Source organism: Agelaius phoeniceus, chromosome 14 (genome assembly GCF_051311805.1).
Source record: "Agelaius phoeniceus isolate bAgePho1 chromosome 14, bAgePho1.hap1, whole genome shotgun sequence".
NCBI lineage: Eukaryota > Metazoa > Chordata > Aves > Passeriformes > Icteridae > Agelaius > Agelaius phoeniceus.
In genome coordinates this window covers 15,547,511-15,684,971 of record NC_135278.1, presented here as the reverse complement: position 1 = coordinate 15,684,971, position 137,461 = coordinate 15,547,511, and the positions used below count along the sequence as shown (strand labels likewise).

Here is a 137,461-nt window from a genome sequence, read left to right as displayed (position 1 = left end):
CTCCACAGCTTCCAGAGAGGTGCCCGAGCTCGTGGCCTCCTCCCCCAGCACTGACCCCTCAGCAGAGCTGTATATTTTGATTTTTCCCTGTTTATTTCTACTGGATGTTCCTCTGAAACAACTGTGCTCCACCAAGGGCTGCTGGTGGAGGAGGCAGCTCTTACCCTTCATACTCAGGGAGGGCACAATTTGTGGCTAAAATGACTTTGAGAAGGAAGGTGGGAAAAGTAGAAATATGGTTTATTGTCTGTAAGACCTAGAAAAACAACACAGCCAGGAAAATACTGCCCCCCTGTGAACCAAGGAGAGCGATAATGAAAAGTTAAAGCTGAAGTTTCAATCCCAAATTTAATTCAGTTACAAGAAAAAAATATGTAAATTCTTCAGCCCCTTCTTTCCTTGGAAGATTGAAATTTCTATAAAATACCAGCTCTTTATCCAAACTACAAGGATTAGGTCACTACAAACTGCAGGAGTTGTAGGGAGAGGGAGGAGATTTTGGGCTGTAGTAAATTAGGGAATATTTTTGTTTATTTCTATTTTATGTTAAAGTTCAGGGGCTTTTCCCTTAATCACCTTTGCCATCCCAGCTCACACAAACACAGTTTAGACTCCTTTTGGATGGAGGGATTTATATTTAAAGCCTTTTATTGATGGTTTTTGATGGATTTTATATAGAAGTACATAAATAGGAAGACCAGGGGCAGTGGTGAAAAGGCAACACTGAGCAAGACCCTGATGCTGGTGAGGCGTTTTCTGTCCCCTCTCTTAAAGCTAAAGGGGTCAGGGCCCCCTGAGGAGGCACTGACAGCATTTTGTCCATCAGAAGGAGGATTTTAAAGCCCAGTAAGCTTTGATAAGGGCAGGGGTTAACAGAGCTCCCTGAGTGCCACTGTGACAAAAGGCCAGCCCTGCTCATGTCCCACACGCGCTGCCCGGGGACGCTGCTGGCACCGCTGGGGGAGAAAGGATGAAGTAACAGCAAAGAGGGGAAGTGAAAAGGAGATTGCTTCATGTCTTTATGAAACAAGGGTCCTGTAGTTCTCTCAAAACGTGGGTTTATTTCTGGAGAAACTGCTGGAACAGACACCGAGCCCCCACGTGTCACTGGGGGAAGGATTTGGTGGCTCTGCAGGGTGACCGGTCACAGGGGGCCACTCACAGGTACAAATATTAAATATTCCGTGTCTGGAGGCTTTCCCTCAGCTCCAGTAGAAATGTTGAGCATGATTAAGACCAAAGAGAGCCATTCCAAGCTTTTTATTGAAGGAGGTGCTTCAAACACTTGGTCTCAGGAGGTGGGAATGGCGCAGTGCCACTGCTGGGGTTCGGCCACCCCATCCCTCTCCAAGGCAGAGGAACTGTGGGATCAGGGGTCCCAAATCCCTTCCTGGCACACAGGAGCTGCTCACCCCCCTCTCACAGCTCTAACATAAATCTATCCTCATCCTGTCATGCTTATCTCACCCCTTATCTCACCCCCAACAAGTGGGGACCCCTGACTGCCCAGGCAAGTGGGAAGAGATTTATTCCTGGTGTGTCAGTGGGGCAGAGGGGCAGGGGTTGATGCTGGAGCACCAGGCCATTCTCCACCTCCTTCTCCAGCAGGGAAGTTCACCCTGAGCTCCCCACCAGCTCAGGATGAGCACTGGGGTGGTGACCAGGAGCACTGCCCTGCAGAGACAGCCTCAAGGCACATCCCAGGAAATGTCACAGCTCCATACTCCACTTTCACCCCTCTTCATTCCTTCTGCTTTTCTCACAGTGATTGGAAAATCCACTGCTGGAGTGTCACAGACAATCCCCACATCCATCCCCACCTCAATCCCATGGATGAGCTCAGCTGGCAGCTGCTCCAGGCCCCATTTGCAGCCTCTGGAGCCTCCAGCCCCTTTTCCAGAGCAGGGAAATGGCAAAGCCAGCACTCCTGGAGTGGAGCCTTTGGAAGGGCTCCCTGAAATCCCCCACTCCCAGCAGCCTCCAGCACCAGGCACAGCAGCAGGGAAAGCAGTGAGGAGGATTTTTCATTGCAAGAGAAGATGGGGAAGGTGGGAAGGGGCCAGTTTGGGGATTTTTTCTACTTTCTCTCCTAAAGTGTCCTCGATAATTCCACTTGAAGGTTCTCTCCCAGAGATCTGCTCTGCCAGCTGAGAAATGCTCCTTGTGCCACCACCTCCCATGGAATATCAGTGCTTGGACCTTCCCTCTGAGGGTGGGAAGCCAGATCCATGCCAATCTCAAACTGGAGATCATTAGCCCCAAACAAATAAGTCGATTTCAGTAATGGATACAACGTGGAGGTTCCCTGGAGGAGCCAATATTCGAATTCTTCACAGCTGCATCTCTGCCTTTTGCTGGGTGGGTTGGTTTTATTTTTTTCTCTTTAGCCTGAAGTGCTCCCAAGTGCCTCATGCCATGTGCCTGCTTCTTATTTGCATCCCAGACCTGATTCATAGCTCTGCACTGATATAAAATCTATCAGCTAGAAAATGCTCATTGGGGTGGGGAGAGTCCCTTCTGCAGTGCTGAGGACACTGATCTGATGGGAAAGGGAGTTGTAAGAGGAGACAGGCTGTAAGAGGAGACCCCAGCACAGAGCAAGGGCCCCCAGGCCTCCATCAAGTGAAAAATAAAAAATAAAACAAAAAAGGGAATGGAAACAATCACGAGGAATGGGCTTATTGTAGGAGAAAGCAAGTAAAAGAGGTTGTTTGGGGACAGGGAGGAAAATGCCAGATAGGAGAGAAATAGAGCTCTGAAGAGAGACAATGGAGAACTGGAGGGAAACAATTGAAGTCCCATGTGGACAGGGAGCAGGGAGATCAGGGAGCACAGGCAGCTTTTCCCAAAGGTGCTGCAGCTTCCAGCACTCTCAGCCCAGGGGTGGACATCAAACCTTCTGTGCACAGGGAAATTTTGGTGCCAATGTGAAGGGAAAAGGGTTTGCATGCCCTAAAAGTGAGGTGGGGGGAGTTAAAACAAGGGCAGCAGCCAGAAAAACAAGTGAACCTGTGCAAAGGCAGGAAACCTGCTCCAAGTGCCCAGCAGGAAGGAAAGAGCCCAAACAAAGGGATGAGCATCACATTACACCTGACACAGGAATATTTCAGGTTTTATCAGTCCTCCACTGCTGAGGGCTCACCTGCATCTCCCCTGGATGTGCCCTTCAGAAGAAGTTAAAAAAGAAATCAGCGTTTCAACAACTGAACTCAGCCTTTTGTCTGATGGAAAAAAAATCAATTCCAAATGTGGAGATTTCAATACAGGCTGTAATTTTGTTACAATTCAGATTTATTCTGCTTGCTTTCTTCCCTCTTTATTTTCTTTTTTTTTTGTCCTTCCCCTCCTCTCTGTTCCCCAGACATTGGCTGTGGTGCCTGTTCTGCTCTCCAAAGACTTTTCTCAGCTGAAATCCATGCAGGGAAATGAGCCCCTGCCCAGCCCAGGAAGTGAATTCCCCTCTTTGGGATAAAACCACAGGATTCAGGTGCTTCTGCAGCATCCTGGGCATGTTCTCTTCATGCAGAGCAGCAGGAAAGCACATTGGAGATGGTTTGTTCAACAGCTTCACTCTGATTTAGAAGAGCCTTAGAAATGAACTTATTTTGGCTTCCTCCTTTCATCACCAGAGCAAGGACAAGCATTTCCAGCTCCAACATGTTTAAATGATGGTTGCTTTGATTTCCTTGGAGATGTGAGCACAGTCCCAGGTGAGCAGACCTGACCCAGCCCTGGGGTGCCTGTGATGGGGTCAGCTGGAGAACTGTCCCTGTACCCACCTGGCAGCAGCTCTGCCCCTGCTCCTGAGCGTTCCCTGGGCTCTGGGGATGCTGCAACACCAGGGAGGGAGGGAGGGAGGCAGGATGGGCTCCATCCCACAAGGAGATCCTGTTTTCTCCAGCTGAACATTCTGCTCTGGAGCAGAAGCCCCAGCAGGTGCCCACGTTGCTTCCCAAGGCCTCTGCTTGGACCTGCTCATTCCCAACAATTTCCTGAGGCACAGAGTTCTTCAGCCTGTTTGGATTTGGGTTTTCTTTTTTCTGTCTTGTTTGCTTCTTGGCTTGGGGCAAGAGTTACAGATTTATGGCTAAACAGAGCCAGTGGTTGGAACTGGACTGAAATGAGATGTTTGATTCCTATCAGGGCCCTTGCTGAATAAACTGAGGAGAAACGGAGCAGAAAGACCTTGCAGAAGGTGGGAGAGACCAGGCAGGTGTTCCACGGCCTTCTCCTCACATGGTGGTGACAGCAGCTCCAGACTGGGGCTCACAGAAGTGAGGAACAACTTCCCCACTCCAGGATTTTACCATTTTCAGGTATCCAGTGGCAAGGTGGGAGCTCCAGCCCTCCCTCCTGCATGGCAGAGGGATGGGGGTGAGCTCAGCTTTTCCTCCCTGCTCACAGAAAGATCTTCAGTGGGCCAGGTTTTAATTAATTCCCTTTTCCAAAGAGCCCCTGTTGTGCTGGCAGCCTGCAGGATGGGGCAGAGGGAGGTGTGGGAGCAGCTCAAGGTCAGGACATGCAGTGTTTGCTCATGGGCTCTGCCCCATAACGAGTGAAGGAATCATAAACCAGGTGTTCCCCAGCACTGAACTTCATCCCTCGCCACCTCCAGCAGCCATAAACACCAGCAGTGTTTGTTGTGGGCTGCAGAGGGCTTTTGGTTGGGTTTTTGTGGTGACTTTGTGCCAGCAGGTTTGTGGATTTGGGGCTGATGTTCAGAGGGGTTTTATGGGAGCAGGTCTGTGCCAGGATTCCTGGTCTGGAGTGAGGGTTCTTGAAGGGTTCTGGGTCCTGCTTGGAGAAAGAAGCACAGACAGCAAAATGTGGTGTCCACCTGCATTGCCATCCCCTGCCAGGCTTCCCTGCCTTCTGTGCTGGCCTGTCCATACTGATACAAACACCTGCATTTTCTTTTTCATACATCTTTTTTTGCTATAAGGCGCCACCAGAACTGAAAACCACTGAGGCCAGAGAGTTCTGAAAATACTACTGAACCCAGAAGAAAATCTCCAAACTTGGTGTAGTTTTTTCATTTAAAATGACTCCATTTTAGTGACTGGTCACCGCCCTGTGCCTCTGCCAGTGTCACCTGTTTGTTTAGTGGGTGTTCAATAACCCTAAAGCATTTCTGCTGGTGTTGATTTGCTTCTGTGCTTCAACATCAAAGAAACAGCACTTGGATGGGGCTTGGATCAGCCTGTGAGAGAGGAAGGTGTCCCTGCCATTGGCAGGGGGTGGAACTGGATGGGTTTTAAGGTCCCTTCCCAAACCATCCCAGGATTCTGCGACTCTGTGGAACAGGGATGAGGGCACCCACAGAGGAGCAGGTGTGGGACCTTTGAGGAAAACCCTCTCCTGATGCCCTCCAGGCTTCTCCCATCGTGCTGCCCCCCGAACCCCCAGGCAAGGTTTGCTCCCTGTGGAGCAGACCCCACAGCTGGGGAGAACGCTCCGGGTGTGGAGGGAGCGGTGCCAGCGCACACGGCTGCAGAATCCGCTCCAGCCCCGCTGTTCCCTCCTGCACATCCCAGCACAGCTCCCTGCAAAGTGCTGCTTGAGGGAGGTTTGCTTGCCAGGCTGTGCTGCCCTGCTCCCTCCTGGAGTGCAGGCAGCAGGAGTTTGTGTGGAGCCAGGGAAGGCCAAGGGAACGCGTTCCAAGTCCCGAGCCCGCGCTCGCAGCTCCCAGCGAAGGCAGGAGAGGGGAGGCTTTGCTGGACACGAGTTCAAATAACCAGAACCGTTATTATTGCAGTCCAAGGATGGAAAAACAAACATTTTTATTATGGGCTGGAGCTGAAACTCCAGGATGGCTGCTAATCCCCCTCATAAGTGGGGTGTTGGTGTGGAGGGGGGTGTGCATCCAGGTTTTTGTTATTCAAGCTCCCCAACCCGCGTTCAGACTGGGATATGTTGTAACTGCAATATTCCTCTTATCTTTCTTTTCTCCCCTCTCTGTCAAAGGGTTTTCTTTTCCATTTTTTAAATATTTTTCTTTCCCCCTGCCCCTTTATTTTTATTAACTCACCTAGAGCAGTTGAATCAGCAAATTAAAAAAATGAAATTGCAATTCCAAATTTTCTAGTGGAAGAATGATCATGCTTTTGGCACTGCCTCTTGCCATTGTTTTGTTAAGACAGAATCTCCTCAATTCCCCTCTTTTCCAATGTTTTTTTTTCCATTTCAGAGCCTTCCCTTCCTTTATAAGCCCAGATTTCTTCCCATTTGTCCTCTCTTTCCTCCCTCCTGACTCATTTCCACTTCCCATTTCTTTTCTCTTTCCCTTTCCTTTTGCCAAGTGTTCTTTGATGTTATATTCTGCTATTTTTAATTCCTCTTTCCCAAGCCTGGATCCACCCCCAACCCAGTGCCCTCTTCCTCTCCAGACTGAAAGGACAATCTGGGCAAAAATTTCCTCAAAATCCAACTTTTCCCCATCCAGCTCCGTGTGCGGAGCCCGCTGTCCTCGCACGGTCCTTGTGGCTCTCCAGGAATTTCAAAATGGAGTAAAAGCTGCCCTCAGCCTTGTTCCATGTAATTCCTGACCCATTTGATCAGACCTTCCTCCCAGGCAGTTTGGTCACCGTGCTCCTCGTGCCAAATATTCCTCCCGTGCGGCTTTTCCGTCTGGAACATCCCGCCTCTCCCTTTCCAGCCCAGCTGTAAAAAACAGCTTTCCCTCACTGTCATGCTGGGTGTAGGCAGCAAACATTGGGTCATTTCTTTTCCGTGGAGTGGGAATAGCTGTGGCACTTGGAGTTTGAAAGGAGCCTGGAGCCTGTGGGGTGTGGGCAGCTTTGAGATATTTCATCAAGTCTCACTGGGAACGAGTTGTGAACCCCTTGAAGTTTCTCCACCACTTTGCTGGAATGACCTTGTTAGGATATAAGATCCATTTAAAATGGAAATTTAAGGAGAAAATATTGATTCAAAGGAAAAGGATTTTTCTGCACTGCATTATTACCTACAAAAGAATTCTTGTCCTTATCAAAGCTGGGGGGGGAGTCCAGGAGCTTTCAGAGCAAAGAATGCTCAGCATTCCCTCCCAAGGACCTCCTTTATTCTGGATATCAGGCACAGGACATCACCACGGGGGATCACAGCCACCTCTAGTCACAACTTGTGAGGTTTAGCTGGCAGTGGATAAATACCGAGCCTGGGAAGTCAAAACAGTCCTTGAATCTCTGCTTTCAGCAGCAAAGTTCATTTAGTGCAGAGTGCTTCAGATTTCCAAATCCCATCTGGTGGGTCACTTTCAGGAGATCTCCCAAAAATTAAGCCCAAATATTTCACTTCAGAATGAAATCCCCAGGGCACTGCAGATTAGGTAGAGCCTGTGGAGTTCTAAGATTCCTGAGATGGAGTGCTGAAGATTCCAGGAATTCTCTCAAAGGTGAAATTATTAACCAAATTTTTGTTCCCAAAGCAGGTCTGCACTCACTGAATCCTGTGCTGGTCTGGTCTTCCACCTTTCCTGAGGTGTTCCCAGACCTGAATGGGAGCTGGAATTAAAGAATTCCATTTGGGGCCATCGGTGAAATTCAGAGTTTAATATCAGGGACAAAAGCATGGTGAGACTCAAAACAAAAGAGCAGAATATTTTTCCCCTAAATCTTTGTCTGAAGGTTTCAATCTAGTTTATAGGAAAATTTATAGTTTCTTATCAACCATAATAAAACATGGGATGTGCTGATCCAGACTATTCCACAGGGAAGAGAATCAGGCCAGGAGTCACACATGTGCAGGAAAACTTGTGGAAGGGGTAGAAAGGAGAGCAATTTCAGTGCAGAGATTTTTACCAATTATCTTGTTAAGAGGAAAAGGTTTCTCCTGCCCTTTCCACCTGGAATTTGCTGTGGGTTCAGCTATAAAATTTTGCTTTTCAGATGCAACAGATTTTATGTTCTTTCACCATTTGCTCCCAATTAGAAGGAAATATATTCATCATTTTATGGGCCTATATGAGTAAAATTAATGGTAAAGTTACACTGAGAGTTGTTTTGGCCTTTATTTAACAGGGTAACCTATTAATTGCTTAAAAATTCAGCAGCCACCACCTCTTCTGGCCTTTCTAACCAGGACCTGATTGTTTAAAAAGATGGATGGGAATTTATTTTAGTCCTGTCCAGCACAGGGTGTTCGTTCTGGCAAATCAACCCCTTCCAGAGAGAAATTCTCTGACATTAAGGAACAATTTCTTCTATTCATCATAACATTTTCTATATTCATTATGAACACATCTAAGATCAATCTGGGGGTAAACATAAGCCCATTCATTTTAAAAGGTTAGTCTTTCTATGTCCATTATATAGATTATATATACACATTTATTATATTGCATATAAATGTCAAGTGTGACCTTTTTCTGCTGTGATCCACAGTTTAGTGGGGCTTGTATAAAAGCACAGCTGTCACATTTATTTTACATCCACATGGAGCTGAATTCCACACAGAATATCTCTGAAATCGCTGCTTTAAGCAAGTTTGAGGCACATTTTTTAAAACACATTAATGAAAATATATTGGTGTAAACTGCCTGGTGGAAATAAGGTGTAGAGTGTAAGATTAATTGGTACATTATTTGCCATGAAGAAAAAATGGATGTGCCAGAGGGGCTCTGCAGCCCAGGAGGGATTTTTTCAACCCCTGCCCTTGATCCTCTTTGCAGCAGGGCTTGGGCTGCTCTGAGGCTGAACATGGGAATGGAGCTGCCTGTCAGGAGACGCAGGATCATGGAATAGCAGGAATATTCATGGGGAAAAGACCCCCATGGAGTCCAACCATTCCTCAGCACTGCCAAGGCCACCACTAACCCACGTCCCCAAGTGCCACATCCACAGGGATCGTAAATCCCTGCAGGGATGAGGTCTGTGTGCAGGATGAGCGTCCCTGACAGGCTGTGCCAGTGCTGGACAATGATTTCCATGAGGAAATTGTCCTTAATATCCAACTAAACCTCCCCTGGCACAACCAGTGATGGAGCCTCTCCTTCCTCGTCCCTTTGCCCACTCAGTCGGGATCGTCCCCTCACTTTCACTCTGTCACCATTAAAGGTTTTGTGGTGTGACACAGTTTTAGGGTTCAGTTCGCAGTTTTTGGGTCAGGGACACGCTGTGACCCTCAAACTGTGGGGTGCAATGTCCAAAGCGGAAAACCTCCCACTCATCCTTGTCGTGGCACGGGGGATGGAGACTGGAGACCCCTGAGGGGGCCGGACAGGTTTGGTGACACAGGTGGAGCACTGGGGTGACAAACAGTGCCTGGGGGTGACATTGGCCAAGGGGGGCAGACAGTGACATGGAGACAGTGTCCCAGGATGACAGTGCAGTGCCCGGGGGGGACAGGGACATGGGGACAGTGCTTGGGGTGACAGTGCAGTGCCCGAGGGGGACAGACAGCGACCGGGGGATCAGACAGTGCCCAAGGGACAGTGCCCAGAGGTGACGGGCAGTGCCCGGGGGTGGCGGCGGTGTCCGGCAGGGACAGACAGTGCCCAGACACGTCACCCGCCCCCAGGTGCCACCAGCCCGGCCCGCCAAGGCCGCCCCCCCGCGCAGCTTTCGGCGGGCGCCGTGTCCGGCAGCCGCGGAGCCGCGCGGGCTGTGGTTGGCGCGCCCGCCCGCCCCCGGCCGGCGGCGGCGCAGGCGCGGTGCGCGCATTCCATGATGGCGGCGCGGGCGGGCGGCGGGCGCTGAAGCGGCGGAGCCCGCGGGGCACACGGTCAGTGCTGGGGGGAGCGCACGGGCACCGCCGCCGCCCGCTCCCCGCGGCTCCTTCCCCGGGCTCCGCTGCTCCCCGGGGCGGTGCAGAGCGGCGGTGCCCAGCCGGAGCGCGGTGGGCAGTGCCGGGAGCGGAGCCCCGCGGAGCGGAGGGCGGGAGGCGGCGCGGAGCCGGGCGGGGGCGGCCGGAGGGACAGGCGGGACCCCGGGGACGGGAAGGGTGTTCTGAGGCGGGGGACAGCCCTGCCTGTGGGACGCGTTCGGGGTGGACGTGGCGCAAGGGGCAGGTGGGGGCAGAATCCAGGGAGATCCGATGTCCCGGGACATGGGGTGGGATGGGGTGAGCGGGATGGGATGGGGTGTCTAGGATGGGATGGAATGGAATGGGGTGGGATGGGATGGGGTGCCCGGTGTGGGTTGGAGTGCCCGGGGTGCGGGGCAGGCAGGATTCAGGGTGTCCGGGACAGACGGCCGGGGTCTGTCCGGGTGCGCTGCCCTGCGGAGCGCGGGCATCCCCCCAGGAGACCCGGCGGGTTCGGGGACAGCGGTTCTGGGGAGCCGCTCCTAAAGGGACTCCCAGTGCTCGGGGGCCGGACCGTGCCGGGCCGAGCGGGGGCTGAGCCCGCCCGGATGGGGTTAATGCCAGCCCGCGCCGCGGGTCGCGCTTCCCCCTGCCCGCTCCCGCTCCGCTCCCCAGCGCTCGGAATCTCCATCTCCTCCTTTCCCTTTTCTCTCCTTGTCCTCCTGCTCCGCGGGGCAGGAGGGGCTGCGATGTGCAGTCGTCCCCCCCAGGTCCCCCCTGGCCGCCCCCCCGTGCTCCCTCCCCGGCAGCCGCTGCCTGCGAATGCCACGTAGCCTTGTAGTTGTTCCCCTTGGCTGCTCCGCAGCTTCGGTCCCAGACACCTCCCCCGCGTCCTCCTGGGCTCGGGGCAGGGGGAGGTCACTCCTGTCAGCCCCTGCCTGCCTGCTCACCATCTTTTGCCCTCCCCCTTCCCGCTGTGTCCCCCTCTCCGCCTTGGGGCAGCGACAGTGGGGACCCCACTGGGGTCACTCTCGTGTTTGTGTGTCTCACAAAGGGCTGGGGACTTCAGCAGCGAGGATTTCCCTTCGGGGACAGTCCCCAGGGATTCTCTGGCCCCAGACTCAGCAGGCCCTCTGCCACCTCAAATCTGAAGTGTTTTGTGTGATAATCTCCAAAAACAGGGCAATAATGCATTGCTGGCAGGTGTATTTGCTCCCTTCAGCAGCTTGCCCAGCTGGTTTCTGAGTTTCATTTCTGTTCAAAACTTGGTTGGAATGATGGAAATTTTCTGTAATTAATAATAGAGGTGTCAGTTTCTGTCCATTCTGCTGCTACTTCGTCTCCTATCTGTCCCGTGCTAGTTAATTTTTTTCACTTTGGCAGCCCTTCCTTGCTGTCCCTGCTGCCTGATTGGGAATATTGACACACAGATAAGTTCCCCAAGAGCTCGCTGCACGTATGTGATTCCTGATGTTTTCCTAATGTATTTATCTTTACAGCACTGCCTTCAATAGGGAAATACTGTCTCAGTCACAGATGGAAAGACTGAGGCACCGAAATATTTATGGCCCAAGGTCGCACAGGAAGTATGTGGTGAGGCAGGGAATTGAATCTAGATTTCCTGAGCCTCAGATTAGCATTTGAACCAGGGAAGCATCCTCTCTGTATTTTAAGCCAATAAATTGACCTTGGAGTTAAGATGCAGTGTAGAAGAAAGTACTTTGTGTTTGGTTCAGTATCTGTGTAAGTAAGCACAGCCTGAGTTGCTTCCCACACTCGCATTCCTTCCCTTGGTTTATGTAATTTGTGAAAGAGGATAAGGTGGTAAAATAGGAAAGATGTTGACTTTCTCAGGGCTCAGTGTGTGATCATGGGTGTTGAAAAGCAGCCAGCTATTACACTCTCCTCTCTCTTTGGGCTTTTTACCTTCCTGTTTCCAAATCTTGGAAAGTCTTGGAGCGCTGTTGTTGTCTGGGAATCTTTTGTTCTCAGCTGGGATCAAATAAATCTTGTTTTCTAGAGAGCTGAACTGATTCACTGGATCCCAGATCTCTGTTTGGGATCCTTCATGGGGCTGTGGATAAACAGGGCTGGGACTGATGGCTCACACAGCTCCTGGAGCAAGCTCTTACAAGTTATTCACTCAGCTGTAGCTCAGGATTGTTGCAGCAAGTTTTTGGAAAACTTGGCTTCAGCTGGAATGAAGCAGCACTTTGACAATGCAGTGGAACAATTTCAGCTCCTTGTGCACAAATGCCACCTTGCCCTGCTCTTCTCTTGGGACAGCTGATTTCTGGTGGTGATTTGGTGGTTCATTTTCTTCAGTGGTTTTGAGGAATTGGATGTTAGAATGGTTTAAAACAATAACTCCTGGTGGATTCACCTTGAGAGAGAATAAAGATAACTTTGTCTACACAAATCCATTTCCTGCCACAAGCCTTGATCACAAGCTGCATCTCTCTTTGATGTTGCACTGACACCAAATCTGGATAGAAATGTTCTGTATAACTCTTTTCCTGACCTTTTGGCTGTCGTTTTTGGAGGTTGGCATTGGCATCCTGTTAACTGTGGGGCTTGTCCCACCCCTGCCAACAATTGTCATCTTTTATGGTTATTTTTAGGAAAGGTTTGGTGAGTCCTCAAAAAAACAAATATTTCATATGGAGTGTGCAGACAGGAAAAATTCCAGTATTCTGCTCCCGTTCTGCCTGGCCTTGGGTGAATTTCATGCAAATTAAAATTTATCTTTTAAGCTTGAAAGAGCAGCATTTTTATTTGGTGACTTGCTATTTCCACAATTGGGAAACTTGTCAGATTTAGAAGGAAATACATGACTGGGAAGACATTCTTATAATATTGTTCATCAAAGTCAAGAGCTGCTATGAAATATTGTAAGAATTCTTTCCCTGGTTCCATATTTTCTTAATTTCCTGTCATGATTTCATTGAATCAGAGAAGAATTTTAAAATTATCTCTGAAAGCAGATGAGAAAACTTCAGTGTTAGTAATCCTGCAACAGGCAAGAGGCTTGAGGGAAAAAAATTACATTTTTCACTTCTAATTTTGGTCTGTCTGAAAGCATCAGGTCTGAACTCTCAGTATTTAAACCTGGGGTTGCTCAAGGCTGGGGGATGTGGAAGCAGGAACCTGTGCATTTTTTCACCTGTTTTTAGCACATTGTCATGAAGCTTCCCAAGGTCAAGATGGTTGGTTTTCAGCTGTTATCTTTGCTGCAAGCCAGACCTTCACTGAAAAGTTTTGGATTCCTGAGTGAGGAGCACACACTGAACTCTTTATTGCATTCTTGAAGAGCTTATTGTAAAAGCAGCGATAATTTATTCTTTCAGTGGTGCTAACACAATCCTGTCTGTGTATTGACCAGCACAGACAGACCACTGGCTCCCAGCCCTTGGGCCCTTTCAATCCTAATGTAAATCTCCCCTTGTTCCCAGGATCTTGATTGATGTGGAAAATGCCTCCCTTTGCCCAAGATTCACTCTGGGGCCTGATGCTTTATATTCAATATTTTTCCAGTGTCTCGTTTAAAGTAGCTTGGGAGGAACATTTGTTAGGTTGTGACTTCAGAAGCATCTTCAGGTGATGTCATCAGTGTGACCTGAAGACAGTGTCACCTTTTTGGTGACAATGGCAAGGGATTGCTGTGTGGGAGCTCCTCCAGGCAGCCTGAGGAGCCACCAGGACTCAGATTTTTTTGGAGCGTTCCTGTAAAACTGCAGAACACTCTGCACCTGCCTGGGCCTTATCTTTAGAGATTCAGCAGGAATTTCTCCATGGAAAGAGTGGTCAGGCATTGGCAGGGGATGTCCAGGGAGGTTTGGAGTTCCCATCCCTGGAGGTGCCCAGGGAAGGACAGGAGGTGGCACTCAGAGCTCTGGGCTGTGACAAGGTGGGGATGGGCACTGGTTGAAATTAATGATCTTGGACACCTTTTCCAATCTTAATAGTTCTGTAAAGAACAATACTGGGGATTGACTGATCCCTGCAAAACATTCCTGTGTTTGGAGAGCCAAAAGAGGGCTCAGTGTGCAAATATTTTAGGAAGTGTTTTAGTGCTGGATGCAGCTTGAGAAAGGTGATTTTTACATTATTAAATACAACATCTGAAGTAGTTTAATGACTCTTGGAGCTGTTCATTTCCTTCTGCTGGAGCATCTTTAGTGGAGCAGTTTCTAGAATAAAGCTGTGCTGCCCCATAACAGCAAACTGGGATTGTATTTCCAGCTTTATGTACAATTTATGTCTTTTTATTCCCCTTATCAGAGGGGAAATGTGTGCATGCCAGTTTCAATTTGGGTATGTTTGGAACCTGATTTTTCTGGTTTTATTGCCATGCAGAGCAGTAGAACAGGTATATAGTAGGTAACTAAATAAATCAGTTACATCCAAAGAACTCCCCAGTGGAGTCACCACTGCCTGCCCCTCCTGGCTCCTGCTCTTTCCATGGATCTCTGGTGTTCCCTGCAGCTTGTTTTTCTTTGGATTTCATGTTTGCCAGGGCACTAACATGAAAATGTGGTTTTTTTGCCTGCAGAAAGAAGCCTGAGGACAGCACACATTGCTCACTCTGCAGCAGGCACTGGAACTCTCACCAGGAGGAATTCCAAGTCAGGAGAGTGATAACGGTAATTACACAGAATTTAGGATTGTCCCAGAGTTTTATGAAGTGTTTATTTTCTGATTTAGTCTTAAGTTACACTTTAAATTGAAATTAATGTATATGACAGACCTCTCAACTTAGGACTCTTTTTTTTTCTGGAAGAAAGTTTTGGACAACTTCTTATCAAATGGAAAAAATGAATTAGGGAAGGAGGAACTGATTGATTCTTGAGGTAAGAAGAGTTTCACCTTCCACAGGAACATTATTGATTTTGTAAGGTGGCAGCCTTATCTCTATTTTCACATTTCTTACTCTTTCTTCTCCCTTCACCCACTTAGCTGGAAGTTTTCTCTTGGAGAGAATTGCATAATTGGCTTTGGATAAAGAAAGTAAATTCTGTTTTTAGCCAAATGCATTTCCTGTGTAGAGAGCAGCTGGAGTGGGTGATAGCATTCTGGTAGTGCCTTGCTCAGATCCTGGGGTTTTAATTGGAGATCATGGAACTGAGTTCCTTCTCCTGGAACTGGTCAGGTCAGGGAACTGATCTGGAAAAGCAGAAGGGAATCTGTCAAAACCTTGAGGAGGAAAACATGATCAGCAGATGGATTTCATACAAGAGATAAAGAAAGAAGTGATAATCAAGCTGCATTCCCTGGATCTGTACAGGTGTTTTGGGAAGGAAAGCATTTAACCAGGTTAATTCCAGGTTTATAAATTCAGATGAAGTTTTTTCATCTGCTCTTTCATGCCCTTTATTAAATAACTTGAGCATTAATATCTCTTCCATGGGAATAATTTGCTTTCAGTTCTGCTGACTGAGGTATGAAAGTGCCCATTGGTGTCACTTGAGTTTGTCATTTCCAGTCAGGAGGGAAGGCAGTTTAGTGTTTGCATGGGAGGAGTTTTATGCTCCTGAAGGACTTGCAAGATGTTCATGTTGGTTTTAAGCAGATCCTGCTTGAAAAAGCTTTAATCTGGTTACCCAGGTGTGTATTTTTGTCCATTTCAGCGTGAGGGGTGAGAATGATTTAGAGGAACTATTCAGATTTGGAAGATATGTGAACAGCCTTTTGGTGTATTGTAAATTGTCATTTTGCTTTTTAATACCTGGATTTCTTAAAATATAAACTTGATAAAAACTTACATAAACTATCATCCTTAGGTTCTTCAAAACTGATAATTTCTACTTAGGCAGTTCCATAAAAATGTGATTCCATCCCCAAACTTCCAGCAGGTTCATTGATTTACAAATCAATATTCAAAGCTCAGGTACAGAAAGGAATGATTTCAGTGTCACTGCCAGCCATCAGCTGAGCTGTGGCAGTGATTCTGTGCTGGTCCTGGCCAGTCACCCAGGCTGAGGGAAGTGGTCCTGCTCCAGCCTCATGGGGATGATCTCACACTTGCATTTTTCCTTTGCATTTTCCATGAACTAAAAAAATGCACATGGTCTGATGCCACGAGACTGCTCAGCTGTGGTAATTGCAGTCATTTATTGGTGTGTTTTAGCCCTGGGTTTAAGCATAACCTGTTCTAACCAGCCTAATTTGACCCAGTGCTCAGCTAAAGTGTTACAGCCCCAACCTCTGGTGTTGTGCAAGGAAAAGTCTGCAGCTGCTGTATCAAAATAATTCCTCCTTGCTCAGTGTTTGCTTAATCTGCTCCAGTTTGAAGAAATCCTTTGCTTTTGCTGGGGTTTTCTGCTTGGTTTTGAAGTCCTGGTTTAAGAGGGTTGTTAAATGAGAGAGGCCTGTTTGTGCTGCATCCAGCAGACCAGAGCTGGTGGAAAATCAGCCTTTGCTTCCTTGGAGCCTGCAGAAACCTGGGAGCAAACTCCTGTTTGTTCCCCCTGTGAAATGCTGATTTTCCTCCTGTTTTGTTGGATTAGGCAGCAGCTGACTGCTCTGAGCTGTCTCATGGTAGGGAGCCTCTCCTGGAAATGGCCTGGCTGCTCTTGGTTTTCATAGTCTGCATGATTGCCCTCCCTGAGCTGAGTTTAAAGTAAATAAATCAGTGGAGATGCAGAATTCAAGCATTTGGGAAGGAGTTTTTGGATCACCTCTGTCTCCTACCAGCAGTGTGTGTCTGCCATCCCATAATGCTCCCAAATTCATGGAGGTATCACCCTGCTCTGTTTTGGTGCTTTCCTGGCTCAACCCCAGGAGGTTTCATCCAGGTTTGGACACACATGGCACAGGACAAAGCAGAGCAGCCAAGCTCAGGGTGCTCTTAAATTCCCCAATTTCCTGGTCCTCACTGGCAGATTCTAAAAAAAGCTTTTAAAATACTTTAATATTTATTCCTTGCCATGAGCTGGGTGTTCCTGGCTGGAGGGAGGGACTGGGATGAACAAGGTGCTGTGGAATGATGTGTTCCTGTTGGAGGGAACGTGTCTGCACACACAGCAGCCATTCCTCTGGGTTGCTTCCAAACTTTTCCAGAGCTTTTCCCCTGGAATCTGGTAAATGGGCAGAACTTTTTTATTTTCAAGGAAAAAAAATTATCATCAAATGCCTTCAGTTTTACCTTCCACTTCAAGACAAACGTGTCCCAATGGAGAGCAGCTGTGCTCAGTTATGCAGCTCCTTCTCCTGGGTTTCAGAGCCATGGGAGAGGGTGCAGCTCCCTGTAGGAACTTGCAGTTCCCAGCTGGCAAACCTTGGCACACTTGGAAACTCTTTGTTTCATCTGCCCAGCTCTGTGGTACTTCCAGGTGGGAATTCCAGCTGCCTTTTTGCTGACCAGTCCAGGTCCAAGAGAGAATTCCAGGCACACACAAGGGCTTGTTCTCTGTCTTGTGCCTCTGGGCAGAAGTTTTTTTGGATTTCTTTTCCATGGACTGTGGTGTCTGTTGCTTCCATAGCTTCCAAGTGATTTAGAGAACCATTTGGATATAGAATTTCCATAGTACATGGTTAATGTGTAAATAAACTGGTTTGCTTCAAGGCTTAAAAAAACCCAGAATATTTTAAATTCACAGTTTTACACTTGGAAAATCATATTTAAAACAAGCCCATTATAAAATTGCATTTAATAAAGGCTTTTTCTAAGCTTGAATTTTTTTGCTTTGTTTAGCATTAAGATGTTACAACGAGCACCTTGGCTTATTCTAGAAAGTGTCACCTTCCTAACAGGTGGAAAGAAAGATATTTTATGTTTAATTCTTTTTATTTTCTCTCTCTCTTTTTTTTTTTTTTTTTTGTAACAACATTTTTGCAGTTAGAAAATTCCTAATCCCTTTATTTTTTAAGCTGAAATAAGAATGAAGCACCTTAATGGCTCAGTCCTTTGAGGTGCTCAGTTTTCTGAACATTTGTAGAAGCAGGATTGGGATTAGGACAGGAATGGGACTTTTCAGGAACTCCTGGATTTTGGTTTATGGGACTGGTCACTTAGGAAGCAGCACACAAGTACTTAGGATTCAACTCTGCTTCTCTGGCAATAACAGAAAAGCCATAAAAGAACTAAAACAGCAAAGGAAAATATTTATCTAAAAGTCATGTCATGTTTGCATTCTAGAAACTGTTATTGCCAATTTTACAGGCCTCCTAAATGAATAATTCTGAAGGCAAGCACGGCCTTAACGTGAGCATAATACTAAAAAACAGCTCAAATCAAATTAATGCACTCTGGGCACTGGCAGAGCTTTTCTGCCCAGCTCTTCCCAGTGGAGTTTCTTTTGGGAGGAGCAGCAGGGAGCCTGGAAAAGCGTGGGTGTAAGCCTGGAGGGTGGGCACAGGAATCCTGAGGGATGGAGTTTCAGGCTGGAAAACAATCCTGGAGGGCAGGGGACAATTGTGTGATGGCTTTCCTGGCACGCTCCCCCAGCAACCCGATCCAGAGCCGGGGTGAGCCGGGGTGAAAATCGATCACATCCCTGGGGCAGGGCTCCCGTGGCCCGGGTGGGTTGGAGCTGCTGGTTCTGGGTGATTTTAGGGGTTTTGGTGTCTGGGAAATGAGGGATTCCATCCCAATCTTAGCCCTCCTCCAGGGAGAATTTTAGGAGAGTTGAGGTCTCTGGCCTGAGAGATGAGCGTTAATAGTAAATTAAAAATCCTCCTGTAATCCAAGCAAACGCTTGGAGCAGAGCGTGGGAGCCTTGTCCTGGTGTCTGGAGCTGAGCTGGAATTTTGGTGAGGTCAAATATGGGGTCTCTGACTCCATATTAAAGTATTTTCCTATTATATTAAAAATCTCTCTCCAGAAAGATCTCACACTGACTTTAAATGGGAGGAACACTGCAGACAGGCATGGATTAGCTTTATTCCACTGTCCAGAGGAGAAACCAAACAGATTTCATAAACAGTGAAAAACAAGTTTATAACCCCAGACAGAAGCTGTCCCAAAGGCTGGATTTTCATTACAGTAAGTGCTGGATTTAAGATGAGAAAGTTTCTATTCCAAGAAGCTTTCCTGGGGTCACAGACCTCACCTGGGTCAAAGCCACCCCTGGATCAGGCTCTGAATAGTCAAAATACTTGAGCTTATTTCTTGGGTAAGTCATGAAGGACATTTTCAGGTGAGTTCTCAGTATTTAGAATATTCGAGCCCATTTCTTGGGTAAATCATGAGGAACATTTTCAGGCTCAAGGCTGTGTTGCCCTCCTGGCTGGAAGCCAAACTTCCCACAAGATGCTGTGGCCTAATTCCCTTGGGGGCCGTTAGAAATGATTTCCAGGATTTTAATCAAAACATGGATTTAGTGGGGAACAGATGACTTATGGAGCAGGGGTGGTCCCTGCAGAGCTCAGGTTGTAACTGAGCTTCTGTTAAATCTCTCCTTGCCTTAATCTTGCTCAAAGTAACCCCGGTTCATCCAGCAGCTCTCACGTGTGGTCCTGGGGCACAAACTATTTTAGGAGTGGGATGGTACCTTCAACACCTTGTTAATTCTGTTTATTGGAAAAATTTGGGTGGGAGAGGGCAGCTTGGGTCTGATTTCCCCAGTTTTTTCTGCTTTAGAAACGCATGGGGCATATCTGGGTTTTTAAGGAATCGTAATTAAGGTTGGATCTTTTTGACAAGGTTATTCCTTAGCCTGAGGTTGGGGATGGCTTTGGGATGGCTCTGTGGTTGTTCTTTTTAACAGCCTTTGGAGATGTGTGATGGAGAATTGAACTGACAGAGTGGAGTGTAAAATACTCAGAGCTTCAGTTTGCAGATGTGGACTTTAAGGCATGGCAGTAACAAATAATACTCTTTATCAGAGAACATGGGGTTTTCCCCCTGCTCAGAGAAAATATAGTTGCTATACTTTTATGTATTATATAATATTTATAATACTAATTAGTGATTCTGTCAGTATAAAAAGGTGTAAGTAATGCTTTAACTCTTTTTACAATACTGCTTTTAGTAAAGAGCAATAGTAGTGTGGTTTACTTCCTGCAATAAGTGAAAATTTAGGATCAGGCTGGCAGGTTGCATAAGGCACTGAACCTGCAAATCAGGAAGTCTCTGCTGAATTTCAGGCTCTCCTTCCTGGACACATTGTTCTTTCTAACTCAGGCATGCTGTATTAAAAAAAAAAAAAAAAATAAAGTCTCTATTTAAGTAATAAGTTCCTTGGAATAGGAACGTTCTCATCTTAAATCCAGCACTTACTGTAATGAAAATCCAGCCTTTGGGACAGCTTCTGTCTGGGGTTATAAACTTGTTTTTCACTGTTTATATGAAATCTGTTTGGTTTCTCCTCTGGACAGTGGAATAAAGCTATCCATGCCTGTGTGCAGTGTTCCTCCCATTTAAAGTCAGTGCGAGATCTTTCTGGAGAGAGATTTTTAATATAATAGGAGAATACTTTAATGTGAGACAACAGGAACTGTTAAACTCACTAAATCTGTAATACTGCTACACATTTGCACAATAGATAATCTCACAATAGATAGCATGACTAAAGGATGCAATTCCAGTGAAATTTTTTTTTTCAGTTTATTAAATTTTTCTTATTTCTTTTATTTTACCATTAAGAAATGCACAACCTTTTTGTTCTTCTATGTCCTGCAGTAAATACTGGCAAATTCATTGTCAGTGCCTAAAGAGAAACATGTCTGTAAATTGTAGATTGTAAATTAGTGGTGACTGCTCCAAAAACTCTTGATAAAACAGGAGTGATGTGTTTGTCCAGGAAGATTCTTCTGGCCAGAACCTTTCTTCCAGATATTGCTGTGACAGTTTTGCAGTTGCTTCTCCTGTGTCATTGAAGTGGAAGTGACAGAGCTGATGGTGCCTCCTCCTGAGCTGCACGTTGGAAATGGCTGAAGGAGGTTCAGGAATGCTGGGAGCTCTTCCCAGGGGTTTACAAATCATTTATGGAGGCATTATGGTTGGAAAAGACATCTAAGGTCCCCAACTCCAACCACTGGTCTGTAACTGCCCCCATGCCTTGGAATTCCTCTTATTCCACTTGGGATCCAAGCCATGGGAGACATTTGGGTTGGAGACAAGGGCATGGGGTGGATCAGTGATATTTAAGGTCTCTCCCAACCTGGTCATTCTGGGAATTCTGTGATTTTTAACATTTCCAACTGTCTGCTGTGAATCCCTGATGTTTTCCAGACTTGGGGTGGGATGATCCCATATCAGCCAGCTCTCAGGAGCAGCAGGGAGCTACAGAGCCTTTTCCATGGAATCTGAGCTGGAATCAATGAGCACTGAGTGCTCCTTGGGAGCTGGCTGGGCTCCAGGGGCTGTGCTGGCTGGAACTGGGGGGAGGCTGATGCTGGAGCCTTGCAGAGCTCAGCTGGAATTTGGGCTGGACTCAAAGGAGGCTGATGCTGGAGCCTTGCAGAGCTCAGCTGGAATTTGGGCTGGACTCAAGGGAGGCTGATGCTGGAGCCTTGCAGGGCTCAGCTGGAATTTGGGCTGGAGCAAAGGGAGGCTGATGCTGGAGCCTTGCAGAGCTCAGCTGGAATTTGGGCTGGACTCAAGGGAGGCTGATGCTGGAGCCTTGCAGAGCTCAGCTGGAATTTGGGCTGGAGCAAAGGGAGGCTGATGCTGGAGCCTTGCAGGGCTCAGCTGGAATTTGGGCTGGAGCAAAGGGAGGCTGATGCTGGAGCCTTGCAGAGCTCAGCTGGAATTTGGGCTGGAGCTGGGGGGAGGCTGATGCTGGAGCCTTGCAGAGCTCAGCTGGGATTTGGGCTGGACCCAAGGAGACTGATGCTGGAGCCTTGCAGAGCTCAGCTGGAATTTGGGCTGGACTCAAGGGAGGCTGATGCTGGAGCCTTGCAGAGCTCAGCTGGAATTTGGGCTGGAACTGGGGGAAGGCTGATGCTGGAGCCTTGCAGAGCTCAGCTGGAATTTGGGCTGGAGCAAAGGGAGGCTGATGCTGGAGCCTTGCAGGGCTCAGCTGGAATTTGGGCTGGAACTGGGGGGAGGCTGATGCTGGAGCCTTGCAGAGCTCAGCTGGAATTTTTGCTGCAGCAGGAAGTGAGGTCAGGCCCAGCTCTGTGGACAGGAATTGTTTGCTGAAAGGGCAGTCCTGGAGATTTTCTGTTTTTCTTAGAAGCTTTTGTAGGAGTGTCCCTGGAAAATGTTGCCTTCTTTTGAATATGGGAACAGGACCATGTTACATGAGATTGTTGAATTAGTCCAGAACACGTCTCAGGGCCCATTTTTACAATATGGATTTGGTTTATTTATTTTAAAATATGTTAAATATGTTCTATTGTGAAAAATTACTGTATTTCAGTTTTTTAGATAATCCTTGAAAACAAAATAATAACTGAATAATCTCTGAAAACAAAAGCTATTTAATTTGACTAACTCATGCTATTTAACTTAGAAATGTGTTACCCACTATCACTTCTTCCAGCTTCAGGTTTGTTGCTGAGATGATTAATGCAAATTTTCTTTTTTTTTTGTGGCTCTCCGGGCTGAATTCATCCCTCAGCTCAACCCAGGTTTGGGAGTGACCTTTAGCTGATGTGTAATAGAAACCACTGCAAAAAAAGTGAATCAGGCCAGAAGTACCCTTGCAAAATGTAACCTTTCTAAAATGCAATCTGTTGAATTCCATACTGAGGCAAAAATCTTCAGGACAGGGTGACAAAGCTTGTAGGCCTGGAACCACTGACAGACTCTACAAGTTCTGCTATTGATTCATATTTAATGAGTCACTAAACTTCAGTTTATTCCTATAAATTACAAAATTTGCCTGGTCTTTAATGCTTCCAGATGGGATTTTTCTTGCTTATTTTTAGTCTAGAATGTAAGATTTAGTGTATTAGCTCATCTTTAATGTCAGTGCAGCCTGTGAATTCCCAGGACTGTACTTTTTTCCTTTTCCTTTTTTTTTTTTCCTGACCACTTGAATAGTTCCTGGGGATGATAAATCCCTCACTGCCAAGAGCTGACCACAGCAAAAGCAGTTTGAGCTGCTCTTCCTGAGATTTGCTGGAATAAAGTGGCTTTAGGGAGCCAGCAGCTCTTTGATGCAGATCTCCTTGTGGGTGGGTCCATGGACAACCCCCCCAGCTGCATTTGCCTCTCCAACCTGACTTGGTTTGGGGTAAATCCAAGGGTTTAGAGGAGGCCTGGAACCACTGACAGACTTTTAGGCATGATGTGAAACTTGGGAACTCGGAAGAGTTGGTGGAGGAGAGGCTGGAGCTGCCCTGGCCCCAGAACCCCCTGATTCCAGGGCTCCTTTCCAGCATGGCAGGAGGAACTGGGGAATTCTGCCCTGCTCAGGTGAGACCCCACCTGCAGAGCTGCCTCCAGCACAGGAAGGAGCTGGAGCTGCTGCAGAACGTCCAGAGGAGCCCACGGAGCTGCTCCAAGGGCTGGAGTCCCTCTGGAGCCACGCTGGGAGAGCTGGGGGTGCTCACCTGGAGAGGAGAAGGCTCCAAGGTGACCCCAGAGCCTCTTCCAGGGCCTAAAAGGGATCCAGGAGAGCTGGAGAGGGACCTGGGACAAGGGATGGAGAGACAGGACACAGGGAATGGCTCCCACTGCCAGAGGGCAGGGCTGGATGGGACACTGGGAATTGGGAATTCCTGGCTGTGAGGGTGGGCAGGCCCTGGCACAGGTGCCCAGAGCAGCTGTGGCTGCCCCTGGATCCCTGGAAGTGCCCAAGGCCAGGCTGGATGGGGCTTGGAGCAGCCTGGGGATAGGGGAAGGTGTCCCTGCCCCTGTCCACTGACACCTTCCCCTGTCCCAGAGTGCTCCAAGCCCCGTCCAGCCTGGCCTTGGACACTTGCAGGGCTCCAGGGGTGGCACTGGATGGGCTTTAAGGTCCCTTTTAACCCAAACCATGCTGGATTCTGTGATGCCTGAGTGTGAGGGTGTGGATGGAGGTAGCTCTGGGATCCTGCAGTCTCCTCTGTGCTGGTTGTCCTCCACCTTTCCCTGGGGAGCAGCCTTGCCCTGCAGGGAGAGCAGGACTGGATTCCCTGCTCCAGGCCAGCCGTGGGAGGGTGTTGGGAAATGGCTTTTCAAGATAGAGCTCTCTGTCTTTGTTTTGTTTTGCAGGAAATTGTGCTGAGTATGTAATAACTTTTCAGGAATTCTCTTTTTATTTACCCAAATACCACCTACTTCCTTGAGTGGGATGGAGGCTTTGGGGAGGTGAATCCATGGATTTATTTCCCTGGAAAAGTTTTACCTGTTGAAGTGGGGAGGGGTTGAGTCCCACATTCATTGACTGTGCTCCCTTGGAGGGCAGGGTGGTTTTGTTGCTCTTATCAGTGTTTTCAGGGAATGAAGCAGTGCTCAAAACCCAAAATAACTTGGTTTTTTCCAGTTTGTCAGGATGTTCCTCTTTGTCCTCAGAATTCTGCTACTTGCAGCCACCCCAGCCCAGCTGCACAGGGAAATGTCAATGTTCTGAGCCAGGTGAAACTGCCCCAAAACCTCTTCAGATGGGCTTGTTCCTGTCAATACTTCTGTTTTCTCTGACCATATGACCATTGCTACTAAGACACAAAATTGGCTGGTTTTGGAGTTTATCATTAACAATTTAAAACCAATTATTTCCTGATACTCCAAATATTAAATTCTTCCTCAGAGAAATGAAGTTACAGCACTAAGCAAGCAGAAAGTGTTTGGAGGTGTCTATGTAAATTAAATCCTCCCTGTGTCATTAGGCAGGAGATGAAGGGTTCTAAAAACCACAGGGATGTTGGGGTTCTGCTCTGTAATTAGTCCTAAAGAGAGAATTAAATTCAGCCAAGGCAGGGGAAGAGCAGAGAAGCTCTGAACCTTTATTTAAAGTTGCAGAGGATGAGCACAGAAACTCTGAACCTTTATTTAAAGTTGCAGGTGCCTTTGGGTCCTGTTTCAGAACATGTTTTTCTGCAGCTGTTAATTTGGGGGAGTTGAATTTGAATGCAGAAGGAGTTGCCCTTTGGTAAAGGGTTTTCCCCTTTATTTTAACTACTAATTTCTGTTTTCTTTGAGATTGAAGAAATTCATATGCATATATAAAATAAAGAATTTCCATTTTGTGTACAGTGAATTCCTGTTATGGCTCTTAAGGCTTAGATCCAACCTCAAAAAATGGGAGAGGTGTAGAGGAAGAAACCTTTGCCTGAATTTTACGGTTCCAGGCAGGGGTTTTTAAGTGGAATAGTTAAAATTTGCATCCTTGGCAGAGGCAATTCCAAACCTGACAAAAAGGAGTTTATTTTATTCAGGAAATAAATACCATGCTCAGGCAATTCAGTGTATTTATTAAGTGTATTTAGACCAGAGCTGATGCAAATTTGATCTTTGAGATCCTGTCCAGCCCTTGCACCTTGCAGTGATGTTTGGCTTCCTAAAGCTGTTACTGGAGCAGCCCTGGAGAAGAATTTCCTTGTGAAAGGAGCTGGGTTCTGGGAAGTCTTGAGGAGTTTGTTGTGCTGCATTTTGTGGCTGTGTGATTGCATCTCTGATTTGGAGATGCTTTTGCAAAGGAGGAATGGGGGTTTTATCAGTGGATTCCACTACCTCCTTTGCCTTATCTTGATAACACAGGAAAAACCTTTGTAATCTCAGCTTGCTTACAGATTTTTCTGTACAAAATCAGTTAAAACCAGAAGAAATTATGTTAATTATATTGTATGTCTCCTACTGTTGCTAATCTGCTAGAAATACAGTCCCACAGGTACAGAATTAACCAGTTTTTGTCTTTTTTCTTCTGCAAAAATTGCACTTTCCTTGCTGCTTGTGGAGAACTGAAGAAAGATTTGACACTTTGAAGCAGCCTGACTTGGTTCATACACAGATTTAGGGAGGTGTTTTGTGGTTTGCTTTTTATTTTTAAGGAATTGGACCCTCATAACCACATTTTGCCTTCTGGTTTATGGGAGGTAATGGGAAAGGAGCAGGAAGTGTCAGCATTTCCTGTATCCTGTTATCTTGTGCTTTTTATGGATGCTGGATTAACTATACACTGAAAATTCCCTACCATTGGGAGCTTGCAGCTTGATTTGCTCTAATTACTATAATTAGTTTGTATCATGTGTATTTTGACTTACTCTAATTACAGATTATTCCCTGGAAGCTCACAACTCTGCAGCACTTGTCCATTCACATTTCCCCGTGGTTGTCAGTCAAAAATTTTGGGACAAAGCAGGATTTTGTGTTGTCTCAAGCTTTGCTTTCACCCTGGCAGATTTTGTATTGGAGAAATTGCATGGTTTAGGGTTTTTTTGATCATCACTAAAATGTAAATGTGGTGTGTGCATTATGTAGCCTAAAGCTTGGGGTCTGGAGTGGAAGCAGTTTAGGAATTTGAAGTGCAAATTTAGGAATAAATTGCTGTATGAGTGTAAATTCCTCTACTGTGTAATTGCTGCACTGAGGTAGCAATTCCAGCACTCATGGTTGAATATTCCTGATAATTAAAGGGGAAAATTTTGGGAAAAGGACATTTATTGCTTACATGAAAGAAGTTAAAAGTGATGGAAACCAAAACATTGGAGTGTTTGGGTGCACTTGGAATTGGTAGAGCTGAGTTTGTCAGACAAACAGAGAATGATTTAAAGAAAGGAGAGCTGGATCTGACCTCATCCCTGTTTTTCCTTGGAGCAGGTGGCTGAGGTGAGCAGGTGTCCATGAGTGATCCCAAGAAATGATGGCTGAGCAGCCGCCCCCCCTGGAAGCCACCCCTCTGCTGAATGAAGTGCCACTTCTACCTCACATGGTCAACGGGGACAGCATCCAGCAGGCAAGTCAGCCCTCAACTGGGAGCACTGGGAGTAGCTGGGATGGTGGCTCCACAAAAACCAGGCAGCTCTGCCACTGCTCTCTGAGAGCTGGGCAAGGATGTGCCTGTGAGCACTGACATCAGGAGTTAAACAGAAGTGCAAATGGAGAGAGGAAAAAAAAATCATTCAGCTCTCAGCCAGTGGACAGGTGTGAAAAAAAAGGCTTTAAAATGGAGCTGCAAACTCCAAAAATCAAAGGAAAGATTGGGGGGTTAATAAAGGTTTTGAAACTCCTGTGAAGTGATGAATAAAGATTAGCAAGGGATTGCAGAGGAAATCTATGACAGGAAAATGAAAGGAAAGACCTTGGCTTCCTGGTTTTAAGTGTCTTCATTAATAATTACAGTGCAGTGGTGAAACCTGAGTGTATTTAGTTGAAACTTTAGAGCTTTATTGGACACAACCCTTCAGAAGTCCCTGGTAGGGTTAGAAACACAGGTAAAAAGTGGCAGCTGAACAATTTTGAAGCCCAAGTCTGTGTAAATTGTCAGTAAATGTGAATTTAGCGTTCAGCAGAAAGAGCTGAGTGCTTTGGTCTACAAATACTGGGAGCTCTTCCCATCCTTTGAGGTCTGCAGGCCATAAATGCTGAAAGTTTACATGAGATCTCCTCTAATTTGTCATTGCTGCAGATAAGATGGAGAAATCTGTCTTGTTTCAGTTGTATACTTGGAAAAATGAGCTTTTTAAAGAAAAAGTCCTTTTCCCTTTCTGCCTCAAACCCTGGGGGTGGAAGTACAACGAGTATGTCTGGAAATGAGCAAAGTCTCCAAGACATTTCTGAAGTTCTGGCAGTAGAAGGTGAAATTTCAGCCCTGCCCAGCTGGGAGGTGGCTCAGGTGGTTCAGGTTTCATGAGGAAAGGAGATCAGGTAGATTTAGTTGGCTCCTGTCCCCAGAGCTCTGTGTGTGGCACATGGAGGTGACAGTCACTGACATTTATAGGACCTAGAGGAGACTTTGCAATCAGGTGAGATTTAAAAAAAAAAAAGGAAAATAATAGAGTTGTATTGTGGAGATGCATTTGAAGTTTAAATAGAATCTTTTAGAGAGAGTCTTGACTTAGAATCTTTATTAATGCAGAGGATTTTTAATCATTTCTCTGCCAGTGCTGTGGAGGACAGTGCTAATACTTAATTATTGCAGAGATTTGTTTCCAGAAACCAAACCTGTGTGTTTGGCCAGTGAATCCATTAGCTCCATTTCACTTAAAGCAAAAGTTGGAAGTTTTCTGGAAGGGTTTCTGGATCCAAAAATGTGTGAATAAGGCTAAAAGCAGAGCTGTGGCTGAGCAGCTTTGCCTGTGCTGGTGCCACCAGCCCTGCAGAGGTGCTCAGGGGTGTTGGCAGCTCCTGGGCTCAGCTCTCCCCTGTCTCACCTGGCTCAGATCCACCCCTCAGCCCTGCTCCAGCTTCCTGGACATGTTCCTTGTTGGAAGGTGCCTGGGACTGCATTTTCTTCATGAATCCCAGTGAGTCACTGCTCTGAGGCAGGGCCTGAGCATTCCTGGCATTCCAGGCTCGGCTGCTGGGATTGCAGCACTGCTGGGATCCTTCCCCCTGCTCTGAGCTGCAGCTCAGGGAACTGGGCTGAGGCTGTGCCACCTCAGAGAGGCTCTGAATCTCTCAAACATTCCCTTTCTTGCCTCTGAGTTTTGCCCTCAGAGATGAGCCTTTTCCTGAGGTCAGTCCCTGCCTGTGCAATCCTGGATCCACAGCAAATCTTTTTCCTGTTTCTTGTGCTCTGGCAAATCCCCAGCCCGTTATTGTCAGTTTTCTTTAAACAATTGACACCACTTCTCTCCCTTTACCCCAAGAAATGTATTAGCATTGAAGTCATGCATTTACTTGCATTCTGAAGTGACAAATCTGCATAAATTTCATTATTAATGCAAATTATGCCACGTTTAAAGGCTTTCTCTGCCATCTCTCACTCTCCTGGAACCATAATAAATATTACTGAGTGCCTAAATGGCCTTTTCAGGGATTTTGGTGGCTTACTTATATCCAGAAACAAATCATCCACCCAAAGTAAAATTCTCCTGTACAAGGAGCATCCATTCTCCCCTACAAGGGAGGTTATAAAAAATAAAATCAAAGATTAATACAGCAATATGCAGAAGCTGCAAAACCAGTGTTAAAATACAATTTATCATTTATCCTTGGAGTCTGTAGTGATGAGAACAGTGAAACTGGTGTCTGAGGAGTTCAGGGAGCTGCAGCACAGAAAAATTCATTCATTAATATGATGTGTAGCTCATTTTACCAGGGATTAAATGACCTGGTGATTTCTTCAGATCCTGCTACAAATGTCACTCCATGAATAGTGCAAAACTACTTCATAAAAATCGAATGAAAGAAAATTACACTGATTTTCACAGCTGCTTTGACAAATACATTTTATTTCAGTTTTTACATCAGTGCCAGCTGTCACCAGAGTGGAATTTGAATTGTGTACCTGCAGTTCTTACCTGGCTAATCCCCCTTTTAATGAAGGATTAACTGTGGAATATCTTAGATGTTACAATAAAGTGCAGCTGCCAAAATTCCCCTGAGGCTGGGGCAGGAGGAGGGGGTGGTTTGGGATCCCAGCAGTGCCTGAGGAGTGATCCTGGCCCAGCTCCAGGTGGGTCTGTGTGCAAGGGGACCAAAGGGACCTGCAGGATGTCACTGGGGCCTGGGTTCCTCCCACAGGGAAAACTCACCTGGGCTCACAGGAGCTGCAGGGCAGAGCTGGTGGGAAAAGCCTGGAATGCAATGTGAATCTCAGGTCATTATTGCCTCAGAAAAAGCAGTGTGAAATGGGAAATTAAAAGCTTATTTCATGTGTATCAAGTGAGGCACTTCTGGGAGTAACCAGAGGAAAAATACAAGGATTTTATGGCGAAGTAGGAAGAAATATTTTCATTCTACCCATCATTTTCTTGTTTTACTCCAAGGTTGCCAAAGCTCTGATGTTGTTTGCCTCTAAAGAGGAGGGGTTTTCCCCCAGAGAATGTATAACATTTAAAAAGCCCCCAACCCCTCTTTTGTGTTTTGTTTCCTGCAGGTGATTCTTGTCCAGGTAAACCCAGGTGAAACATTTACAATTACAACTGAAGATGGACACATTCAGTGCATTCAAGGTAAAGGGAGGCTCAAGTGCTGAATCCAAATATTTTGGTTCTAAGGTTATTCCACTGGGTTTTTTTTCTGTGATGTCAGATGTGTTTTCTGCACTGGAATAAATCAGATTTTTCAGTTTGTGTCCAAGCACAAATGAGGCAGCACTGGGAAGCTGCCAGGATTCCCTGAATCCTGCAGATTTTCAGTCCCAAAAGATGGGTTTGCAGTGATCCTTGACTAAGTGTCTTCCCAGGATCCTAACACATGATTTATGTGGTATTTATTAACAATAAGTTAAAGAACTTTAAGGGGCACTGGGACCTTCCTGTGCTGTGAGGTGGGGGAATCATTGCTCCACTCTGTGCCTGCAAATTCCTTTTTACCTTCTGGGTAAGTGACAGAAAACCCCAGTCAGGGCAAAATACCTCCTGTAAGTCAAGTTGAATTTAGCAGTATTTCCATTTTTGGAGAATTTGTCACCATTTTACATGATATTATATAAAATGTGTCCATTCTGCTTTCATCAAATCCCCTACAGAAATACTTCCCTTGAGCTTCATATAAAAAAATAATGTATTTAAAATTAATTTTTTAATTCCTACATCAGCTTTACCCCAATACCTGCATTTGCCTTCAGTACTACAGACTTTTAACTGTCACAAATTAAGAGCTGAAATTATTTTTACAGATTAAAATTCTTTATACAGAATTTTTGTGCAATTAAAAAGACACTGCTGGCCAAAGCGTGGTGCTTGGGATAAAGCCAATAATCAAACAGAGAATGGGATGCAATCCCTGATGTTTCAGGCTCCAGGGTGGGGCTCCCATCTTTGGCAAAAGGTGTCTCCAGATGGGAAAAGCCTTGGTTGTTAAGAAGTGGCCCCTTGTCCCTGGCAGGTCCAGCACATGTCCCTATGATGTCACCAAACGGTTCCATGCCGCCGATTTTTGTGCCTCCCGGTTACGTGTCTCAGGTAGGTTCATTTCTCCTTCTCTTGCTGGGTGGTTTTGGGGGAAATTTTAATAATATTTTTATTATTTATTGGTGATTTTAGCTGTGAAAAAAAGCTATTTTTTCCGTTGAACTTACCAACTGTTTCACTTTATTGTGGGCTCTGTCCCTTCTGTTACTGAGTAATGTCTGATCCAGTTTCCAGGAATTTTTTAATCCTGCTCCCAGCAGTTAAAAACACTTTTAGCAACAAGGACAGCTCTGAATTGACTGTCTGAGCTCCATGAACAGGATCCACATGTTTATTTTCCATCAGTCCTGTTTGCAGGGTGAAGCTGGGTCATATGAACAGTCCCAACTGGCTGCTGGTTTTCTATTTAGTATAAAAATGTATCCAAATTTTCAGTGCTCCTTTCTTGACCAGCCCTGATCTCCTGAAATTCCAGCAAAGCAGCACTGCTGGAGCAGAGTGTGGTGGTGATGCAAACACTGATTCCAGTGATGTGTTTGGGAAATGAGCAGGGCTCTGGGCTCTCCCAGCTTTGCTTTTCCACTCCCTTGGATTTCCCACTCCTGGGTGTTGTTCAGGTCAGACCTGCATGTTGTTACCAGAGATACTCCCAGTTTGATTTATTTCTAAATTAATGTGTTTTAAAAGGAAATAATCAAAACCAAATGTGGAAACAGAACTAGTGTTGTAGTAATGTTGAAAATCAGGAGTGTGGTGAGTAGGTTTGAAACCTGTGAGTTCTTGGGTTCTCCAGGAAGTTTCTTTTTGCACACAGCTGAATTTTGGGCTTCTGCTGTTCTTCAGCTCTGCAGACCTTGAGCAAAGCATCTCCCAGACAATTTCTGATCCCTGTGAAATGGCTCCCTCAGTGCAAACAGTGGGCAAAGCCCTGGCAGGACTGAGCTGCTCAGCCTGAAAACCACATTTATTTCTTCTGTGTTTGCTGTCACCTGAAACCAGCAGGGTTGGGTTGTTTTCCCTTGGTTGTTGTGACAGGGATTGACAAGTTGGAAAGCAGCTTTAAATCAGAGCTTGAGTTACCTGGACTGCTCTTGTCAGATGAGGTGATAACTTTGTGTTCCCAGTGTCTGGAGGAGCCCAGGGCTGGTTCTCTTGGATTCTGCCAAAGTGGAGGGAAATAATTCAGGAGTGAACAGGTTGTGGACTCCAGCCCTGGAAGTGTTCCAGGACAGGCTGGATGGGGCTTGGAGCAGCCTGTTCTGGGGAAGGGTCCCTGGGGTGGGATGAGATGAAGTTTAAGGTCTTTTCCTACCTGAACCACCCTGGGATTCTGTGATTGTTCAGACTGACTGCCTCAAACTCCACTTCATCCCAGCAGTACCTGCCTGGTTTCCACTGGAATCCAGTCTGGTGTGCAAACCCTGCCTGTCAGGTCCTGGATATGAACCAGAACAGGGAAATCAATCCCTTGCTGCATGTACAATATTTGATGATGGGATTCTCTCTGACCTCACAGTTGATTTCTCCCATTTCCCTGCAGGTGGTGGAAGAAAATGGAGTCCGGCGAGTGGTGGTGGTGCCCCACTCGGGGGAATTCCATCCTTCCATGCATCCCCCCCCTCCTCCCCCTCCCCCCCACGTGCCCCATTACATGCACCACCCCCATGCCCTGCTGCCCCCCCCCCCTCACCCCGTGTTCCCCGCGGTGCCCGGCACTGGAGAGCTCCCACCTCAGTTCATGCACCAGCCCCCGCCACCGCACGTGTTCCAGGAGCAAGGTGAGAGCCCAGAGTGTCCCCAAGCCCTGGGGACAGCTGGCCCTGCCTCCCCACACATCCCCAGGGGTTGTGTTATTAACTTCGAGCACCCCCGTGGGTCAGGGACTCACCTGAGTCCCACAGAGTGAGTCCCTGAGTGTGCAGAGTGTGGTTGTGTATCCTCTGATTTTTCTGTTTGGATCCTCTGTTTTCAAGGGATTGTGCAAATTTGTACCTGAGAAATGTTGTATTTTCCCATGTTGTATTTTCCACACATCCCTGCTTTTGCCACTGCAAATCCCACAGCAGTGACTCCTAAAACTCTTTTCCCACTGAATTTTGTCACAGCCTTGGTGTGAAGTTCATTGAAAATGAAACTTAGTTTGATACATGAATGTATTTTTTTTAGTCCAGATGTGACTGAAAAGTGAACAAAAACAACCCAAAAAATGTTGTTATCCATAGTGGAGGGTGAAGTGCAGACCCACTCTAAAAACTCAACAAAGCACTAAATCAGTGAAGGACTAGGGTTATGTTGAATTAATCCAAGCTCAAATCCTTATTTTATTATCAAGACTTAAAACAGAAATTAGACTTAGTAAGACCATTTGCTGTCTCTCAAACTTAATTTGGTAATTATGTGTTTTGCCTCGCTCTAGGCTAAAACATTCAGGATGTGTTGGAAAAATTCAGTTGGGTCCTAAATTTGCTTAATTCTTTGTAAATGTGTCTGTAGCAGGGAAGAGAGGCAGCTGTAAAGCAGGATCTGGAGCAACTGACAGGAGAAAGGCCCAAAAAATTCAGTTTAAAAAGACCCCAAATTCCAAAATCCCTGTACTTCCAGACTGACAAAGCACAGGGAATTTCCAGGGGCTGGATTTTAGTGATTTTTCCAGCTTGTAGATTCAGATGTCAAATGAATAATTCAGAAGAATGAAGTCATTTCTCCCTTCTTTGCAGAACCTCGTTCCCATGGGAGGACAAACTTCATCCAGAGGGACGAGAGGAGTCTCAAAATGCAGGAGCACCTCAAGAAGAGGCTAAAGGACAGACAAGCCAGTGGTCACACCAACAATAAACTGAACAGCCCTCCCTCCTCACCACATAAAGTCCTTAATTCTTCCAATGCCACAATTCCCAATGGGAATGGAAAGGGCCAGCAAGGGGCAGTTGGAGCACTAAAGCAGAAGCAGATAGGAAAAACAAAGGGCAGTCCAGAGGCAGAGATGGGAGGTAGGTGGCATGGACAGGGGAAATCTCAGTTATTTCTATAAACTCATTGCAAAACAGGTTCTGAAAAAGCTGAATTTATAAATTTGTTTGGCTCTTCAGGATTAGAGGAAGCCTGAAATCTATTACAAAATCCATTATGGAATCCATTAGATTTTTTTTTTTTCTAGGAATCATTGGGATATCAGTTTTTTTCATTTGGTATTTAGCAAATAAGGTCTTCAAAAAGATTTTAAACCTTTTTACTTCCCTGCCATTTCTGGGCCAGGACTGATCAATATTCCCAGTGAGGGTGTCCCATAGGTACTTCTAAAACTTCTGGTGTCACTGCTTGTGGTTCTTTGTGATGAACCAGGACCCATTTAACCTTAACCTGAAAATTTGAGCAGTTGTAGAAGCTGCTGTTTAATTAGTTCTAATTTCAGCTTCTTAATACCTTGTGGCTACAAAAAACCTTTTGCAGTGTCTTTGAGACAGTGTCAGGCTTCTTCCAAACTGGGAACGTTTTGCCATAGAAATTCCAGGAAAACAAATCAGGCAGAGATAAGATCTTATTATCATTTTTTTTAACGCCTCTCATTTTTGGAGGAATGTTTTTGTGTTGTCAAAGAAAACCTATTTCTGCTCCATTAGGAAAAGATCCCCTTTGTGCAGGATGTACTAAAAGGGTTTTTGTACCACTGTTGGTTTTGGATACTTGGTGTTTCTGCCCCTCACGCAGCCAAAACAAACAGGGGAAATGAACTTTGCACAATAAGAACCATTGTTCAAGTCCTAATGAGGCCAACTCCATCTCGTGGTGGCCTTTTGGTAACAGCCTGGGTTGCTCTCAGGCTTTGGGATAATCTGGTTTGTGTTTAAATTGCAGAATCTGACACAGAATCCAGGAAATGTGATACTCACTTGAGCATTGGCAAGCCAGTTGTAAGTATTAGCCTTAAAATCCCATTATTTTCTGGGCCTGTGCTTCCTAGAAAATAACTTGTGTTTTATCAATCCCTTTTCCTTTGTTCTTAATGGTTTAATTTTTTTAATGGAGAAGGTAAATACAGTTTAGCTGTCAGAATTCATAGCTGGGAAAGGGCAGCCATGCTGGAAATTCACTATTTCTCAGTTTGCCAGCCTGTAATCCCAGAATATTCCACTGTTGCAGTTTTCCAGCGTATGTGAGGGCTTTACCTTGCAAACCAGGGGCCTGCTAAACTCTTGGAAGTTTGTCCACTCACAAAGGAACCATCCTTTGCTCAGCAGAGAGGATTTAGGAGTGTTAAGGATAAAGTTTACACAGATAGATCCTCTTTTGATGCTATATTGAGATACTGGAGCAAATATTTGAGCATTTAGAGATTAACTTAGGAAGGTGGAGTCTGGTGAGGGTAATTAAAATGTCTGTGTTTGATATTGAGCAAGTGTAATGAGCTCTTCTCTGCATTATCCACACAGCAAACAGGGGTTGTATTCCTTTGCACCAGCTTTTGAGGGGTTTTTTGGTCCTTTAGTACTTTTTCCCTGTTGCTTCTGACATCTGTACTTAGAGCTACCCCAAGGCTGTGTTGCCTTGGGCAGAGAGAATTTGGAGTGTGGGAATGAAGCAGCTAAAAAAAATCAGACAAGAAATGTTGAGTTTTACAAACAGAGCCTGTGCTGTCCTTAGGATCAGTGGTTAAATGTTTTGTGAGGGATCTGTCAGAAAATGACAATAAGGTGTCTGTACCTAAATCTGATCTGGGATCCTGCCCAAGACTCCCCAGCTGAACATTTGCTCCAAGTGAGTGATGGAAACCTTGATGCAGGAATTTTCTCTTCCTGCCCCACTGTGGTGTTGGTTTGGTATTGGAAGGGAAAGCCTTTAGAAATGAAAAGAGGAAATCATTGCAATCCAAAGAATGCCTCTGTATTCCCACTCCAAAGGGAAAGAATTCCTCCAGTGAGGAGCTTCCTAGGCCAATTAGCGACGCCATGTTATTGACTAATTAACCTTTTCTTGCAGAAAGCAAACTTACTTGCATTATTTATGCTTTTAATAGGTTTCTGATATACAAGCAAGATCAGCCGTTCTGTCCTGGAATCTCCCAGTTAGTTCACAGAATGGAGAGAGCCATAGTCATAGTCCAGCAGCATTTACATTTGAAGTAGCAATATCCAACAGTGGTAAAAATGGAAAATTTAAATCTGTCTATGTGTAAGTTTAGTTTCTTCCTTTAAGCACAATGTTTAAACCATTAACCAATCAGCAATCTCTCTATCAGGAGCTGTTTGTTGACTTGCAGACCTTCCTACTTCACATGAAATAAATTTTAAGTAATGTCACTAAAGAGTTGTACATGGACAGTGGGAAACTTAAATGTGCACTACGTGGTTTTGCTTTTCAATGAGCTTTGAGCCCTGAGGTTTAAGGAAGAGCTGTAACTCTGCTTTCTGTTTGTTTTTGCCTTTTTACAGTGGGGAAGAATTAACAATTACACTTCCTGATCTCAGACCAGCCACTGATTATCATGCCAGGTATGCTGCTGGGAAGGAAATAAAGCTTGGGGGGATATGGGCATTGCAGAGTTATTGTGGCTTCATGGAAAAGGGGTGATACAAACAGTTCAGGAATACTCTGAAAAAACACCATGCTGTGGACACTGGGTTTGCTATCTAAATTCCAATTTCTCTTTTAACTTAATTAAAATACCACCTCATTTCCTTCCCTACCACCTTCTCTGTCTCCTCAGATTTCTTAGTTACAAACTTTAAATTATTCTCTGCTGGTACTTTTTTAAGAACAACAGTCTGTAGATTGTCGTGGGCTGAAGTCAGTGGGAAATGAAATAATTTAGCCTTGAAATTGGATCTGAAAATCTGACTTGTCAGTTTGATTTCAGAGATGCTTGTCTGACCTGCAGCAGTGCAAGCAGGGGAGTGGGAATGGGCTCAGTGGGAAGTGGGATGGGATGATCAGGAGTAAATGATCCTGACTGGTGGTGTTGGGCTGGCCAGGGAGAGAGCAGCTGCTAAACAAACCAGGGGAACCAGAGTCCCCCTCAGTGCTGGGGCACTGGAGCAGATGAGATTAAAGATTCCCTGCAGCAAAGTCCTGCTCTGAGGCTGTGGAACAGTTCTGGGTGTGGGAAGTGGGAGCACAGCTCCACCTGCACAGTGCTGTGTTTTCCACTGAAAGAGGCAGGACTGCTGAAAACATGAAGCAATTCCTATGAAAATCGTGATTTTATTGTTTAATAACAATACAGTTGTTATTTTATGATTTGGCCTGTTTAGTGCCCATACTCCTGCACAAGTGTTGGCTGTATTTGAATTTTAAGGTGTTTTTAGCAGAAGGCTCTTTTCCAGTCAGGTATCCTGTTGCCATTTTGGAACACCTGGCATAGTTTTCATCCCCTATCCCACAGGTTTTTCAGCCCTAAAATATCTCCACTGTGACAGAGAGTAATGGCAGAGTAAATGAAGGGTGAGAAATGGGGTCTGGGGTCTGGGGGTGAACTGGGTGACCCCCACCCTGCAGCCACTGCTTGGGAATAAACCCCTGAAGCTGCCAGCTCTGCCCTTACATTTCCAGGTGCCAGTGCAGCAGCCACATCATTAATTACCCTTTGTTTAGAGTTTCAGCAACCAGCAGTTCCATCAAAGAAACCATTTCAGAGCTGGTGAGCTTCACCACAGAGAGCTGTGAGCCAGACTGTCCAGCTGCCCCAAAGCTGATTAACAGAACCAAAAACAGCCTGAGCTTGCAGTGGAAGGTAAGAGCCACACCTGGGGCTGAGTGAAGGGGAGCAGAGCACTCTGCTGGATTCCTGGGCAGTGGATTGAAATCAGCTTTGTCAGGAATTCAGTGTGTGCTGTAGGTGGTGCCTTTTAAGTTGCTCAGTGAAGATTGATAATGAAATAATAATTACCTTTCTTTTTTTTTTTCAATGTTTGCTGAGTTTCTTGCCTGCAGCTTTAGTGTGACAGAGTTGGTAGCAGGGCTCTTCTCTTCTGAGCTGGCAGAGAGGAAAAAATGGATTTTAATTTATTTATATCTTTGCTTGAGGTCCTGGATGATAAATAGATATGACTTAATGTTCTTTTAGTTGCTCTGACTCATTCAGACTAAATTTCTTTGGATGGTTCTATAGATTCTCATTTTTGATCTGACTTTTGAATATAACCACTATCTGTCGAGGTTTATTGGTGGCTGTGTTTACTTGGTTTTTGATGTTTTTCTTATGATCATGCTGAAAAATGGTTCCAGCTAAATGCCTTTAGTGAAATTATTTGTAGTATCTGTGCTTAGAAAATGAAGAAGTTCCCATTTCATGTGTCAGATGTTGCTCGTGTGAACCCTTAGATTGCACAGGCAGGTGGTGAGCACCCAGTGCAAGGCACCAGGAAAAGAGCTCTAAGAATGTCATTTGCTTCATTTATAAAATCAGTCAGTTTATAAATTTATATTCTAAACTATCAGAACTTAAAGAAGTAGCACAGCAGCCTTGTATTGAAAGGCAGTTGGAGTTTATTCAATGTGTAAAAATATTTATAAAACACATTTACAACCACTTGATTTTAACTCTTTTTTTCATTGTTTCTTTATTTTCAGTCCTCAAATGACAATGGTTCCAAAATAACTAATTTTCTTTTAGAATGGGATGAGGTAAGAGCTTTTCTAGTACCAAAAAAAATCATAATGACATCTGTAGAGCAATTACACTTAAAAATACCCTTTGCTTAGGTACAGCAGCTATTTTGGTGCAACTGTTGTGACAGTTTTAAAGAGACAAATGATCAGTGGGAGGGGACAGTGTAAAAGTGCCTCATTTGTCATCCAGAGCATCAGTCATTCCTTTGTTCTCTTTAAATGTACAAGCATTTGGCATCTTTGGGTTGTGTCACAAATCTCCCTCAGCTCTTGAGCATCTTGCTGAGATGTAATGCAAAGTTCCAGAATGTGTTTTGTTTTCTGCTCAATGGTTTATCACCATTTTGTCAAATCCCCAGTACCAAAAGTAATCAGGTATCTCAGTCCTAATGTGGTTTATTATCAGGACTGCTCAGGGTGACCATCAGCAGACTCAGGATGACCATGATACATTAAATTTTGCATTCTTGAGGCTCAGTAATTTCTTTTTTAATTACCTTTCAAAGACATTTTCATGGAAGGTGTCCCTGCCCATGGAAGGAGATGAGCTTTAAGGTCTCTCCCAACCCAAACCAGTCTGAGATTCTGGGATTTAGGAAGATGTAGAATGAGGAGGGTGGCCTTGGCAGGGATCAGGGAGTGACTCTGGATCTCCCTGTTTTCCAGGGGAAGAATGGCCCCTTCAAGGAATGTTACTACGGGCACCTGAAGCAGTACAAGCTCACCAAACTCACTCCCTCCACAAGATACTCCCTGAGGCTGGCTGCTAAAAACGACATTGGAATGAGGTAACCAGGAGCCCAGGGATCCCAAATGCTGCATTTCCCCCTGGATTCCATCAGCTGCTGCTCACCCTTGTTCAAAATCTCCTCCCCAGTGGGTTCAGTGAGACGGTGACGTTCGGCACGGCCGGGGTGGTGCCACCAGCCCCAGCACCACCCACGCTGCTGGAGGCAGGAGTGACCTGGATGGCCCTGGGATGGAGCCCTCCTGCAGGAGGGGCCTCAGATGACTCCCTCACCTACAGCCTGGACATGGAGGAAGAAGGTTCTGTAAGTGCTGAGCTTTGTGTGGAAATTTCCTTTATAGTGGTGAAATAAAAATGAACTTTTTTTAATCTACCGATAAATGGTCAGCAAGCATTGCATGGAATTGATGGCAGAGAGAGAAAGCATTGCATGGAATTCATGGCAGAGAGAGAAAGCATTGCATGGAATTGATGGCAGAGAGAGAAAGCATTGCATGGAATTCATGGCAGAGAGAGAAAGCATTGCATGGAATTGATGGCAGAGAGAAAGCATTGCATGGAATTGATGGCAGAGAGAGAAAACATTGCATAGAATTGATGGCAGAGAGAAAGCATTGCATGGAATTGATGGCAGAGAGAGAAAACATTGCATGGAATTCATGGCAGAGATAGAGCATTGCATGGAATTCATGGCAGAGAGAGAAAGCATTGCATGGAATTCATGGTAGAGAGAGAAAGCATTGCATGGAATTCATGGCAGAGAGAGAAATGAAGTTCAAGATTAAAAAAATGTGATTTACCCACTCTGGGTTTTGTTTTACCCTAAAAATCAGTGACTGTGTTCATCTTTTTTTTCCCTCCTTGCCAGGGCTATGGATTCCAGCCCCAGTACAATGGAGATGAGCTCTCATGCACTTTAAGAAACCTGAGGAGGAGTACATCCTATAAGTTCAGGGTTTGTACCATAGTTTGTTCCTAATTTCCTGTGCTTTCCTGGGCTTTGGCATTTTCCAGCAAGTTTTTCAGCTTTGTATGGAGACAGCAGGAATTCACCTGTTGTGCCAACAGTTAGCAGTTGTTAGAGTAGGTTTGATGAAGTAATAATACAAACCAGATTTTTTGCACCAGCTAATTTTGGTATAAATTATTGTCTTTATTTTGGTAGGGTTTTTAATAGATTTTTTAAAATAAAGTTTATCCTCATGTATTACCAACATATACTGCTGTCATTAAACCATTTATTCTCTATTCTGTTCCCTCCTCCAACAGCTCTTTGCCTACAACAGTGAAGGAAAAAGCAGCCCCAGTGAGGTGGTGGAGCACAGCACCAAACCTGACAGACCTGGAGCTCCCAGCAAACCTGTTGTAAAGGGCAAGATCCATCCCCACAGTGTGAGAGTCACGTGGGGTAGGTGCCCTGGGGTGTCCCAGTGCTGCTGGGGTGTGGGCAGCCTCTCTCTGATTAAATGAGAGGGAACTCAGGCTGGTTATGTATCTGCTGGTATTGTTATTGCAGGAGAAATACTCAGCCTTACCCAAAAATGGTTTCTTTTGGGGCTGTGGAAGCACACTGGTGGTGTTCATTCATCTCTGAGAAGCTCTCACTGCTGTCCTAAACCCCCCTGTGGGTTTACTGTGATGTTTAAATAATTCCTTTGTTCACTTAAAAAATAAGAGCTGATACCTGAAATTGGGAGTGTTTTCCCAGTTACTCTTCCTGGAATAATCATGATTAATAATAGGAGGGAAATTGCTCAGAAAAATGTATTGTATAATTAAGTACACTGGTTTCTCTTGCTGTGTTTGAATGAATATGAATGTGTTCACTGGAAAAGCTGATAACAAAATACTGCCTTGATATTAAATCTTCTGTAACTTAAGGTGTTGATTTCTTTCAGAACCCCCCAAGGATAATGGAGGATCAGACATCTCTAAATACTTTCTGGAAATCTCTGAGGCATCAGTTGGTAAGGAATCACCTCTGGGTACTAATACAGTACTCAGTCTCCATCCCTGGAGATATTCAATTCACATTTAGATTTGAGACATGGTTTAGACTTGGATTTTGGAGATGTTTTCCAACTTAAATGATGCTTTACTCCAGCAGTCACTTCTGATTTCCTATGTGTGTGTGTGTTGTACATGTTCTCTGTATAATTAATCATTTCAAATTGATTCTCTGGCTCGACCACCTTAATAATTGTGTGAGAGAATTTCCAGGTGTGATTTTAGAAAGGTTTGGAAGGGTTAAGGTGCTTTTCCTTCCCCCAGGAGGGAGGTGGGAGCCCATTTACAGCGGAGCGCAGCGGGAGCACGTCTGTGACCACCTCAGGCCTGGCACCTCCTACAGGCTCCGGGTGTCCTGTGCCAGCAAAGGTGGGGAGAGCCAGGTGAGCAGCAGGAGGGGAAAGGTGCTTCTGTTCCATTCCTGTTCATGTTTTAGCAAAATGCTTTCTGTCTGTGCTCTGCAATGTCTGTGTCCCTGGCAGGCCTCTGATGTCACGACTGTCACCACAGCGGCCGTTCCCCCCGGGCCCTGTCCTGCCCCAGCCCTGGTGGGCAAAGCCAAGCCTAAGGAAATCACTTTGCAGTGGGGTAAGCACCAGAGTTGGAGTAAAACACTGCTCTGATTTCAGTCATCCAAATCAAAAATCTATAGAACTCATCAGGGGAAAAAAAAAAGTAAAAATAAAAATGTAGAAATGCTGATCGTGACCTTTGGGGTTTTTTGGGTTTGCAGTGGGGTTTTTGGTTTGTTTTGTGGGGTTTTTTTAAGAAGACCAAAGCTTCTGTCCACCTCTGGTAGGATGATACAGTGAGACTTAAGCAGACATAAATATTTTCCAGTGAGAAAGCTTCCTGTCTGCCCTGACAGACAATTGACACCTGCTTGGCAATTTAAAAATCAACTCCTGTTTTCTTGCTGTTATCTCAGTAAAGAAGATAGGCAAAAATTAATGAAGATACACTGTTTAGTGAAGAAAAGAGGGAAAATACATTAAAAAGCCCTGATGAAGGCCATCTTAAACTAAGTATCAGTACCTGAGGGGTTGAAGCAAGCTTCATGAAGTATTTCTGCTCAGACACATGACAAGAGCCTGCCATAACTTAGGGAATTTAGAAATTAATAGGAGAATGCAATCTGTTTTTGTTTTCCAGGCCCCCCAGCTGTGGATGGAGGCTCTGAGATCACAGAGTACCTCCTGGAGATGGCCAGCTCGGAGCAGGACGAGCGCAGGGTGCTCTACCAGGGCCCAGCAGCCGAGTTTGGAGTGACCAACCTGCTCCCAGGGAGGAGCTACAGCTTCTGGCTGCGGGCAGGGAACAGAGTCGGGGTGAGCACTGCCCTCAGCACATCTCTGACACCACACAGGGGACAGCAGTGATGCTGCTGAGGGCTTCTGTAGCGTGAGTGGTGTGAACTTCTTGGTGTTTGTGCCTATGGAATTGTTGGATGTGTTACCCCGAGCTCAGGCTCTGCAGATGTGCTGGGAGCAGCATTGTGTGGAGGAGGGTGGGTGCCAGCCAGGCCAGGCTGGGAGAAGTGTGGGATGAACGTTGGTGGCATAGAAGTGTTTGTGAAACAGTGCCCAGCTGCTGCTGGAAGGCAGATCCTGGCTGAGGGAGGGAGGAGTTACAAAACCCTGGCTGTGGGAATGGGGCCAGCTTCAAGTACCTGCAAGGAAACTGAGCCCTGAGCTCTGCTGTTTACTTCCCTGTCAAGTTAAAAATAGTTTGTTTGCTTCACTTGCACATCAGTTCTTGCCCTGGCGCTGTTGCTGTGCTCATGCAGTGTTGTTTTCCTGCAGTTTGGCCCCCACTCTGAGAAGGCAGAGCTTTGCACTGCTCCAGGACCCCCTGAGCAGTGCTGCAAACCCCTGATAACCTGCAAAAGTGCAACTTGTGCTGTGGTTTCATGGGAGGTAGGTGTTGATGGCTTCCAGTACCACCCAAATTAGTGTCTGGCTTTTAGAATTGTAGTGACATGTTTATGATACACAGAAATTAGAGAAATAGCATGTGTAGAGGTGGAATATTTTAAGCCCATTTCTTTATAGATGTCTGTGTTGGGTTTGTAAACTTTGGGAGTTATTAATTGCAGTATTAACTGGACAGATTGGGTGGCATTTAACCCTCCTCATGGTGTGATAATTGATATATAGTGAATTAATTCTTTTAAGTGGTAAGAGATTGTGGGACAGTCAGAATTCTGGTGTGAACTGTGGTGGTGTTACAGCCACATGTCACCTTTTAACTTAAAATCCCTTGGAACAGACCTCAAGTTTTAACCCCAGTGTTTCCAAAGGTTGGATTTGATGATCTTGGAGTGTTTTCCAACCTTTTCTGTGACTCTCATCCAGTGTCTCAGTGTGACAGAGCTCCCCCCTGGGTGCTGGGGGTGTGTAAGTGCCAGAGCTGAGCAGAATTTCTCCCTCACCCTGCAGAGCCCGGCGTGCAACGGAGCAGAAATCACCGAGTACAGGCTGGACTGGGGCCAGGTGGAGGGCTCCATGCATATCATCTACACTGGCCCCTGCCAGAGCTATGAGGTCAAGGGGCTCACACCTGCAACCACCTATTACTGCAGAGTCCAGGTAGGAAAAGCCTTTTGGTGCCACTGGGCACTTGCAGTCTGGGGACAAACTCCAGCTAAGAGAGGAGTAAAGTCATGTGCTGTCACCTGCTCATGCAGTAGAGAAGGTAATTGGGAAAAACACTTCCCTTGTCCCCCAGTCCCTCCTCATTCCCTGAATCTGTAAGAGTTTAGATCCAGTGTGCTGTGAAATACCAGCTTTCCCCTGTTGACAAATTATTCAGGAGATTTTCCACTCTCTTCCACGTTGCTTTTAAGAACACACGGAAGGCTGTGAGAGCTGTGCCTGCCTGCTTGGAAAACAGGGATGTGGTAACTCCTGTGTGGTGTCTTTCAGGCTGTGAACGTGGCTGGGGTGGGGCTGTTTGGGGACACGGGCGTGGTCACCACGCCCCCCTCAGTGCCTGCAGCCGTGGCCGTGCTCCACTTACTTGAAGAGGATCAGGTGGAAATTTCCCCTCCTTTCTCCACGTGCCTTGCAATCCAGTGGGAAGAGCCCTGCTGCCACGGGGCAGAGATCACAGGCTACAACATCGAGTATGGGGAGAAGCAGCTGGTCACTGTGGGGAGAAACACAACCCATGTCCTTGAGAATTTGCTGCCTGACACCCTGTACAGGTAAGAATTATTCTGAAATCACATTTGTAGGATTTAAAAGTCCTTTGAGAGGGTAGTGCTTTAATTTTTTAGAGCAATATTTCCTGCAGCTTGCAGACTATTTGCCTAATTCATCCTGCAGCTCCAAAAAAACTCCTAAAATTGTCATATCCAGAGTCCAGCCATAACATTGTCAGGAGTGAGATCGTGGTTGGTGTTAAGGTTCACATTCTGTCTCAAAGTCAAGACTTTAAGGTTTCTGGGTTTAGAATTTTTCATTGGGATGCTGAGGTGTGTGGTGAGAAGATGGATGGACAGGTAAGAGCAGAGCAGGGGATCCTGTGACCTCAGTCTTGCTGGAGCTGAGTTCAGATTTAATTTCTAACTGCATCTTAATTGCTTTACTGTTTGGAGTTACACTCTGTACACCTTTTAACTCCTGCTTTGTTACCCAGCACTTTGTGTGACCATGTGGCTGCTCTCTCCCATCCCAGGATCAGGGTACAGGCCATCAACAGCTTTGGAGTCGGTCCTTTCAGTCATTCCATGAAAGCCAAAACCAAACCACTACCTCCTGACCCTCCCCACCTGGAATGTGTTGTCTTCAGCTACCAGAGCCTTAAACTGAAATGGGGAGAAGGGCCCAGCAGAGCTTTAATTCCCAACCCTACTCAGTTCAACCTGCAGATGGAGGACAGGTTTGGCAGGTGAGACCATTAAGGATCTTGTGGTTTTACCACTTCGTGTCAAGTTTTTAAGGTGTTTTATGTTATTCTCCATTCTGTTTGCACCGCTGAGTCATTTGGGCATCCCAGAGTTTGCCCTTTTGCAGTTTTGCATCCCATCTTTCAACCAGAAATTATGTCAACAACTTGCACTTCTGCTGCCTGTAAACAGTAAATACTATTTAAGGAATAAATACCTTACCACCGTCCTGTGCTGGCAGGGTAATTTTTGGACATTGAAAAACAAAGTTGGGCCTGCATATAAGAAACAGGGGTTGACCAGCTGTTCTTTAACTAGAAATTTCAATTTATTTTGGATATTCAAGGGTTGTTCTCTTGATTCAGAGGAGTTGGGTTCTGCAGCCTCAGTGGGAAGAAAGCTGGGACACCCAGAATGCAGCATCACTTCTTTGTCCTTAACTCAAATCCGAGTGTTTCAGGTCTGATACTGCCCTACACATTGGTGATTGCTGGGTAACTGTGTGTGTGTTCTATGTCCCCCAGGTTTGTGACAGTCTACAATGGTCCCTGTCACACCTACAAGGTGCAGAGGCTCAGTGAATCCACCACGTACCATTTCCGCATCCAGGCGTACAACGACGCAGGGGAAGGAGCCTTCTCGGAGGTCTGTGCTTTCACCACCACCAAGTCTCCACCTGCACCTCTCAAAGGTGAGCTGGCACTGCCCTGGCAACCGCTGCAAGCCACTGGTGGGCAGGATTGGATCCTACAAGCTGACCCTCAGCCAGCCTTTGAAGGGACAGAGAAACAAACTCTCTCTGAGGGGCTTTGTCTGGGTGGGAGGAGGGCTCTTTTGTTGTCATCACCTCCTGCACTGCAGCTCTTCACCCCTGAACTGAGCATTCCTACCTTTGCTCAGCTGGAAGGGCATTTTGCAGGGTTATCCATCAAAGTTACAGCAGTGTGTAGGCAAATGAGGGCACAGTTAATTCCTCTGATCTTCACTTTCTAACATGGACATTAAAGGTCATCATTAAAGTCACTGTGAAGGTCAGAGTGCTGAGTGCCTGCAGCAATATTGATTGACTGGACCGTGGTTAGAACATAATTTCAGCTCTGCACATAGGCAGAAATGCTGAGTTCTGTAGTGACTTGGAAGTTCCTCTTTTACAAACATGGGCTCACCTTGACAGCTCAAAAAGACCAACAAGTATAACCTACACATAGCAATGATCATTTTTTAAGCTCATGTCATCAAATAAAGAAAGAAACAAATGCTTTATATTATTGGAATAAATTGCCTCTTATCATGACAGCTGTACATATGTAGAGACCATTGTTCTTTTTCTAAAACACCAACAAGTCACTCTTTTTTGCAGCACCCAAAGTGATTCAGCTGGAAGAAAACACTTTTGAAATCACATGGGAGCCTCTACAGCCGATGAAAGGAGATTCCATTGTTTACATCCTTCAGCTTGCTGCTGGCAGAGAGTTTGATCAGGTACCTTTTATACAGCTTCAGGAATGTGAGGGGTTTTTCCTGGGAGAAATAATAACCAAAGAAATGTGTGAATATTTCTTGTGGAAGGTGTCCCTGCCCATGGCAGAGGGTGGAATGAGATGGGCTTTAAGGTCTCTTCCAACCCAAACCATGCTGTGATTCCATGATTGGAAGGTTGAAATTCTGTTTGGGGAGGTTACAGGGAGACTTTTCATTTCAGAAAGCATGAAGTGGGTGAGCACTGCTTTATCCTGTTCTCCCAGTTCTTTTGGCGCTTGATTATTAATCCTGATGGTCTGTGGTACCACTGCCTCTGCTAATCAGAGAGTCCACGTTGCTGGAGGAGCTTTAGGGAAGAAAATGCAGGATGATTTTTCTTCTTTCTGAGCCTCCCAGCCCAAGTGAGGCCTCAGTGTGAGGGTGTAGCAGGAAACTTCAATGAATTGTGAATTGCCAGGAGAGGATTTTACAAAGCTGGGGAGAGGAGGGCAACTCCAGGCTGTGCCCACACCCCTGGAGCAGGACAGGCAGTTCCAGGTGCTGGTGCTGAGTGCTCTGCTCCCGACTGAAGCAGCTCCTGTCTCCTGCCAGGTGTACAAGGGCCCCGAGCCGTGCTTCCGGCTGCCGGCCGCGCAGACGAACTGTGAGTACCGCGCGCGCGTCTGCGCCAGCCGCCAGTGCCACGACCCGCCGGGCTGCCCGGAGCTCTGCGGCCCCTACAGCCCCAGCACCGTGTTCTGCTGCCAGCGCCGGGAGCCGGGCCCCGCGGCCGCCCCGGTGGGCACGGAGCTGGCGCAGAGCGGGAAGCGGCTGCGCGAGGAGCGCGCCATCGCCATCGCGCTGCTCTGCGGCTTCGCCGTGGTCGCCATCCTCTTCGCCGTGGTCATCCAGTACTTTGTCATCAAGTAGGGCAGAGCTGGCCCCGCTCAGCTGTCTGTACAGAGCTCTCTGGGGTATTTATGGGTAGTTCAGTGAAATCCTAACTGGGAACCCCTCGCTCCGTGCGTTCCCGCTCCTGCTGCTGGCTGCCGGCGAGGCTGGCTCAGCAGATCCTTTCCAAATGCTGGACACAGATTTCCTGTAGAAAGGGTGATCATGGGGCCTCTGCAATCAGGGTGAGCTGTTAGAGAACAGCAGTCAGCTGCCTTACGGTGCACACTGGAGGGGTGTGTGCGCGCTCCTCCTCTCTCCCCATCCCAGCCAGCTGGAGAGGGAAGGCATTGCTAGAACAGTCCTCTGCCAGCACCACCAGAGCAGCGGGAGGCGATGGCTGTTCCATCGAGTTTCGCTGTAGTTTGATATCCATGAAATCCAGCAGCACAAGTGCTTTGAGCTTAGAGCAGAACTGCAGAGCCTACTAGAGCATACCACATTTACTAGACTGTAGAAGGAAAGCAGAATATTGACTTAGTGATATTACTACTTTACAGTTATTTTAATACTTGGGATTCAGTAATAATCATTTCAAGTGTTGGAGTAGAGGGTGCCAGGGTTTTTTAGGGTTTTAATCCAAACCAATGCCAGCAGGACGTGGCGCTTGGCCGGGATGCCCAGGAAAGGCTCTGCCCGGAATGTTCCTGCTGTCCTGAGCAGCTTTGGCCCAATCCACATTTCACTCTCAGTGCCTGAGAGAAAAGTAATTCCCTGTGCAGCGTGCTCAGAACAGCACAGGAGTTGTCTTTGAAGAGAAAGAGTGCATTTATGATAAATGTTACACTATTTGGCTCAAACTGAGCAAATGTTTTTGTACTATTATTAACCTAAAAAATAAAAAGTTCAGCCTGCTTTGGGTGCCCTTCTAACTTAACCCCAACGAGCAAATTGTACGTGAGAGAACTCTTTTTAGATAACATTTATACAATGTTTTAAACTTGCTATCCCAGTGGTAGCAGCTTCACATTCCATGGTTTTCCTATTGGGAATGTTCAGCCTGCTATGAACTTGTCTGAAACTCGTCCTGGTCGGCTGGGGGATATTTTTGTGGACACTGTGCACTACATTTGACTGTTGTGTTCCATCTGCTTGTGAATCCCTGAGGAGGAGCCTGGCAGCCCCTGGCTCCGTTAGATCAAAGCTTTTGAAAGCTGGAACTCAGAAATTTCCAATGTTTTCAGGATGGGTCTTGCCAACAGCATTTGGAACATGCCACAGAACGGTAGATTTAGGGTATTTTGCAAAGTCTGTGGTTCCATTTGGGCCATCAGAACGATGCACTTGTGGGTGGGAGGGTGGATGTGACAGAGCTACAGGCGATGTGTTTCCAGTAATTAATTAATCACTTTTAAGGGTCTTTCTCCTACAGCAGTTGAGGAATAACGTTGTGTTAGAGTTTGAGGCATTGTGTTGTATTTCAGATGTGGAAAACCTAAATTATGACCTAGTATCACTTAATCCTCTTCACAGTAGATCGATGGTGCAATCTGAAATTAATCTTTGCAAAATGTACTCTTCATTTTTGTACTCTATTTATTTTGATTAAAAGTCCTGGAAAGAAAAAAAATGTATGTTTGAATGTATTGTTCTACTTGTAGCAGAACTTTAAGTTAATCATTTATTATATCATAGAAATCTCTCCCTCCAGTGTCAGAGTTTTATACAGATATTAGTCTCTAGTTTGCAGAAGAGTTTACAATCTGTCTTTATTTTCCTCATAGTCTCCCTTTAGCAGATAAACTGCCTGCAGCAAATCTCCGTTGCCAAAGGGTTCTTTTTTAACTCCTTAGAACCAACTTGTAGAGGTTTATTTGGCAATAATAGTCCTGAAATTAGGATTGCAGAGTAAATACTAACAAGTCACCACTGCTAAAAAATGAAATCGAATCCTTTTGTGATTGCCACAAAATGCTCATATTTCCAGAAAATATCTGGGATTTCTACTGCAATATGGATTTTCCATCAGCTGTTGTCCATTCCAGAAGGATGTACCCTCGTGGCATTAATGTATTTTAGGTATCCTCAGTTTTCTTGTATTGTCATTTTTGAGGTATCTCAAACATATGTTAAAGCTGCCATGCATTGTATTACTAAATTGTAACTATCAAATAGATAATATATTTAATACAGCCAATAAATAATACAAATGTATTCAAATTTGACTCCAAGCTCCTGTGGTTTTGTGGGATTTAGTGTCACTTGTGTCATGTGTAATGTAAGGGAAGGGAATATGCTCATTAAGAGCTGAATTAACTTGGGAGCCTTGGAATATCACTTCCATTCCTCCTCACACTGCAGGAAGGACCTGCAGTTCCCAGGTGAGGTAGAACAGTTCTTTGATACTGGAAACTGAATAATTAGGGGCTGATTGCCAGTTTTCCATCATTTTGTGTTGACTCAGGGCTTTTCCCCCTTGAGCTTTTCCCCAGCATTTGCTGCTGAGTGCGGAATTTTGTCTGACAGTGCCTTAATGATCTGATGAAGATGGGAAAGGCTTTATTTGACCATCATTCCCCAAGAGACAGCTGGACACTCAGCCTGGGTAAACTTTCCACTTGAGGAACAATCAGGGGTGAGGAGCTGGAAATGCTGGGGTGGAGGAGGCAAGTGGAGTGGGGGCCAGTGTGAGGGAATCCCTCTGGGAAGCTGGGAGCACAGGGCCAGAGGGAGCGGGGACACCCAGCAGCAGGATGTGTCCTCACAGTCCTCAGAATTCCTCCAGAACCCAGGAATGGGGCTCTAGCAGAAATGAGAGGGATCAGCTACAAAAGAAACCTCCTCCTCCTCTTCCTCCTTAGAGCTTGGCTCTTTGCAGCTCTTCTGCTCCCAAGGACTGCTCAAATGCCAGTTTTGTGGAGCCAAATAGTGTGGGATTAGTGCTGGAAAGGTCAGAGCTGAGCACAGGCACTGCATTGTCCAGCAAATCCCAGATCTGACGTTAGGGAGATTCCTGCTGCCCTTTCCAAGAGGCAGAAGCACTGGCTGGGGTTGTTCTTGCTGATTTGGACACATCCCAACAAGAAAAGCTGTCCTTGTGCCAAGGCTCTGCATAGCTGTACCCTGAACACCTCAACAAATCCCGTCTGGGAAGAAATTCCCAGTGAAATTTCATAGAATCATGGAATAGGTCAGGTTGGGAGGGACCTTAAAGCTCATCTTGTTCCCCTCCCAGCCAGACAGGGACACCTTCCTCTATTCCAGGTTGCTCCAAGCCCTATCCATCCCGGCCTTGAACACTTCCAGGGATTTCAAATGTTTGGGATTTAACTCCTGCACCCTGAGCAGAGCCACGTGCCCAGGCTGTGCTCTGGTTTCTCCAGGAGAGGATCCCAGCTGGCTGCAGCTTCCCAGGGTGAACGACCCGCGGCAGACGGAGGCTTCGGCGCCGGGCCAGGACACACCGTGACCCCATTTCCTGTTTTCCAACGCTGAAAACAGCCCCAGTGGCTGAGCAGAGGGGAAGGGTGGCTGCTCTTCCATTGGGCCAGCGTGTGGTGCCCATGGAATGTGTCATTGTGTGTTTATCCTGCAGAAAAGGAGGCTCAGGGGAGATCTTGTGGCTCTGCACAGCTCCCTGATGGGAGGGGACAGCCAGGGGAGGCTCTGCTCCCAGGGAACAGGGACAGGAGAGGAAATGGCCTCAAGCTGTGCCAGGGGAGGGTTAGGTTGGACATCAGCAGGAATTATTACTATTCCAGGGAGCAGCACTGACAAGGTTGGGAGCTGCTGCTTCACCACACGGTGTCAGCAACAGAGAGAAAACATAAAATGTGTATCCAATAACAAGGATAAAATGAATTCTCCTGCTTTTAGTGGGACCAGGGCTAATTCTGCCCTGGAGTGACAAAGAACTTCTCCCTCAGACCCCCAAAGACCCCTCAAAAGGCCAAAGTGCAGCAGGGAAGGATGGAAAGACACCTCTGCCTCACCTGCTGGGAGCAGCACAGGTCCTGCTGCTCCTGGGCACTGGGAATGTGTCTGGAGCCAAAAGCCCTTCCCAGGCTGGAGGGGCTTCCTAAAGCACCACCTCTGGGAGGCAAAGGGCTATGGAAGACATGGAGTGGGAGTTTACAATAATAGTAACAATAACATAATAATAATAATAGTGCTAAGGAAGAGCAGCTAAGGGAGCAGCAATAACTCCAAGGGAGCAGGGAGGATGCTGAGCTTTAAATGAGGTTTGAGTGAGGCAGCATCTCCTGGGCTCTCTGAAGCACAGCTCCAGGTCTGGGATTCCAGGAGCAGTGCAAACTCCCACTGTCCAATCCCTGGATTTGCCTCCTGCCAGCACTGGGCACCTTGGCCATGTTTGGCTCAAGTGCTCCAGTGCTGCTGCCTGGAGGGACTGGGAAAATTAGACTGGACTTAATAAAGGGAACCATAGATCAAACAATGGAAATGCTGTTTGTTGTAATCTAATGGTTTAACATTCTTGCACCTGTTTAAAAATTCAGGTTTGTAATAACATGCTCATGCATGAAAATAACCATCTTTTTTTAATTAAAAAAAGGTTTTGAACTTTTCAAATGGGTAACAAGGGAAAACAGAAGGACCTCACTGCCTTCCAAAGGTTAACCTGGATTTATAACTATTTGCCTGATTCCCCTGTGTTTTTGCTTCCTCCTGAGAACTGAAAAGGCAAAGTAGCTTTTCCTCATCCTTTATCTAGCTGAAGTGGATCTTTTATCCCTAAATATCAGCAAATGTGGTCCTTACAGAAATATAACAGATAATTTATGCTCTCTTTTTTTCACTAATAGGAATCATATTAATGTATTAGAAGAAATTAAGATCTTTCATTTTATGTGTTACAACTGTTTTTATATTTCTTCCTTGTGTAATCCCCTTGGGTAATTTTGTGAAAAATGCATGTATTTTATGATTGGCTTTTCGCAAATATTAAAATGAATATTATATGTGTTGTGTTAGAAAGTAATGCTGTATTAATTCTCTTAAGTAGTGTGTTAAATATATTTTTAGGTTACAAAAACTGTTAAAATAGAAACGATGCTATGTAAGATACTTCTTTTAAAGAAAGGACTTGCAGCGAGATAGCAGCCACAGGACACCTAAATTTTTCAGAGAAAAAGAATTTATTGCTCTCTTATCAGAAGAAACAAACTTCTTCCCACCTCCAAGGCACTGTTAGGATTAGAAGGAAGAAGTTGATGATGACCAGACAGAATCCGGTGTTTGAATGGAATTTATGCATCATGTATGAAGTGTATGAATATGCAACAGGTTATTGCTTTTAAGGGTTAATCCTCTGTTAACGTGGGTCCTTTTTCGGGCTCGTGCTGCCTAGAAAAAGGTACATGGACATCCGTAACTCTGTCTCTATTGTCTCATATTGTCCTAATTCAAATTGTCCAAACTATTATTACTCTAATTGTATTACTATTTTTATAACCATTTTATTACTATTAAACTTTTAAAAATTTTAAAAACAAATGATTGGCGTTTTTCACACCAGTCTATTAGTTAAAAATTATCCAAAGATTTTTGTGAGTTTTCTAATTTTGGCATTAATGCTGGCGAATTTTCAAAGTTATCTCATTTTGGGTCGAGAAATCTGTCTCAAACACTGGGGGAGACTCTGGAGCTATTTGGGAACAGTTCTTTTTCGAAATTCTTTTGTGTTGGGATCAAAGGGTTGGCATTTGCAGGGCCAAAATAATTCTCTCTCTGTCCTGTATTTATAAAAGCAGCTGTCATATTCCAGCCTCCTCCTCCTCCTCGCTGCCCGGTTTGTGTGCATGGATGTGGCTGTACAGACGAAAAGTGACACAAAGTAGTCCCACTGGGTGCTAGGAGTGTGGGAGGCGAAAACGCGGAGGCACACCAGGTTGTGCAGAGTTCCGCCCTGCGGAGGGATCTCTCGGTGCCCGGCAGAGGGAGAGACGCGGAAGGATACATGCACAGCGCTGCAGTTTTCGCCTGCTCTGGTACCGTGTATAGACCCGGTGGCGGCAGAAGTGGCGCGACAGGGCACAGGGATGCCTGCCGTGGCTGGACAGCGGCACGCAGCGGATCGGAACCAGGACCGGGCTGTACCAAAGCTACGGCAAAAGTGGTGCTGTGCCGGGATCGGGGGATGGCGCCGCGGCGGCACGGGGTGCTGGGGCGCCCCGGTCCCGACGCAAGCGGTGCTGTGCCGGGACCAGGGGATGGCGCCGAAAGGCCGGCAGGGACAGGTTTAGCCGTGGGCGTCCGCCCTGCCGCGGGGCCCGTGGGCAGCTCGGGGTGTCCTGCGTGCGCTTGAACGCCAGGGTTTGGGGGGGGGGGAACATGTGCACTAGGGACGCCAGCGCGGCCGCGCCAGGAGCACTCGGAGCCGCCGATCCGGGAGCCGCAGGGGACTGCAAAGACACAGCAGCGACAGAACGTGGGCCACCACCGGCGCTGTGAGGGCAACGGGGGCGAGGGGGACGTGGGGGGCGGAAGAAGCAGCATCAACTGAGACAGGAGGGGGGGGGCCGCGGTGACGCGGGTGGGTGGGCTCGTAGAGGCGGGTTTACGTGCCGAGGGCGTGAGGATAAAAAAACAGGGGGCAGGGACCGCAGTGGCCGGGACAGCAGGGACCAAAGGGATAGCAAAGGCGGGGATGGCAAAGGTGGGGATGGCGGGAGTGCTGGGAGGGGCCGCGACGTCTGAAAGGGTGGCTGGGGCCGGGTGTGGCGACCGCGAGGGCGGGGGGCAGGGCGGCAGGGATCAACGAGACAGCGGGTATGGGCGCCGCGGAGTCCGACGTGGAGGTGACGGGCGGGTCCCGTTCCAGACTCGCAGCAGGAGCAGAGCTCAGCGGGGCAGCTGCTGTGGGCATCCCCCTCGCAGCAAAGAACTAGCGCCCTGCAAGCTGGAATCAGCTCCGCTGCAGCCAAATCCCGGTGGGTGATACTAATAAAGTGCTTTACAACAATGCTGCTTTGTGGCCCTTTTTAACGGCAGTTTTGCTTTACGGCACCTTTTACGACAGTTTTGCTTTACGGCACCTTTTACGACAGTCGCACTTTACGGCACCTTTTACGACAGTCGCACTTTACGGCACCTTTACGACAGTTTTGCTTTACGGCACCTTTTACGACAGTCGCACTTTACGGCACCTTTTGCGACAGTCGCACTTTACGGCACCTTTTACGACAGTTTTCCTTTACGACACCTTTTACGACAGTCGCACTTTACGGCACCTTTTGCGACAGTCGCACTTTACGGCACCTTTTACGACAGTTTTCCTTTACGACACCTTTTACGACAGTCGCACTTTACTGCACCTTTTACGACAGTCGCACTTTACGGCACCTTTTACGACAGTTTTCCTTTACGACACCTTTTACGACAGTTTTGCTTTACGGCACCTTTTACGACAGTCGCACTTTACGGCACCTTTTGCGACAGTCGCACTTTACGGCACCTTTTACGACAGTTTTGCTTTACGGCACCTTTTACGACAGTCGCACTTTACGGCACCTTTTACGACAGTCGCACTTTACGGCACCTTTTCCTTTACGGCACCTTTTACGACAGTCGCACTTTACGGCACCTTTTGCGACAGTCGCACTTTACGGCACCTTTTACGACAGTTTTGCTTTACGGCACCTTTTGCGACAGTCGCGCTTTACGGCACCTTTTGCGACAGTCGCGCTTTACGGCACCTTTTACGACAGTTTTGCTTTACGGCACCTTTTACGACAGTTTTGCTTTACGGCACCTTTTACGACAGTTTTGCTTTACGGCACCTTTTACGACAGTTTTGCTTTACGGCACCTTTTACGACAGTTTTGCTTTACGGCACCTTTTACGACAGTCGCACTTTACGGCACCTTTTACGACAGTCGCACTTTACGGCACCTTTTGCGACAGTCGCACTTTACGGCACCTTTTGCGACAGTCGCACTTTACGGCACCTTTTACGACAGTTTTGCTTTACGGCACCTTTTGCGACAGTCGCGCTTTACGGCACCTTTTGCGACAGTCGCACTTTACGGCACCTTTTACGACAGTTTTGCTTTACGGCACCTTTTACGACAGTTTTGCTTTACGACACCTTTTACGACAGTTTTCCTTTACGGCACCTTTTACGACAGTCGCACTTTACGGCACCTTTTGCGACAGTCGCACTTTACGGCACCTTTTGCGACAGTCGCACTTTACGGCACCTTTTGCGACAGTCGCACTTTACGGCACCTTTTGCGACAGTCGCACTTTACGGCACCTTTTACGACAGTTTTGCTTTACGGCACCTTTTACGACAGTTTTGCTTTACGGCACCTTTTGCGACAGTCGCGCTTTACGGCACCTTTTGCGACAGTCGCGCTTTACGGCACCTTTTACGACAGTTTTGCTTTACGGCACCTTTTACGACAGTTTTGCTTTACGGCACCTTTTACGACAGTTTTGCTTTACGGCACCTTTTACGACAGTTTTGCTTTACGGCACCTTTTACGACAGTTTTGCTTTACGGCACCTTTTACGACAGTTTTGCTTTACGGCACCTTTTACGACAGTTTTGCTTTACGGCACCTTTTACGACAGTTTCGGTTTACGGCAGCTTTTGCGACAGTTTCGCTTTACGGCACCTTTTACGACCGTTTCGCTTTACGGCACCTTTTACGACAGTCGCGCTTTACGGCACCTTTTACGACAGTCGCACTTTACGGCACCTTTTACGATAGTTTTGCTTTACGGCACCTTTTACGACAGTCGCGCTTTACGGAACCTTTTACGACAGTCGCACTTTACGGCACCTTTTACGATAGTTTTGCTTTACGGCACCTTTTACGACAGTTTCGGTTTACGGCAGCTTTTGCGACAGTTTCGCTTTACGGCACCTTTTACGACCGTTTCGCTTTACGGCACCTCTTACGACAGTCGCGCTTTACGGCACCTTTTACGACAGTCACGCTTTACGACTATTTTCCCGATTTTACGGCAATTTTTGCGTTTTTACGGCAATTTTACGGCAAATTTTTTACGGCAAATTTTTTGCGATTTTACGGCGTTTCTTTTACGGCAATTTTCGCGGTTTTACGGCAATTGTTTTACGGCAATTTTTTTCGATTTTACGCCAATTTTTTTTTAGGTCAATTTTCACGATTTTTTCGGCAATTTTTTTACGGCAATTTTTGCGATTCTACGGCATGTTTTTTACGGCAATTTTCGCAATTTTACAGCATTTTTTACGGCAATTTTCGCAATTTTACGGCATTTTTAAACGGCAATTTTTGCGATTTCACGGCATGTTTTTTATAGGGCAATCTATGCGATTTTACGGCACTTTTTTTTACGGCAATTTTCGCGATTTTACGGCTTTTTTTTTTTTTACGACAATTTTCGCGATTTTTTCGGCAATTTTTTTTACGGCAATTTTTGCGATTTTCCGGCATGGTTTTTTTACGGCAATTTTTGCAATTTTACGGCAATTTTTTTACAGCAATTTTATTGCGATTTTACGGCCTTTTTTTAGGGCTATTTTCGCGATTTTACGGCACTTTTTTTTACGGCAATTTTCGCGATTTTACGGCACTTTTTTTTTTTAGGGCAATTTTCGCGATTTTACGGCATTTTTTTTTTAGGGCAATTTTCGCGATTTTACGGCATTTTTTTTAGGGCAATCTATGCGATTTTACGACACTTTTTTTTACGGCAATTTTCGCGATTTTACGGCATTTTTTTTTAGGGCAATTTTCGCGATTTTAAGGCTTTTTTTTTTACGACAATTTTCGCGATTTTTTCGGCAATTTTTTTTACGGCAATTTTTGCGATTTTCCGGCATGGTTTTTTTACGGCAATTTTTGCAATTTTACGGCAATTTTTCTACAGCAAATTTTTGCGATTTTACGGCCTTTTTTTAGGGCAATTTCCGCGATTTTAGGGCATGGTTTTTTAGGGCAATTTTTTCGATTTTACGGCATGATTTTTATAGGGCAATCTATGCGATTTTACGGCATTTTTTTTTTAGGGCAATTTTCGCGATTTTACGGCTTTTTTTTTTACGACAATTTTCGCGATTTTTTTCGGCAATTTTTTTACGGCAATTTTTGCGATTTTCCGGCATGGTTTTTTTACGGCAATTTTTGCAATTTTACGGCAATTTTTCTACAGCAAATTTTTGCGATTTTACGGCCTTTTTTTAGGGCAATTTCCGCGATTTTAGGGCATGGTTTTTTAGGGCAATTTTTTCGATTTTACGGCATGATTTTTATAGGGCAATCTATGCGATTTTACGGCATTTTTTTTAGGGCAATTTTCGCGATTTTACGGCTTTTTTTTAGGGCAATTTTCGCGATTTTACGGCATTTTTTAAGGGCAATTTTCGCGATTTTTTCGGCAATTTTTTTTACGGCAATTTTTTCGATTTTACGGCATGGTTTTTATAGGGCAATCTATGCGATTTTACGGCATTTTTTTTTTAGGGCAATTTTCGCGATTTTACGGCATTTTTTTAGGGCAATTTTCGCGATTTTTTCGGCAATTTTTTTTTACGGCAATTTTTGCGATTTTACGGCATGGTTTTTTTACGGCAATTTTCGCAATTTTACGGCAATTTTTTGCGATTTTACGGCGTTTTTTAGGGCAATTTTCGCAATTTTACGGCATGTTTTTTATAGGGCAATTTATGCGATTTTATGGGGCAATTTTCTTGATTTTACGGCATTTTTTTTTAGGGCAATTTTCGCCATTTTATGGCATTATTTTTTACTGCAATTTTAGCGCTTTTACGGCATTTTTGCCTTACGGCAATTTTTTACGACACTTTAACAACAGTTGCGCTTTTACGGCAGTTTTACAACAGTCGTGCTTTACAACACAGTACACATTACAGATTTACACTCTCACATTACATTACAGTTTTACATACTGCATTACAGTTTCACAGTACAGTTTCACATTACAGCACTTACTTTTACAGCACTTAACGGTTTGGCGTTTTTTTGGGGTTTTTAAAATTTATTTTATTATTTATTATTATTGTATTTTTTAATTATTTATATATTATTTATATTATTAATTACTTTTTATTATTGTATTTATACAGTTTTCAATTTTTTTAAATTAAAGAATAACTTTAAAAAAAATACAATACAGTAAAATAAAATAAATGCTTAAAAAATAGAAAAACTATTAGGTTTTATTTTATTTGGTGCTGCCCAAAACGACTTAAGCCAGTGATTGTGGTGGTGTTTGAGGGGCCCCAGGACGACGGAAGAGACGAGAATCTTGACTCCACCTACCAAAAGGCTAAATTATTATTTTATTATCTTTATTATATTAAAAGAAATTCCTATATTAGAACTATACTAAAAGAGCAAGGAGACATCAGAGAGCTGGAAAGGAATGAATAATAAATACCTGGGACTGCTCACAGCCCCAACCCAGCTGGACCATGATTGGTCATGAAGTAGAAACAGTGCACAGGAAACCAATCCAAGATGGCCCTGTTGCTAAACCATCTCCAGCCCATACTCCACAGCCAGAAGGTTGTTATTGGTTTCATTTCTGTTTTTAGGCTTCTCAGGAGAAAAATCCCAGCGAAATTACTTTCATCAAGCACAGCAGTGCCAGGTGATGGCACAGGCAGCATCGGCGGCCGAGGTCACTGTGTCCTCCCTGCCAGCCCAGGTGTCAAAGCGAGGAGAGAATTCACCCATTGTTCACCCTGCAATACAGAGCAATACAACACAAAACACATATTACCACAAGATGATAACCTTTTTGGGTTTTCATTACATGTTGATTTATTGTTACAGGAAACCTATAACAACAAAAGCACACAAAAAACAACACTCATCTACCATTAGCACCCCCTCAAATTACACACAAACTCACCATCACTCTCATCACAACTGCTAGATTACACCCCAGCAATCATTGATCCTCGGAAACATGGGTCCCGGGAGCCTCCAAAAAATCCTCCTGCCTGACGAAAACCCTGGTCCTTGGACAGTCCACACCAAAATTCCAGCGATGAATGTCACCTTGCAGACCAACTGTGACCGAGGGAAAAAAAACCCAGCCGGGTGGGGGGGGGGGGGGGGGGGGGGGAAGGAACCCAGGCTGGGGATTTTTTATTCTAAATTTAAAAATTAGTTGAAAAACCTGAAAAGCAAAAGTCATACGAGATTACTAACAGGGCTGGGTTGGGGGAGGAAAGGGCTAGTTCCCTTTTGCTTCAGACTCAAAGAACAGAAAAAGAAGCAAATATTTCATACCTGTGAACATTGCAGCTCAGTTTCTTTCATTTATCTGTATAATGGGCTGGTATTTGATGTGCTTGAGGCATTTTCATTGCTTGACATATGTTGAGTTCAGAATTTTTCGCCTGGTTGGATGACAGAAATAGAAATCTTGAAGTGCAATTAAATATTTTACTACCATTGTTTAATTAATTAAATACTGGATTAACTTGTCAAAGCAGACTTCGCTGGCATGCTAGAACAGCATTTTCTTTTTTGTTTATGAATGTAATCTATGCCTAAATGCTGTGATGATTAGTGTAATTACTTTTAATAGTACTGGATGCATTCAGGGCAGAGAGATGGACTAATTACTGAGTATTCCACAGAAAACAGTTCTTTTAATTTCCCTAATAATTTGCTGTGTGACCCTTTTCCTTCGTTTTAAATTGAAGAATGAATCCATTTTAAAGTCCTAAACTGAAGTTCAGGTCAAACTTCAATTCCATACCAGAAGAAAGCCCTGCATTGTGTCATAAGTCCAAGTTTCTAATTCAGTGGACATATTAAGAAGCAAGACCTGCAAGTAAACTTTCAACAAATGAGATGTGTGTATTGGAAAATTTTCTTTCTGCTACTATCCAGCCACCTTGCAAACCTGTGTTGTTATAAATAATTCATGTCCAATGTAAGCCCCTGACACAGTAAAAGCTCAAACGAGCAAGGGGTGAAGCTTCACTTGTATCTGCTGGTTTCCACAGGGTGAGATACACATTCCTGTACAGATAGATGAATATGCACAGACTCAGATCAAGTATGGAGAGAAGACAGACCTGTTGACTCTGCTGAAAACAAAGCAGGGTTATTTTTCTATCCTAGTTTTGGTTAATATTGTGAAGCACTACACTGAGAGCTAAGACAAGACAGTGCACTGCTGACCTCCAGTGAACCAGGTACTCAGCACCATGACCAAACTCCTCAAGGCTGCTTCTTCAGTTTCAATATCTTCCTTTGTCTGGCTGGGAGATTATCCCCTCCAACTTAATGAACTGGCAGAAGACTAACACTCGTGCAGCCCTAAGTACACAAAAATATACTACATCAGCATTATAAAGAACACTAAGTTTTGACAGAAAAAGTTATTAAAAGTAATATGACAAAAAAAAAGCAGGATGCTGTACACAAAAGTCTTTCTGTCATAGCCTAAATACAAGTAGTAGACACTTTATTTAAAGTAATTTATTCGTAAGATTAATCGCAATGCTCACATAATGCGTGCATCATTCAAAATGTGCCTTGGTGCAAAAAATACACAACTAGGACAAAATGCTTCTACAAACTAGTGAGCAGTACCAGTAAGACTAAGATGAACAAATTGAAAATGCTGAAGTTTTGGTATTTTTCAGTGACTTTTTTTTAAACCATAGTTGCTCAGCTGCTGAGTACATGTGAACATGCAGAAAGATCCAGAAAATCAGATTGAGAGTTGAAGAGAATACAAAAACCTGCAGGGAATTAATTAATTCTTACATTTTCCATTCCCTAATCAAAATCTCACAGAAGCATTCATTAAATTAAGGAAGTATCCTGATGTAAAAAAATTGCAGTGATTAATAAATAAATCTCTATTTCTTTTAGTCCAAAAGAAAGAAATAATTTTCAGCACTAAGGCTGCTCTTAAAGATAGGTACATGTGAGGAAAATATGTCTAAAAAGGGGGAGGGGAAAATCTATGCCTTTTTCTAAGCTGTTTTGATTATTAACAACTCAGTTTCAAGATAAATTCCATATGGGTAAGATACACAGCATGTTTACATTTGATGTTTACAGCTTAGGTAATTTTACAGATGTATGTATAGATAAGCACAGGGTCAGCATGGATACAGCAAACTGCTTCATACAGAGATGGAGATTTCTGATTTAGTTGCCTAGCAATAAGATCTGACTCCTGGAAGCTAACAAATACTGATTAGAAAACAGAATAGAATTATTTAATATATCACATGCATTATACAAAAAGGAGCATAAGGCTATTGAAGAAATGAAAACATTAGGCCAGAAAAAAATAAATTCTAGTCAGTGAAATTTATCCAGGAAATATGTGGTACAAAGAAACTGCAATATATAGATTAAAGAAAGCCTCAGCCTGTTCATTCTGTCAATACTTTTCATCATTCTTCCTTTAGCAGAAAGTCCAATTCCATCTTGGCTAATGGATCTGACTTTTGAATTGCTGTGTTTAATTTTGTCCAGTCTTCTCAATAGTGCTTTAAAGCAGGAGACAGAGAGAGAGATATTTTTAAAAATTGAATAGGATGAACATGATGGCATTTCTCTTCTTGGGAAACACAGCATGGTACTAATGGGAAGTTTGATGACATTTACTACACTGGTGGAGAGAAAGAAGCCGACATTTCTGTTTTACTTTTTACAAAGAGCTTTCAAACTGCTCTGATGCCTTTTAGCACATTCATAAGGTCTCTCTCAGTTCCTCCAGGAATACAAATATTTTTCTTTCAGTACTTTAGCAGTAGAACAGGAAGATCACAAGCCAAGGATAGGCAGCCTACCACAAGTCCAGACAGACCAGGAGTACCCACATCTTGGATCAGTACTAGCATTGGTCTTTCCCCCTTATAGTCTAAATTTAAATAGATAAGTCAACAATAAAACTGGAGAAACAGAGGCCACTGGATAGTATTCCAGCATTATAAGCAGTATGGACTTGTAATGCACTACTCAGGCATTATTTAAACCTGAAGAAAGAACATGATTCCTATTTCTGCTATTTCCAACCTTTCTTTAAAACATTCTCCTTTAACAAGCCTTTAAAACAGTACTTCCCAAATCTGTTCCTGCTGGAGCTGTCACTTAACAGTATTCCATCTGCTTGGGACAGAAAGTCAAAACATTTCTCTTGTGTCCTGTTACATCAGCATAAATCTGGAGTAACTCCCCAGACTTCCTGTGTGACGCACTTGCCCGGGGTTTGCCTACACAAAGAAGTAAACATGAAGGAAAACTCAATCTCAGCCCAGCAGCAACCCTGGCTCACTTCTGGTGGAAACATTCTTATCAGACAGAAAAGAAAAGCAGCTTTTCCCACTCTGAATATGGGTTAAACTACTCTGAACAAAGAGAATCCTAGTTAAATCGAAAGGTATAATCACATTCCATAATGAAGTGCTTTACAAAAATAAAGTATTTATTTTTTTTAAAAATAATCTTTCAGAAGCAGCATGTCTTCCATTTAGTCATAAATATGCTTCTTCTCAAACTTTGCCTAATTCAGTTTAGAGGTACTTTTAGATACTGGACACAGCTTTGCATTTTGGCATGTGGTCTCCACAATGTGACCCTTTTTCAGCTGGTCCTCCACGAGCTCCTCAAGCACCTTTATTTTTTGTTTACTGAGCACCCACTGTTTCACCTCAACTGGTTTGTCTGTTTTCCACTTCAGTTGTTGGGTGGGGCGCTGTTGTTCAATGGCCACTGTACAAAAATGCTGTGGAGAGTCTGGAATATCAATTGTGACACCCCACTGGGCCATTGAATCTCTCCCCAACAAAGGTTCCCAATAATGTAACACAAATGGACGGATATTTGCCAATTGTCTGTTTGGTTCTTCAATTTGGATGATGTTCTTGGATCGTCTCACCAATTGCAGGCCTCCTACGCCTTGAACGTGACCAGCAACGTTTTGCAAAGGCCAATGTGCAGGCCAGTCTTGTGCTGGGATCACTGTGCAGCCTGCACCTGTGTCTACAAGCATCTCAATGCGTTTTGACTCTCCACCCCCACTGACATTACACCATAATTTAGGTTTGTCTTTCCCAATAACTTGGACCTGGGCGACTGTGGGCCCTTGTTTTTCGGTGCCTTTAGGCAAAAACAGCACAGGGAAGCTTGTGCAACAATTTGTCCTTTAGGAAGAAACAGGGGTGGGTGGAAACAGTGCAGCCCGAGAAGGAATTGCTCAGGATCTGGTGTTGTCATTCCTGGAGCAATTTCAATCTCATGTGGTGTGTGTTTGGTGCCCCCGATGACGATGTACTTACAGTGAATACGGTGCCAAGTGCCCCTCTGTTCTGGGTTGACAGAGACAAAATGCCAGTCTGTGTCTGTGACAGTTTCAGATGGAGTGATTCTGTCAGCTGCAACCTGTAAGGCTCATTGACAGAAGACGTGGTTAACATAGGTTCACCTAAATCATAACAAAGGTTATTTTGTTTAACTTTCAACAGTGGACCAGCAGATGTGGTCTTTGAAGCATCTTCACTTACAGAAATAGTAACAGAAATAGTAACATTACCGCGGGCTTGGAACAGGAGCGAATGACAAAGTGGGACCCTGTATTGGGTCTACAGCTTCCTGCGCTGTATCCCTTGAATGGGAAATATTTGAGATAACAGACACGGGTTTGGGGACATGCAGTGGGTGTGTCCCCACCGTGGGAACAGGGGGAGGGGACACCTGGTGACATCACATCAGCACACGCCCCCTGGGAGGAGTAGAGGGGCGGAGCTGAGGGTACAGCAGGTAAGGGAGGGGGAGGGAAGGTGTCACGAGGAACAGGAGGGGAGGGGGATGGGGAAGGAATTTTGGGATGCTTAGGGGCATCTTGGGAAGAAGATGACCAGGTTTGAGAGGGTGCCACGTGGCATCCTCCATCTTGGGTACCCCCTAGGGACTGGGGGCCGTTTTGGGCATCACTGCTCTCTGAAAGGCTAACACGTGCTCTGGGGTTCAGAGCGGGAGACACAGGGTCTTGGAGAATATTCCACGCGGTCTGGCCAGGGCCTTGTGGACAAGGGGACTCAGGCATTTTAAAGAGCTCAGGGAGTCGATTTCCCAGCACATAATCAGAATTTGCTCTCTTTAAAATACCAAGTTTTGGGGTAAGAGGTTTAGGGCTGGAAGGGGGAGACACAGGGAGAGCAGAGGTACATTGGCTTTTTCTCCAATCCCCTTTGTACGAATTTGTAAACTCCAGAACACAAATTTAGCTGAAGTATTCCCAGACTGGGAATTCATGCCCTACTTTATCCCAAAATTGAATATTGTGGACTTCCTCAGGAGAAGTTTGTGGGAAGTGTAGAAAAAGCCACCTTATAAACTGTTTCAATTTTCCTTTAGAGAACTTTACATTTGCACTGACTAAAATTCCAACAATATGATAATACACTCCTTTTTGCGCTGTGCTCAACTTCGAGCCCATATTAGATGTAAATGGCACAGAACAAAATCCCGCCGACCGATTCCAAAGCCGAAATCAGCTACCGATTTCTAAAAAGTCCACGGTAAAAAAGCGATAACCATCAGACGAAAGCTTTCACAACGCAGCTGTATATACTGCTTTTAAAATTGCCGCGGCAGCAGCAGCAGGGAATGGGGACCCGCCCCGGCCGCGTGGAGAGACAGACAAAGCCTCCCCCGCCCGCGAACGCAGCCCCGCCGCGCCACGTGGAGAGAGCAGCCCCCGGGCACCGCGCGGCAAAGCGAAACCGGGGCCCCCCTGCGCCGCGTGTAGGGAGCAGCGCCCCCCGCCGCCCCGCGAGAGAGCAGAAACCCCCCCGCACCGAGAGAGAGCAGCGCCCCGCGCCCCGAGAGAGAGCAGCATCCCCCCGCCGCCCTGCGCCCCGAGAGAGAGCAGCGCCCCGCGCCCCGAGAGAGAGCAGCATCCCCCCGCCGCCCTGCGCCCCGAGAGAGAGCAGCGCCCCGCGCCCCGAGAGAGAGCAGCGCCCCGCGCCCGCCCCGCGCCCCGAGAGAGAGCAGAAACCGCAACCGCCCCGCGCACCGAGAGAGCAGCGCCTCCCGCCCGCCCCGCGCACCGAGAGAGAGCAGAAACCGCAACCCCCCCGCCGCAAAAAAAGCAAAAAGGAACAAGTCTCTCTCTCAGCAGAGACGGAATTTGAGCTTCTATTCCCCAAGGAGCAAAAAACCTCACCAAAATCGAAGCTGTTGCTGGCAAAATCAGGCAGGCTGGTCTCTTCACTTTGAATAGGGCCCCTAGGGCAGGAGGGGCTCCCCTATTCTCCCCTGGAAAATTCGCTCACCAGAAAGGAGCTGCATTTTCCAGAGCCGCAGAGCGTTCCCCGAGGCTTTTTGTGGGAGCAGTCCCAAAGTTTCTCTGGAGAACTATGCACCCACAGCATAGCTGCCTTAAAGCTTTTCCAAGGTTCTGAGATTCCTTCTGGGGCTGCAATTTTGTGCAGCCACAGGTTTGGATGCCAATATAAGGAATATTAATTCAAATATTTCCGCGTGGGACGAGCCCGACCAGTCTGACCCATGCTCCTGGACCAGAGGCAGCAGACAGACCGCGTGCTCTCGTCTCCTTTTAAGCCCCGGGGAACAGAGGGAGGGGAAGAGGGGAAGGGACAGGTAAGGGCCAACCAGGTGTGAGGAGGGGAAGGCTCAAGAGATAAAGACACTTGGACAGGCCAATGAGCCCGGACCTGAGGAGCGTGTTTTGAAATTCTGCCAACCACACGACGCCCTTGCTGCAATGTTAAGATTGATGGACAGCTCTTAGCAGGAGGGCAAAGGGGAGAGCAGAGGTGGGCGTACCTGAGGAGTTGGGATAGGTGAAACAGGAAATGGCATCACACGCAACAGAATGCAAACACCCTGATTTGGCATTTTGGGACATACACGGAGGAAATATCACTGACAAATGAAAAACTAAGTTAAAGCAGGTTGGGACACTTAACATCTTTCTTTAGGCTTGCATCAGGTGCTTGCACCAGCTCTTTGGGAGAAAAAGCCAGCAGGGAATAGAACTTCCAAATTCATTCATGGAACTTTCCTTCCAGCCCACATAAGTGTTTCCTGTGATATGGATACAGGGAGGGGAGGGAGGCTCCTACATCCATATAAATTTGATCCCCTCTGCTCTTTGAATCAAAGTCAGGTGACATTTAAGTATCAAAGACATGAACTTCACAACTCACCTTAGAGGAACATTAATTTCCAAGCTTGTTTGTGACCAATATATTATGACATTGTGGCTGTCAAAATAAAGAGCCAAATTTCTGAGCTGTGTCATTGAAATGTAATTACAGAGGGGCAGTTTTGTGCTGTTCTGTGCAACCCTGAAGAGCAGTGCAAAATAAAACACCCCAGAATCAGGAGCATCCTGTTACAACTTAATGAAACATAGGCAACCAAAACCTATATGTGACATATAAAACCTATGTGTGATATATTTTAAATTGCTGCTTCTAGTAGAGCGTTACAGAACATCAATTAATAAGCAGTTTAGCTCATTGGCATGACCCAAAATAACTTTTGAAAGTGTATTTACCAGGGTCAAGTCTCTCTTGTGTACTGAATTTACATAAGGAAGTGGTGGAAGGGAATGCAATGTTGTCCATTCCATGACAGCTACTTCTGTGTTTGGCTGTGGAAAAGCTACAATTGCAAACAAAAAAAATCCCCCCAAACCAAACCAACATAAAGCACAAACAAACAAAAAAACCTTCACAAAAAAAACCCCAAAGAATGAAAACTAAAAACATTTAAAAATCCCAAAATCACAAACCCTGCCCCCCCCCAAAAAAAACATAGTTGTAAGCAAAGAAACTAAATAAGGAAAGGTTAGATATCAAATATATATATAAAAAAGGAAATTTATTGCAGAGTAGTATCAAGTCTCCCAAGCACAGGGGAATTGTTTGAAATAGACCTGAGAATTTTATCCAAGGGCATCTCTACGCTGTGAAGTTTCACAAATTCATTACCCCTTCAGAGATATGCTAGAATCACACAAGTAAAAACTAACTCAACATATCATCATTACCATCTTTAGCACTTTTTCTCCTTAAAAAAATACACTTAGAACCATGAGGTTAAATAAACATCTTTAAAAAATCCAAGCAAACCAACAGGTATCAGACTGATGCAGACAACCCCTTAGTGTTAAGCTCCCACAGCCCTAAGCTAAGAGTGACATCCAGTGGAAATAGAGTTTACATCCTCTTGATGGCTGCAGCTCAGATTAAACCATATCACATCTGTGTTATAAATATTCAGAAAGATATGTCTGTCTTGCATTATACACATCACTGGGAAGGCAAAGGTGTGCAAGAATGAAAAGTAGTCTTGGATTTCCACAGAGATGACAGTTGTGCCACATCTTGATTCATTTGGTCAAAGAGAGAAAATTCTTCATCAATGGTTTGCCAAACAAATTATCTGCCTCAGAGTTCACTGTTAAACCAGGGAGATTTTGCAAAGAAAAAAAAAATTAAATAATAATAACAACCCTCCCCATGCTTCTGGTGCTACATTTGCATAGGTATTTATTGTCATTGATAATGAAGCTATCTTTGGTAATCCTGTATCAAATTTCCTAATGGCAATAAATATTATGAGCTAAGAGAGATAATGATGGAAGCTGCTATGTTTTGAGCAAATGGAGCTGAACTGAGTAAAGGCTGACAAACTGGTTTTGTTTTTTTTTTTAAAGCAAGATGGAAAAACATCCCTTGTATGTGAAGAAACCTGTTCCCCCAATTCATCTCTTTGGATATACACCCTCCTGGATTGAAGAAAAAACCCAAGGAGTCACAGATACTTTCCTCTGTGAGAGATGGGACTATTTAAGCAAAGGGACAATGTGCTCCGTGTCACCAGCAACATTTTTCCCACTTGCTTTCACCCACGGGAAGGGAGATCAGCCATCCATGATGCTGTTCTCCCCCACCTCTCAGGTGCTCCCAGCAGCTCCAACACATTGGCCCTCACTCCATTATTCCCTGAGCAGACTGGGGGGAAAGCTCCCCAGTACTCTGGCTCCATTTGCACCGTTTCTCACGTTGCTTCATGTTAGATTCAACACATCTTGAGAGAAAGGATTGGGTAAAACAGGACTTTTGCTTCCCATCACATGCCTGCAGCTAAAGGCTCTTACCATACCAGGTCTCAGCTCTGCAAACCCACTGAAATCAAAGTCTCACAGAAATCTGGTAGGGCCCCCTCCCGAGGAGGGGGTCCCGGGGAGGGGGCAGGGCCTGGAGGGGGGTACTACAGGTGGCTGTCCTGTAGTAACTCCCTCTCTCTGCCTTTTCCTGCTGCTTTCCTTGCAGAAATCCTGCAAGGAGCTCCTGGTTGTGCTTCCCAGTGTGGAAAGTCACCTGTGGTGAGTAGAGAAGGTGGCACAGAGAGGGCAAAGAGCCCTGCACTGGTTTTAAGGATAAATCCCAAGCCCTATGGAAGTGGGGATTCAAACCATCATTTTCTTTCCTGCCTCAGGAATGTGTGACAGCCCACAGCTCCATGTGCTGAGCTCCAGCCTGATCCCAGCCTGTGGAAGAGCTGCTCTCCCCCTCTTTCCTAAAACAAGGAAAGAAAAGAGGATTTAGTTTGTTGTCGAAGGTCAGTGTCTGGAATTCCTCCTCCCTCCCTCCTCCCAGGATGTTTTTGTGTAACACATTCTGACTCATGGAAGTCAAATGACTTGGCCTGGGAGCTGCCTCAGCACAGAATTCTGGCACAGGGATCCTGTGCCTGCCCCTCGTGCTGGGTGAGGGTTTTCCAGCTCCTCCAGGTGCTGCTGGAGCTGTGGGGCTGCTCCTGCTCCCCCAGGCTGGTCCCAAACCCAGGGCAGGGCTGGGATGTGTCTCCAGCCAGGTTGGCTGATCCAGGTGCTGAATGCCTGCCTGTGTGTGGATGGGGAGCACCAGAGCTGCTGCTGGAATGTTCCACAGGGAGGATCAGAGGGAGCAGCTCTTGGTTTGTCCTCTTGGTTTGTCCTCTTGGTTTGTCCCTGTCTCTGAGGAGCTGGGATGGGAGTCCCCAGCCCATCCTCTTCCTCCAGACCTGGCTGCAGTTCAACCATACCGGGTTATAACAGATTGCAACTGCTTCTCCAACACTGCTGATTGCCTGCCTGACAAAATCACAACAAAACTTTATTTTTGGTTCTGTTTTGCCTCAGAAAGTGAGAAACTTTGTCAAAACTCACATGGAATGTGCTCTAAGTGGCTTCCAAATCCAGTCAGCTGCCATGAAAACCAGCTTTAAAAAGCTTTTAAATTTGCTTCCAAAGTGGAACCTGTTATTTTCAGAACAGTGGGAACACACTGTCATTTTTAGTTAATCCTGGGATTGCTGGCACTTTAAAAAGTGACTTCAGAGCTATTAATGAAATTACAAAACATCCTCTCCTGCATCACCACAGGGCAGATGGGGGGCACTGGGCTGTCTGCAGCAGGGGAAGTGGGAAAACAGTCACTTGAATCCAGCAGATTTGGTCTGTGTATGTTTTTCCTCATGAATATTTATAGTAACGTGAATTTCTGACCGGCAAGGCCGCATCTCCACGGCAACCTCGCTAGGCCGCATCTCCTTGGCAACCCCGCTAGGCCGCGTCTCCATAGCAACACCGCCCTCCCGGCCGCCGTAGCCGCGCCCCTTTTGTCACATGACCGGAAACGATGGAGGCGGCCAAGATGGCGTCTCCCAAGAGCGCCCCTAAAGACGCGCAGGTACCGCGGGGCCCGGGGGGATCCGGGTGGGACCGAGGGGCTCCGGGAGGCTGAGCCGTGCCTGTGTCCCCCCCGCAGGTGATGGCGCAGATCCTCAAGGACATGGGCATCACCGAATACGAGCCGCGCGTCATCAACCAGATGCTGGAGTTCGCCTACAGTAAGCGGGACCGGGCGGGAAGTGCGCGGGGAAGCCGCGGGTGGAGCAGGGAAGGGTTGTGTGGGGTAAGGAAGTGTTGGGTGGAGCGGGGAAGTGTTGTCTGGAGCAGGGAGTGCTCTGTGAGTCCGTGTTTCCGCGGGAGCTCCCCTGTCAGGCCTGGTGACCGCGGAGATCTTTTCCAGCTGAAATTTTGTGACGCTTTAATCACAGAATCACAAACACAGCATGGTTTGGGCAGGGGCACCTTCCTCTGTCCCAGGGAGCTCCAAGCCACGTCCAACTTGGCCTTGGACACTTCCAGGGATGCAGGGGCAGCTACAGCTGCTTTGGGTCGCTGTGCCAGGGCCTGGCAGGGAAGAATTCCTTCCCGTTATCCCATCAGTGCTGCCCTCGGGCACTCTGAGCAGTACCCGCAGAGGTTTCAGTGCCAGCCGGGTGAGAGCAGGACGGGGCTGGGGAGTATTTGATGGAACCCAGAGCCTGTTTCCCCCAGGATACGTCACCACCATCCTGGAGGACGCCAAGATCTACTCGAGCCACGCCAAGAAGTCGAGCGTGGACGCGGATGACGTGCGGCTGGCGATCCAGTGCCGCACCGACCAGTCCTTCACATCGCCCCCGCCCCGCGACGTGAGCGCCGCCCGCGTGGCCGGGGACACGGGGATGGCACTGGGACATGGGGATGGGCAGGGACATGGGGCTGGCACCAGGACACGGGGATGTCATAGGGACACAGGGATGTGGCTGGGACACGGGGATGTTACTGGGACACATGGAAAGAGGGCAGAACATGGGGATGTCACTGGGACATGGGGATGTGGCCAGGACACAGGGTTGAGGCCTGGACACAGAGATGTCAGTGGGATACAGGGATGTGTCCAGGGCATGGAAATGAGGCTGGGACACGGGGATGAGGACAGGACACTGGGATATCACTGGGACACAGGGATGTCACCAGGACATGGGGATGCGGCCAGAACACTGGGATGTGTCCAGGACACAGGGATGAGGCTGGGACACAGGAATCTGACTGGACATGGGAATGTCACTGGGACACGGGGATGTCAGTGGGGCACAGGGATGTCAGTGGGACACTGGGATGTCACCAGGACACAGGGGTGTGACCAGACACTGGGATGTCAGTGGGACACGGGGATGTCAGTGGGGCACAGGGATATCACCAGGACACAGGGATGTGCCCAGACCTGGGGCTGTGGCCGTGTCTCTGCAGTTCCTGCTGGACATTGCCCGCCAGAAGAACCAGACGCCGCTGCCGCTGATCAAGCCGTACTCAGGCCCGCGGCTACCGCCCGACAGGTACTGCCTGACTGCCCCCAACTACCGCCTGAAATCCCTGCAGAAGAAGGTAAGGATGGCTCAGGGATTGGGGATGCACCCCTGGGTGGGTGGGAGTGGTGTTAAATTGCAGTTTTCCACAGCTCTGAAAGGTGGGAAAGGTGAATATTGGCCTGTGTGTGTCAGCTCGGAGGTCTCCGGGCTGGGTTTGCCATTTGTTGTTGGTTGGTTTAAAATGAAAATTTGGAAATGTGGGAAATTTTAAAATATGGGAACATTTCAGGTATTGGAATATCGTAGTGTGAAAGAAATACTGCAGAAACCCAGAATCATAGAGGCTGGTAAAGCTCTCCAGGATCATCAAATCCAGCCTGTGCCAGAGCACTGAGTGCCACATCCAGTCATTCCCTGGGCACCTCCAGGGATGGGGACTCCAGCACCTCCCTTCCAAAGCCTGCCCACCCTTTCCCTGAAGAAATTCCTCCTCATGTCCAGGAGGAACTGTCAGGTTTAATGTCAGGTTGTCAGAAGCACACATCAGGCCTTGGTGTGGATATTAAGAGTATTTGTTACTTCCACCTCAGTTGTTTCTACTTTAGAGGGAAAATATTTCCTTTGCTGTGAAGCCCTGAATGCCTCACTGTGGGGGGACTTTCCTGTTTATTCCAGGCCATTCCCTCATTCCCTGATTCTCTCTCCACAGGTCTCCTCCACAGCAGGCAGGATCACAGTCCCTCGCCTGAGCGTGGGCGCCGTGAGCAGCAGGCCCAGCACTCCCACTTTGGGTAGGGAACAGCTCCACAGGGGATTCCCACCTTCATTTTAGGAAGGAAAAATAAGGAGGAATAATTTAAAACACTTTTCAGCCCCTGAGGGAATGCCAGGGACTGTGACATCATCAGAAAGTTAATTTGATAAATTAATATTTATTATTACAATAACATTTAAATGTAAATGCATTACAGATGTTCTGTATTTGTGATAAATTCTTTATTTAAGGGACTATTCAAGAACTTCACTAAAATTTAGGGTTATTTTCCTCAATGTCAGTATGATGCTGAATTACATAGCAGTGGGGAAATATCAATTTTTAAAAGGATCTTAAAATTTACAGCTATGCCCTAAAAATTATGTAAAGTTATGTAAAATATGTATGTTTATAGTCTGGAATTCTTTAGGGCTGGGGTGAATGTAGGAAAATGATCAAATGTGCAGCTCTGCCTGGAAATCTGATCCTTATACCTCGTGTCCTTGTGTTCCTGTGCATTCCCACTGTGCCTAATAACAGATTCCACTTGGGAGGGAGTTGCAGGAGTGTTTCTGGATTTATTCTGATTTATTTTGGTGGTTTGTGTGGAACCCAGGTACCCCCTCAGCCCAGACCGTGTCGGTGTCAGCCAAGGTGGGAGCGCCGGTGTCGCTGGCAGGGCAGCGCTTCACTGTCCAGATCCCGTCCTCACAGCCTGCTGGGAAATCAGGTACTCCTGGGGCTGGAACAGGGATAACCACACAGCCACAGCCTGCTTGGGCTGGGAGGGAGAAGCTCATCCAGTCCCAGCCCCTGCCATGGACAGAGACAGCTTCCATGCTGCTCCAAGCTGGCCTGGAACACTTCCAGGGATGGGGCAGCCACAGCTGCTCTGGCCAAGCTGATGGGAAGTTCTCCCCCTATCCCTCATTCCAGGAACTTCCAGTGTTAATTCCCATTCCCAGCACAGCAGTGGCAGCCAGAACATCACCATCCTGGGCAGCTCCCTCCCACCCTGGCTCCTGTTTCCCTCTCCCCCCAGCATTTCCCCATCCTCCCTCTTGGGATGAGCCTGGAATAACCCAGGGATTGCTCCAAGCTTTCAGTGATGCCTTTCCATGATTCCCACAGCCACTCCCACCACTCCCACGGTGCAGAACGTCCTGATCAACCCATCCCTGATCGGCCCCAAGAACATCCTGATCACCACCAACATGGTCCCGCCCGGCGCCGCCGACCCCAACCCGCTCAAGAGGAAGCACGAGGACGACGACGACTACGACGCCTTGTGAGGGCCCTCAGCCCTTCCATGGCATCCAGGGAGCCCTTCCATGGGATTCAGGGGAGCTTTTCCTGTGGGATTCATGGAGCCCTTCCCAAGGGATTCAGGGATCCTGTCCCATGGGATTCAGGGGAGCTTTTCCTGTGGGATTCAGGGAGCCCTGCCCGTGGGATTCATGAAGCCCTTCTGTGGGATACACACGGACTCCAGGGGGTGGGAATGGGCAGGAAGGCCCCGTTTGGGCCTTGGGAGTGTGGAAATAAAGTGCAGAGTGTTTGTAACCTGGCCTTGGTGTCTTGTGCACACAGCTGGGGGAGGAGGCAGAGGGTTTTCCATATATTTTCTATTTTTAAATGTATTTTTATATATAATTTATATATAAACACATATATATAAATATATTGGTTTTATATATGTGTGTTTCATATATATGTGTTATATATTTATCATATACACATACATGTAATTGCCTTCTACACTCAAAACTCTCCCACTTTTTAATATATATACATTTGTCTATACACATACATAGATATTTATGTATTGATGTGCATATGTATGTGTGCACACATACATAAAATATATAGAATATAGTGTGTAGAGAGAATACACAGTAGTTAATTATGCATACAAACACTTCATATATAAATTGTATTTTATGAATTAGGTACACATTCTAAAATAAACAACATAATCCTATGCTATATGATGTAAAACATATTTTCTATAATATATAATATTACTATATATAATATATATTTTATAATATTATATAGCACACACTGTTGTATATTATTATATTATATTATTATATAGTATATATTTTTACATAATATTACTGGGACAATCTTCTATTAGGGCCTAAGCCCTCAGAACTTCCAAGTTCATTTAAATCACTTGGAAATATTTTACAGCTCTCAGGGCCTTCATAGACTTGGAAGGCAGGGAGAGTGAGAGGGATTTGGGGAAGGAATTCTTCCCTGTGAGAGTAGTAAAGCCCTGGCAGAGGATGTCCAGAGAAGCTGGGTCTGCCCCATTCCTGAAAGTGTCCAAGGCCAGCTTGGACAGAGCCTGGAGCAGTCTGGGATGGTGGAAATGGATGATCCTTAAGGCCCCTTCCAGCCCAACCATCCTGGGAGTCTCTAAGTTGGCAGAGCCTCATCCAACAGGTAAACAAAGAGGAGTCTCAGGTCAGGAAACTGCTGCCCAAATCCCACAGCCCTGTGCAGCTCTCAGGGAAGGGCTGGGTCATGCCCATTGGCAAAAGAGAAAAAATAAATTTAACAAAATTTACATTTATCACCTTCTCTTCCTGCTGAGACTCATAACTTAGGGCTGAGGGCAAGGAAAAGCAGCAGGAACTTGTTTGGGGTGTCTGGACAGAAAGACCTGAGCAGGGCCCAGTGACAGCAACTCCTGGACTGGTTTTAAGACCAAAGTTAAGCACAGAGAGCACAGGGGAGGCTGGGGGGTGTTGTACACAATAATCCCAACTCCGAGTCAGGTTTCTTTAGTAACTCCTTTATTAAAATCACAAACCAGAGTTAAAATTCCTACATTATTCACATAGGTCAAGTTTCTAAGTTCATTGAATAAACACAGCCCAGCGGCCAAAGGGGCCAGAAAGCCTGAGCAGTTCAGAGCTGCTGGTTTAAGACTTCAGCCAGGGCCTTCTCACTCCATGGCTCCCCCAGGGCAGCTGGAAAAGTTCCTTCAGGCTCCATGGGAAGAGGCAGGAGCAGAGCTCCAGTGCAGAGACAAAGCTCTCTCAAGATTACAGGTGAAACCGTACCCAGCGTTCACAGCTCAGCAGGAGGGAGGGAGCTGGGAACACCCACCTGGACAATCACCTCCATTCACTCCAGGAATTTCAGAGGAAAAATTCTTACCCCCCACCTGGCCCCCAACACAAAAATATTTACAGAGACATAACAAAGAAAGAGGCAGTTTGGCTCCCTCGCTGAGGGCAGGAGCTGCTGCTCCAGCAGGAGAATCCAACTCCCTCAAAAGTCACCAGGAATGTGGCCTAAAGGGATGGGAAAAGCTCCAGGACAGGTAAACTACTCCTTGATGGGGGTGCAGCCTGAGAAGAAGCTGATGTTGCTGCTCAGCATCCTCTTCTTCCTCCTGCCAAAGGGGTTCTGGTTCTCCCGGGACTCCTCATCCCTCCCAAGCAGGGAGGCAGCAGTGCTGGGAATCTTCAGGAGCACCTCCTGCTCTGTGATGTCCTGCAGGACCTGGGGGAAAGCAAGGGACAATCTTTGGAGTTAGTCACAGCTGGGTGACCCACCAAAGGCAACAGGACACCAAGTGCCTGGCCAACCTCAAGAGTTGCTTTTTTTACTCAAGTCAGGAAAAAGACAATATTTTTTACAAAATACCATGTAGCAGGAAGAGACAGCAGTTGGAATAGGGGGCTCCCATGGGATAAGGGAATTTGTTTAGCTGAGGTGAAATGAGATGTGCCAGGTCAGAGAGGTCACTTTGAACATGGACAGACAGGATTTTATCCTGCAAACTCCTCACTTCCCCTCTCTCCTTGCTGAAGGTGCTGCAGGAAAACGTGGCAAGCTCGTGGCATCATTTCAGTGTGGGAACTTAGGAATCCAACACACGCTCAGCTTCCACATAAGCTGCCTGGAGCTGTGCAGTTTTCCAGCAGCAGCCTCTCCTCTGGGGTGATTTCCCTCCAAGACCCTTCACTCAGCAGCTCTGCTCTCCCCTGGGAATACCTTGGTGGTTGGAGTGATACACAGAGGCCGGAAGAAGCTCTCTTCTGCTTTCACCTCCGTGGGGTCTTCCAGCTTCAAGGACCCCTCCGAGTCCCTTTTGTGCTCCTCACATGGTGTGGTTTCCTGAGGGGCAGCAGAGGGTGAAGCTCTTGCAGAACATCCATCCCTTCCCTTCCCACCACAGCCCCCTGCTCTCCAGCTGGGAAGTTTTTCACAGTACAGGATGCTGCAGCTCAGACTAGGCACTAATAATTAGAGCACTATGGGATGTCCCTGCTCCACATCTCTGAGATCCAAGAGCAAAATTCCCACTAGGAACATCAGTTTCTCATGGACCTTCCTGCTGCTACAACCCCCTCCCCCAAACCCATCCCTTCCATTCTTAAAAAGAAATCTGGGAATGAGTCAGGGTTTTGTGTTGTCTGAAGCCAAAGACAAAACTTTAATTTATTTAGTCCAAAATGGAAAATGGAACTTTTTATCCTCAGATTTGTGGATGAGAAGTGGGAACATGAAAATCTTTGCTGTGAATCTCCAAAATTCTGTCCTGAAAGGCAGAGCCTGGTCCTGCAGTGGAAAATTTTCCTCAGTTACCAAAGAGGCGCTAATTAGTGACATTCACAGAGTTTCAGCAAAGTGCACCTGCTCTGCCTGGACAAACTATACTTGTGTGGGAATTATCCCTTCATCCAGCTTTGCTCCAGCCCAAATGCAGCCCCTGTGCCCCCCAGAGCCAGCAGCACTCACCAGGCCCCGCTCCCTGTTCCTGCACGTGGCCGCGGTGCAGCTGCAGCCGTCGGTGCATCCCAACTTCTGCTTCCTGCAGCCACACTGCCTGTTCCCACAGCGGCCCTTGCACGAGCACTGTGAGGGAGGGAAGGGGGATCCAATGGCCAGGATGCTCCTGGAATGCTCCAGGTCCTGCCAGCTGTGGCATCTCAAGGACAAGGACACCCCCAAGCTGCCCCTTGCTGCATTTCGCTGCCATTTCACTGCATTTTGCATTTTTTTACATCCCAGAATAATTTTCCTCCTAACATCCAGAATAAAATCCTTCCACCTACAAGATCTACAGGATAAGTACCTTCAGGTACTCATTGCTTAACTTGAGGCTATGCCAAAGGATCCCAGTTTCTGTGCCACACTTCCACAAAAAGGAGTCCCCACCTCAAAAGCCTCAGGAATTTTCTGAGCCACAGGCTGAAGCTCCAGACTGACACAGACAGATGGAAGCTGAGGCTCTGTCAGGACTGCAAGCTGCAGGTTCCCAAAGGAAACAGGGATCCACAACAGGACATCCTTTTTTTGTTTGTTTTTTTCCCTAAAATTGACTCCCTGGATGGGTCTGGCTGCTGTTGGGGCTGTTCCTAAAGCAGAGGCCAGCTCAGACACAGGCAGCAGGACAGAACATGGGAGAAGGTGACTTAGACAGGGAAAACCTGTCCAGGAAGGTCTTGCTGACTGCAGACAACCTTTGCTGTGTCTGTGGGAATGTCCCAGATATCCCCAGGCACCCAAATAACCCATTCCTGCCACTTTGAGAACAGTGGGGACACCACACCTCACAGCTCCATCCCAACCCCTGCACACAGCAAGTGATTCCCTAACAGACACTGGATCAAGGGCAGCTGGACCTTACCCCCATGAGGTTTTTCCTGGTTCCTCTGCCTGCTTTCCCAGGAAGCCAGTCAGAATCCTCCAGCTCCCCAGGGTCAGAGAACAGCTCCTCCACATCCACCTCGGGGCTGGGTGCTCGGGGCTTGGCCGTCGTCTGCCGGCGGCACTTGGGCTGCAACACAGGAGCACCAGGGGTTAGGCCACCAAAAAGCAGCTCTATTTCATTAATTATACTAATAATGATTACATTTTAATCTGGTTTTATTAGGGTTTTCAGAGTCCCTCACAGCCAAGAAGGTTGTGGAGTGAGGGAGGGGAAAAAAGATCCAATTATCAGGATTGAAAATTCCATCAATTTAAACTATTGATCACAAATCCTTGGAAGTCTAAGTTGTTGACACATCACATGACAAAAAACAAGTGTCACACTCCTGTCCAAAGAATTTTAAATAATTTCTTCCTCCCAGCACTAAGATTTTGCTCTATGCAAAGCAGCAAAGTTGGCTGTGAAACACATGCCTTACTCCATAATTTAAAGACTGGGAATGCTACAGAAAAACAATCTGGATTGTGAAGGAGGATAGAGTCAGAACTACAAGGAGGAAACAGGTTTGGGGTTTGTTTGCCTTTTTTTTTTTTTTTTAAAACCAAAAAACTGATGTAAAGTATTTGAGTCTTCTGGAAAGGACTGAAGGGGCCACTTCAATGAGCAGAACAAGTGCATGATAAAAGCAGCTTAGGAGAATGAAAACCACATTTTAAACAGCCAAGATGAACTCTGGCAAACAATTCAGGTGCAATATAAACTGTGCAGCCTCTTACTTTGGGTGGAACATAATCAAAAGAAGAGTCTGGAGACTCAGGTGGCCTTTGCTGGATGTGCCTGAGCTTCTGGCCACTGGCAACTTGGAGGAGCAGCAGTTTCTGTCAAAAGGGACAAAAATTAGCTCTGAAAAATCATCCAACCCAGCTGCCACGAGGCTCTGGTGTCTGTACAAGGCTCTACCTGTTTCAGAGTGTCATTTTCCCGGAGAAGTTCCTGGTTCTTCTCACAGATCTCCCTCATTTTTTCCAGCTCTTCCTCCTGTTTGCAGGACAAGAGGAAATTTGTTTCATTGGAGATAAAGAAGAGAAAATCCCCCAGGGTTATTCCAGCCTGCACAGCAAGCACACCATGCAGGCTTCTGCAAAGGGAACACACAATCCTTCTCCTAATTCCACACAATCCTTCTCCTAATTCCAGGATCCCAAAGGATCCCAGCCTCCCCCAGCCTCTGCACCTGGAACCGCAGTCGCTCCTGCAGTTGTTTCTCCTGCTCGTTCAGGGAATCTTCCAATCTCTTCTCTGCTGCTTCTTTCTGCTGGAATTGGCTGAGCAGGTACAGAACCTAAAAGCAAGTTGGAATAAACAAGGGTGAATTCCTGAAAGGAGCACTTGGCATCAAAGTCCAGGCTCAGGGAAATTTCCTGTCACTTCCAACACAATTCCACCCTGATCTATTTGAAAAGTGATCTTGTGCTCAGGTGTAACCTCCTTGTTTAAAGCAGGAGGAATGTTGCTGAATAAACCAATTTGCACAGGATAAATACAGAGATTTCTTTGGCTTTGAATGAACTATCTGCAAAAGTCCAACAGAATTTGAGCTGATATTCAGCACCAGCTTCATTTCAGCACATCCCCCTTTGCCTTTCCCTCTGAGCAGACCTGGAGATCAGACTCCAAGATTTCCATGAGCTGTGATTCACCTTTTCCTGGTGTTGCTGCTCCTGCACCAAAATCTGATTTTGGAACTCTGCCTCCATCTCTGCTATGTGGTTTCTCTCTTCCATCAGCATCTTCTGCACATCAGAGCAGCTGGCCTGGCTCTGCTGCAGGCCACTCTGCAGTTTGCTCTCCTGCACTTTGGAGGAGACCAGCTGGAAAACAAGAGCAAGGCATGGCTTGGGACAGAGATTCCCTGCTGGGACAGGGATAAACCAGGGAGCTGAGGGTCTTGTTCACAGTTCTGAATTCATCTCCCTTCCTGCAGCACTTGGAATATTTTCCTTTTCACCCTTTTCCTTTGATTTCTAAGCACCAGGGAACAAGAGGTAATTTTGTCCTTCAGTTGCTCTTTCCCAGATGCCACAATACCCCAATTTTTCTTTTTCCCATCTCAACACCAATTCCACTGCTTCCTTGCCTGTTCAGGAAGTATTTTAGATACTTTTTCTTCTCTTCCACTTTTGAAATTTGCCTTTTCCCTTTCCTATGCAAGCATCCAGACCCTCATCTATTCCATCCCCCTCTTCCTTGCTTTTCAGATTTCACTCTCCCATACAGATTACTTTAATCCAAACTCAACAGGGGAATAAACCTCATCCACCACAAGAAGGCTCTACTCAAATTCCTTTGGTCAATTCCTGTTATTTGTGGCTAAGCAGACTTACAGCCTTTATTTTCAGGGATAAAAAAGGAAAATCCAGGGTTTACCTCTCCCAGGAGATACTTCAGAGCACATTTGGCCTCCAGGATGGTGGCAATGCTGTCCCAGCGCTGCTTGGCCCGATCTCCATTGTCTGCATCCAGGAGTTTCTGCTGCAGATCTGCTATCTGGGCACTCCTGGGGAAGAATCCATGGATTTGGGGTTACAACACAGGAGAAAACCAGGGCTGCTTTCTGGGCTAATGTGACTGTTCCCATAATATTAAGTAAAATAGTATAAATTGAGATTATTGCTGCTCAGTGGAGCATCTGGAGCCTGCATTGCTCCCCTGTGGAGTTCTGCTTCCACTCCACATTCCCAAATACAAGTGAGGTTTTTTTCCCCAGATGTTCTCACTAATAGCTCAAAACACCCAGTCTAAGTGCCTGAGTATTTTCCCCACATTTTGGAAAAATTACAGCCAGGAAAACCCACTGAAAGGGCTCTGGGGGTTTCACCCCCTGAAAAGCCATTTTCAACTTGTTTGGTCAGTTTGCCAGTAGATACTTGGCCAATACAAAAAATCATTCCTCCATCTTTTACAGTTTGCTATAAATCCCTCTGATGGATGGGGTGTTGGGACCAAATTCCTTCCTGAAGCATCCTTTGAACCCCAAGAATAGAAAATTCTTGGCTCTGTAAAAATGGATTTTTGCATCAAATTTGGCATTTTTGGTCTTGAACAAAACAAGGACAAAATTTCAGATGTCACTCCCTATCACCCTGTGTATAAAGATATGGATTCTTGGTGTAATTATACCTCAGCTCTGATTTCAGTTACAATTTACCATGGGGGATATTTTTCATCTGTGGAGACAGAGCTTGAGCACCCATTCCACCAAACACCAAAGGTGCTCCATGTAGCATTGGAAGGCTTTCCTTGCTGACACCCAGTGTAAATATGATTAAAGACCACAGATGCAGAGGAAAAAGTTTGTCCATCAGTATGATTCAAGACTGTAAAGACGATTTTGAACCTTGGAGTTTTGAAAAAAGATTTTCAGCATCTGTATTTTTGCAAACCCCAATTTGCTTTGGCAGTGGCTCTAAAACAATTAGATGGGTTAGGGTGCTGCTTAAGTAAGCACAGCAATGCAACTTCTCCCTCATCATTGCAGTGTCAGGCTGTGTGGATGAGCACTGTGGCAGTGCCTTACCTGAGCTCCATCTCTGTTTGCAGGCTCTCAATCTGCTTGGAGACAGAGAGATCCGTGTCCAGAGCCTGCAGGTCAGCCAGGCAGTACGTGCGCCTCTGGAAGCACAGCACGGGGATGCAGGGCAGCAACAGGGGAGGAAATCACACTTTTACAGATATTCCAGCTAGGAAAGCCTCCAGGCATCTCCCCACAGCTTCTGTTCCATTGTTCTTCCCCAAAAGCCTGTGCTGAGTGGAGTGAGCCACTCACATCCCTCAGAATCCTTGAGGTTGGAAAAGCTCTCCCAGAGGGTTGAGTCCAACCATTCACCCAACACTGATGGGTCACCCATGTCCCCAGGTGCCACATCCAGATGGTTTTTGGACACTTCCAGGGATGGTGATTCCACCACTTCCCTGGGCAGCCTGTCCCAAAGCCTGACTGCCCTTTCAGGGAAAAAAAAATTCCCAAATTCCATTAAGTAACAAGATCCTTCAGCACCTCTTGTCCCTGACATTGAGAGGATAAAAATATTAACCCTTTCTCCCAGAAATGGTGGCATCCATCCCCACCTTCTGAGGGAACAGGTCAAGTAGGAGAGAGAAGAATGAATCCAGTATTGCTGAACAGCCAGAGGAGTGGGAAAAGGGGAATTTCCCTCTTACCCGCAGCTTTGGAGGGGGGTTTTCTCCAGCATCTTTCTTCTCTTTCAGCTGACAGAGCTCTTTTGCCAGGATTTTCCTGTCCTCCAGCAGGTCTGCCAGGTGTCTTCGAGCTTCCTCAGTGCTGACAAGAACCTCAACTTCATTTGCAAGCCAGCTCTGGAAAAAGAACCCCCAAAACCCAGTGGTTGAGCTCAACTTCAGGACTGAATCCTTCTGAATAATCCCATTGCAATTCCCTGGTCCTCCTGCCGTGCTCCAGCCACCAAGGCCAGCAGCACCCACCCCAAATCCCAGTTTGCCCAGTGTAGGGATGCAAAAATGCTGTTACCCACTTTGACTCGTGCAGCAATTCCTTCCATGCCCCGATTTTGGGTCTCCTTCCGTTTATCTGCCACCTCCTTCTGCCTCTGCAGGGCATCCTTGAGGCGTTTGTTGGCAGCTGCTGCCTGGAAAAGATTCCACAAGGAGCTGAACAGGGACTGCAATCATCTGCTACAGCTGGAAACACCAGGGATTCCCAGCCCAAGGCAAACACTGGGACAGTGACAGCACAAGGTTAATCAATCTCAAGTTATTCTGGTTTAACTCAAGGATTCCTGCCTTTATTTCCTTTGCTGCCATTCCTCCTTTAAAAGAAAAGCTCCTTCTATGCCTGAAGGTAGAAGAAAACACCCAAAATGAGGGGTTGAAGATGCATTTTTTTTACGAAGCCATCCTGAAAGGATTTTGAACTGCAACCTTGTAGATCCACCACCCAAACTCATTCCCCACTTCCTACCTTGGGCATTTGCATGGATTTGCCACAGGAGTCTGGCACCCAGAGCCACCTGGCCTTTAAGGAGCAAATTTAACTGGGATCCCTCAAAGGCAGAAATGGGGATTTCTCTACAGAGAGATTTTTTTATTTTTTCCCAGCCTCTAAACTTCCTTTCAGAGGTTCCTGTGTCTCCTGTTCCTTCCTCCAGCCCCACTTGGCAGACTTTAGGGATTGGTTGGGATTTCCAGGAGATGTTGGCTCCTCACCTCCTCTGTTTTGCGCCGAAGGACGTTGGCCTGCTTCTGGAAATCCCTCTCCAGCTTCAGGAGCTCATATTGTCTCTTACGGTCCTGCAAGGAGAAACAGCTGCAAAAGTCACATTTTCCATGACAAATGAAAGGTTGCAGCCCCAAAATTCCAGCCTGAGAACCCCAAGGCAGTGAGGGGCAGGAATTGCTGTGACACCAAACTCCAGGTGTTCGCTGGCCACTGCACTCAGCAGCTGGATTTTATTGACCTGCAGATCCAACATTTCTTTGGAAGTTTAAAAATCTCACATGCTGAGGCCAAACCCCACAACTGTAAATCCTTCAAATATTGGCTATTTTTGCTATCTGCTTTAGAGCAGAGTCACAGCTGTGGCAAGAGCTTAAAGATCTCCAGCACAAACAAGTCCAAGTGGTGAAAAGTGGCAGCCACATGAGTCAAGCTTCTCTTCAAAGCATTCCCAGCTCTCCTAAGATACTTCCCAGTTAAATAAACCTTCAGGCAGCCCTTTGGAGGGAGGAATAGAGTGAGGGGCTTGTTTGCTCACCTTTTCCTTCAGCTGGATCACTTCCTTGTCCTTCTGCTGCTTCCACTGCCTGAATTTCTCAGTGTCTTCTTTCATCTGACGCATCAGCTGCACCCTTTGCTGCTTCATTTCCTGAAAAACAGCAGTGGCTGGAAGAATTATCCAGGATTTACAGCCTAAAGAGCTTCAACCTCCATTCCCCCCTGTGCCTGCCAGATGTGGGGAGTGGAAGATGGGAAATCTTGCTGTGCTCCCACTCAGAACACTCTCAAAGTGCTAAAATACAGAGGGGTTTTTTTGGCATAAAGGGAAGACCAACACAGGCACAATTTAGAGAAATCAAAGAGAAATCAAATGATTTGACTGAGGCAATAAATTAGAAATGCCAGAAGATACTTTGGACTTACTTTCTGCCCAAATCTCAGTAGCTACCTGCCCATTGTGGTCATGTAGCCACAGGAATACTGCCAAACACTGCTATTTTCAGTCTGACTAAACAGAAAGTGGATTCCTGTTTGGGATTTCTAGGATTCCTGTCAGGGATTTCTGGGATTCCTGCCTGGGAGCTGCTTTGCCCACACTGGCTCAAGTCAGAGGTGCCTGTTGGTTACCCTGATCTCCTGGTTCAGTTTGGACACCGTGTGCTCTGTGGATTCCTTCAGCTTCAAGAGCTTGGATTGCTCATTCAGCTTCTTCTTGAGCTCAGTAATTTGTGCTTCCAGCTCCTGGAGCCTTTTCCGGCGCCGTTCGCTCAGCCTGGAGAGGAACAACAACAAATCCAAATGTCACCTCTGTCACCTCTGCTGCTGCTGAAAGCCCACAGGAGGTTTCTCTGCAGCTCCTGGCACTTTAAAGGGACATTTTTACACCAAAAAAGAGCTTTCACAGATCATGGAAATGCAAGACATTGGATTTTCAGACACATTGACAGCCCCCAGGGTTGCAGGCAGAGCCCTCTTACTTGGCCTGGTTGATGTCCTTCTTTGCCATTTGCAGAGCAAGGACCAGCTCCTCCTTTTCCTTCTGCAAGTTGCTGACCTCCAATTCCAGATCCCTGATATTGGTCTAGAAAGGACAAGAATAAATCTCCAAATAGAAACCTTGGAAAGACATCCTAAGACAAAGCTTTAAGATGCAGAAACCTTGAAAAACCCCATTCCTTCACAGCAGGCTGCTAAACCACCTCATCTCAGAGCAGTGTGAGGGTCACAGGGGCTGGCCCAGCACACTCTGGAGCTTTGGTGGGCACAGAGTCACCCAGCACAGCAGGGAACACTGCCCAAGGGAGCAGGGACCCAGCTTAAGGAATAAACCCAAATCAGAACAGGCTCCTGAGGACAGATCTCCTCCCTTCCCTCCCCAGCAGGAATTGGGGAAAACAAACTGCCCAAGGAGGATTTCAGCTTTACCTGGTACTGGGACTGAATGGGCCCAAGCTGAGTATCATTTTGAGACATTTTTTTGGCCAGGGCCTCTTTCAGAGTCAGGGCTTTGTTGAGCTCCAGCAGCTCCCTGGAGAGCTGGGCCTGGCGCAGGGCGTGTTGGGTGCTGAAGTCAGAGGCTCTCTTGGATTCCTGGCCCAGTTCTGCTCCCTGCAGGAGACACAGCCATGAGGAGATGAGGAGAGGCCAATCCAAAGCTCCTGAATTACATTATTTCCACAGAGCACTTCAGATTCATTTGTATGTAAAAAAATCAGATATTCAGAAATGAGAACAGGTTCTTGACAGTGAACACACTGAGTTTGAAACAGCACAGACAAGAATGATGATTTATCAAGCATTTGGGTTAGAAAATGAGTAGGAAGGAGCAGATAAAAGTGATGAGGAGATGAAACCATGCCCCAGTGAGGTGTGCACTGCTGAGCCCCTCACTTACACCTGGAGAATCCTGTTCAGAGTTTGGCAGCTCTGCAGCAGCTTCTGTGGCAGCAGCGTTTTCACTCTGGTGGACAAAGAGAAGAATATTTGGGTTAAAAGAGAAATATGAAATAAAATGAAGGAAATAAGAGTCTGTTGGCACATTATGGCAAAGCACAATGTGATTGTTCTCTGGCCAGAGCCTCTCTGGAAAGAGGAGACCATCATCCTCCTCCTCAAGGAATGTAGGAAAACTCCTCCATGTCTGGTTGGAAAAGCCATTCCTTGAAATCTTCCCTGAACCAAAGCACTGGAGAGAGAAGGAAGAGGAGAGAACAGAGGAATGTCCAGTGAGGGAGAACTGAAATTCCTCCCTTAGACAAAAGCCTGGAAGCTTCTATTTAACAAATTCAGACCTCTGCAATTTACATTGTCCATAAAAATCACAAAGTTTGGAACATTCCATCCAATTCAGGGACTGTAAATCCATGCCAAGCTCCTGTGTCAGGTTTTTCCATGTAGACTCCTCCTTCTCTTCCCCCCCAGGAGCAGCACAAGTGGCCTTTCTGCAGCATTACAGCACAACAGGACAGTTTTGAAGTGGATCTCAAGAGTCATTTCACATTTTAATTGCTGGGCTCCTTGAGGGAAGCTGTTGGAGTGGAATCCCAGATTTCCTGAGATTGTTGTCACAACTCCCTGGGTTCAGCCTTACCTGGAGCTCAGCCAGCACCTGCTGCAGGTTCCTGATCACCTCCACATTTTCCTTTAATTCCTCATCTTCCACAGTCTCCACCAACTTCTGCAGATCCAACTTGCACCTGGGAACAGGGGAACAAGTCCATGCTGAGTTTGTGCCAGGGAAGTAGAACTTTCCCCACTCAACCTCTGAATTAATTCTGGATGAACAAACCCCAGCTGACTGGATCCAGTTTATCCCACTGAAAACACTGAATTCCCAAGGACATTATCCCAGGAGAAGGGTGTGGGGACACTTACACAGCGTGCTGCTGGAGCTGCTCTAGTTTTGCATTCATCTTCTCATTTTCTTGCTCTGTCTAGAGAAATCAGAATTGTAGAAGATAAGAGGCAAGAAATCAGCTGATAATTTGCAGTAAAAGATTGGCAGTGTGAAAACCAATGCACTGAAAGATCTTTCATGGTTAAGGCCAGTTTGGATTTCACAGCATTTTTTCAGGGATAGACACTGCAGGCAAAAAGAAAAAAGTAGGGTGGGGAAAGGAGAACACAAGTGTGCAAGTGCTATTTAAAATATTAAAACAAAATATTTAAAGTATTAAAAAAGCTGAAAGATTCAGCTGAATTTTTTTCCAAAAGAAAACTAAAGACCAACAGATTCAGGCAGGTTTTTGGTTCTGACTGGTTTGGAATCAACATGAAAAGAACATTTAAGAGATTCTCAATATGTCATAAATACTGGAGCTGCTGTTGATTCACTTCCAGCAATTTAGAGCTCTCCTGGGATAAGGAACTTACCAGGATGATCCTCTCCAGCATCTGTGCTGTTTGCCCAGCAGCCTCACTCAGCCCCTGGCTCAGCTTCTGGTTCTCCTCCTGCAGGGATTGGTTCTTCTCCATCAGGGATTGGAGGCTCTCTGAGGGGGCCAAACCACTGCAGCAGCAAGGAGCAGTTGGGTGTGAGATTGGGCTTTGGGACAGCACTGAAGTCACCTCCAAAATTATTATTATTGCTTAAGTAATTTAAAATAAATAGCCCAGAATGGTTTGGGAGGGAAGGATCCTAAAGCTCATCCAGCCCCACCCCTGCCATGGGCAGGAACACCTTCCACAGACCAGGCTGCTCCAGGGTCTGTCCAAGCCTTGGACACTTCCAGAGTGCAGGAAAAACCTCCAAAGAGAGGTTGTGAACTCCATGTCCTTGGTTTTGGAACATCCCCAGAACACAACACCTGCACAGCCCAACTCTGTCCCAGATTTTGTGCTTTTAAGGATAATGGAGGTGGAGCTGTCCCCCATTTAGGGGCAGAGGGGTGATGGATGGGTCTCAAGAGATAGGAATTTATTCAGGAGGTGTTTCCTGCTTCCTCTTTTACTTCCTGCAACAGATTTTTGCAATCATGAGGTGTTTGCTACAAAACTAAATATCCCAGGGAATTCCAATAAGGATGACAAAGAGGGGGAAAAAGCAACCAATTTGTTCTCCCCTCACTCCACAGCACTGCCCAGAGCTAAGAGATCCAGAGACTTCTCTGGAGTGTGTTAAATACACCTCCAGAGGACATTAAATAACAAATCTTACTTGAGAGCCACGGGCAGGGTCCCTCCATGGGCCTGGAGCAGCAACACCTGGAGCTGCTGGACCTGCAAAGACAAAGAATGATTGCTTGTAAATGTAACAGCTCCACGGATCCTTGGTCTTCATGACTTCCCTGCTCCATAATTCCCCTGTTACCACTGCCTGTGGAAAGGAGTGGTGTTGTTACTGTACTTCAACTTATTTATTCCTCAAGTTTATTCCTCAAAACATTCTTGACTTCCCTCTGGAATCACCCCAGGGAAAACCCTTCCCTTCCCACCGTGCTGGGCACAGGCAGGAGATGTCAGGAGGGCACCAAACCATCTCTGTAATTCTGATTGTGCCTGTAGCTCACCAGGCAGTGCTTTGTTGAGTGGAAGGGAAATTTAAATTACACCAGCACCACTTTTCTCTGGCTGCAGGAAAACTCCAAAAGAAAAATCCACACATCCCCTTCCCACCACCTCCAGAGACAGAGCAATGCACATTAGGAATGTTTTGCATTTTTTGTGAGGTTGTGCCTTCCTTTGGGGTTTGCTGAGGGGTTCCCCCAGTACCTGCTGCTTCAGCTGGTGCAGCTCAGCTGCCTGGGGGTCCACATTGACAATGGGTTTGTTTTTGATCTTCCTGGCCCTGTCAGCATAACGCAGAGTGTTCAGGGTCTCCTCCAGGTTGGAATCTGCTGGGCTCACACAGGCAATCATCAGAGTGTGGCTGTTCCCACCCAGGGAGTCTGGGAAGGAGAAGAAACAATGTCAAAGCTGTCAGAGCAACAACGACAGTGAAATGTCATCCTTCAAGGATTCCAACCCCAGGAGTGTGTCCCCAAAATGCAGATTAAACAGCTGGACTTTGGTGCCACTCGTTACTTTCTCCTCTGCACACTCAGGTCTGTTTTAAAGTGGGTTTTTGCAAGCCAAAGGGTTTGAAAATAAAGATTTCACCCCAGAAGCCCCAGTTGTTGCCCTAATAAATAATTTCTTTATGCCATTTCTGGCCTGGTTCTTTCAGGTTTGCCCCTCCCTAATAACAAGACCTCCATGAACATCCAGAATTTTCTCCAATTTAAGGAATTATTGGATAAGAACAGATCACAAAGCTGCATGGAACTTCATCCTTTGGTTTTATACAAATTGGCTCTTAAAGCTACTGATCAGAAAAAAAACAGGGCCCCACATCCAGCCTAATCCAGGTTTTAATTAGGTACTTTCAGACATGGAAAATACTGAAGAGCTTTTGCAGCAAATTATGTAATTACCATCAAAATCCCAGTAATTTCATTACTGAAGCTTTGCCCAAATTAAAGGGTAACTTAAATAAAATGCATTGAAAGAAAAATCCCAGCTATTGAAAAATAAAGACCAGATATTCAGACTAAGAAAACAAATGCCAGGGAAGGCACAGACAGCTGGAGCTTCATTCTGGCTGTGACATCCCCCAGGGAGTTGCTATAATTAAGGTACAATAATAGATCTCTGCTCCCAGACTTCTCCTCTTCCTTCTCCCCACCAAAAATAAGCCCTGATTTTGTGTTGTTTCCTCCTGTCACACAAAGTGCAGGAGAGCAGGACTTGTTTTGAGCTCATCTCACTGCATTTGCAACCTAAAATAAGAGTACAGCAAAGGCCTGGCTTCAGTGAGGAATTAAACAAACAAATCCCTTTGCAGCAGCAGCTCTGAGCTGGGGAGTTTTCTCCTGCTTTGTTATTTAATAAGCACCTGCAAGTTAAGGCTTTGTCATCATCTTCTCTCACCTTGCAGCAGCCTGGTCAGCTTGGAGTCTCTGTAGGGGACAAAGCCTCCCTTTTTATTATCATCTCCCAGAGCACTGATGACATTCCCCAGGCACAGGAGGCCTCTGTTGATGTTGATTCCTGCAGACAAAGCTCACAGTGAGCACAGCTACCTCAACAGCTCCAAACTCCTCATTTCCTGCACTTATTAAAAATTTAACAAAGTTAAAAAAAGCAGATTAAAGGGTTAAACAAGTGCTTTGCTCTTTTATTAAGTCCCAAGCGAGAAGAAACCCAAACTCCACCAGTCCCAGCCCAGAGACCTTCTTTGAGTCTGTCTCCCTCAGCCTTGGTCTTCTTTTGTCTCTCAGAGCCAGCAAGATCCACCAGGTGTAACTTGCAGTGAAAACTGCAACTCCTAGGGCAGAAAGAAAATGTTTTACTCTCCCCAGGTGGAAAAGGAGCAGCCCAAGAGCTGAAAATTCAGAGAGCCAAAACCTGAACTGCCTTGAGAAGCACAGCTCAGGACCAGGATGAGGAAATTTTGGGAAAGTAACTCTCATCAGCTGCACAATGACACTCACTTGTCATTTTTCTTCTTCTGATCAATGCAGATGGTGAAGATGGCATGGGATCTGGAGGACTGGGAATTCATGGCCGTGGATCCCACAGTTCTGGAGTTGTTCCCCTGCTCCAGGCAGGACACGGTCTCTTGGGCACAGGTGACATTTCTTTCTGTCAACCCCACAATCTGTAGCCAGGAAGGAAACATTGTTTATCCTCTGCTTCCTCTTCATCCCACCTGGGATCAGCAAAATCTCCCTGCACCTCAGGCTGTGCCAGCCCATTCCCAGGGGGCTGGAATGGAAACTCCCAGGAAAAACTGGTTGTGAATTTCACTTCAGGAACATGGAATCACATCCTGATGCTGCTCCTAAACACCCCCCAGGTTCCTCTGCCTGCTCCAGAGCCAGCTAGGCTCTGGGATGGAGCCAGAGCTCCTCAGGGCTCCAGGGACAAATCCATGGATATCCTGGGCAAAGCTGGGAGCTGAGAGCTGTGCCAGCCACAGCAAGGGGCTGATGGGGAGAGGATTTGTGTGAATAAAGTTCTTCAGAGGCAGCTCCCAGGGACACAAACCAGAGAGGGGATGAGCAGGAGAGACTGGATGTGCTCCTTGGCAAGCTGTGCTTTCCCTGAGCACCCCCACCCCCTGGATCTCTGTGCTGCTCCCAACACATGGATGAGCCCCAATCCACTGCTTTGGGGTTGGCAGAAACTCCCACATGACCCCTCCTTCGGTCCCCAGCCCTGCAGACCTTGATGCCTTCCTTGGGATCCTCCCGGATGCTGATCGGGGAGCGCTCTCGGGAGGGGCACAGCAGGTCCAGGATGTCCTCGTTGTAAATCTGGAGGCAGCAGAGGAGCAGCTCAGAGTTACCAGCCAAAGAAAGGAGCAGTCACGCTGAAATTAGGGCTAATTTAGCATCACATTTTAATAATTTCACCTTTAGGGGAAGACACCTTGGACCAGAAAGGATTAACAAAACCTCCTGGAGTCTTAGGGGTTGATTTAATCAATATCTGTTACCTGAAGGAGGTGACCTCAAAGCTCCCTTTATTCCTAATTTGATAAAAACCAAACTTTTACCTCCAAATAAGAAACTTTGAGGACGAAGTCCCAATCGTGCCTTTGCTGTTTCTCCTCAAAGAGCAGCTTGATGACCCTGGGGATGACCCCCACGCTGGGCTCATGCTCCTGGTTGGCAGTGTAGGTGCCTCCCATGGAATAGGTTTTCCCCGACCCCGTCTGTCCGTAGGCCAAGACAGTGGCATTGTATCCTGAGGGGACAAAGGACACCCGGGTGAGTCACATGGAGACTGAAAGCTGCATTTTTGAAAACCACCCTTGCAGAAAAGCATCAGCTTACACCAGCTTTAAGCATAGATCACAGTCCGGAACATTGAAGGGAAAAAAAGGGGCAATGAAAACTTCATAAAGCATAGATAAAATGATTATTTCAGCTCTTTTTTTAAGACTGGATGTTTTATTAGAGCTAAACAGAAACACAGCACAAATTCTCTGCTGTCCCAGCTCCACTGCAGCATCCTGGAAGAGGATGTTTATCAATTCATTGTGTTATTCTTAAGGAGGGAGAGGGACTTTTTATAATAGCTTGGAGTAACAGGACAAGGGGGAATGGCTTCCCACTGCCAGAGAAATATTTGGAAGGAACTGCTCCCTGTGGGGGGGGAGGCCCAAAGAAGCTGTGGCTGCCCCTGGATCCTTGGAAGCGTCCAAGGCCAGGCTGGACAGCCCCTGGAGCAACCTGGGACAGTGGAAGGTGTCCCTGCCCATGCAGGGGTGGCACTGGATGGGCTTTAAGGTCCCTTCCGACACAAACTCCTTTGGCATTCCATGAAAACTGCCTCAGAGCACACACCCCCCTCGTTCTGCGGGGAGGAACGGGCTCCAAACGGGCAAAACCCTGGACAAACCTTTGAAGATGCCACGGACCAGAGGCGACACCGCGGTGTTGAAAACCTCCTCCTGCTCCACGGACGGGTCGAACACGTAGTCGTAGGTGAAGGCTTTGTCATTGCCCACCACGACCTGCAGGCGAGAGGGACGGGGCAGCGCTGGTAACGGGGCCCGGTGGCTGCGGGACCCCCGGGAGCGCCCCGTGGCTCACCTGCGGCTCGCCGGGCACGAAGGACAGGCACGTCCGGCAGCCCTCGCTGGTCTCCTTGGGCACCAGCGGCCGGCAGCGCAGCGCCACGCGCACCGGGATGCCCTTCTCGTCCTCCCGCACCATCACCAGCCTGCGAGACACGAGCGCCGTGAGGCGGACCGGGGCACGGAGCGGGGCTGGTCGCGGCCCTGCCCGGCCTGAGGGTGGAGCGGGCGGGAAGCGGCCTCAGCGGGGCTCTGGGGTGGAGAGGAGGGTGCAGCGGGCCTGCCGGGGCTCGCGGATGGAGCGGAGGCCCCGGGCCGGGAGCGGGGCTGGAGCGGGGACGGAGCGGGCCCGGCCTGGCCCTGCCCGGTGTCGCGGGGCGGCCGCGGGACTGACCTGGAACCGCCGCTGCCCGTTCCAATGGCGGCGCCGCAACGGCCACCGTTCAAACCGGGCCGCGCGCCGTCACGGCCAATCACAGACAGGTACCGCAAGTAGGGCCGCGCCGCAGCCAATCGCGAGGCCGTGCGTCGCTGAGAGGGGAGGCTGTAGCCAATCGCAAAGTGATACGTCATTCGGGGGCGGGGCCAACTGAGGGAGGAGACGGGACCGCGCGAGGGGCGGGGCGGAACCAATCGCGTGCGGGTGCGTCAGGTGGGGGGCGGGGAGAGGGGTGGGCTTCGGCCAATCGCAGCGCGGTGCGTCGCTCTCGGGGCGCGTCCCGGGCGCGGCGGAGCAGCAGCATGGAGGGCCGGGTGCCCTACGACGACTTCCCGGTGGTTTTCCTGCCGCCCTACGAGAGCCCGCCCGCCTGGGTGCCGCCGCACGAGGTCAGCCCGGGGCGGGGGGAGCGGGGACACGGCCCGGGAGGGGCAGCGGCGGTCGCCGGGCCCCGCCGGGCGGGGGAGCCCGGCCCGGCCCCGGCTGAGCCGCCGCGCATCCCCCGCAGCGCGTTTATCACCCCGACTACAACAACGAGCTCACGCAGTTCCTGCCCCGCACCATCGTCCTCAAGAAGCCGCCCGGGGCGCAGGTGAGGCGGGCGGCGCCGACCCGGCGCTCCTGGGCGCGGTGTCGCGTTCCCGGAGCGTTTCCCGACAAGAAAAGGCGCTGGGATCGCGATATTCCCGACTGGCAGCGTCCTGGCACAGGGAACTGCTGTGACAGGCGTGGGGCGGGTAGGGTGGCTGATGCCAGGGCGGTGGGCAAGGGGAGGGGTTGTTCCTGATGTGCTATCCTGGGATGTGGAGCTGCTGGAGGATGGGAGCGGGGTCCCCTCAGGTGTTCCCGGTGGCAGGAATTAGGAGAGGACCTGGTGCTGCTGCCTGGCTGAGCACCGCAGCACCCACACCTTGGGTTCCTCCGGGAGGCAGGGTAGGAAGAACAGTCCTGGGGAATTACAAGGGCCATGGACAGGGAGAAGAGTTCTGGGGAATGGAAAAAGAACTGAGCCAAGAGAAGGGTCCTGGTGACTGCGTTTCCCTGCTGGCTTTTCCCACAGCTGGGCTTCAACATCCGGGGAGGAAAAGCCTCGCAGTTGGGAATCTTCATCTCCAAGGTGTGTCCGTCCTCGCGCTGTTCCTGCCCGGGTCATTCCTGTGCTGGTGGGAGCACCTGAGCCCCAGGGAGGCTCTGGCTGCCTCAGAACAACCTGCACCACTCCCTGGTCTCCTCCCAGCCCCTGGAATTGCTTCCTGGGCAGTGTGGGAGGGAAGCTGTGGGAGATCCCCTGCTGCCATCCCTGCTCTCCCTTCCCAGGTGATTCCTGACTCGGATGCTCACAGGGCCGGGCTGCAGGAGGGGGACCAGGTGCTCTCAGTGAACGATGTGGATTTCCAGGACATTGAGCACAGCAAGGTGAGTGCTGGGATGGGGCATCCACCTCCCTGCAGCCTCTCAGCCCAGCACAGAACCCATGGAATGCTCTTTGCTCGTTTTCCAGGCCGTGGAGATCCTGAAGACGGCGCGGGAGATCACGATGCGCGTCCGGTACTTCCCCTACAGTACGTGCCCAGTCCTGGGAGGCTCCTTGGGAAGCAAATGCCATAAACCCCTGCCCATTCCAGCCCAGTTTAGCAGCTTGAGGTCACTGGTTGCTGATTTGGGATCAGGCACCACGTCAGGATAATGAGGCCTGGCTTCATCAGCCCATGTAGGAAAACTCGGAGAGCAGGAAGGTGGGATGGCTGGGAATGGAAAAGTTAATTTAAAGCTCATGACTTGCAGCTAATTATCCTGGAATAACAGAGGAACGAGGTCTGGCACAAGTGCAAATGATGGATATCCCTCCCTAGGGATGTTTGAATTGTCAGAAAAGGGAAGGACTGGGTTAACTCCCAGTTTCTGCTTCTGCACCTATAAAGTTCCAAGATTTAAGGGATAAGAAAAGGGAGAAATCAAACCAAACAAGGATTCTTCATAGCATGGAAAGTGGCCATTAAGAAGAAAAAAAAAAGAGTAGGGGAAGAGGGGGTTTTAAACAAATAACCTCAAAGAAAGCATTTTGTTCTAAATGCCCTAAAATCACTTGAAGTGACTGATGGGGGTGCACTTTTAAAGCCAGAGGGTCTCAAACACTGCCTCCAGTTGGGAATGTGTGTTTTCCTGAACATTTTGGGTGATTCCCCCTGGCCATGCTCTCCTTGTCCCTCCCTCCCTCCCAGATTACCAGCGGCAGAAGGAACGGACAGTTCACTAACAGGGAGCTCCATCCTGCCAAAACCTCTCCACTCCTTCTTCCCAACGTCTGAGATGACTCCTCACGTTTCAGCTTTCACTGGAGGCACCCCTGGCCTGCACAGGATCAGCTCTTTCCCACGTGGGGAGATGCCAAGGGGCTCATTTGGCTGGAAGGTGGATGGGGATTGAGGCTGTGCTCCTGGGAATGGGTGTTGGGAAAAGCTGGTGTGAAGTAGGTCCTGGGGGGCAGCTGCTCCAGCAGGATCCAGATTTTAGCAAGACTTAATTTAAGTGAGTTCTGGGCTGATTCTGGATCCCTTGATCCTGGATCCCTGGTTGTTGAGCATTCCTGAGCAGAGCACAGGCATTGTCCTCCAGGAAATTCACCTGTTCCACTCTCTTGTGCCATGGAATTCTTTCCTTCTCCTCTGTCCCACCTCTGTTCTGCATTGCTGGGTTTGCTGGCAACTCCAGGAGTAAAATCCAGCCCCAGTCCATGCACAGCTCTGGCTGTTTGTGCCTCTTTGCTGATAAAACCCCCACAATGTAGGACAGGGATGTGTGGAAATGTTAATTCCCAAGGAAATTATCAGCAAATCCAGGGGCAAATGCCTGGTGGGATCACATTGTAAAAGCTTCAGGACAGCCCTGGCTCTGACTTCTCTTCTTGTGGTGTTTTCCACTTTTTCTGTAAAAACAATCAATAAATCAAGTACAGCAGCCTGAATTCAGCCTCGTCCCACTCAGGAAGTCTGTGTGGAGGTTGGGATGTACCCACCATGAGCACCATTCCAAGGAAATGCTGGGACAAGGCTCAGCTCCAGTCATCCTTGCAGCCTGCAGAACATTTGGGATCTGCAGCTGTTTCAGGGGCATTTTTCACTGACTGTGCTGGAAATGAGCCCCTGCTGAACCTGGAGTGTTCCAGCACTGCTGGGAAGGAGCAAGGCAGGACTGTGGCTGTGGTGGCTCCAGGAGCAGGGCAGGGCACTGAGCCAGGCTGGGAACGAGGAAAAGACACTGGAAAAGAGATTTTCACTCAGAATTAAAAATCAGCTTTTCCATTAGGGAAATGAACATCCTGGAAACCCCTGCAACAAGGGAAGGAGACCTCTTGTATCACCTCTCTGATTTCCCACAATCTCTGTGTCCCATAGGGAAGGAGGAGCTGCCGATCCAATTTCAAGGTTGAATTTGTCCCTCCTGCTTCAGAGCATTCCCTGGCAGGAGCTCCAGAAGGTCTCCCCTGCCTGGGGCAGCTCCTCCCAGGGAATGACTCAGGTGTTTCCCTGCTGACCTGGCTGACAGGACAGAGTGGATTCTTTCCCAAGGAACATTCATGTTTTGGGTATGTTAATTAGCAAAGCATTAAGGCCACCAGGGTCTTATTTCATCCTCCAGAACCTGAGCAGTTGTGATTCCTGGTGGGAAAACAGCTCCAGCAACATTGGATTTTTTAGTGACACAAAACTGGGCTGAGAGGCACAAATTCATAAAATCATGGAATGGTTTGGGTGGGAAGAATCATCCAGTGCCTGGACAGGAAGGGCAGGGACACCTCCCACTATCCCAGGTTGCTCCAAGCCCTGTCCAGCCTGGCCTTGGACACTTGCAGGGATGAAGGGAGCACTGTCAGGGGCTCAGGCTGCAGGGAAGCAGCACTGGCAGAGTCCTACAGGTCTTTCTGGAGCAGCAGGATCAGTCCCAGGTGTGTTGCAGGGCAGGGCTCACCTGAGGGCTCCATTCAGAGTCACGTTTGCATCCACAGGGTCCTGTTGTTATCCCAAAATTGAGATCCTTCCCAAGCTTTGGTAACCTCCCCCAGGACTGAGGTCATTCAAGTTTGTCCAGCCCTAACCCTCAATGAGGCAATTCCACCCTCGACTCACTTGTTCTTCTCACCTAGACATCACTTCCAGCTCATTGCTCAATTTCTTGGATTAAATCTCATTTTTTGCTGATCATGCTTGGAAGGAACAAAGATCAAACATCAAAGGAGACCTCCCGAGAACATTGTTACATATTCCACATTTTGCAACAACATCAGCAAAGTCCTTTCTCCTCCTCCATCCTCTGTCCTTATCCATTCCTCCACCTCTGTCCCTTCTCCTCCTGACCTTCTTCCTCATTCATTCTTCCTCCTCCATCCTTCCTCCATTTCTCCTCATCTTCCTCCTCCTCCTCCATCTGTTCCTCCTCCATCCCAGCTCAGGACAGGAATGTCACAGCTTGGAGCAAACTCCTCTTCCCCCCACCCCGCCGTGCAGCAGGAGAGCACGGTGTTGGTGAAATAACTTTATTTATTTAGTGATACACTGTGGCTGTGTCACACAGTCCTTACTCAGAGTTACAGTCACACTTACTCGCTACAGCTACAAGACAGCGGGGCCGGACACACGGCAGGAACACATCCAGAAAAACAGTGGGAAGGGAACTATTGGATTCCACTAATTACCCCCCGCCCCTAATTGGGGTCTCCCCCCTCCCGCCCCGGTCCGTGACTCGAACAACACGAAGGGACAGCAGAGCTGCCTGGGCAGGGACAGCAACACCTGTTCTACAGACACGGACACCGACACCAGCAACTCCCACAGGGGCTATGTACAGGGAATGGGATCAGCTTCCCGAGGGGTGGGACAGGACTCACATCCCAGCTTCCTCCCGTGGCCAGCTGCCCCAGGGGAGGGGACTCTGGGGACCTCAGTGAGCTGCTGCCAGGCCAGGGCTGCCACATCCCAGCACAGGGCTGTCCCTTCCCCTCCTCGGGTGGCAGGGATTGAGGGACACTCTGCCAAGGCAGGGGAGGGAGTGACACTGACCCCCCCACCGTGGTCACACTGTGCTCACTGTCCTACCACAGCTTGCTCCGTGTCACACAGGCCAGGTGGGGAAAGGACAGCAGAATTCTCCTCTCTGTCAAATGACAAACCGACTTTTTGTGGACCCAAAACCCCAGGAAATCTCTGAAAAGCTCTATGAATTAATTCAAAACCAGGGGCTGGGGGAAAGGAGGCAGCTCCCAACCTCCAAGGTTGGGGAGTGACACCAGAATTCCCTTCAGCAGCATCCAATCCTCCAACCCTCCACCCACTGTGACAGGAATTCCCTGCCACTGCTCCCCTCAGCTTTGGCAAAGGTTAAAACTCCCCCAGGAGAGAAACGGCTGCTGGTCCCACCCCAGAGCTCTGCTCCAAGGGCAGAGGCAATGGGAATGATTCCATCAAGCAGCAACCTGGGTATGTGAGTGGAATGCTGCCCTTCCCTCTGCTGTGGCTCTCCTGCTCCACATGAAGCAGCCCCCATGACAGAGAACAGGAGAATGGAGATCAGGGAAAGAGCCTGAGGAGCATCCTTGACTCCCAGGGCAGGTATTGCCCCTGCAGTGATGGATTCCAGGTCACTGTTTGCTTCCAGAATCCCTGAGGATCTCTCCCCACCCAGCCTCAGGCTGCAAAGCCTCTGGTCCCTTGTGCAGCCAACACTCACCAACATCCTCTGGATGGGAAGAGATTCCACCAGGCTCTGGGATGTCCCTGCCACAAAAATTGGAGCAACAAGGCCAAAGCTCTCAGAGTCTGGGGCTTTCCAGGGCCTGTGTGACTCGAGGGGCAAAACTGGGAAGTGGTGAGCAAGAGTTAGCCAGGATCACCCACAGAAAGAAGAAACCAGAGAGCTCATGGGGTGTGTGCCCTGCGGGAAGCAAAGCCTGGGAACCTGCAGAGTCCAAAAAGGCAAGTCCAAGTGACTGGTTTAAGTTTAAGGAGCAGCCTTTCACCAGAAGAAGTAGGGATGCAGGACAGGGGGCTGGAGAAGGCAGGGGGAGGATGCAAGGCAGGAGGGAAGGCAGAAAACCCACCCCCCAAAGCTTCATTTTTGTCTTCCCTAACTCGGCAGCTTTTCCATGGCATTCACAAGATACATCTGAGCAGGGAGGCTCCAGGTGGGAACAGGGGCAGAAAGGGAGGAAGGAAGAGAGAGAGAGAAAGAGGGAGAGAGAGAGAGAGAGAGAAAGTGTGAAGGGCACCGTGGTGCCAAAGTGCAACAACATAAAAAAATAAACTCAAAAGACAGGACACTCATTCTGCACTCAGGGCTCAAACCATGCAGTGAGAGGGGAGCCGGGGCTGCTCCCCACCAGTACCCAGGGGTTCATTGCTCGCTTGGGGATGGTTTGGCAGCCCCGGGGGCGATGAGCGCGATGTTCTCCAGCCCGGCCGCCGGGGCTGCCGCTGCCGCCGCGGCCGTTAGCAGGAGCAGCCGCTCTCCGTCACTGGCTGCTCGGGGGGCTTCTCTAGTTTGATGTCAATCACTGCAGGGACAGTCAAGGAATCACCCAGGACAGGAGCTGGAAGGGTTGTTTGGGGTCTCTCCGTGGCCTGCCTGCCTCTCCATGGCAAAGCCAGGCACGTGGTGAAGGGAACTGAAAGATGTCTGCTAATACCAGATCCTCTTGATGCCAAACTGCAGCCAATTGACATGAGCTGGAGTAACAAAGCTGCTCCCCACACCTAACTACAGCATTTACTAGTCCCAGTATAGGCAATAGAAAAGACACCATTTCAGAGGATGGACAAAAAGAGTAACAAACTCTGGTGTTCTAAAGGTGTGGAAATTCCAGCCTCAGTCCAGTGGAGAAGCAAAACTTGTGCTGGCCATTACTTGTGTACATTTATACCTGGCCCACAAACAGGGTCATACAATGCCAGGGTGGCTTGGGTGGGAGGGGACCTTAAAGATCACCCAGTTCCATCACCTGCCATGGGCAGGGACACCTTCCACTAGCCCAGGCTGCTCCAAGCCCCATCCAGCCTGGCCTTGGACACTTCCAGGGATCCAGGGCAGCCACAGCTTCTCTGAGCACCCTGTACTAGGGCCTCATCACCCTCACAGGGAAGGATTCCCTCCCAATATCCCATCCAACCCTGCCCTCTGGCAGTGGGAAGCCATTCCCCCTTGTCCTGTTGCCCCAAGCCATTGTAAATATTCCCTTTCCATTTTTCTTTTTGGCTTCTTCAGGTCCTGAAGGCCTGAATTAGGTCACCCCAAAGCTTCTCTCCTCCAGCCTGAACAATCCCAACTGTCCCAACCTTTCCTCATGGCAGAGCTGCTCCATCCCTCTGCTCGCACTCCAACAGCTCCGTGCCCTCTTTCAGCCACATCCCTGCAAACCCCAGCAAGGCCCATCCCCACAATGTGCCAAAGAAAGTCAGTAAGCCAAATTTAACACCAGATGATTGCCCAATTGCATGGGAAAACAAGGATACTGTCTTCTTTGCTCTTCTCTGGTGTGCTGTCCATCCCAGGTAAGGCAGCAGCCACACGGCGGAAAAGCTGGAAAGCAGCAAGGGAGAAGCTCAAGGCTTGTCAGAAACAAGTTCCTGTTAAAAACCTTGTTTTACAGCAGGACTCTGAGTCTGAGCTGTACAAAATCCATAAGTGGGTACTTTAGCAGGCAGAGCAATGATCAAAAATGCCATGAGAATTTTATGCAGGATATTTAACAGGTTTTAAAGAACTTATAATAAAGAACTTATTCAATGCCTACAAAAAAAAACCAGTTTTATTTTACCTGTTCCTGCTTGGAGAGAACGTGGAATTAATTAGTAACATTCTTCCAGGGATCCATTGAACTCCTTCCTGCACTTACTAAACATCATTTACCATGTTCAGCCTCTGCTTGTGCACACAGGATGCACATTTGGGGATTTCTGATCACTCAGCTGGCACTGAATATTCCTCGGTGGAACAACAGAGCTTTTAGAGCCCAGCCCTTCAGATCAGTCCTGCTGCCAAAGAACCATTCCTCAGCAGAACTGCTGGTTCCAGGGAGCTGCACTTACACTGGGAAGGGCTCTGCTATCCCCAGAAAACCTGGAAAATGGGTTTGCAGCATTCCTCAGTCAATGTCTGGAGCTCTCCCTGCTGCCCTCACACAGCACAGACACTGCCAGGCTGCTGAACTCTCTGCATCAAACCCCAGAGCAATCCCTGCTGCTCTGATTCCCTCCTCAGCCACCCCTCAGAGGGTGTTCCTTGCAAAACCAAGGTCCCAGTGAGGTGCTGGGGTTTGCAGCTTCACATCCCAGCTCTCCTCACAAACACCCACTGGGCAAAGAAGGCAACAGGAGTCAAAATCCACCACTAAAGTGGGTTCAACCCAGAACAGCCACAAAAACTGAGCCCAAAGCCTCCCAGTCCCACTGTGGGGCTGTACCAAGCTGTTGGTGTGCAGCAAAGCCCTGAGGATGTTTCCCAATCTCCTCCAGAGCTCACAGCTCCTTATTCCAAGCTCCGTCATATCCAGAACAACCCCTGAACCAGTGGAGAGGGGAATCACAAGCAAGAAGGGCACAAGCAGAAATACGAGAAATTCTGCTTAAAATGAAAATTTAAAGGTTGTTTTGCTGTATGGTTGACCAAACACTGGCACCTGGAGAGTTCCTATCCTTTGAGATATTCCAAACTCAGCTGGAGTCAGCTCTGGGCAGCCTGCTCTGAGCAGGAGGGCTGGAAGGGTGATTTCCAGAGAGCCCTTCCAACCTCAATTCCTCTAAAATATTGCAAGATTCTCTGGCTGGCAAACAGAAGGAAGAACTTTTACTCCAGTGCATCAGCAGAAACAATTCTCCCCACTGATGTCAGCAGTGGTTTCAGCAAACAGTGCATTGACTGTGAACCAAACCAAACCAAATTCCAGCTGACTGGCTGCACAAAACAATGATTTTCTCCCTTTCCCATCCCTCAGCACATTCTGGAGTGAGTCCTCCTTTGTTTCAAGGTTTAGCTTTGACAGGGAATCATTGACTCAACAAGAAAGGAGCTTGCACTACATAAACGAAGAAACATCTCAGGGGCTGGCATTAAACAAGAGGAAATTCCTGCAGGATCCCAAATCCACCCTGGAGCAGACCCAGAGCAGTGAATTCCTGACTGAGAACACAGCCTGGATGTTTTACCTGTTTCACATTGTAGCCAGTCTTTGCACTGGTCTCAATGAACATCACATTCAGCTCTTTGGCTCTCTGTTCCCCTTCCTCTGTGGTGATTTGCCTGCACAAATGTGGAAAGGAGACACAAGAACAGAAGGAAAAGTCAGAGATGGCTGCAGTGAGCTGCTGCTCCCCCTCCAAGAGGGTGCAGCCCACCTCAGGACCCTGGAGGCTTCACCAGCCCCAGGTTTTCCAGCTGGGAGTGAAAACACCTCAGGGAAGCTCTCCAGGGAACCCCTGGAGCTGTGGCAGATGAGCAGCACAGGATGAAGCCTGTGCAGAACACCTGAGCCTCGTCCACAGCATTCCAGGGAAGGAAAAATCCCCACACTGAGACAGGGAGTTTCCCAAATCTGACAGAGGGAATGTTGTGAGGTGACACAGAGATTCCAGAAAGGCTCCAGCAGCAGGGACAGTGCAGCAGCTTGGGGACAAGCACCTGGAGCTGCCCCTCTGTGTCCCATTAAGTCCTGCTTTGGCACTGCTTTCAACACACAGCACATTCAGCTCCTGGGCTTTTCTCTCCCCCTCCTCTACAGAAACCTGTCTCCAGTAATGAGAACAAATCACAGAGCAGAAAAACCAAATCAAAGCAAAAGAGTGCAAAAATGAGAGAAAGAAAACTGCAGGGAGAAAGAAAAAACCAACAAAGAAAAAAACCAGCCACCAACTGAAGCAACATTGAGTGGAATGAAAAACTTACCAGGCTGCACTGAACAGGAACAGAGCTATTTTTAGTGCTGCTTTTTGGCCTCAGAACTTGCCTCATCCCTGGTTTTTATCAGAGGATGAATGGCTTCCCTGTATTCTGCCTCAAAAAAAAATGTCACCTTTGTGACACCAAAGGTGGCTTTGTCCAGCCTATACAGGCTCAGAATTTCAGCCTCACAGAACCCCAAGGTCCTTTGAAAAAAAAGGCAAGGCAGCTCCTGTTACTGACACCTGGATATTCCCTTCCCCATCATTCCAAATTCCAGCCCACACCAGGACTCCTGTCACATTCAGCTGCCAAAATAACAATTTCCAGTGCTGCATGAACTTTAGCTGTAGCTGCTTCAAACTAATTTTCTGGTATTTTTAATTCTTCCAGCAGTGCTGGGCCAGCTGTTGTGCACCATCAGGAAATACTCCAAGGCTGAAATGATCCCATTGGCCTTTCTAGCTTCACATGAAACTGGATTTTGAGAGGAATTAGAAATGCCAGGTAATTCAGTCAGGGAGCTGCAGTCATTCCCAGCTGCCAGGAGGGCATGGGAGAGGCTCAGCAGTCAAAATCCAGAGCTGGCTCAGGGGCATCATCTTGGATTTTGCTTCTGTGAATGATTTCAGGGACACATCATGAGTTCATCACACAGGGAATTCTTAAGCAAAATGAACTCTACATTTTTTTTATTGTATTCCTGAAGCTCTCAGCTGCAAGTTTTAGCAATATTTCCAAAGTGCAAGGCATGGGACACCTCAAAAGGCTTCCCAGTGAAATGGGAAAAGCCAAATGGAATTATCCCTGCTTTTCTTGCTGGGCATGAAACCTAAAAACCTGGGACACAAAACCACCAGGATGGCAGGAGAAAATCCACATCACAACGCATCCTGAAGGAATGTGTCACTGCAGGAGTGAGCAAAGCAGGGGTGAGAATTAAAAGTGTGGGAATGTCCCACAATGGAACACTCAGATCACTCTGCCCATCATCCCAAGAAACAGAGTAAACTGATACTCAAATAAAAGCCAAGATTTTGCTGAGAAAACATTCATTTCATCTATAAATTGTTCTCCTCTGATCACGAAAATCTTGTGAACAGCCAAAGCACAAGAACTTGATTTTTTAAGACTTTGTTTTGCTGTGAGATCCAGGTGTTTCCCAGTTCTACCTTCCTGAGGTGATTTTTTGTGCATCAGAAAATCCCCCTGTGGCTTCAAGCCCTCACACATCCCCTGACAGCCAAAGCCCACATTTCTGGGATGTGTGAGGATTGGAACTGCCTGGTTCATTCCACCCTCCCTTTGCCAACTGCCTCTGGCACCACACATTAAAATAAAAACCTTCCCTTACCTACACTGCTCCTGATACCTTCCTAAGGAACAAAAATCTCTGAAAATATTCAACAAAATCCTTGTTAAATCAACAATCCAGAGAAGGATGTGAAATAGGAACACAAAGTAAAGCCTATGCTCCTCTAAGAGCTCATTACATTGGTTATTTTGGTTGATGTGCAGTAGAATTAAGAGTTTTACAGCAAAATGCTTTATGGCACCTCCCAAAACATTAATCTCTGTCATTTTAGGATAGTCTAATAAAATTCTTGGGTCTCTCTTTGGGGGAAGTTTGGGTTTTGCTGATTTGGTTTCCCTTCACACATCCACAAGCTCAATGTGTTATGTATGACATGAAATTTATACTCAGAGAAATTCATACTTTTAGATCAATCCTAAAAAAGTTTGTGCTGCTTCTTAAGGAGGAGAAATTGTGCCATGAACTTCCAGCTGCATATGCAGAGAGAGTTGGGGTAATTAGTGGAAAACAGTGAAAACCAGCTGATTTCCTTGATTTCACAGGCAGCTTTTAGCCTTCACTTCAGTGTGAAAAGGAAAAATCAGACAAAACACCCCACTGAGATAATGGTACAGAACCACTTCAGCATTTTTTTAGGTGGGTTTGTTTTAAACTATTTGTTGGACAGCAAAGGGAATAACTTTTGCTGAAACCGGAAATGAGAATTTCCTGACAAGCAAATGATGTTGTGTTTAAAACTAAGCCTTGTTTTAAGGCCAGCCTGGCCCCAATCCCTGGTGGCTCTGGGCAGGGCAGCAGGGCCCAGGGTCCCCTGTTACCTCTTGTCTGCCAGGTCGGTTTTGTTCCCCACCAACATGATGATGACATCACTGCCTCGCTCTGTCCTGACGTCATCGATCCACTTGGAGGTTTGCTGGAAAGAATTCAAGTCTGCAGGGAAGAATGAAATAGCAAAGCTGAGGACAAAACTCCTTTATGACAAGGAAAATGCTTCACTTGTACTCAGGTGTGTTATAGTATTTTTGGAGTTAGGTCTAATAAGCTTTCAGAGTTCTATAATACACTTAAGATAGCTCAGCTACTTTTGGAGGCAGGATGGCTTCTGCTGCAGTGTTGGAGACAAAAAGGTTTAATAAAAAGCAAAATAACAAACAGAGAAAAGCTGAGATAGGTGCAGGAGATGTTTGTTTTTGGTAAAACATTGTACAAAAGCAATTAGTTTCTCTGTTCACTTTTTTTTCTAATAAATTGCTTAGGCAGGACTTTTTGATAGATTAGATAATCCTATCTAATTAGCTCTCATTAAGTTTGAGGTGAAGTCCTTTAGATTTATGAGGTGGCTTTTTCACCTAATCGAGGAGAGAAACTTCTGGGCTTCTTTCCTTTTTGAGGGGACAAAGGATAGTTTTGTCACTCCATCAAGAGGGGGCACATTCCTACACAGGTGCTTCTCCAAACCTCCCCACCCCACATCAATTGTTTCCCACCCAGACAGAAAAACAAGGAAGGTCTGAAAACATCTCTGATTTTAATGATGTTTTTGCAGAACTTGTGGTTGAAACTTCTCAGTTCTGCTCCTGTGGGGTGTTTCTACAAGGACACAGCAGAGCAGCCGTGCCCTGAGCTGCCAGCACTCACTTGTGATGTCATAGACCACGACGGCGATGGTGGAGTCGCGGATGTAGCTGGGGATGAGGCTGCGGAACCGCTCCTGCCCCGCCGTGTCCCAGAGCTGCAGCCGCACCTGCTGGGGCCAGCCCGGCCCATCAGGAGAGGAGAGAGAGCAGGAAAACCCTTTAGGGAAAAGGCCACTTCCACACCCACCTGCAGCAGCTGAGCTGACCTTGTCATCCTGCCCCAAATCCAACCCCAGCAGAGCTGTTTCCTGGATCTGTTTGTGAAGTGCTTTAATTCCCTTCTCTGCTTGCTCAGAGATCCTGCTTCTCCCAAACATCTCTAGGATTTGGTTCCCACCTCATTACTGCGGGTAGCCAACAGTACAGCACTGATCTCCCAGGATTATGGATGGGATCTCCACAGGACTCATAGCCTGGAGCACCTCTGATCAAAGCTTTTGGGGCAATTCCCCCAGGACAGACACCAGGCAGGAAAACAGCATCCAACCTCCAGCATGGAGCATCCATGTGATGGCAGTGGGGATTTTCATGGGATATTGAAGCAATGATAACTTAAATTCCAGCAGAAATGAAAGCAAGTGTTACACACTGCAGGGTTCAGGTGGTGCAAAGGGCATTGGGTTCTCTCTTCCAGAGCAGCACAGGAGTCACAAAAATGCTGGAAGAGTTTGATTCCAAACACAAACTGTTATTATTATATAGTATTATATATGACAGCTCCAAGGTCTGAGACCTGCCTGGCTGAACCTGCCCAAAAACTCCCAAACACCCCATACAAAAAGCTTTCCACACTGGGAGTCCTTTTCCTTCACCCCTGTGAAGTGCCTGAAAACAGGATTGCTAGTCATTCCCAACAGTTTTCTGGAGGCACCCACTGGTTCCCAGTTTACAGCCACAAATAATCCCAGCAGGGAGGCAGAGCACTGGTTAATGAAGCAGCTCATCAAGGAAAAAGCAGCTTCTTCAGGACCAATCACTGCTTGCTTAGAAGAGGAAGAGAAGCTGATAGAGCACAGGCCTGCAGTCAGATTCAAAACAACATCTTATCTCCATCAGGGAATGTCGAGCTGATGCCCTGGGGCTTAAGGAAGATTAGGGTTTATAGTTAAAGCAATTAGCTCTTGCCTCATTTTGACGGCAGACTTGATTACAGGAGCAGAAGTCAGGGCTCTTCTCTATGCCAGGAAACTCAAGGTGACAAAGTGGGAGCACCTGGGCAGCGTCACAGCAGAGCTGGAAGATCAGGCTGATCCCTTCCACACCCTCCCTGGACAGTGCTGCTACACTGGAATATTCCCCATGAACATTCCCCCAGGTGGTGACTGAAACACCCCAAACCTTCAGACTCACAGCAAAAGGCAACTGGAGGAAGCACCACAAAGCTGGCCCAGGTAATTTGTTTAATTTGTTAAATGTATTTAATTTTATAAATTTGTTTAATTTGTAATTTGTGCAGGGTAAAGTTATTTGAGGGAAGGTCTCCAGTGACTAGATACCACACAGACACCCCTGAAGCGACCCAGGTTTCCTGCATTTCTACAAGTCCAGGTTTGTGTGCACCCATTTTAGAAGGGAAAATAGAAATAACCACTGTGAGACACCAGGAATGAGCCTAGCCCCCCTTAGGAACAACCTTCAGCAGGGGCCTGAGCTGAGTATGGACTCCCCTCATGGATCTCTCCACCTGCATTTTGGGATGTCCAGCACATCAACAACAGCTAAACAATCTCATTGTGCCCCCATAAGTACCTGAGCATGTCCCTTCTGCAACACAAGAAAACTTTAAACCTCTCAGTCACTAAGAACTGTGAAAAAATGAAATAATCTGCAAAGATCAGCCTGTAACTGAAGAATTATGAGATCAGCTGTCACTTAATTTCTTCTGACATGGCTGGGAGCTGTCAAGAACAGCCTGGACTGGCAAAATGTTTCCAGCTGCTTGGATAAACAGCATCCTATACCTGCACAGTGGGAAAAATGATGCCAAGCTGTGCATCCTGCCCTCCTGCCTCAGCCAGGAGAGTTCCCAGCACAGGCCACCACCTGCACATCTCTGTGCTCCCCAAATGGGCCAGTCTGACACCGTTTGCACCAAACCAGGAATTCCCCAGGACTTCTCTGGGAGAAATACTAGGAAATTATTTGCCCTGAATAGTGAGGATAAATCACAGCCTATTATTTGTTAAGCACTTCAGCCTAACAGAGCAGAACAAACACCTCACTCTAAACTTGTTTGTAACAGAATAAAGCTGGGCCAGAGCTTTTCCACCTGTGCTGTTTTCTTTACTGAAATTTATATAAATCCTGATACTGTAGATTAACAAACCCCCCAGCAGATCAAATGGAATCAACAACAAGGAGTTACAATGAAATAATTCTCTTCATAACTTCCTATCCTGTATTAAAACATTCATGTCAAGAGTTACAGAGAATTTCCCTCTAAGCTTGTTTGTTCTTTAGAAATCGTGGTTGTTCCATCTCTCCTTTTTCAAAAGCTCTCTCATGAGTCTCCAGGTCTCTTTTCCAACAAAATGGGAATCTTGAATCCTACTAAGTCACTCCACAGCTTCTGTTTAAAGGGGTCCTGTTTTGTTTTACCCACTCTGACAATGTTCCTTTGCTTTGGCACCTGAAGCTGTTACTTGTATAGCCTCTCTCCTTACTCAGAAATGAAAAAGAAAAATAATTTGGAAGTTAGAAAAATAAAAAAAGCAAAACAGAAAAACAGTAAAGCTTTGCAAAGGCTACCAACAACCAGCACAGACACAGGAATTCCCAATCCCTGCCAGCACCCACAGGTGGCTGATGGGCTATTTTAGCTCTGTTTGGGTACCACCACCACTTCCAGAGTAAAGATATGTGTTAAAAGCAAGGTCCCTGCAGAGCCTGGGCTCCATACCTACTTGTGATGTCAAAGACAATGAGAGCCACAGCAGAGTCACGGATGGAGCTGGGAATGAGGAACCTCTCCTGGCCGGCTGTGTCCCACAGCTGCAGCCTGATCTGGGAAATGGAAAAGTGCAGGGCAAGGGGAAGGGGAACAGCAGGAAAATGGAGAACAAAACCAAAACTCAAGTGAAATCAAAATAAATAAATAAAAATAAGTTGCAAAGCAAAACTAAGGCAACAAAAGGAAAGTTCAAACGGAACAGAAATGTGAAAAGAGGCAGCAGCACTTCCCGAGGTCTGGGAACATCCCTCCCTCCACACACCCAGGAATATCTCACACATTCCAACACCAGAAACTGGGAGAGCCCTAAATCCCTCCTCATGGCACCAGCTAACAAGGGAAATGCACAGCCAGGCCTCAGGGATCCTGCCAGAACAGCCACAGAAGCAGCTGGCCAGATGTGGGACTCCTGATCCTAAGGAGCACCTCAGCCCAGCCTGGATGATCCCATTGGAAAAACAGAGGTGGTGGAACCCCCAAGAGCAGCCATCCTGCAGGCTGCCTTCTCCTGCACTGCACTCCAACAAGGCTGGAAAGATATGGACACACAGAGGAGGAGGAACTGCTCAGTCTGTCAGGAATGACGGGAACTGGCACATGGAGGTGGCTCCTGACAGCCAGGACTGAGGATGGGGCTCCAGGTGGCTCCAGCTCACTTAATGCCACACATCCCAATGCTGGGAATGTCACACAGCTGCCCTTCCTGGGAGATGGTTTTAGAGAACCAAATTCCACATGTATTTCATGGAATCCCAGAATGGTTTGGGTTGGATGGGATCTTAAAGCTCATCTCATCCCACCCCTGCCATGGGCAGGGACACCTTCCACTATCCCAACTTGCTCCAAGCCCTGTCCAACCCAGCCTTGGACCCTTCCGGGGATGAGGATTCCTTCTGCTGGCTTTTGCTGCAAGGCCATATCAAATCCACCAAAGCACACATCCCAGCTGGAGGCTCAGCATTCCTCATTTCCAGCCCAGAAATCCAAGCCTGTTGCAAAATCCACCATTAACCACATCTGAGAAACTATTCCAGTATCTGAATTTTCTCAGCTTGTTTGCTTGTACTTGTCCCTCCTCTTATCTACACTCCACACCTCTGTTATCTCAACAGGCTTTATGGGCTCTGTGAACCACTTACATAACCAGGAAAGCTCACAGCATTCCAACACTGGGAGGAAAATGGGATTTTCTGGATAGCAGAGCAGCAGGTGAATGGCATGCTGACTTACACAACCATGAGGAACCCACATCACTATAACAGCACACAGACATCCACAGGTGCCCAGCAGCATTCCCAGGATCTTTGCCTTAAACCAAGGTTAAAGAAGGGCTTTTCTAAGAGGGAATCACTGCTAAAATGGCAGAGAAATCCTCAGGAAATTCAGCACACACAATGGGAACAGACTTCTTTGGAAGCAGCAGGCCCAAAGCTCCACACAGGAGTGTTCCCTGCTCCCCACAGCTCTGTCACACTCCTCACACAGCAGTAAAATGGGGAAAAGGCAAACACTGGCAAAATATGAGCAAACCAACAAATACTGAGAGGAAATCCAGGAGAAGGGAGTGAGAGGTCTCTGTGCAAACAGGAATCTCATACAGGCTAAATCCCAAATTGCTTTATTGCAGGAGGTCAGAGCTGTGTTACCACAGGCACTTCCTAGGAGGAGGAATGAGGTCTAATCATGAAGGACATCAAGACTTGGAACACCAACTCCTTCCTTGGCTTTTTATTGGCTGCAGGAGCTGCACTGCATGAGCCACGTGGGTCCTTTCCAGCTCAGAATATTCTATGCTACCTGAGGTCTGCTCAGCCCTGTTCATCCTGACAATCCCAGAGGCAGAGCTGCAAATTCAGGGAGCAAACTGCACCTAAAGCAGGTGCACACAAGAGGCAGCACATTCCCTGGGATGCGGCCATTATCCAGCCCCAGTTTTCCATGGAAGATTTGGACTTCCTGATAGAGATCTCAGATCTTGTACCAGTGATGGGATTCAGCCCAGGCTGGTTCTCTGGAGGCTGCTGAGGGATTCCAGCAGCTGCTGGAGGAAGGGCCAGGGGAAAGAGCCCTCCCAGCCCTGCCCCACTCACCGTGCGGTCCTCCAGGTACATTGTTTTGGACAGGAAATCAATTCCAATGGTTGCCTGGAAAGAGGAGAAGCATTAGGAGCTGTGACTTGCCTTCCAGTATCCCCTTGCTGCACAAACTCTCACCAATGTTCCCAAACTTGTTATGAAGCTGGTGATTTGCCTTCAATTGCTTTCAACTGAGGTGATGAAAACAAAGCAATCTGGGGATCTGCACCAGCTGCATTTCACAGCATTCCTCAACACTTCTCAGCTCCACAAGAACCTCTGAGTCTGGATTTTAACCTCAGACATTCCTGTATCTCCACACAGATTGTATCTGAGCTGGCAGCTCCTTCTGGCCTGCCCCAATTCAGTCTGGTAAGAATTATCTTGTTAGAAATACCCAAAAGGTAGAACAAACGAGATCTATAAAATATGGGCAGCTAAAAGCTAAAAAGCCATTTTTATCCAGGCCTTTCTACTTCAGAATGTGCTTCCCTTCCAGTGACATTCAGCAGCTTCATTTCCCAGGCAGGTCTTCATCCACTCCCATTCCCACTGCTACAGCAATTCCAGCACAAAGGCATTTAAAATAATGCACTAAGTTAGGTGCACTCCCAGGCACTTCAATCAAGGAGCTGTCCCAGCTCATCAGAACCCCAGGAAAGAGGAGAGAGCTCCTGATGTACCAGATTTCAGTGTTTTAGGCAGATTATCCACATTCTTAAGACTCACAGCTGAATGTGTACCACTGGATAATTGTAAAGAGCAACACAGTCAGTTTTGGGAGGGAGAATTTATTTCTGGGAGGTCTATTTTCCAACCAGGCCATGGTTTATAAGAACTACAACAAGCAATAAATAAATCTATGAGAGCATCTTACAAGAGTCAGGAAAAGAAAGGGAGCACAAGAGAAGAAAAAGCACAGGAAGCACAAGAGGATCCAGTTCCAGTCAGTGACTTGTCCTCCACTTCCAATCACCCCAGTCTAACCCAGTAACTCTTCCAGGCTGAATTAAAAGAAAAAGCCCTAATCTCATCTGCTTTACAGGTATTTGATATTCCCATGAAATATTTCTTAGTGCCTTTGATGCAATTAATTCTCCCCCAAACCTTCAGGCCTCTTACACATCTTCTGCTTTTCATCTGCAGCCTCTTCATCCCCACCCCCCTCCTTGCCTGCCAAGACTTCCCTGGCTTTTCCTATCTTTAGTCCTTTAGTCAAAAAATAGTAATAAAAAAATTGAGAGACAAAATATACCAAGCTGACTTCTGGCAGATCCATCTACACACTCCAGACTCAACTATTCTGAAATGGAAGCTCTAAAGATAACAGAGACTAAGAATGTCAGAAGATGTTGGGTTTTTATTCATTCTCCATTTCCTGAGGCTCCCATATCCAGCACCAGAAATCCTGACCATAAAACAACGTTGTCCCCATTTTCCTCAAGGCTTCTCACAGGATCTATCCCACATCCAAAGGGGATCTAAACCTTGCTCCCTTTCTGGACACTGCACTTCCTGACATCACACTGCATGCTTTGATTTACCATTTCACAGCATATTTTAACCCATTATCGGATCTTGAACTGACATCTCATGGAGAAATGGGCTCCCAGGCATCAATTTGAACAGCAGGGCATGGATTCATTAATATAAATATATTAAAAAAGCAAATAAATACTATCACATACCTGGTAAGTATTGTCAAAACTGTCATACATAAACCTGGTGATCAGGGAGGTCTTCCCAACTACAAGAGAAGAGAAAAATTACTTTCAAGCAGCAGTGGGGGAAAAAAAAAATAGCACTGCTTTGGGAGTGGCACTGATCTGACAGCAGCTGCCAATCTCAGGCCATTCCAGCTACACCTTCCTGGGAAACAGCCAGCTGGAAATTTCAGTCCCAAAATGACAGAGGCAGATCAATCTCTGCAGGTCCAAACTTAATCATGGAGATAACCTGGCCCTCAAATCAGGTGTGTTGATAACAAAGAACCCGTTGTTAGCATTGGGCAAGCAATAAATCTGCTTTGTTACCCTGTTCTGCTCCTTATGTAATCCCCAAGTCTGGGACATAAACATCAAAACAAAGCAGGTGATATCCCAGATGCTGTTCTGCTGCCTCTGGCTGCGTGGAAAAGCAATATTTCACACTCCCATCCTTCCTTTGTAACAAGATTTTAGATATAGAGCAAACTCTGGTGGTTTGTTTCAAAACTTTAAATTTACATCTCCAAATATCATCACTAGACAAAGTGCAGAACTGACAAGAAGTGAAAAACAAAGATAAAGCTCCAATTCTGGCTCAGGAAGCTGGAGGAGGCCAAGAAAAAATTCAAAGGACATGGATAGAAGAGGAAAGAGGAATGAATTGCCTAAAAAGGTCGTGAAATTAGGAACACTGGAAAGGGTTAAAAACAAATTAGACAAACGTCTATCAGCAGCAATGTCAATCCTGCATTGGAAAGGCTGGGAAATTAGAAAACTTCTGGAAATCCCTCCAAGACCTCCAGTTCCAGGCTCGAGGAGAAGGTGAGGAGCAATAACCCCACGACGGTTTGGGCTGGAAGGGACCTCAAAGCTCATCCAGTTCCACCCATAGCCGTGAGCAGGGGCACCTTCCACAGCCCGGGCGGCTCCCAGCCCTGTCCAACGGGCCTTGGACACTCCCAGCGAGAACCCACCACGATCCCAGGGAAAACACAGAACTCATCCACCTGCTCCCAGGGAAGGGGCACAAAAGGGAGGCCATTCGAGGCAAAACAAAACCCCGCGGCTGCGAGGGAGGGAGGGAGGCCGCGGCCAGGGGGGCAGCGCAGCCGCCGGGAGCCCCCGCAGCTCTGGGGCCGCCTCCCCGCACGGGCTGCGGGCGCACTGCGGGCCCGGGAGGGCGGAACGGAGCCCCGAGCGATGGGAAGGGCCGGGAACGGAGCCCCGGGCGATGGGAAGGGCCGGGAACGGAGCCCCGAGCGACGGGAAGGGCCGGGAACGCAGCCCCGGGCCCCACCCGCGGAGGCCTCAGGCCGGGGCGCCCCTCCCCGGAGCGCGTCCCCCACCCCGGGCACGGCGCGGCCTCGGCCCCGCGCGGCCCCGGGCGCTGCCCCCGCCCCGCCGGCCCCTCCCGGTTCCACCCGGGCCCGACCCGGCGCTCACCGCTCTGCTCGCCCAGGAAGACGAGCTTGAACTTCCTGAGCGGGTTCCCGAAGTCGCCGCCGCTGCCGGGCGCGGACATGGCGGCGCGGGGGGGCCGAGCGGGAGCCGTGATGGGGACAAGGAGACAGCGCCGAGCGCCCCGGTACCACCGCCCCGCGCGTCACCTCCGCCGCGTCACCGCCGGCCCGCCCCGGGGAGGCGCCTCGGGAGCCACGGCCACCGGAGGAGGGACGCGGCCATGGCAACGGCGAGGGCGGGGGCCGGGCTGCCGGGGAGGGCGGTTGCCATGGCAACCGGAGGGGGTTGCCGTGGTGATGGGGAGGGTGGTTGCCATGGCGACCGGGCGGCCTCCGGGGTGAGGATGCTGCGGCGTGGAGCGGGATGCGCCCGGGCTGTAGCGGGGGTGTTTCAGCAGGGCCGGGCGTAGCGGGACGGATCCGGCTGGAGCTGGGCTGGAGCCCTCTGGTTGTAGCAGAATGGGTCTGCCTGTACCGGCGTGGTTGTAGATCCTGCGGCTGTAGCAGGATGCATCCAGCCCTACCTTGGATGGCCCGGCTGCACCTTGGATGGGCCCGGCCCGGAGTGGCCGCACCAGGTCCTGCAGCACCTCGTCCTCCCCTCCCCTGCACGAAGGCAGCGTCTGCTCCCCCCCACCCCAGCACAACACGGAGCCTGCACCGGGCCACCGGGTGGGTTTATTGGTATCAATGTCACAGAGCTGTGCACAACATGTCACGGGCAGGTGACAGCCACGCTGGTGAGGCGCTCGGCCGGGGCCATTGCATCCCGCCCTGTCCCTGTCCCTGTGCTGGCACCCGTGGGAACAGAGAGGACCGTGGGGCTTTGCAGCGTGGTGGGCCCGGGAGGAGCTGCAGCAGCTCTCACCACCACTACCAGGGCTTGGAGTGGGGCAGGAGGGGGCACCTATGGGGACTGTGGGGGGCTGAGGGGGCTGTGCCAGGTGTGGCACAGTGGGGACACCACAGGCAGGTGTGTCCCAAACTGGGGTGTGGGGGGCTGTCAGCTTAGCTCTCCTCTTTCTCAGCTTCCTCCTTCTCATCTTCATCATCCTTCTCCCCCTTGAGCTTCTGGCGAGCAAATTCCTCGATGACAATGTCCTCCTCGCTGGAAGGGACAGCAGAGCACAGTGAGCCCAGAGGAGGAGGGGAAATCCCTGATGAGCCCAAACCCTGCTCCTGATGGGGACATCACAGTGGTCACCCCGGCCCTGTCACCCCACTCAGAACAGTCAGGTCAGTGTGAGGCACAGCCTGACCCCAGCACACAAACCCAGGCCCCATCACTGTGAGCCTGCACAACCCAAGGAGCTTGGCCTGCAACTTCTAGTAGTTTTTCACACAATATTTTGCATTTGTAAGGATAGGAAAACAAAGAGCTGAGTTACCTCCTTGAGAAAGGCGAGCAGCGAGTGACAGCAAGGGAGAGCACAAAGTGAAAAGTGGGGGAGAAAACAGAAAAAAAAGAGTCAGAAAAATAGATTCCAAAAGTTTGGGAATGTGAAATGATTTGGCAAAACCTACATGGAGCCATGGTGGATAGAGACCAAGAGATTTCCTCTCTGGAAGTTTAAATGTTGTCACTGAGCTGGGAAAGGGATGGTGTGAAAGGGACAAGTGTGAAAGCCTGGAGTTGCAGCCTGATTTCCCAGGCCCCAAATCCCAGTGCTCACATCCTGCTGCAGGGTGTAACCAGACACAAAGCCTGTGGTGGGGCCATGGTGTCAGGAATGGGTTTGGCACTGCAGCTGCCCAGAAGGAAGAAATCCCAGCTGTGGCTTCAGCTGGAAGAAGCTGATTTGGGAGGAGAAGAGGCCTCTGCTGCTGGGGAATGTTCAGGGGCTCAGGGATGTGACTTCCAGCTGCCCAGGGAAATCTGTGTGGGGACCAAGACCATGGAGACATCTTGTCCAGTGATGGCACTTGTGGCTGGAAGACACTGCCAGCTGCTTCTGAGGGACAGGGCAAGGCCTGGCCTTGCAGCTGGTGTGGCTGCAGCAAAGGCAATTGTCAAATAAGCCCTGGGAGTTTTCAGAACACATCCCAATCTCAGGATTTGGGAGAGTGGCTGCTGTGACACAGGCTCAGGGCTTTGAGGCCTGGGTGGTTTAATCCAAGGATGTGACCTCAAGCTGGGATGTCACATCCATCTGTGATGGATCTGTGTGGTTTGTGTGCTAGAGGGAACATCTCTTTACCTTGGCTTAGCTGTAGTCCAGGGATAAGCACAGGGAGAAAGGGATGGGGAAGAGAAAAGATGTGCAGGTTAATACAGAAAGGACATTTCAACTGACAGCTCTCCTCAGTGCGTGGGTGTTTTCCTGGAAAGAGGGACAGTGGGAAGGGTGCTATGGGGAGGACATCTCCCACCCTGCTCCAGGACACAGGATGGGTGCAGCACCGCTGGACAGCTGTGCCCATCCCATGGGAAAACTGCTTCAACCCTGCTCCAGGACATCTGGACAACTGTGCCCATCCCATGGGAAAACTGCTTCAACCCTGCCCAGCAGAGCTGGACAGCTGTGCCCATGCCACAGAGGGCCCTTGGCACTGGGGCAGCTGCACCAGAGTTGTTTTCACCAGCTTCCCCTGAACCAGAAGTGCCTCTTTCCTGCTGATTTTTGGCAGCATCCTACACAGAACTCACAGTCATCAGGCTTCGGGTGCATGAGGATGACGGGCATCTCCACCCCAACATCACTGGAAGGAAAAGCAGCTCTGTCAAGGATCCTGCCCAGCACAGCCCCACTCCCAGCCCCACAGGCAGCTCCCCTTACCTGGCAGTGAGATCCCCCAGGATGCTGTGGCAGCAGGAGAGAAGGGACAAGAAATGAGCCAAGGCAGAGGAGGGGAGGTGTTAGGCTGTGCTTTATATTGAGGTGGAAGATGGTTGATAATAGGGGTGGTGGTGTAGGGGTCAGAGAGCAGCCCAGTGACCCCAGGGGAGCAGGGCAGGGATGAGGGGGCCCATGGTGTGAGTGCCCTCTCATTTCCCCAGGGTACAAAACCCCCCAGCACAGCTCGAGCTGATGGCCCCTGATCCCCCTGCCCACAGAGCCTCACCCTCCTCGGGACACCACCAGGTTGACCTTCACTTTGTAGGACACCAGGATACCCAGCACCTCCTTGTCCATGCCAGGTCTCAGGCTAGGAAAAAGGCAGAGGGGGACAGTGAGAGGGCAGTGCTGCCTTCAGACCCCATCCACTCCCCCCATGGCAGTGCCAGGGTTTATTTGTGTCCTGCACCATGTGGGGTGCACTGGGATTTAGCAGGGGAGGAGAGCAGGAGAAGAGAGGGCAGAGCACTTGGGGGAAGCCGCAGAGAAGTTTCTGGAGGCCCCTTCCAGCCCTGCAGAGGGATTCAGGAGCTTTGAACAACATTGGAACTGGGAAGCTACATCTCTCCTATGGGATGGAGAGGTGACAATGTCACAAGATCTCTACATTTTCCAGCTGGATGGGGTGGGCTCAGGGTGGGAGCCCAGAGCAGGGGGAAGTGCAGGAAGGCATGCTGGGGAGCAGGGGGAGCCCATGCAGCCCTCACATGGTGGTGGAGGCCAGGTTGGTGTCCTCGTGCTTGAGTTTGCCATCGAGAGCGAGGCCTCGCTTCTGGCGGTTCGAGGAGAGCAGGGGGGTCACCGAGTACGTTTTGGAGAAGGTGGAATTGGCGGCCACAGTCTCACTGGAAGGGTGGGAGAGAAGAGCTCAGAGCCAGCCCCAGCGTGGGGGTGCTCAGCATCACTGCAGGCACCTGTGCAGGGCCAGCCCTGCCCTCCCCATGCAGCTGCTGGGCCATTTCCTCCTTTCGTTCCCTCCTCTCTTTCCTCTCTACAACCACTTCTTTTTTCTCCCCACCACCTTTGCTCCCTCCCTCCTCATTCTCAGGGGGGCAGAGGCTGTGTCTGGCCTCAAAAATGCAAAGTGAGGAGAAGAAGAAGCCTGGGAGCAGCTGTGCACCTTCCCCAGAGACCTTCCCAGCCACCACCAGCTTGTGCTGGTGGGACGTGATCCACAGCCTTCCCTGTCCTCTGCACCCGCTCTTCTAACCCAGACATTTTTGCTGCTTGGTGTAAAACTGTCACATCCTCTGTCCCATCCTCCTCCTCTTCCTCATTTCTCTTCCTCCCTCCCAGAAATGCCACTTCACCTCTGGCCCCTCATCCCTTACTTTATCTCCTCGGCGCACACAGTCTTCGTGTATTTATCCAGGGAATACAGGACCACATCTGTGATCTGATCCACTGGGGACAGACAAGGGGGAGCTGTGTTAGTGACATGGCAGGGGCTCACAGTCCCCATCTCTGTCAGTGATGGGTGCTGGGACATGTCCCTTCTTTCCCTCTCTCACCTGAGATCTTAATTTTTTTCACAACCTTGTTGGTGGTGTTGTTGATGTTGACGGTCACATTGATGGGGTCTCCGTGGTAGTAGATCTGCAAGGGGAAGAGGCTCAGTGATGTGACCAGAAATCGTGGTCCCCATCCCTGGCAGAGGGGACAGTGTCCTTACTGACCTCCCTGTCCAGGGAAGCTTCCAGGTGCAGAGGCTTGTCTGACATCATGAACTGCCGGGTGGTCTCAGCTCTCGGGGCCGGCCCCGTCTGCAGCGGGGCAAACTGCACCTTGCGGATGATGAGGCGCACCGAGTTCCTGTGGGGACACAGGTGGCACCCCCAGTGTCCCCCACAGTGTCAACACGGCGTCACAGGGACTCTCTGGGGTCTTCACAGTGTCTCCAGCCAAAGGGTGAACGTTTCACCTGGCTCTGACACAGGGATCACTGCCCCAGTTTCTGGCAGAGTTCCCCATCCAAGCATGGCACAAGCTGACAGAAGACCCTCAGCCTGACCCCTCAGCTGGTCACCCCAAAAAGATCCTGTGGTTTAGTTTTAGTGCCAAAAGGGAGAATAGGATCCCCTGAAAATACCTCTTGTGAATTTTCTCCTCCAGATTTTCAGCACAAAATCCTTTGACCTCGAAGTCCACGCCACAGGCCTGGGGGAACATATGTGGTCACTGAGCAGGAGGGGCTCAGAGCTGCCTGAGCTTTAGGTTCCCTTTGTTCCTTCCTTCCTCCACTGCATTCCCAGAGATCCTGGCTTGGACTCCAGCCATCCTCCCTTCCCACCCCTCACCCCATGGGCCATGAGAATCAATTCTCATTTTTAGCACCCCACAACTCAAATCCCTTCCCAGGGAGGATGGTCCAGGGGACACAGGCTGGGGACAGCAGCTCACCTTTCCCACATCATCTGGCCCGGGCTGGAGGGTGATGGAGCAGGGCAGGTTGGTGGCAATCTGGGCAGAGCAGGGAAGGAGAGAAAAAAGAGAATAAAGGGTGTATTCAGAGCTGAGCCCTGGTGACACCACGGAGCCTCATGGCCTGGAGGGGCTGAGCAGCCCTTACCTCAAAGGTGAAGGGGTAGGCATTCTCCCCAAGCTTCTTCATCAGCTTCTCCTGCAGAGGAGTGAGGGTTTTGGGGGCCTGGTCTGGCACGGGGGGGTACAGCTGGGTGGTCAGCACGTAGATGTCCTTCCTGAAGGTCAGGCCGATCACGTCGAGGTCATCGCGGCCGTAGCGGAAGGCGCAGGTCAGCGTCACATACACTGAGCCAGGCAGGACAGGGGTGAGGAGAGGGCAGGGAAGGCACAGGGGGTGAACAAAGAGGCAAGAAAAACTATTTTGAAAACTTCTCAGCAGAAATGAGACTTCCTCAGACACTAAATATGAACAGGATCACTCATGTCCTTTGCTGCTGTGGCCCTGATGGACAACGAGCTGTAGGTGACACGGAGCAGCTTTAACCTCAGCACAGCCCCAGCTTTGGGCTGGTTCCATCCCATCCCCTCCCCTCATGCTGTATTTCTGTATCAATACCTTTCCTGTCCTTCAGGTACTCTGGGTCGATCAGGCAGACACCATCTGCAAACAAGCAAAAGGAGAAGGACCGGTGAGCTCAGCTGCCTGGGAAGATCTTTGCTAAAACACAGCTTTTTATACCAAAATAATCACTTTGCAGCTGGAAGGTGACAAAAGGAGCTGCTACCAAGGGGGATGGTGATGCCTCCTCCAGCAGTGTGGCTGGGTTGTTTTGCAAAGGGACTTCCCCACTATTTTTCCTAAGGATCTTTGCAGGAAACGTGGCATTCACTCCTCCAGAGCTGCTCCTCCTGCTCTACCAGCAGCCTGGTAGACACTGGGGCTGGCCTGCCCAGCCTGTACTTCCCTCTCAGTGCTGGGCACTGCCCACTCACCTACAGATTCCACTGAATCCACGTTATCCACATAGTCTCTCTTCCCCAGGTACAGGGAGAGCTGGAGGCAGCACATGGGGAAAGGAAGGGAGGAAACAAGTTAATGTTTGCCATGGAATTGGCCCAAATTTCAAAGCCCTGGGTTGTGTCACGGGATTTGTCACCAGGCTGGACCAGAATCACCTTGAAGGGGTTGTATCAGGGTATTTTTTAATTTCTGTTTTGAAAAGCCAGTCCCGCAGTGTCATCATGGCAGGTCCAAGAATCAATCAGATTTTGAAGGGAAGGCAGACCCAGCCTGGATCCTGTGGGCAGATCCAGCCCAGCCAAAACCTTGGGCTGGACACATCAGGGGACAGGGCACAGAGACTCACCTTGCTGTTGGGGCTGGTCTTCTTGAAAACCCTGTGGAGAAAACAGAGGTGAATGTTTGGGAATGCCTTGGACAAGGCTGGTTGGGGCACAGGGAGATGATGGGCTGCCCTACAAATGTGCTGCATCACCAAGAGCCACACCAGGGTGTCCAGTCCCTGGGGAATTCCATGTCCTGCAAATTCAGGGCCAAACCCACCCTGCGTGGCTGCCCCAGGTGTGCTCCTGAGCTCAGGGTGACCATGGAGGAGTGGGGGGATTCTGTGTCTTAAAGGCAAGGGAGAAAGAACAGCACAGAGTTCCATGGGAGCTCACATTCCAGCCCCTGGGAGCAGCAGCTGGGTTGAGCTGGGGTCTCTCTTTCCTCCTCCTCCTGCCCTGCTCCATCCCAATTCCAGATAAATAAATCAATAAAGATACTTACTTTGATCCGTCTGCCATTTTAACTCAGTGCAGGAATGTCCACAAGGAAATCTGTGGGGAGAAACAGGGAAAGCACTGGATGAGATACTGGGGAAGAGGCAACTCCAGCCATGTCCACCATTCAACATCCTGCACATCCCAACAAACTGCAGAGCCCTCGGGACAGGGCACTGCCACCTTTGCAGAGCTCAGGAGCTCCAGGTTTGCCTTTGGGGCAGCACATGGGAGCTGAGCCAACTCCTTGTTCCCAGCCAAAAAGGGGAGGAAGTGAGAGAGGGTTGCTCCAGAAAAGAGGAAGCACAGGAGTGATTCCTCATGGAGCAGGTTCAAGACTGGGAAAGGCAAGAAAATGAACAAAAGGTCTTCTAGAGTCTCAATTTTAATAGTTTTTCCTGGAAATTGGCTATCATGGCTCAGTGGTAGGAATGGGCTTGTTTTGTTCTGTCACTCACAGGAAGGTGAGGAAAACTCAAGGAGAAAGGTCAAGGGAAGCTCAACTGTCCCATGGAAAGAGGGGTCTCAGGGCACAGGATCCCTCCTGATTCCCAACCCTCTATGCTGGGAGTGGGGCTGGAGCTGCCCAGCCCTGCCCAAGCTCTGCTGGCTCCAGCCTGTGTCCAGGAGGAACCTGTAAAGATCCCACTGATCATCAGCTGATTCTGGGATATTAAATGGGATGAGCTCAGCCTCTTAGGGATAGGCAGCTCTGACATGAGCACAGCTTAAGCCCAGGCAGGATTTTAAGCCCCAGGGGCACGTGGACAGTGTTGCCTCTGAACACAACCTCAGGGAAGCTGGTGAGAGAGAAGAAATGGCCATGGGAGTGAGGGGATTAGTCTCTTCCCCACAGGAAGACAAGAGATTAGTCCCCAGCTCAGGATCTTTGAGGTCCTCGGGTGCTGTGGGATGTGAAGCTTTGGAATCCTCACAGGGTGAAAAGGTGCAAAGGGAGTGGGAGCAGAGTTTGGCTCGCTCCAGACCCCAGGAATTGGGGATGAGGCAATGAAAGGTGGAGGGGAGGAGAGCTGAACTCCTGCTCTGCATCTCCCAAGCCCCAAAGAGAGGACTTGGACCCTCCCTGGCTTGGGTCAGCTGTCCCATGCCACTACCCAACCCTTCCACCACATCCTTTGGCCACACTGGAATCCTTTTTGTCCACATTTTTCCCATTTTTCAGCTGTAAAACCACCCTCCTTCCAGCCACAACCCAGCACCAGTGTCCTTGCCCTGTTTTCCAAACCCTCAGAGCCCCGGAGCCGTGGCAGGGCCCAGGCAGCAGAGCAGGCAGCACTCACCTAGCAGCTGGATGGACAGACAGACGCTCTCCTCTTCCTCTCCCAGCAGCTCCCAGTGCCACCCAGTCACTACAGGCTGCTCCCAGTGCTGCAGGTTCTTATATCCCCCCTGGCTGTCCCTCCCCTGGCATCTGATCTCGCCCACTCAGCCTTGGCTGGGGCTGGGGGGGGCTGTGTGTCTGTGAGTGCTCCAGGAGAGGGACTTGAGGGAAGAATCCTATTAGTTGATTAATTGGGGAGACGCTGCATGAGTAAGAGTGGGCTATAAATACAATCTCTTGCTGGAGCCCTGGGAAAGCAGCTTAGAGGGATTGGCAAAGAGGGCTTAGGAGCAAGGTGATGGTAATTGAGGTGGAAGCTCTGCTCCCGGTGGGAAGGAGTGTGGATTCACTCAGGGGCTCTCTGCAGCTGCTCCCATGGCAAGGGGAGATGGGATGGGTCTGGGCATGGGGTTGGATGGAGGTGGCAGAGGAGGGACCAGCCTGGAGTTCTCCCTCCCCTTCCTGGCTGGATAACAGAAGGATGGAGGCACAAGCAGCTCCCTGCATGGCCAAGGTGCCCATGAGGTTGCTCACCTAGAGGTGACCTGCCATGGCCCAGGGCACAGAGGACACCCTCCCCATGGGGACACTGCTGTACAGGAGGATGGGGTGAAGGCAGGATTCACCCTCCCTGAACCAAGAGGGAAGGACCAGCCACCCCTGGCGGGTGGGACACACAGCTGCCACTGTCCCCAGCACAGCCTGCCCAGCCCAGCATCATTTCATAACTCCAGGCTGGCCTTGCCTGACCCAATTAGTGCATCATTAACTCCAGGTTTGCTGCAGCAGAGAGGAGACTGTGGAAAGCCCAAAGTGGCTCTACCTTATGGCTGCCAGGCAAGCAGAATCCCCACTGCAACCCTGTCCCAGCCACAACCGTTGTGTGGGATAACCCCCGAGGGAATGGCTCTAAGGATGGGGCACAAGGACAGCTCAAGCTACAACAAGGCAGCTACAGACTGCTCCAGCAATGTCCCACTCACCCTCCTCACCTCCAGCACCACTCAAGCCCTTCCTTTGGGGCTGCACTTGGTTCTGGCTCAACCCCCAGAGCTGAGCACTGGGATCAGGATAGCCCTGTAGGAGCTGTGCCTCCTCCCAGGCCCCTGCATCAGCTCAACAACATTTATCACCTGGGTACCAGATCCTCCCAAACACAGCTCACCTTTTCCCCCATGGCCACCAGGAGCCACCATGCCATGCCATGCCATGCCCAGCAGTCCCACTGCCAGGGCTTTAGCTGCCAGCACACGTTCCCTGGGGCTGAGACTTGTGATCTCTTTAATTGCACACAGGAGAGCTGCTTAGGTTCCAGATTAATGGGCGCTATTTCTGCCACAGTCAGGGGGACACGTGAACTGTGACCTTCACACTGGCAGGTGAAAGAGGAGGAGGAGGAGGAGGCAGCCCCACTTGGGCACCCTCAGCCTGGCCAGGGCCCCCACCACTGTGCCTGGGGCACCTAATCCTGTGCTTTGTTTGTGGCTCTTCATTACTCTCTTAATGAAAGTCCTGTGACCAGGGCCACTCATGGGCTCTGCAGGGTCTGCACAGTGTGGTGAGGTGGAGGGCAGGGCTCACCTTGCATCCCTTCAGCTCAGCCTAATCCCAGCTGGGGGGATTCAGCCTTGCCCAATCTGGGGAGCAGATAGTTCCCCTCCCCAAAACAGTGGGGAGATGGGCAGAGCCCACATCCCTTCCCACGCTCTCCTTGTGCTCCAAACCAAGCACTGGGGAAGGAAGCAGAGCTCAAAATAATAGGGAAATGAAAGAGGCTTCTTCTTGTGCAATGAATGGCCAGAGGTTCCTCTCATCTCCTCATCCCACCATCCCTCCAGGTACATGCTCTGTGTAAAGCATTGCTCAGCCACTTCCAGAGGGGCAGATCACCAATGGGTGTGGGGCTGGTGGAGTGTGGTGGCTTCATCCCTCTGTCCCAATGGAGTGTCCTGCCTTCCCAGGAGAGGGCCACGGGGCTTCCTGCACCCACAGGCTGTGGAGGGAGCCTTGGTGCAGCCAGAGCCCCCATCAGCCTGGCCCTGGTGAGCCCACATTGCCTTCCCAACTTCACCTGTGCTCAGGTGCTGGCAGAGCTGCCAGATGCCTCTGGCACTGCACACCACGGCCACCTTACATAAACACTCAGAGCAGGCACTGCTGATTTCCCAAAGCCCTTCAGAGCTCCTGGGCTTTCTCCCCTGATCCGGATTAAGCGGCGTGGATGGCATTAATCAGGAGACAGGCACCTCCACGCCTGCCAGGAATTACTGCCGTGCTGTTAAGTAACGGGATGGAGCAGCGCTGCTGGGGCTGGGGCTCCAGCAGGATGGATGTGTCCAGCCCCACACAAACCTGCCACCTCTGTGTGTCCCCAGGGCAGGGGCTGGGCAGAGAAGCACCTGCTGCTGTGTGACCAGAACACCAGCCCAAAATAAACCAAGGGGCCCAGCTTCTCACTGGCCTGGCCACAGGTTCCTCTCGAGGCTGGGAAGCCAGGAGGAAGCCTCACAGGTGGTTTTGGCACATCTGTGCTGGGGGGCTGGGGCAGGAGGTGGGGGGAACAGTCCCTTGGCACTGCAGGGATGTGCAGTGGTGCCAAGAGTGAGGAACAGCCAGGAGCATGGCTTGGCACAGCGCTCCATCCTCATCCTTATCCTCATCCTCCTCCAGCAGGAATCTGCTTCTCCATCTATCTCCTGAGCAGCTCTGGAGCTGCCAGGCACTTGGACAGCAGACGGTGGCCGCTGCTCATCTGTAATTAATTGCTGTTAATCACCCTGGCAGCCCGAGCCACCACACGCGTGTGGGCCCCGCTCGCTCCCGGCCACGAGGAGTAAAAACCTCTGGGGCCGCACCCAGGACCTGCTGTGCTGTCCGAACCTGTCCTGCTGGGAAAAGTCTCCCACCTTCCCGACCCCTTCCCGGGAGCCTCTGAACTCAAATTCCCTCCCTGCAGGCGGGCACACACAGCTGTGGTGACACGAGAGCCACTGTGGGTGCCCGGTGCCCGCAGCTCTGTCTCTCTCGGCCCCAAGGAGGGCAGCGGGTCCCCAGGAGCGGGCAGCTCCAGCCCTGCCCACCACCCCAAACATATTTCAGGGGCTTTGTGCCACCCTGCACCGCTGGCAGTGCCTTTTCCCAGCGTTCTGCCCATGCCTCATCCCGGGGAGGATGTGCAGGGAGCAGGTGGAGGCAGGCGCGCCGCGGGGCTGTCCCCGCTGTCCCCGCCGTGCCGAGCCCCCGTGGCCGCTGCCTGGCCCCGGTAGCGGGGCTGGAGGAGGAGCGAGGAGGCCGCTCTGGGGCCGGGGAGAGCGGGGCGCTCAGGAGGAGGAAGAGCGCGGCCGCCGCGGTGCCGAGCGAGCAGCAGCGAGCGGGGGGAGCGGCCCGTGGGACGGGCACCGAGGGCATCGCGGGGGCACTGCGGGACCCCGGGGCCGGTGTGACCACCGGGGGAGCCCAGCAGCATCACAGCCCCGCTTCCGCTCGGCTGAACCCCGAAAACTCAGCTCGCTGCCCGCAGCACCCCGCAGGAGCCGCGGGAGCCCCGCACGGCGTCTGAGAGGGACGGTGAGTGTGTCGGGTGGGGTCGGAGCCCTGAGTGCCACCAGCACGGCCTGTCCTCCCACGCACCACGGCAGGATGGTGGCCCAGGGCCGCTTTTCCTGTGACCTGCCCCCAGGAGAGATGCGCTCGCTGATCTGCCCCCGTGCTCCCTGCAGGCTGGAGCCCCCGTGATGAGGATCATCCGGACCCCCAGCCTCCCCCAGCTGCCCCCCGGCTACTCCTGCCACGCTGCCCTGTCGCAGGGCACCCTGTCCCCATGAGCATCACCTCGGTGGCCCCCTATCACCCTCCGGGACCTGCAGCCAGCACCACGCTCGGGTACCGGGAACCCAGTGTCCCCACGCCACCCCCTCCTTCGCCCGCTCCAGCAGCCCCCGTGAGTGCCAGCGGCCCCTGCTGAGCTGGATGTGGAGCCGGGACGGGGACAGGGCTCGGCAGGATGGCGGCAGCGCGCTGGTACCACCGCGACATCAGCCAGGTGGTGGCCGAGGAGCTGCTGGCCAAGGCTGGGCGGGACGGCTCCTTCCTGGTGCGGGACAGCGAGTCGGTGAAGGGGGCATATGCCCTGTGCCTCCTGTGAGTCCCTGCCCCGCCTCTGCCTGAGGCTTCTGTGCCTCTGTCCCTTGCTTGCCTCCCTCTGTGCCTCTCCCTGCTCCAGGCACCGCCAAAATCTCACAGAAGAGCTGCAGGGATGTGGGTGGGGTGGGAGGGGTGGCAGCTCCCTGGCACCAGGGTTTTGGGTGATCCCCGGGTTGGGAGCAGGATGAGGGTTGGGCCCACAGCCGTGCCCAGCACCATGGCTGCTGAATGGGTAACCCCAAATCCGGGGCACACTGAGCTGCTCTGGGCTGCCTGCTGGCCTGTGAGCATCTCCCCTGCTGGGGATTTGGGGCTACAGCCCCCAAGATGGGGTCTCTTGCCATCCCCACACCTGGAACCAGGTGTGCAGCCCCTGAGAGCACTGCTGCTTGCACCCTTCCTGCTCTGCACCCTTCCTGCTCTGCACCCTTCCTGCTCTGCACCCTTCCTGCCTGCTGTCACATGTCTGTGTGGGCAGGTTTGGCAGGATGCACCCCCTTTCCTTCACTGCCCTGGCTCTTTGTGTGGGACAAACTGCAAATTCGGGCTCTGGGCGTGTGGGGCACGAGCCAGAGTCTAGGATGGTGGCAAGGGCAGGGATGGGCACTGGCCCCACAGGCAGCATGGCAAAGGCTCTGTGGGTAGCCCAGTGAGTGCTGGGGGAGTCACGGCTGTCCTGGGCTGTTTGGGACCAGGGGGACACTGCACATCCTCCCGCAGACTCCGAGCTGGGGGTGATGATTTATTTCTAGAAATGCTGGCTCAGCTCCTCTCCCTGCAGAGGGGATGGGGTGTTTGTCTCAGGGCTGGGCCCCCAGCACTGCCAAGGGCAGCAGAACGGGGCCCTCACCTGCTCTCTCCAGGTTCCAGAGGCACGTCTACACCTACCGCATCCTCCCCGATGAGGAGGGGCTGCTCTCCGTGCAGGTGGGTGCATCCCCCGGCCTGGGCGGTGCCTGGGAGCCGGGTGTGGGCAGGATGCAGCTGTGCAGGGCCCGGGCTGCTCGTCCCCCTCCCCGGCGAGGTGGCACCAGCCTGTGGTTTGTTTTCTGCACGAGCTGCAGGATGCGGGCACTTTGCAGCCACTCCAGCTCGGGAGGAGCTGCCTCTGCACAGCACCCCGACACTGTCCCTTCCTGCCACACGCCCTGTCACAGCCTGACCACACAGAGCCAGCCCCGTGGTGCCTGTCCCCACGCGGGGTCTGTCCTGCCCTCGCTTCCATGTGCCCTCAGGGTTTCTCCTGGTACCCAGCTCTCTGCAGCTGCTCTTCCTGCCCCCTAAACAGAGCATCCTGTGTGCCCGCAGGGAGCACCCCTGCCTGCTGAAGGAGGCTGATGTCCCCATGCTCCTCCCTCCATGGGTCCGGTGTCCAGCTGGCCCTTCCAACTCACCACGGGCACATTTTGAGGGACAGACCCACCGCACCCAGCCGGCTGGGGCTGCCCTGGCAGAGGAGGGGATGTGATGGTGCTTCCCCCTTCTCTGCCTCCCCAGACCATCCAGGGCATCCAAGCCAAGTGTTTCCGCAGCCTCCCCGAGCTGATCGGTGCCTACCAGCACCCCAACAACGGGCTGGTGACCCCCCTGCTGCACGCCGTGCCCCGGCCGCGGCCCGAGGAGGACTCGGGTGAGCCGGGGAGGGGCCGGGGGCTGTGCCGGGCTGGCAGCGGGAGGGGAGGGTCCCGCTGAGCTGCTGACTCTGCCCGCAGACGGCGAGGATGCCCGAGGCTGGGGGCACACGGTGCCGTGTCCCGGCGCTGCCCCCTCCAGCCGGACCCACATCCCGCAGCAGCTGCACCAGAGGCTGCAGGAGCAGGTCCACAGCAGGTAACGCAGCCCTGCCCGCCCCGGGAGATGGGCGGTCGTGCCCAGGCGGGATCTTCATGTCCACCCCTCTCCCAGCCCGGCCAGTGACTTCATGGGATTCATGGCCGAGTACCTGACCCACCACGTGCAGGACCTGGAGGCTCTGTGCCACGGGCACCCGCAGCTGCGGCACCTCAGCACCGCGCTCGCCACCGCCTGCCGGGCACTGCACAGGTCAGCGCAGCCTGGGGACGGCGGGGCTGGAGCGGGGCCACCGCCCGGGGCCACCCCCTGGCCCCCGTCCCCTTTCGGGGGCTGAGTGTCGCGTCAAGGCACGGGAAACGCCCACACCGCCCCTTCTCTCCTCCCCTGCAGTGAGATCGACTTCACGCTGGCGGGTCTGGAGACCCTGGCCAGGGTGTTCGACCCCCCTGTGTCCCCCCGCAGCCCGGCCAGGGAGCAGGTGAGTGTCCCCACAGCCCCCAGGGACCTCCACACGTTGTGGAGCAGCCCAGACCCACAGCGAGGAATCCATCACTCCAGTGCCACCGTGCTGCTCCAAAACTATCCATCCTCCCCTTCAGGGCTTCCTGAGCAGCGACCCAGACCTGGAGCTGCTCCTCAACAAGATCTCCACTGTCAACCACCTCCTCTCTTCGCTGGAGAAGAAGGTGCCTGACCCCAGTCATGGTGCAGGGGGAGGCACAGCTCCCCCTCCCCTAAATTAACCCCTCTGCCACCCCAAACTCTGGTGGCAGCACAGGGCTCCCAGTTGTCCCAGTGCCCCCAGCACAGTGCCTGTCCCTCTGGCAGGTGCTGAAGTCGCTGCAGGAGACAGTGACAAGGCACAACCTGGCCCTGCCCAGCGTGGCCGTGGCCCCCCTGCCAGCTGCCAGGCCCCTGGCTGTGCAGAACTTCGAGGTGAGCCTGGGGACACGGAGGGACCCCGGTGTCACTGGTGGGTGAGGCGGGTGTGGGGGCACCTCCAGAGCCACATCCCCATGTGCAGGTGAAGGTGGGCAAGTCGCAGCGTGCGGCCCTGACGGTGGACGTGGAGTCGGGGACAGTGACCGTCACCAAGCGGGGTAGCGGCTCCCCGGAGGAGGTGATCCCACAGGATAAAAGTAAGGGGCTGCTGCTGGCTGCCCCTGGCATTCTTTGGGGCTGTAGGGTTCCCTGCCATAGGCCTGATGCCACGGGGATGGGCCACACAGCCTGTCACACCTCCTGTGGTGGGCAATGGGGGCCACCATGTCCCCCTGACCCCCATCATTCAGTCCTGCAGCTGATCAAGTACCAGAGTGTGCAGAGCAAGGTGAGGCTGGTGTGTGTCCGTGAGAACCAGAAGAGCCTGAGCAGGGATTTCATCTTCCCCAATGCCCGGGTGAGCAGCACCAGCCATGCCCACAGAGTGTTCTGGGGGAATATGGGGCCCTTGGGAATGTGGGAAGCAGCAAATCAGTGGTCTCAGGACTGTGACCACCTCTGCAAGCTGGCTCCTACACCTGGGGGTGATGCCCACCTGATCTGGGGTGCTGTGCTCCCCATGTCTCTGAGACACACTCACCATCCTGCAGAAGCGAGAGGCTTTTTGCCAGCTGCTGCAGCTGATGAGGATCCAGCATTCCAACCTGGATGAGCCTGAGATCATCTCGGTGTATGTCGGGACATGGAACATGGGTAAGGGGCCAGGAGAAGGTGGCCTTGTCCTGGGAGGTTGTTGTGACGCTTTGTGAGCCTGGCTGGGTTTTGGGAGGTGTCTCAGGTCCGAGCTGGTCAGTTTGAGGAGGGGGCTGGAGAAGAACCAATCTGGCTGCCATGGGCTTTGTCTGTCCTCTGGTGATCCACTCACTTGGAGGGTGCTGGGGAGACAGAGGAACAGGGATATCATGAGGGTTTTGTGCTGTAAATCCCAGCAGCAGCCTGGGATGCACACAGCTGATCCACGGGGCTGGCAGGCAGCTCCCGGAGACGGGCAGGGCTGTGCTGGACAGGAGCTCAGGGTGCTGGCACGTCCCCTCTGTGTGACACGTGTCCCTGCCTGCAGGCAGCACGCCCCCACCCCGCTCCCTGGCCTCCTGGCTGACCTCGAGGGGCTTGGGGCGCACGCAGGACGAGACCACAGCCTGCATCCCCCACGACATCTACGTGATTGGCACCCAGGAGAACTCCCTGGGCGACCGCGAGTGGGTCGAGTTCCTCTGCGCCTCCCTCAAGACCCTCATGGCCATCGACTACAGAGTGGTAACAGCAGGCACAGCCAGCCCTGGCAGCCCTGGGGGGCTGGGTACCAGCAGCCATCACCCCACAGCTCCCACCCCAACCCCCAGGTCCTCCCCCCCCCCCCCCAAATCAGCCCTGTGAACATCCTGTGCTCCACAGTCCCCATGAGCGCTGTCCCCAGGGGTCAGGGTCATGCTGACCTTACCTGTGTGTCCAACCCCATCCTCCTGGCCGTGGGGCAGGATGGGGGCCAGGCAGACAGTGACAGGACAGTGACCCCCTGCCCCACCACAGGTGGCCCTGCAGTGCCTGTGGAGCATCAAGATCGTGGTGCTGGTGAAGCCGGAGCACCAGCGGCGGATCAGCCACGTCCACACCTCCAGTGTGAAAACCGGGATTGCCAACACCCTGGGTAGGGAGGGGATGGGCTGGGAGATGACCCCGAGGCAGGGACAGCCTGAGGGCCAGCACAGGATCCCTGGGCTCTCCCAGAGCTCAGTGGTGGCACATCCCTGCAGGGAACAAGGGAGCTGTGGGCGTCTCCTTCCTTTTCAATGGGACCTCATTTGGCTTCGTCAATTGCCACCTGGCCTCCGGCAGCGAGAAGACCCATAGGTGATGCAGGGATGGGGAGGGTGGGGCTGCCACGGGGCAGGTGGGTTCTCAGGGGGCTGGAGGAGCCCTGAGGGGCTGTGGGGCTGCCCCTGTCCCCATCTGGCAGGAACAGAATGAGAGTAGGGTGTCCCCGGGCTGGCTCATGCTGTGCTGCTGTCCCCCTGCAGGCGTAACCAGAACTACAGTGACATCCTGCACTCCCTGGCCCTGGGGGACAAACGTCTGGGGGGCTTCGACCTCACCCTGCGCTTCACCCACCTCTTCTGGTTCGGGGACCTCAACTACCGCCTGGACATGGACGTGCAGGTGGGACCCTGCACTGCCAGCCTGGGGACAGCAGGGGGAGAGGAGCCTGGGGGGTCACTGTCCCTTCCCTGGCACAGGACATCCTCAGCCACATCGTCAAGAAGGAGTTTCAAGCCCTCCTGGCTGTTGACCAGCTCAACATGGAGCGGGAGAAGAACAAGGTGTTCCTGCAGTTCAGTGAGTGTGGGGACAAGGGCACTGCTCCTCCCACTGAGACAGTGCCACCAGAGTCCCCACAGCACCCCCCCATGTCACCCCCAGCTCTCAAGGTCACCTCTCCTAGCACAGCCCTGCACGAGGTGCTGAGAGCCTGGGGGACCTTGGTGTGCACTGGGCCACGGGTGTGAGCCTGCTGTGGGGACCATGACACCCCATGGGGACAGGCAGGGACTGTGGCCTCCATGCCACCTGTGTCTCCTGATTGCAGGTGAGGGTGACATCTCCTTCCCTCCCACGTACCGGTACGAGCGGGGCACCCGGGACACCTACGTGTGGCAGAAGTCCAAGCCCACAGGGGTGAGTTCCAGAGGCCCCCCTGAAGCAGGACAGCTCTGGGGATAGGGACAGCAGGGTGCTGAGGGGGCTGCGTGGTGATGCTTGGTCCCCACAGCTCCATCAGCCCGTTCCCTACCAAAACAGAGTCTGGGCAGGATGGAACTCACTTTTTGGGGTGCTCTTCTGGGCAGGGGGACCCAGACCTGAGAGGCTGCTGGACCAGCTGCTGTCTCTATTTGTAGATGAGGATCAATGTCCCCTCATGGTGTGACCGCATCCTGTGGAAGTCACACCCAGAGACCCACGTGGTCTGTAACTCCTACGGTGAGTGAGACCCTGGGGACACAGCAGCCAGGGGTGGCCAGTGCTGCCCAGGACCCAGGGCTCTGGGACCCTCCCCAAGCTGTCCCTCCTGCCATCCAGGCTGCACTGATGACATCGTGACCAGTGACCACTCACCTGTCTTTGCCACCTTTGAGGTGGGAGTGACGTCTCAGTTTGTGCCCAAGGAGGGTAAGGGCTGGAGTCTGTCACCTCTCAGGCCAGGTTTGGGGTGAGCCCTGGCACACCCTGACCTGCCAGGACCTGCCTGCAGCTCCTGGCTCTGGCCCCGAGGCGCTGGCCTGCATTGAGTGGGAGAGCATCGAGGTGATCCTGAAAACCACGAGCCGCAGCAAGTGCTACATCGAGTTCCACTCCTACTGCCTGGAGGGTGAGGGGTGCCTGGGGTGCTGGGCGTGGCTGTGGGGGTGACCTGGCCTGGCTGGAGCTGTGTGCCCCTCTGTCCCCTCCAGAGGTGCAGCGGAGCGGGGAGAACACCTTCCAGAACTGTGACATCCCTGGGTTCCTCAAGCTGGGCTGGTCCTCCAAGCATCTGCCTGTGGTGCGCAGCCCTGGAGCATCCTCATCCCCATCCCTGCCTCTGGCTCTGTGCCCTGAGCCCCAAGGGGAGCTGCAGCTGTCACCACTACCCAGGACAGAGCCTCCCTGTGCCCCTCACCCCTTGGCAGCCCCCCCAAGCCTCCCCTCTCTGTGCACAGCTGAACCCCATCCTGCCCGACCTGGAGTACCTGGGGGACCAGCACCTGCTCCTCAGCATCAAGGGCGTGGAGAGCTGCGAGTCCTACGGTACGTGGGGATGGTGACACTGGGGCCACCATGGTGGCAGGGGGGTGCCAAGCACAGCCCCCCAGGTTACAGCCTGCTGGGTGTGAGCTGGAGCTTGGCAGGAGGGACCCTGGCATCCACCCTGCTCCGGGTGCTGCTGCTCACGGGGGGCTCCCGCTGTGCCCGCAGGCGAGTGCTGCCTGGCCCTGAGGTCAGCGATCGGCAGCACGGCCCAGCAGTTCGAGACGTTCCTGTTTCACCGCGGCGAGGAGACGGGCTCCGTGCGCGGCTGGATGCGGGTCCGGGTCCCCCGGGGCCGGAGCGGCACCCGCGAGCGGCTCTACGGTAACGGCGGCCCCTCGCAGCCCCCTCCCGGTGCCCTGGGACATCCTGGGCCACGTTTCCCTCTGGCCCCGAGCCGTGGGGTGAGGCCAGACCTCGCTGCCTTTGCAGAGTGGATCAGCTTTGAGGAGGAGGATGCTGAGCCGGCGGCAGAGCCCCCGACGTGCCCCAAGCCAGCCCCGCAGCGCCTCAGGTACCCCGGGCGGGCTCGGCCGTGCCGCAGCCCCAGACTGGGGGGATGCTGAGCCCTTTCCCTCCGTGCGCTTCGCAGGAGTCGCCCCCGCAGCCTCCCGGAGCCGGCCACCGGCTACACCAACCCTGCCTACTTCATCTTCGAGGGGGTGCCCAACGCGTGGCTCCCGGCCCCCGGAGAAGCCCCCAGGAAGCAGGGAGAGGGCCCGGCCGGGGGCCAGCGCTGCCGGAGCCCCGCTGGACCGCGGGTCCCGTTACCCTCGGAGGAGGAGCCGTGGTGTGGCCGGCCCCGCTGTGGGCCACTGATGCCTGGGCATCCCCTGAGCCCCCCCAGAGCTGGCCACCACAAGAGACCCAAATCAGCCGTCCTGACGAGGGACGCGCTGGGGCTGGGCGACTGCTCGCTGTATGCGGCCACTCACCTCAGCCAGCCGGACCAGGTGTCCCCGCAGGGCAGGGGGGACAGGCAGGAGCTCCCACGGCGCCAGACCCAGCCCGTCCTGGAGCCGCCACCGCGGCCCTGCCGGGAGGCGCCGAGGCCGCTCGGGAAGCGGGGAGCGCTCGGTGCCTTGGAGCTGGAGGCTCAGCCAGCTCCTCCCGCCGACCCGCAGCCTGCCAGGATGTAGCGACACCTGTGCCCTGCGCACCCCCGTGCCCTCGGAGCTGCTCCCTCCTGCCCAGCCCTGCTCAGTGCTCCTGGAGGAATTTCCCTCCAGCACAGCTCCCCAGGCCGCTGCGCCGCTTCCCTTTGCTCTCACTCTCCAGAATAAAGCGTCAGGGACCGGGTGTGTGTTTGCTCACCTGCTTCTGCGAAAAGGCAAGGAGAAAAAATGCCGAGCCAGGTGGAGAAAGCACCAAGGCATTGCCCCACAGCTCTCTGCATCCCATGGGAATCCTGCACATCCCAGCCCTCGCGGCTGTCCTTGCCCATGGCAAAGCTGACGGGTGTCACAGCCCTTGACCCGCCCGCTCTGCTCGGCACAGGGAGAGGGGCACTCCCCAAACACACGGGGATCCGGCCGTGTCCTGGCTGCACCACACGCGCGGTGGCTCCGCTTCGGGGACACGATGCCCGGGCTGGCCTCAAGGTGGCAGTGGCCACCTTTGTCCCCAGGATCGCCCCGCAGGGCTGGGGGCCAGCGAGCAGCGCTGCGGGCACTGCGGGACCCCGGGGGCAGCGGGGCTGTCCTGGGGCGGGCGAGGGGCCCCAGGGATGGGGACTGCGACCCAAGTGGCTGGGGGACTGTGGTCTCCATTAGAGATGGGCCGTGGTCACCGTGGGCAGAGGGACACAGCCTGTGGGTGAGGGACTATGGACCTTGTGGTTGAGTGACCACGGTCCCGATGGGCAGAGGGATGTGGTCACCACGGGCGGGGGGACACGGTGCCCATGGATGAGGGGCTATGCCCTCGTGGTTGAGGAGCCTTCTCCTTTCCTGGGAAAAGGGCTGTGACAGCATGGGAGAGGCCACCATGCCCCATGTCCGGGGGCTGCAGGTGGCCCAAAGCCTGCGAGGGCAGCAGAGGGATGGGAGCGCAGTGGGGCTGAGCCCTGCGGCAGCTCCTGCCTCCGCCTCTGCCCGCCTCCAGCCCTGCCTTCCCTGGGCACTTTGCTCCCGGCCGCGGGAAGCGGGAGCGGGCACACTCAGCACGGCAGGGCCAGAGCCGCCCGCAGCCCCCGGGCATGGCCCCGTCCCGCGAGGGGAACAGGCTGTCCCCGTGGGGGCCCCACTCCTGAGAGCCGCCCCGGTCTGCAGGTGAGCCGGGACAGCCCCTCTTTGGTGACAGCCGGGAGGGACAGCCCTGCCCTGTCACGAGGTCGCAGCTGGGCTCTGGGGCGAGGGCAGAGATGGGATCTGCAGGGCTGGGCTGGGTGGGTGCAGGGTCGGGGTCAGCCTCTTCTCACCAGCCCTCCACCACCCCCAAAGCCCTCTGCGCCTCCTCCTCTCTAACATGCCACCTCTTTCCTCTGTCACTGAAGGCCTTCATCTGCCCCAGCGTGTCCCCCTCCTCTCCTTCATCCTCCTCTCCATCCCCCAAATCTGTCTCATCATGGGTTGAAGCTGCCCTGGAGCTGCTGTGGCTCAGCCTGACACCGTGGGCTCCTGCCTGCTCCCAGCGAGGTGGGGACAGGGCCAGCCCAGCAAGGCTGGAAGGGAACCCTCACCCCCACCCTGCCAGGGTCACCTCGGGCCAGGGGATGGGGTGGACAGCGAGGGAAACGCCCGACCCTGCTGGTGTCCCCGGGGAGGTGTCCCGGCAGAGCGTGCCTTGGCTGCTCTTCCAGGCGAGGGGAAGGATTGGAATTAGGTCACATCCCCTTGTGCCGGGGCTTTGGCTGCACCAACCACGTGGCGATCAGGGACAAGGGTCCTTCTGAAGGATGTTTTGCATAATTTCTCCTTGTTTTGCAATTTTCAAGGGCTTAGCCGAGGAGAAAAGCCCTGCTTTTCCCATGCTCCAGCAGCAGCCGGTCCAAGCTCACCCATCCCTTGGCAGCTGCTCCAAAATCCGCTCTCACCTCCCCTCTCTGAGCTCCTGCTGCTGCTCCATGGTCCCCAGCACCACCATTCCCATCCTGTCCACCAGCAGGACTTTGGCTCCAGGGCAGATTCTGCTCTGGTGTTGTTCCACTCCTCCATTTTACTGGAGCCTTTCCAACAACTCCATGAATCCCCAGGGCTGGGGGAGCCCTCAGATCCCACCAGGACTGGTGCTGCCAGTGGGGCCAAAGGACAGTTCTGGCTGGGAACATCTGCAGGACCAGGAGCCAGGGAAAAGCTGCCAATTCTGTGGCCAAGGGCATCATGTGCCCTCAACATGTGTCACATGGCTGGCCCCTGCCCCTTCCCACTGCCCCATGGCTATTGCTGCCTTTTCCAGGACCCCCCTTGCTGCTTCCTGGGGAAAACCACTGCAAAGACACCATCCCTGGGGGATGTGCCTGCCATGGATAAGGAGTTCTGCAGTGTTCCTTGTACATCCACAAAATGGGCAGAACAAGAGCATCACCTCTTCCTGCAGCACCTTCCATCTCCCTGCTCCAATTCCTTTTCCTGCAGCACCTTCCATCTCCCAGCTCCACATCCTTCCTCTGCGGTGCCTTCCATCTCCTCCTCCAACAATCAGTCCCAACCTCAATCTCTCCTCAAAATCCCACAGCCAAGGATAGTTTGGCTAGGAATGTCAGCAAGAAATAGGAATGGGGCTGGTGGTGATGTATCCTCAGGCTAGACCAATGTGATTCATTAATTTCAATCACTGATTTTGGTTGTGACTAAGATAAGGAAGCAAGAAATTTGTTAAGATATAACTTGCCATATGTCATCTTCTGCATTTCTATATTTCAGTGGTTATCCTCAAAGGAATGTGCTTGGGAATGGTTAAATCCCACTGCTGACTGTGCTCAGGCTGTGTCAGCTGCCAGAAGCTGGGTGCCTGTGCTCTCTTCTAAGCAGTCCAGCAGTCCACAGCTGCTCAGGATTTTTCCTCATGCATTTTTCACACTTGATTATTAACTTTTATGTACTGTCTTCTCCATATCTTAATTGGTTGGTGACCTGTGTCACGAACACTGATCCTGCAGCAGCTCTGCTCTGGTCAGGCTCAAAGCTTTGTGCTCCCTTGCACTCAGAGGTTGGAAGAGGAAACAAAATCTCCTGGTCCCTCATGTCCTCAGCAGCTTGGGGACATGTGGCTGCCAGGCCAGGACCACCACTGGCACCTTGCTGGCAAGCTCAGGTTTTCCTACCACCTGTTTTCCCTCCTAGTTCTGAGAAAACAAACCAAGTTCTCCCCACTGTTAATGTTTGATCAGGACCTGCCTGTTGCTCTCTGAACTCATCCCTGCAATAAAGGCGGGAGCTGTAGCGGGCCAGGAGCCGCTGGGTGTTGGATGTGGGCCCGGAGCTCAGCCCGCAACTCAAACAGAGCCCCAGGAGCAGGGCTGGAGGGGCCCCCGCTGTCCCATCTGCCTGCTGAGTCATTTATGGGCATCTCTGTCAACCCCAGGTATCTCCTCAGGCAGGGCGTGGCAGGGATGATCCCACAGAGACAACCCAAAGATATTCCTGCTGGGAGAAACCTGAACATCCTCAGGGCAAAGGGAAACAGGAGGGGGATGATGAGGGAGCCAAGGGATGAAGGAGCCTGAGAAGATGTGTCCTTCCACCTTGCAGCACCAGCTCCAGTTAAGTGCATCCCTGAGCCCTGAGTCCTCCCCTGTCCTGGTGCCCATCA

The 137,461-nt window shown here is 49.6% G+C and overlaps 7 protein-coding genes and 1 long non-coding RNA gene across 11 annotated transcripts; 4 read left to right on the top strand and 4 right to left on the bottom strand.

The window, feature by feature from the left end:
• Positions 1–9,643: 9,643 nt before the first annotated feature.
• Positions 9,644–49,399, top strand: LOC129125725 (fibronectin type-III domain-containing protein 3a-like). The gene is made up of 27 exons (XM_054641316.2): positions 9,644–9,720; positions 14,294–14,384; positions 26,372–26,507; positions 29,595–29,670; positions 30,548–30,624; positions 32,114–32,351; positions 33,291–33,563; positions 34,429–34,484; positions 35,588–35,742; positions 36,003–36,062; positions 37,162–37,300; positions 38,140–38,193; positions 38,845–38,966; positions 39,056–39,230; positions 39,795–39,881; positions 40,196–40,334; positions 40,825–40,893; positions 41,198–41,316; positions 41,416–41,521; positions 42,086–42,261; positions 42,736–42,849; positions 43,372–43,521; positions 43,858–44,138; positions 44,612–44,824; positions 45,347–45,513; positions 46,183–46,304; positions 46,896–49,399. The coding sequence occupies exons 3-27, from the start codon at positions 26,412–26,414 to the stop codon at positions 47,211–47,213; spliced, it is 3,582 nt and encodes a 1,193-aa protein (XP_054497291.2). The 5' UTR covers positions 9,644–9,720; positions 14,294–14,384; positions 26,372–26,411; the 3' UTR covers positions 47,214–49,399.
• An 8,991-nt stretch (positions 49,400–58,390) lies between these two features.
• LOC129125987 (uncharacterized) lies at positions 58,391–65,735 on the bottom strand. Of its 3 annotated transcripts, XR_013184251.1 has the most exons (5): positions 65,358–65,735; positions 63,469–63,571; positions 60,350–60,487; positions 59,447–59,556; positions 58,391–58,893 (listed from the first exon to the last, which is right to left on the bottom strand). It is a non-coding gene; the product is annotated as an uncharacterized LOC129125987 (long non-coding RNA). The 3 variants fall into 3 exon arrangements; XR_013184250.1 differs by lacking the exon at positions 65,358–65,735 and having other exon boundaries at positions 63,469–64,836; XR_013184252.1 differs by lacking the exons at positions 58,391–58,893; positions 65,358–65,735 and adding an exon at positions 59,265–59,333 and having other exon boundaries at positions 63,469–64,836.
• Positions 65,736–69,750: 4,015 nt separating this feature from the next.
• Positions 69,751–73,667, top strand: TAF9B (TATA-box binding protein associated factor 9b). Its single transcript, XM_054641565.2, has 7 exons — positions 69,751–69,900; positions 69,979–70,060; positions 70,554–70,690; positions 71,292–71,426; positions 72,060–72,141; positions 72,721–72,834; positions 73,236–73,667. Exons 1-7 carry the CDS (start codon positions 69,850–69,852, stop codon positions 73,394–73,396), a joined length of 762 nt encoding a protein of 253 aa, XP_054497540.1. The 5' UTR covers positions 69,751–69,849; the 3' UTR covers positions 73,397–73,667.
• A 1,269-nt stretch (positions 73,668–74,936) lies between these two features.
• Positions 74,937–92,538, bottom strand: KIF4A (kinesin family member 4A). The gene is made up of 31 exons (XM_054641524.2): positions 92,494–92,538; positions 92,116–92,245; positions 91,922–92,036; positions 91,074–91,264; positions 90,742–90,831; positions 90,007–90,173; positions 89,746–89,840; positions 89,444–89,563; positions 88,247–88,422; positions 87,693–87,754; positions 86,909–87,044; positions 86,411–86,469; positions 86,127–86,232; positions 85,431–85,496; positions 84,962–85,144; positions 84,514–84,617; positions 84,164–84,308; positions 83,574–83,684; positions 83,026–83,109; positions 82,335–82,448; positions 82,003–82,158; positions 81,359–81,453; positions 80,209–80,338; positions 79,482–79,652; positions 79,016–79,123; positions 78,742–78,819; positions 78,558–78,659; positions 77,758–77,907; positions 76,866–76,982; positions 76,119–76,241; positions 74,937–75,623 (listed from the first exon to the last, which is right to left on the bottom strand). The coding sequence occupies exons 2-31, from the start codon at positions 92,236–92,238 to the stop codon at positions 75,447–75,449; spliced, it is 3,654 nt and encodes a 1,217-aa protein (XP_054497499.1). The 5' UTR covers positions 92,239–92,245; positions 92,494–92,538; the 3' UTR covers positions 74,937–75,446.
• A 230-nt stretch (positions 92,539–92,768) lies between these two features.
• On the top strand, positions 92,769–94,944 carry PDZD11 (PDZ domain containing 11). The gene is made up of 6 exons (XM_054641338.2): positions 92,769–92,927; positions 93,047–93,130; positions 93,599–93,655; positions 93,856–93,954; positions 94,040–94,100; positions 94,761–94,944. The coding sequence occupies exons 1-6, from the start codon at positions 92,841–92,843 to the stop codon at positions 94,793–94,795; spliced, it is 423 nt and encodes a 140-aa protein (XP_054497313.1). The 5' UTR covers positions 92,769–92,840; the 3' UTR covers positions 94,796–94,944.
• A 2,112-nt stretch (positions 94,945–97,056) lies between these two features.
• LOC129125788 (ras-related protein Rab-6A-like) lies at positions 97,057–113,789 on the bottom strand. 2 transcript variants are annotated; one of them, XM_077186225.1, is made up of 8 exons: positions 113,589–113,789; positions 112,128–112,186; positions 110,455–110,508; positions 105,416–105,524; positions 104,596–104,707; positions 101,733–101,826; positions 100,041–100,107; positions 97,057–99,085 (listed from the first exon to the last, which is right to left on the bottom strand). In XM_077186225.1, exons 1-8 carry the CDS (start codon positions 113,665–113,667, stop codon positions 99,021–99,023), a joined length of 639 nt encoding a protein of 212 aa, XP_077042340.1. In that variant the 5' UTR covers positions 113,668–113,789; the 3' UTR covers positions 97,057–99,020. The 2 variants fall into 2 exon arrangements, with proteins under 2 accessions (XP_077042340.1, XP_054497401.1); XM_054641426.2 differs by having other exon boundaries at positions 105,416–105,521; positions 113,589–113,788.
• A 476-nt stretch (positions 113,790–114,265) lies between these two features.
• On the bottom strand, positions 114,266–122,179 carry ARR3 (arrestin 3). Its single transcript, XM_054641476.2, has 18 exons — positions 121,950–122,179; positions 120,656–120,705; positions 120,234–120,264; positions 119,860–119,920; positions 119,483–119,527; positions 119,012–119,211; positions 118,843–118,902; positions 118,532–118,599; positions 118,119–118,254; positions 117,954–118,038; positions 117,774–117,846; positions 117,150–117,287; positions 116,669–116,752; positions 116,383–116,406; positions 116,253–116,305; positions 115,804–115,813; positions 114,994–114,996; positions 114,266–114,713 (listed from the first exon to the last, which is right to left on the bottom strand). The coding sequence occupies exons 2-18, from the start codon at positions 120,670–120,672 to the stop codon at positions 114,614–114,616; spliced, it is 1,188 nt and encodes a 395-aa protein (XP_054497451.1). The 5' UTR covers positions 120,673–120,705; positions 121,950–122,179; the 3' UTR covers positions 114,266–114,613.
• Positions 122,180–125,212: 3,033 nt separating this feature from the next.
• On the top strand, positions 125,213–133,992 carry LOC129125650 (phosphatidylinositol 3,4,5-trisphosphate 5-phosphatase 2-like). Its single transcript, XM_054641168.2, has 26 exons — positions 125,213–125,557; positions 125,710–126,130; positions 126,997–127,060; positions 127,631–127,763; positions 127,846–127,963; positions 128,039–128,176; positions 128,318–128,405; positions 128,527–128,613; positions 128,756–128,863; positions 128,952–129,066; positions 129,220–129,326; positions 129,520–129,622; positions 129,990–130,186; positions 130,460–130,577; positions 130,684–130,780; positions 130,948–131,086; positions 131,164–131,263; positions 131,514–131,602; positions 131,824–131,905; positions 132,005–132,094; positions 132,177–132,293; positions 132,376–132,464; positions 132,622–132,709; positions 132,878–133,033; positions 133,142–133,223; positions 133,302–133,992. The coding sequence occupies exons 2-26, from the start codon at positions 125,994–125,996 to the stop codon at positions 133,846–133,848; spliced, it is 3,189 nt and encodes a 1,062-aa protein (XP_054497143.2). The 5' UTR covers positions 125,213–125,557; positions 125,710–125,993; the 3' UTR covers positions 133,849–133,992.
• Positions 133,993–137,461: the final 3,469 nt, after the last annotated feature.

Bases quoted from the DNA above. Each gene is read 5' to 3' on its own strand.
- TAF9B (XM_054641565.2), top strand. From the start codon at position 69,850: ATGGAGGCGGCCAAGATGGCGTCTCCCAAGAGCGCCCCTAAAGACGCG. The intron at 70,061-70,553 runs GTAAGCGGGACC...TGTTTCCCCCAG, and splicing joins GATGCTGGAGTTCGCCTACA to GATACGTCACCACCATCCTG. The intron at 72,835-73,235 runs GTACTCCTGGGG...TGATTCCCACAG, and splicing joins ACAGCCTGCTGGGAAATCAG to CCACTCCCACCACTCCCACG.
- PDZD11 (XM_054641338.2), top strand. From the start codon at position 92,841: ATGGAGGGCCGGGTGCCCTACGACGACTTCCCGGTGGTTTTCCTGCCG. The intron at 93,131-93,598 runs GTGAGGCGGGCG...CTTTTCCCACAG, and splicing joins AGAAGCCGCCCGGGGCGCAG to CTGGGCTTCAACATCCGGGG. The intron at 93,955-94,039 runs GTGAGTGCTGGG...CTCGTTTTCCAG, and splicing joins AGGACATTGAGCACAGCAAG to GCCGTGGAGATCCTGAAGAC.
- LOC129125650 (XM_054641168.2), top strand. From the start codon at position 125,994: ATGGCGGCAGCGCGCTGGTACCACCGCGACATCAGCCAGGTGGTGGCC. The intron at 129,067-129,219 runs GTAAGGGGCTGC...CCCATCATTCAG, and splicing joins GGTGATCCCACAGGATAAAA to TCCTGCAGCTGATCAAGTAC. The intron at 132,710-132,877 runs GTACGTGGGGAT...CTGTGCCCGCAG, and splicing joins GGAGAGCTGCGAGTCCTACG to GCGAGTGCTGCCTGGCCCTG.
- LOC129125788 (XM_077186225.1), bottom strand. From the start codon at position 113,667: ATGTCCGCGCCCGGCAGCGGCGGCGACTTCGGGAACCCGCTCAGGAAG. The intron at 104,708-105,415 runs GTGAGTGCTGGC...TCTTCCCTGCAG, and splicing joins CGTGGTCTATGACATCACAA to ACTTGAATTCTTTCCAGCAA. The intron at 100,108-101,732 runs GTAAAACATCCA...GCTGCTTTCCAG, and splicing joins CTGGCTACAATGTGAAACAG to CTTTTCCGCCGTGTGGCTGC.
- ARR3 (XM_054641476.2), bottom strand. The intron at 118,255-118,531 runs GTATTTTCAGGG...GTGTCCCCACAG, and splicing joins GAGGAGAAAATTCACAAGAG to GAACTCGGTGCGCCTCATCA. The intron at 116,753-117,149 runs GTGAGGGCTGCA...CCTTTTTCCTAG, and splicing joins AACCTGGCCTCCACCACCAT to CCTGAGACCTGGCATGGACA.
- KIF4A (XM_054641524.2), bottom strand. From the start codon at position 92,238: ATGGTGCGGGAGGACGAGAAGGGCATCCCGGTGCGCGTGGCGCTGCGC. The intron at 89,841-90,006 runs GTGAGTGTCATT...TTTCTGCCCTAG, and splicing joins CAGAAGAAGAAAAATGACAA to GAGTTGCAGTTTTCACTGCA. The intron at 78,660-78,741 runs GTAGAGCCTTGT...CCCTTTTGACAG, and splicing joins AAAATGACACTCTGAAACAG to AAACTGCTGCTCCTCCAAGT.
- LOC129125725 (XM_054641316.2), top strand. From the start codon at position 26,412: ATGATGGCTGAGCAGCCGCCCCCCCTGGAAGCCACCCCTCTGCTGAAT. The intron at 36,063-37,161 runs GTATGCTGCTGG...CCCTTTGTTTAG, and splicing joins GCCACTGATTATCATGCCAG to AGTTTCAGCAACCAGCAGTT. The intron at 42,262-42,735 runs GTGAGCACTGCC...GTTTTCCTGCAG, and splicing joins GGGCAGGGAACAGAGTCGGG to TTTGGCCCCCACTCTGAGAA.